Genomic DNA, 126,333 nt, shown 5'->3' on the forward strand with positions numbered 1-126,333 from the left:
GTGGGTAGCAAGATGATTTCCATATTGAGTTTTAAATAAACCATGGCATAAACCAAACTTTGCAGTGGGGGTGAGTGTTTAATGATAAATTCCCCCATGGGCAGCCTAGTTGCACATTCCTCTAAAGTCTCTCCAGTTGGACTCTTTTGGGGATAGGACTGCTGGTCTGATCCAGTCTGGCTCTTCCTATGTTCCTGCAGATGCTGTTCAATGTAGATTCTAGTTCTCAATTCTTCTCTCATAGCTGCCAAAGATCTCGTGTCCCCCTTCTGGGATGATTCCTCTAACAGTACACTGACCACAGTGATGCCTGCTGCTTCAGCCCCCTCTGGTACCACAGTGGCTGGCCATCTCTCAGCTATGACTCCAGGTCATGTCCAGTTCCTGCAAGGTGGCCACTCCATAAAGTCTACAAAGATGAACTTCACCCTAAGGATCCTGAATGGTGAGACCTTCCTACAGATATTGCTGAGGTTGCCCTGTGTAAGAGAGACAGCCTTCTGCCTTCTCAATGTTCTGTTCTGCACTGTTTGTATGTGGGGTGGGGAGGACAAAACCAACTCTGGTAAATGCTAACCCAGCTGCCTAGGTGTCAGTATGAGTTTGAGCCAGCTGTCTCTAGGGTAACAATCTGTCCATGGATTTCTGGTTAACATGCTCCTCGATGTGACTGCCTACAGGCATCTTGGGTTCATCTTGTTAGTGGTGACTATCGACTTATTCCCTCCCCCTCTCCTTTCCTGGACTATCCCATGTGTAGGGCTTCATGTGCTGAGAAAGCAAAGGCACTTCCTGAGGGAGATGTTGGCAGTGTTACTTAACACCATTTTTTTTCACCTTGAGAGTGGGGAGCTGCCATCCTCAGCCCAGCTACTCTGGTCAAAGGGTGGATCAGCTCTATAGCGCTGAACCTCTGCTGGCCCAACATGCACACAGGCTCATTCAGATGGGTGTTGGAGCCAAATGACTGGGATTAAATGCCTGGGGTGGCAGGTTTAAGGGCCAGCATATGGGGCTAGCTCTTCTGCAGAGGGCTTCATAACTGGGAGTCTTGTGTGGTTGCAACCACACACATTCCTGAATTAGATAAGCTGGGGCATTCAGTACCTTCCCTGAGCTGTTCATATACTCCAGCTAGTGGCTTATTGGTGACAGGGGTCCCCCCCCCGCGAGCACAAGTCTGAGTCAGTCTCAAACTTAACACTTACCATGGAGTTGAACTTCTGACACCGCAGACTCCAGCTCTTTGTTTCCAATCCAGTTCAGATTGATGGTAACTGAGCTCAAGAGCTAGGTGGCTTTCATCCAGCCCCTTGACCACTTGCTCCTTTCCTGGGCTGAAGAAACCTGGGCAGGGTGGCTGCTGGTCTGACCTCTCTGGAGAATAGACACTTGGATGGAGATGGTGCTGGTAAACAGCTATGGCTCACTGTTCCTGAGTGCAAGGACCCGATACAGACTTTTCCAGCCTGTGACCTCCCTGGCTGCTGGAAAGGTGTACTCAGCCCATGGGGCACTCCTCCTGTCACTGGGTGGATGAGACAGGCCCACCTCTTCAGAGGTGCCCCAGACATATTTGGGATAGTGCAAGACATTGGCACATGTAACCTATCCTCTTCTCCCCTGCAGAGGACTTCAGTGTGATGGCAGAGCCCTCAACATACACCCCTGGTTCTCCCATCTATGTTGAGGCCAAAGTGGAATCCAGTGCAGGTGTCTCCCCAAGAATCTATGTGGAGGAGTGCTACGGGAGCCATGCAAAGGACCTGAGCCGTTCCAGGAGGATCTATGTGATTGTGAACAACCATGGGTCAGTGGGGGTGGAGGGTGGGGAGATGAGACTGAGGAGGTGCTTGGGCTTGTTCTGCATGCCCTCAGCTGTGGGGTCTCACTCCCAACACAGGGACATGCAATCTATCCTGCTGGTTGGATATCTTCACTTCCCTGGAGCAAGAATACAGCAGAGAGGGGGTGAGGGGAGCAGATGTTCTTTGACCCTCAGCTGGTAGTAATGTCTGTATTGAACCCTGATCACCCTCTCAGATGTAGGGGTGTGTGGATCCCTTGCTCTAGCAGGGTAATATGTCACTCCAATGCATACACTTGAGAGGGTCTCTTGTGCTGTGCCCATCACTGTGGTATTGGGTAGCCTAGGACAAGTCAATGGGAAGAATGGCAGCCTGGTTAGTAACATGACTACCTTCACACTCAGTCTGCGCCTACTGCACATCCCTGCTGGGGGGGGGCACTTCCTCTGATCCCTTCCCCTTCTGAAGCCTGTGACCCTGCTGAAGGCATCCCTGGCTGGCTCCCTTGTCTCCCACAGGTGTCTGCATGGGGGGAAGTCTGGGAATGTTGCTGTCTGGCGTCGGCCTGAGGATTCTGCCTTGCAGTTTGCCATCCCAGCTTTCATGCTGGCTGACGAACCAGAGGAAAAGGTGAGGCCCAACTATGGGTGGGGAGTGTGACTGGCTGTGTGGTTGGGTGTTGCTCTGCTAGTGGCTGAGCTCAGCCAGGGGCTGATGGAGAGCAGCGGTCTGAGCACCTGCATCCTAGATGCTGCCAACTAAGAAGCAGACTTGGGAATCTTGAACAAGCTTCCTGCAGCGACTGAATGGAGCTGTCTGTACCTTGCAGCCTGGCCAAGGCACTCCGCAGCAATTGCCTGCTTTGCTTCAGGGTCCTAATTCTCAACAGAGGGTGCCCTATGAGAGACTCTGCCCGTCCCTCTTGGCTAAGCCATAAAAGCAGGAATTGCTTGGTGAAACCCACCCTAACTGGACTCCAGATCCTCATACAAGGATCCCAAATTCTCCTCTGCCCTGTTAACTAGGTGCTTTAACTGCCTGGCTAGGGGTCATCCTTGCCATGCAAGACAGATCTAGGAAGGCAGTGCTATGTCCTGCCCTATTGCCCAGGCTCAGAGATGCAAGCTGGTGCCCTGCAAGGGAATTTCATGAGCATCTCCAAAAATGTAGGTGGGGCCTTCAGGGAGATCTGTACCTTGGAATGTGTGCAGTAGCCAGACTGGCTGAGCATGTACAGGAAATGGCTCAGAAGAGAGGCTTGTGCTTGGCTCAGCCCTCAGGATCATTCAACCATGGGCTCCCTGTGCTGCCTCTCCAGACAGCCAACTCTTCCTGGGCCCTCTTGTGTACTAGCTTCAGTTCTGCTCCCCAGGGGCTCTGGACCTGCCTGGAGTGGGAAGGGTGCATGTATGCCAGTTGCATGGCAGTAGGCAAGCCCATCATCCCCAGTCTGCTTCTGGACGCCTGCTAGGCTCCTTCCAAACTTAGGACATCAAATGAAACTGTCAGTCAGTTCAGGCTTCATCCAAGATGAAGCTTGGCCCAAAGGTTTCCCCTGGCTGCTCTGATCATGACATTGAGCTCAACCCCTCTGCAGCATAGCTTGCATGTAAACCCACACCCCAGGTGCTGCTGGTGAATCTGGGGTAGGAGCTCAGGGTTTGCTCTGAGCACAGCTGTCTCTTTCAGATCTACATTCACTGCCTGCTGACTGCATGGGGCCAGGAAAGCCTCACAAACCTGGGGAAGAAGTCCTGCTATTACAACAGTACCTCCTTCAGGTCTGCTCAGCCATTCAGTGCATTACTGGGGGCCATAACCAAAGCAGCCCATAACACTGGGACTAGTGGGGCTCTCCAATATAAGGAACAGCTGGCAGGGCTGTTGCAACAGCAGTGTCTGGGAAGGGCTTGTTCACATCTGAACACAAATGAGACACCACTCCAGAGCACCTGTCAAACGGTGCCTGGAGAGGCTCTTTGGACTATGCTTGGAGGGAGGGCATATGGCTAAACTAGAGCCACCATGACCTGGCTCCAATGTGGCTCCCCTGCCTGCGATGGCGTGGAGGGGACTGGTACTAGGAGGGTACCTCCAGGAAGCTGATTTGACTCAGCTCTGATCAGTAGTTACCGTTTGGTGCTTGAGTGGCCTATGTGGAAGTAGTGGGTTTCCACTCGGTTCTAGTAGGCAAGCTGCCACATGGGAATGGTGGCCACAGCTGTCACCAACTGGGGCTTCCTCTCAGAGACGCCAAGGCTATAATGGTGTGGGGCTGGTCTGTCCTCAGAGTGCCTGCTTGTGGGGCTACATGGGCTAACATCTCTGTAGGACCACTCCTGATCCCAGATGTGCTGTGCAGGGACTGCTACCCAGTGACTCCTTCCTCTCTCCATCTCCAGCTGGCAGAACCTAGAGGACCCTTCCCAAAACTTAAAGTGTAGCTGCTGTGACAGCCACTGCCCTGCTGACTCTGCTCCTCCAGAAGAACTAAGAGGTACCAGGACCCTGTGTCCATTATCTTCTCTGCATGCTTGATACTGTGCAACCAGATTGTAGGGCCAGTTGGTGAGTGCTCCCCAAACAGAATGTGGGGAGGCTGGGGTGTGGTCACTGTCTTGGCTGCAGAGATCCAGATGTTGTCTGCTGGGGCTGTCTCAGCAGATTGCAGGCAGGACCTTGCAGCAATGCCATAAGAGGGTGCTTCATCTGCCCAGGGGGGAAGGGCTTCTGGATTCCTGGTATCATCCACTCTGCTGTGGCCAGTTAGTACTGGGCTCTCCATTAGACTTCAGTGGTTGTGAGGACAAAACATCCAACAAGAGTGGGGCAATGTTGAGGAAATGGGCTCTTCTATAAGCCTGGATACATGGTGAGGAGGGGGAAAGTCCTAGCTATCCAACAGGAGCTGGTCACAACCACCTACCTGCTCTGGTGGGGACACAAAGGCCCCATCTAACATCAGATTGGGCAGCCGCCACTCCATCATATGCAGCACTTCAATTGTTGGTTGCTACATAGTATCAAGCCACCTTGCCAAATTAAGCTGTGGCACTTGAGGTGGGTATTGGACCCTCTCACACAAGTAAGCCCTGCTCTGTTAACCAAAACACTCTCAATATGGCAGTGCAGCCTGTAGTGACTAGCTTGGACAGAGCAGTGTAGCTGCATGCTGGGATGCAATCTCCATCTCCTTGTGGCATGAAGGTGGCTGCAGCCATCCCATAGATCTCCATGGCTGTGCTCAGCTGCCTCTGTAGTAAAGTGACTGGACAACCCAGTCTGAGCATGGGTACAAAGATCTGTTTTCCTCCAGAGTTTATAGGTGAAGGGATGCTCCACAGAAAAGTAGCTGGCCCCTTGACAGTGCACAAGGAAGAGGCTCCATGGTATGAAGGTAGGTGTGAATGAGACCTCCCAAGGGAAGTGGGAATGACTATCTTAGACTCAAGGGTCCTTCCAACCCTACTACACCTGGAAATGGCTAAGACGATGCTAAAAGCTCTGCTGAGTAAGAGGCAGTACTTGGTTCTTTAGCTTCCAGCTGGCATTGCTTGTAACCACAGTTCTGGGCATTTCTCTGTAGGTGGCATCTAACGAATGGCTATGCACTGTGCACAGATACACAAATGCAGGGCTCTTAGACTTAGAGAGACTGGCTTCTGCAGGGATTACATTTTAATCTGGGCTACTTGGTCTGGACTCAACCCAAATGTCTGTCCCTTAGAACGATGCCGTACCCTGAAGAAGCTTCTGCTGGTGGGTGTTGCTTTTGCGGGCAGCTGTCTAGTGGGAGCCTTCTTTGTAGGAGGTCTCTTGGCTCTGGCTCTGGCCTTGTTCCGGTCATACCAGCGCAGCAAAGGCCAGAGGCTGCTGAGGAAGAGGAAGGAGTACCCCTATCAAACAGAGCTGCAGAGTGTGGTGAACGCCCTCGTGACTACTGAAGAGATACAGATGGAGGAGAGAGAATCCAGCATAGACCACAACTTGAATACGAATGCATCAGAGAAGGAATAACCAGCCCTTCAGGCTACAATAAATGCTTTTTTTCCTCTGTCAATCTCTTGTCTGTCTTCCCTCTGCTGACAAATGGGGGTGGTGGGGAGGAGTCAAAAGCCAAGGAGTCAGGGCTCACTGCTGAGCTTCACAGAGAAACAGGTGCAAGTACCCGTGTCCTGACGTGCAAGTGCACTTGTGCACAGGTCCAATCTCTGCCTTCAACTGATCTGTAACAATGAACCAGGGGAACTTCCTAGTAGCAAAGGACTCAGAAAATAGAGCTGGAGTGACAGGGTATCTCAAGGCTAGCAGTTAAGTCTCTGAAAACAGGATGAACAGTCAAAGCTGCGCTAGAGGTCAGGGACAATGTTTTGGGGTACGACAGTGGGCACCACCCAAATCCTGCATTTTCTGGTGTCTGTATGTTGCATTGTCTGCTTCTGTGAGGCTTAGAGGAAGGGAGAGACAAACCTCCTCACTTCTCTCCCTGCCAGCATATCATGGTTAAGGCTCCCTCTGCTTTAGTGCAGGGACAGTCTGTCTAGCTAGTTCAATAGCACAGGGAACTGGGAGTGAATTCAGGTTAAAGCGGCTTATTCTGAGGAGAGGGAATTGCAGAGTTTGACTAGTCAGGTTCCCACTACACCACAGCAACAGGAACTGGAGCCAGTTAGAGGGATGTGAGTTAGTGCAATTAACCTCCAGAACAGGTGTGTTTTTGTGTGGTTTTTTTTTTCCCACCATAAATACAGATCTCCTGGGTCTTAAGCTACAAAATATGCCAGCCCCAGCCTGTATTAATATCCCCTAGCACCACTGGGTTTTGACAGCAATTGCACTTTTCCTCTCTTCTCCCCCCTGGCCACAAAGGACCAAGAACAACCCTGAAATCTCATGCTGCCAGAACAGCTGGGCCTCCAGCATTTGGGTTGGGCAACCAGCTCTTGGCAATTCAGGGCTAGTGCTAATGCCTCTGAAGCAGGGGTGAGCCTGTGCTGGGGCAGGGCTGCCCAGCCGACTTGCTCTCCTGCCCCCATGTCACAGTAAGTTGGCTTAACAGCAGAAAATTGCTCTAAATACAGTGTAGTCAGTTGTGAGGTGCTGAGCTGGGTGGGTGAGAGAAGTGTCCTCTTCCTCCTCTCCTGCACCCCCCCCCCCCCCGCTTTAGCCGTGTAAAGGGGCTGCCTCACGAAGAAGGACGACGTTTCTCTTCAGCACCATAGAGTTTGCGGAGGCTGGAATCCATCAGGAAATCCACTGACCTGCAGAGAAGAGAGGCTGTGGTTACTTCAAACAGGTGTTTTCATTCTCCCATCCCATTGTGCCCCTGGCATGTCCCTTCACTCCATCAGCTGGGCCCCCTCTCCTAGCAAACAGCCACAGAGCGCTAGCTCACAGCAAGGAGTTACTTAAGGAAAACATTTGTATCCAGCTCTAATGTGATCAGTGTTGGGCCCTTAGTGACAGGGTTAATCACATGGTCTCCTTTGATCTTCTCTCCTCCTAGCTGTTAAATCCCTTGAGGGATGTGCTGCCCAGCCACCTATTCTTTGATACTAGCTGCCTGTTTCTTCTCACACATAGCAGCCCCTACTAGAGGGCAGCCGGGGGTTGCTCTTAATTTCCAGCTACTTTTACAGCCCTCCAGGTTCTCAGTGGATGGGGATGCTTGGCACATGTAGGTGGAGCACTAGCTTCACAGCTCTTCAAGTTGTCTGAGTGTGAGAATCTCCGTTTTAAAATGGAAACTAAGGTTCTATCCCTGTAGGGGGTGGGGAAAAGCTTGGAGCTGTGACTCTGAACAGCTAGGACACTAGCAGCCAGCCAAAAACAATAGGGCTTTGGGGTGTCTTTAAAAAAAGCCACGCTGGTGGGGGCCTGACTCGTGATATGTGGATGCCTGTGCTGGTAATAGAGTGTGATAGGTGAAAGCAAAGAGCAGCACCATGTGGGATGGCAGGATGAGCTCCATGCACCACAGCCAGAAACCAGTGAGGGCTGAGGCCTTATGTGAACCAATCAACTTCAGCTTCCCAGGCCTGCATCAGCCTTGGCTTGGTGGCTTACGGGTCATTTCTCAGTGTAGGAATTGCCTAGTGAGCACTGAGGCTTGTCATCAGCCCCAGGCTGGTATTAGCCATGCGCCCCTGCAGTCTGCCTGGGTCCAAGACTCCTTGAAGCAATGGGGACAACATTTAGCTATGAGCTAGGGCTGTGTTGGCCAGGTGTTCAACAGCAGCTGTCCAGGAGAGCGTGACACACCAGGTGTGCTGGTGCAGCCAGGATACGTGCACAAATTTCCCAGTGCTAGCTCCCTCTGAGCTGCTTGACAATGAACACACGCTGCGCTTGCCAGAGGACCTGGGGCATGAGGGGACTTTCAGCAGGAGTTGAGTGCCTGGGGTCTTGCTCCAAAGACACTCAGGCGTTGTTCCACTCAGACTAGGGGTTTGTGAGGCCCTGAGCCAGAACAAGGGGGGCCCCTTCTGCTTGCAGTTCTCCCCTTCCCCCAGCACTCCAGCTGGAGAAATAAGGTTGGGGCATAGGGGCTCCCCCCCACCATCCCCTGCCTGGTGCTCCTGCCAGGGAGTGGAGTCAGGGTGCAGGGACTTACAAGGGTCACTGGTATCCCTAAGGCAGAGCACTACTGACAAATGCTGCATTTTTAATGCCAAGCACTGTAGCTACCGCTGATAGAGATGGGGAAAACGAGGCCCAGAGTGGCGCCATGACTTGCCCAAGGCCACACCATGAGTCAATAGTGGAGTGAGGCGTCTTGACTCCTAGTCCTCTGCTCTAACACCCTGCCTCTCTATGCATGTACTGTACACTACCCCCTCCATCACCAGCTTCCCCCCAGGGCATCACAGGCCTCTTGCCCAGAGTCCTGGGCCCCAGGTGCTGAGCCCTGATCCTGCCACCCGTGTTAACCCTCGGCATGCCAGGGAAGCCTTACCTGTCAATGGGCTTGATGATGACAGGAATGGCTGAGAGGCCGATGGCTGTGGTCATCCACTTCCGGATGGGGAGGGGCCAGTGTGTCATGGTGCCCAGGAAGTAGAGGGAGGCAGCACAGATGCGGTTAATGGTGAAGCCGGGGATAGCCACAGAGGCCAGCGCCTGCCACACAAATGTATCCACCACAGCCACGGCCACCTGCGTCGGCTTCCCCACGTCGTGTTCATGTGCCTGATGGGTGCAGCACAGAGAGCATGGAGAGCAGGGACACTGTACCGGTGGAGCGGGGCAGAACAGCAGGGAGTGGGTGTGGGAGCGCACCGAGAGGAATGTACCACTGATGTGGGGGGGGGGGGGGGGGGTTACACACAGGGTCCAGTATGGGTCTGGGGAAATGGTGCAGAGAGGAATGGACCACAGCAGAAGGCAAGCAGAGAAAACACATTTGTTATGGGCTCTGTGGGCACATGTGCACATGGGTGGGTGCAGGCAGGGGTGTACAGATCTCTGTGTGTGCGCGTGTGTGTGTGTCTCTGAGCACACGTGGATAGGGGTGTGTGCACGTGGGGGGGGGGTGTACAGCTCTGTGTGTGTCTCTGAGCACAGGTGTACAGGGGTGTGTGCAGGCTGGGAGATGTACAGATCTGTGTGTGTGTGTGTGTAGGGTGTGTGCAGGCAAGGGTGTGCATGCATGTGTACAGATGTAGGTGCAGGTAGGGGGGGTGTACAGATCTCTGTGTGGGTTTGTGGGTGTGTGCATGCCTCTGCATGTGTGTGCTGGTCAGGGGTGTACAGATGTGTGCATATGTGCACACGTGCTGGTCTGGGATGTCAGGTCTGTGTATGTTTGTACATGTCTGGGTGGGTGCATTAGCTCACCTGAGCAGGGCAGGTGCTGCCCTGGTGTGTGCAGGGTGTAGATCACAGTCTGGCAGCAGCTTTCCCCAGACAGGTACCAACACTCAGGAACATGCCACAAAGCTCAGCTTGGTACTGCCGGGCAGCACAGCCCATGCAGAGCAAGGAAGCTGCCAAGTCATTGACAGGGATCCCACCTGCTGTTTCACTGGGAGACAGGCCTCCCATGGCACATGGCTCCCTGCTCTCTGGCTAACATTGGATGGCGGGTCAGTGCTAGCATGCTCTGACCCTCTGTCTCCAGCATGGTAGCAGGGCTCAGAGCATCCTCTTCCACCCTCCTGGAGGTGCTGTAGCTGGCTTCTCTGGCTCCTGGATCTGCTGCCAGCTTCTGGCATGCCCTAAACCCAAATGCTTTTGCAGAGAGTGGGCTCAGGAATGATCCCCAGCCCAGCATATTGCACAGTTATGACACATCTGGCACTGGCCAATGTCAGACACAGGGCTCTGGACTGGATAGCCCTGGGGTCTCTTCCAGAGTGTCAGGAACACGGGATACTGCACTAGCTGGACCACAAGTCTCTTCCTGAAGGGGAATTCTTATGGTCCTAACCTCCAGCTCTCCTGGAGACAGGGAGGTGAGTGAGAAAGGACTGAAAGGAAAAGGCAGGTGCATTTCACAGAATTGAGATGCAGGACACTACAAGTCCTGAGCTGACACTATGAATCAAAAGATGCCCAGGAACATCAATCTGTGGAGTCTGACGCCTGTTGCTGGTGGAGCAGGAGAGGAAGACAGGGCCTCAGCACAGAGAGCTGCGTAGTGGAGGTGTGCAAGAGTGACTTTGTCTGTGCAAAAGTGGGGACTGCCCCTGGGTTTAGAGGCAGAAGCAGACTTTTGATGCATGAGCAGGACTGGTTCAGTAGACAGGATCTGGGCAGGAATGAGAGGGAAAGTGGAGTTGGCAGATGAGAGAACTTGGCCCCAGCTGCCCAGTTTGTCAGCAGGAGAGGGGAGTCTTTGCCCCATGGAAGGTCAGAGGCCTGACAGCAAGACCCACCCTAGCCTGCCCTCCCCGCTGGCACTGCTCCCTCCACCAGGACCTGACCAGGGTCTAAGTGACAGGATCTTGCTTTGACCCCTCTCTTTTAGGACACACAGAGGCGATCCCAGGGGTCCAGGAGGCAACTAGCTCTGGGGGACAAAAGAGTTTGAGAGCTTCAAGGCACTTACAACAGCTGCCTTCTTTCCCTTATCAATCGCATCAGCCATCACGTATGTGGTCGCCACCCCGTAGCTCCCCCAGACCAGCGAGATGGGCACAATAGCTCTGAAGGACTCTCCAACTTCATTAGCATAGCCTTTAAGAAAGAGCAAGGTCAGAGGGGCCAAAGGGGGGAGGGGTTAGTTACCGAAGAGGCTAAGGCACAGGCCAGAGAGGAGTTAAAACAAAAAAAAATGGGGAGACTGCAAGCTCCACCTACAACACCCCAGTAGCTAAATGTTCAGCAGTCCAAATGTTATCATTCAAACATCAGCACTAGGCTTTGGAATGGCAGCTCACACCCCTCAGAGAGCGTCCAGCTATCTACAGACTGAACAGACAATTCTGCATCAGGTCACCTCTGGGATCAGGAGGCTGGAACTGCACATGTAAATTCTGCAGGAGGCACCAGCCCAGGAGAGAATTGGCCCTGGGTCCCTCCTCAGCAGGGCTGAGGCATGGGGCAGGGCAGTGTGGGCGAAGCTTGCCCTCTGCTGCACTACTCTGAGGCTCTCCAGGGCTTGCTCACCAATGCACCACACAGAGTTTCAGAGCAACCTACTTCTCAGCAGCACCTCCTGGGTTATTTTTAGCCTCCGATACCTGCAGGCTTTGCCAGGTGCCTCTGGAGGGCAGAATCACTGAGCCCTGGCAGATGCCTCGCTTGTCTGGGGCTGATGGGCAGGAAGGTCACCTTGAGGCTTGCCCTTTGTTCCCTGCATCGCCCTCCAGCACCCATCAAGAAGGGGTGGGCGGTGCCACCTTGGGGCGAGCTGCCCGCGGAGGGGGGGGCCGTAACGCCGTTCCACGTCTCAGCCAGAAAGCCAGCCCCAGCAGGAAGATCCCATGGCGCTTGTAGTCACAGAAGCGACGAAAAGAAGCCAAATGCTCCATAGTATGGCATGGGGTACGGCCCCCTTCTCTGCAATGCAACAATCGGGGCAGGGGTGGGGGGGAAGGAGCACATGGGCGCCTGAATGTGTTGTGCACGGATTGCACGACACCACACACGCTATACACTGATCTGTGTAAATCGGTGTGTGGTTACACAGCAACACACACACTCTATATTGCATAGCTACACAAGAACACCCCGAAAAATCAGGCTGACAACCAGCCCTTACAGCATTAGCTATGGAGTGTGGCTGCCTCTCTCCTCGGGGTACACACAGCCCCTTCCCCACGCGTGTGCGGCACCCCCGAGCCCAGCAGCATGCCCTGCACGGGCGGCTCGGTGTCTAACAGCGGCAGATCCTGCTCCCAGACACATCACTGACCATGGCGCTAGTGCCGCGCTGTGCACCCGTTACACGGATGGGGGGTCGGGATCGGGCCCGCGGCGGCCGGCGTTACCCGGGCTCAGGATCGGGCCCACACTCACCCAGGTAGCGCACCCACGTGTCGCGGTAGAGGTCGGTCTCGGCGGGGGGCCCCATGGCGCAGCCGCCGCTGGCTCCAGTCACGCCGGCCCCGGGTCAGCCGCCGCCATCCAGCCCGAGGGCGGTGTCAGCAAATCCCCGCCCCCGTGGGGCCGGGCCGGCGGGGAAAGGCAGTGCGGGCCCGACGGGAGCCAGGCTCAGCCAGCCCTTCCCCGGGCCGGGGGCAGCTAGGCTGCCTTCCCCAGCGAAGTCACACCAGAGAGAGTCTAGCGCCCCCCCCCCGCCCCCCGACCTGCCCCGTGGTGTGTGCAGTGTCAGCAAAGGCCTCGATCTGCACCCCGGGGCGGGAGGGGGAGACCTGCACAGAGCCAGGGTCCTGGGGTGGGGGTGGGGCTAAGCACCCCCAATAGCCTGAGCTCTCTGACTCACCCACCTTCCTGATGCAAGGCCTGGGCCAGCAGCATTGAGTCAGGGCCATCTCACCAGAGGCAGTAGCCTCCCCTGGGTCGGACCCCGCTTTCCAGGCAGGAAGAAATTCAGAAACCACACAGATATCTCCAGCTCCAAGGGAAGGTCTTTCAGAAAGTTAAAAGGGGGAGGGGGTTGAGAGTCCCTGGCAGCTGAATCTAGACTCTGGGTTCATGGCTCTGATTGTGCTAAGAGGACAGTGCACTATATAGGGGGTTGTTCTTAGAGACAGAGCAGCCCCATTTCCTTATAATGGTTATTCCTTCCTACCAGAGCTCTGTCCTGCTGGGAATGAAGGACAGTGCAGGGCTACCCTGGGGTTGTGAATGACAGTATTCCACTGGCATGTATGTTATCTTGTGCTCCTCTCTGTGAATCAAATTGTAATTGCCTTTCTGGAACTCAGCTTCAATCTAGACCAGGGACTCTCAAACTTTTTGACTGGTCACTCCTCTCACAGAGCAAGCCTCTGACTGCGACCCCCCCTTATAAATTAAAAACACATTTTTATATATTTAACACCATTATAAATGCTGGAGGCAAAGCGGGATTTGGGGTGGAGGTTGACACCGTGTGATCCCCTCATGTAATAACCTTGTGACCCCCAGTTTGAGAACCCCTGATCTAGACAATCTGTGATCCAGAAAGAGAGAAGTGTGCATTCCAGAGCTGAATGCCTCATTGTCAGGAGAATGGCTGGCTCAGGGGCTGGGACTGGGGCATGAAGGCTTCCCTTCTTGGTTACCTGTGGAAGTACAGCCAGACCAGCAGAAGTCAAAACTTAGATGCAAATTTTTAAACAGGGCTCCAGAGGTGATCCCGGCAATTACCAGTCTTGTAAGCCTGACTTCAGTACCGGGCAAACTGACTGAAACTATAGTGAAGAACAGAATGGTCAGACACATTCTGGTGAACATAATTTGTTGGGGAAGAGTCAACGTGGTTTTTGTAAAGGGAAATCATTGCCTCATTGATCCGCTAGAATTCTTTGAGGGGGTCGACAAGCTTGTGGACAAGGGGGATTCAGGGGATATAGTGACTTAGATTTTCAGAAAGCCTTTGACAAGGTCCCTCACCAAAGGCTCTTAAGCAAAGTAAGCTGTCATGAGATAAGAGGGAAGGTCCTCGCATGGATTGGTAACTGGTTAAAAGGTAGGAAACAAAGGGTAGGAATAAATGATCAGTTTTCAGAATGGAGAAAGGTAAATAGTGGTGTCCCCCAGGGGTCTGTTCTGGGACCAGTCCTATTCAATATATTCATAAATGATCTGGAGAAAGGGGTAAACAGTGAGGTGACAAAATTTGTAGATGATACAAAACTACTTAACATAGTTAAGTCCCAGGCAGACTATGAAGAGCTACAAAAGGATCTCACAAAACTGGCAGATGAAATTCAGTGTTGATAAATGCAAAGTAATGCACATTGAAAAACATAATCCCAGCTATACATATAAAATGATGGGATCTAAATTAGCTGTTATCACTCAAGAAAGAGATCATGGAGTTGTTGTGGATAGTTCCTGAAAACATCCACTCAATCTGCAGCATCAGTCAAGCCAACAGAATGTTGGGAATAATTAAGAAAGGGATAGATAATAAGACAGAAAATATCAGATTGCCTCTATATAAACCCATGGTACACCCACAGCTTGAATACTGTGTGCAGATCTGGTCGCTCCATCTCAAAAAAGATATATTGGAATTGGAAAAGGTTCAGAGAAGGGCAACAAAAATTATTAGGGGTATAGAACAGCTGCCATATGAGAAGAGATTAATAAAACTGGGACTTTTTCATCTTGGGAAAGAGATGACTAAGGGGGGATATGATATGACTAGTGTGGAGAAAGTAAATAAGACTCCTTCTCATAACACAAGAACTAGGGGTCACCAAATGAAATTAATAAACAGCAGATAGATTAAAAACAAAGAAAAGGAAGTATTTTTTCACACAATGCACACTCAATCTGTGGAACTCCTTGCCAGAGGATGTTATAAAGGCAAAAACTATAACAGGGTTCAAAAAAGAACTAGATAAGTTCCTGCAGGATAGGTCCATCAATGGCTATTTGCCAGGATGGGCAGAGATGGTGTCCCTAGCCTCTATTTACCAGAAGCTGGGAATGGGGGACAGGATGGATCACTTGATGATCCTGGGGGTTGCGGTTGCTGTTCTGTTCGTTCCCTCTGGGGCACCTGGCATTGGCCACTGTCAGAAGACAGGCTACTGGGCTAGCTGAACCTTTGGTCTGACCCAGTGTCACAGAGTCACCGGGTCAGTGCTCTGAGACTACTCCATACAAAGCCAGTCTGGACTCTGGTGTAGCAAGCCTCCTCTCTTTCAGCACATTGTCACCAGGGCAAGAAACTTACCCAGCTTCGACCTTTCTGCTCTGACCTGGGAGCATTCAGCATCTCCTTCCTCCCTGTGTGCTTCCCGCAGCGAGTCCACCCAGGTGGGGCTCTTGGTCTCACTCTGTCAGCATGTAAAACAGAAGGGTTTATTAGCTGACAGAAACACAGCGTAGAACAGAGATTGCTGTCACAGAAATCAGTGACTTTCAGCCAAGTCCATCTTGGGGAGTCCTGGGCCAGACGGACTGGACTCCCCTCTTCCAGTCCCCTCTGCAGCCTTCCCAGCTTCCAGCGACCCACCCTCTGACACCCCCGTTGCTCCTCCTCCTCTTTGTCCTGCTTCCCAAGCAAAAGATGTCACCTGGTCACATCCCCCTCCTGGGTCTCAGGTACATACATTCAGACAGCTGGACAGCTTCACCTGCCCCGAGGGCCTGAGCAAAAATCACACACCCAATTCCCACCACCAAATATTGGTGCAGTACACAGGGAAACTGTTGTACGCATAGTATTAGTATAGGACAGTAAGACACACATGCAACATAACAAGATGAATAAAACCCTACTTCAGCACATCTCTTCTCACTCCGAGACCGAACTGACAGGGCCACTTTAACCAGTGGACTGGGAAAGTTCTTCCCCAGCACTTGTTTAACCTGGGAAACATGCTCCTCCCAGGTCTGGCTAAAAACACAGATATCATCAATATATGCCAGGGCAAAATTCTCTATCCCTTTGAAAAAATGGTCCACCAGGTGCTGGCAGGTGCCCAGGGCCATCCCTATCTATACGCAAACTATGCAGCTGCGTAGGGCACCAGGAAATTTGGGGCACCAAATTGCCCAAAATTTCCTGGTGCCCTACGCAGCTGTGTGCTACATCCAGCTCCAGTGGCCAGCCCAATCCCCCTGACAGCTGAGCCGGCCCCTCGTGGGCTGCGCACAGCAGGACCCAAGAAAGCTACCTCCACCCAAGCCCCACCCCTTCCCCTCAGCTCCTGCCCCTGGCTCCGCCCCTTCACTCCCCCAAACCCTGTCCCCTGAGCTATGTGTCCCAGGGGTCTGCAGCAGGGGTCAGGGTCGGGTCCGTCCTGCACTCACTGAGCAGCGGGAAGTGGAGTGACCCGGCCCCAGCCTGCTACGGTATGCTGGCTCCCAGCCCACGCTGCCAGTGAGTGCTGAGGGGTGGTTCCCCTCCTTCTCCCAAGCCTTGGAGCCAGGGGAGCAGAGCGGACCAGGCTGGGGCCGAGTCGCTCCACTTCCCGCTGCTCCGTGAGTGTGGGGGCAGGCCCGACCCCTGCTGCCTTCCTACACTGGCTGCTCCTGCCTCCCAAAGCCCGTGGGTGCAGCCCACCCCCTGCAGAGGCCTGGGACACCCCCGCCCTCCAGAGGACTGGGGCTGGAGGGGGCTGCGTAGGGCACCACAATCACTAGGGATGGCCTTGCAGGCAGGGGTAAAAGTAACTTAAAGGACTTGCCAGTACTCTGGAATCCTGAGGAGGGGCGTGGCCTCCACCCGAAGAGGCGGAGCCTTTAGATCCCCAGGCTCTTTAAATCAGGATTTAAAGGGCCCGGGCCTAGGGCTGTGGTAGCAGCAGCTGAGAGCCCCAAGCCCTTTAAATCACCCCCTGAGCTCCCAGCTGCAGAGGTGGCTGGAAGCCCTGGGGTTCAGGAGCAATTTAAATTGGTGGATTTAAAGGGCCCGGGGCTCTAGCTGCTGCTACCACAGCAGAGCTCTGGGCCCTTTAAATTGCTGACGGAGCCCCAGGGCTCCAGCAGCAGGGCCCAGGGCTCCTGCTGCCACTACCCTCCAGGGCCCTTTAAATCATCTCCGGAGCCCTGCTGCTGGAGCCCTGGGGTAGCAGTGGCAGGGCTCCAGTGGCTGTTTAAAGGGCCCAGGGTGGTAGAGGCAGCGGGAGCCCTGAACCCTTTCAATAGCCACCAGAGCCCTGCCGCTGCTACCCCAGGACTCCGGCAGGCTCCGGGGGCTATTTAAAGGACCCGGGCCCTGTAAATTGTCCCAGAGCCCTGGGGTAGCGGCAGTGGGACTCCAGCGTTGATTTAAAGGACCTGGGGTGGTAGTGCGGCAGGAGCCCTGGGTCCTTTAAACCGCCACCCGAGCCCCGCAGCCGCTATTCCAGCGCTCTGGCAGCGGGGCTCTGGGCTCCAACCCTTTAAATTGCTGCCTCAGGAAGCCGGTCCACCCCGGTATGGGGCACCAGGTCCTTCCAGCAGGGGTGGCAGGTTTGTAGAAATTTTGGTAGTGCCCAGAACCTGCCCCTGGCCAAACTCTGCCCCCTCAAACTCCACCCCCCACCTGCCCAAGCCTCTGGGAGGGAGTTTGGGTGGGGAAGAAGGTCTGGGGTGCAGGCCCTGAGCTGGGGCAGGGGACTGGGGTGCAGACTGCAGGCTTTGGGAGGGAGTTTGGGGATGAGAGGGAGGGGGTGCAGGTTCTGGGAGGGAGTTTGGGGATTAGAGGGGGTGTGGAAGGAGGGGGTGCAGGAGTGAGGGCTGTGGGGTGAGGCTGGGGTGGATTTGGGATGTGGCTGGGGATGAGGGGTTTGGGGTGTGGGAGGGGACTCAGGGCTGAGGCAGATGGTTAGGGTGCAGGGGGATGAGGGCTCTGGCTGGGGCTGGAGATGAGGGGTTGGGGTGTTGGAGAGGCTCAGGGCTAGGACAGAAAGTTGGGGTGCGGGGGATGAGGGCTCTGGCTGGGGGTGTGGGCTCTGGGGTCAGGCAGGGCTGGGGATGAGTTTGGGGTGCAAGCAGGCTGCCCTGGGACTGGAGCCAGAGAGAAGGACTCCCCCCAGCCCTCTCCCTGCTGGCAGCAGCGAGCTCTGGGGTAGGGACCCCCTTCTCCCCGACAGCACGCTCACTCCCCCACTGTCACTGCACGTGCTCCTAGGGCCCCTCTCAGGTCCAAGAATCCCCCTCGCCTCCCTTGTGGTGAGTGCCACGCCGGGGCGGGGGGGAGGGGGCGCTGCCATCACATGTGCAGCTCCTCCCCTGCTGCTGCCCCTCACTGGGGCTGCCCCTTGCCCCGTGTGGGGCAATAGCAGTGACTGCAGGCAGGGGGGCGGCTGTACCGGTGTTGGGTCCCACTGGAAAATGAAAGGGTCCGAGGGGGAATGGCAGCCTGCCCTGGCAGGAGGTGGAGGGGTGGGCACTAGGACCCTGTGGCAGCAGTTAATGCAGGCAGATAGCATGGAGCTGCAGGGGATGGGAAGAGAGAAACGCTCTGCTCTAGGACCTAGGCGGTGCATGGGGGCAGCAAAGGGGGGCCGGGGTACACTCAGGGGAAGCGTGGGGGAGCAGCAGGTGGAGCCAGAGGGGAGACCTGACCCCGAACATTCATGCAGCCGGGCTCCTGGACCCTCAATTTTGCTGGAGCCAGGAGGCAGAGTCAGAGAGGGGGAGAGTGCTCCATTTTCTTGCCGGTAGCTACTGCACTTTTTCTTACCGGTCCTCTGTACCGGCCTGTACCGGCTTACTTTCACCTCTGCCTGCAGGTGCCCCCTTTAGGTCAAAAGGTAGGACCAGGAACTCGTATAGCCCCAGAGGGATGATAAAAGCAGATTTCAGCCTGGCATCTGGATCCAAGGGTACTTGCCAGTAGCCCTGGGTGAGATCCGTAATAGTGAGATAAAGAGCTGCCTCCCCCCAGCTTGTCTAGGAGCTCATCAGGCCTAGGCATGGGATAGGCATCGAACTTAGTGATGGCATAGGGGGAGGGATAGCTCAGTGGTTTGAGCATTGGCCTGCTAAACCCCAGGGTTATGAGTTCAATCCTTGAGGGGGCTATTTAGGGATCTGGGGCAAAAATCTGTCTGGGGAGTGGTCCTGCTTTGAGCAGGGGGTTGGACTAGATGACCTCCTGAGGTCCCTTCTAACCCTGATATTCTATGACTCTAGTAGTCAACACAAAACCAGATTGACCTGACCTGACCTTCTTGGGGACCAACACCACAGGAGAGGCCCAAGGGCTGGAGGATGTCTGGATTACCCCTAAAGCCAGCATGTCCTTGACCTATCTGTCCAGGTCCTGGGCTGTTTCCCCAGTGACCAGGAAGTGGGAGCATCTTACAGGAGGGGTGGGCTCCTGTCTCCACCTGGTGGACAGCCAGATTAGTGAGCCCAGGCTGGCTGGAGAACATCTCTTGGATCTCTGCCTGCTGGGCAGGGGTTAGCTGGTCAGAGACAGTGAACTGATTCCAGCGAAGGGCCAGACCCTTTCTCAGGGAATAGATTCACCAAGGGAACATCTCCTTGCTCCTCCCACTAGCCACACATGGCCAGTACCAAATTCTCCCTGTCAAAGTATGGCTTCATCATGTTGGCATGGTACACCCAGTGGCTGTGAGTCCAGTTAGATAGTTCCACCACACAATTCACCTCATTCAGCTGCTTGATGACCTTAAATGGCCTGTCCCAGGCAGCTTGTAGTTTGTTCTTTCTCACAGGAATAAGAACCATCTTCTGGTCCCCAGTGGCATAGGAGTGACCATGCGCTGAGCGGTTGTACCGACCTTCTGCTTCCCTTGGGCCCTGGATAGATTGTCCCTGGCCAAGCTCATGAGCTCAGTGAGCTTTTCCCAGAAAGTCAGTACATTATCCAACACTGATTCTCTATCCGGAGAGGCCTTCCCCTCCCATTAGTTCCTCATCAAAACCAGGGGTCCCCTCACTCTCCTCTGGTACAGCAACTCAAAAGGAGAGAACCCTGTAGATTCTTGGGCACTTCCTGGTACAAGAACAGCAAGTAGGGTAAATATTTGCCTCGGTCCTGCGGATGCTGGTTCATAAAGGTTTTCAGCATCATCTTTAGAGTCCCATTGAATCTCTCCACCAGCCCGTTGAACAGAGGGTGATACGCCGAGGCCCAGGTCGCTGGAGCAGGGGTGACGTGAAATTGGAGTCCTGGTCTGTAAGGACCTCCTTGGAGAATCCTACTCAGCTGAAAATGGTCATCAGTATGTCTGCCACAGTGTCTGCCTCGATAGAGGACAAGGCCACCACCTCGGGGTACTGGGTAGCGAAATCTACCACCACCAGAATGTATTTTTTCCCTGTCCAAGTTGCCTTGCTGAGGGGCCCCACCATGTCCATGGCCACCTTCTGAAAAGGCTCCTTTATGATGGGCAGGGACCTCAAAGCTGCTTTCCCCTTGTTCCGGGTCTTCTCCACCTTTTGGCAGGGGTCGCAGGATCTACAGTACTGCTGGACGGTATCAAAGACCCCAGGCCAGTAAAAGTGCTGTAACAGCCTCTGCTTGGTGCACTGGATTCTCTGGTTTCCCGAGAGAGGGACATTGTGCCCAGATATTGGGGACCTGCTCCCTCTCACTGGCTGGGTCTGAAGCCACAGCCCTACTAAGTCCTGTCCCCTGTGGCTCCTTTCCTGCCGGGGTAGGGTGCCACGCCTCCTGCAGGGTATGCACACACACTCCCACTCAGTCTCAGGGCAGTGCCCTTCGCCGGCTCTGGCTACAGGTAATGACTAGGGTGCTCTGGGGGCTGCCCAGCCAATCCACCAGGTCACCCCCCATCAGCACCTTGGGCCCGGCTAGCATCACTTCAGTGCCCACGTCCCAGTACCCTGTGGTCTGCTTCCCATCTACCTCCAGAGGAATGAGGCACTCACTCCTCAGGGGCCATCACGCCCCCACCCTGTAGACCGAGAACTTTGAATCCAGAGCATCAAGCCTCCCTGAGGAGCTGGCCTGGGAGACTCCTCCCTCATGTGCCATTGCTAAACTGCCAGCCTCATCAGTTCAATCACATCTTCCTCGGTCTGGGTCCCGGCCCCATTCATCCACTTGTGGGTGTATTCCCCCATCAGCGTGACCAGTTCCAGATACGTCATCCCCTGGGTCTTTTGCATACTCTGGAACCTTTTCCTGTACACCTCAAGGGTCAGCTCAAACTTGCACAGCAGGGCTTGTATGAACAGTTCATAGTCCCCTGCTTCCACCCCATCCATCCGACTGAACATCCCTATGGCCTTGGGACCCAGTAAGGAGGTGAGATGTCGAAGCCCGTCTGCAGGGTCAACCTGGTGCACATTGCAGGCCTTCTCAAAGGCAGTGAGGCAGTCATCTATATCATCTCCTTCCTTAAACTGAACTTCCTTTTATATCGGAGTTCCCTGTTGGCTTTGGCACCCTGGGCCCATCCCCACTCACCCCAGCAGGGGTGTCTCTGCTTCTCAGCTCCGCTATCACCAGTTCATGCTGCCTCTGTCTCTCACGGTCCTCCAGGTCTTTCAGTTCCATTTCCAACTCCAACCATCTCAGCTCCACCAGTGGGGAACTCGGCCGTGAAGATCCCCTGCTGGTCGGGTAGGTGGGTTCTAGGATCACCTGTTTGCTTTCAGTCCCTTCCACAGCCCTGGTTGTGTCGGTGGCTGGGGTGACCACTGGGGCTGCCTGGCTGCTCCCAGCTCTCTCACGGCCCCAGCTGAGTCATGAACCGGCTCCTTAGAGCAATCATTCTCTTCCAACTGAGCAATTAGTTGTACCTTGGTGAATCTTCTAATGCGCAGCCCTCTATCTCTGCACAGCTCTACAATGTCCTTCTTAAGGAGATGGTTCCCAAATGGTCACAGACTCACAGGCCTGTACTCTCTCAGCTCCCCACAGTCCCTGGGAGGAACCCCTTCAGTGCAACAGCCTTCTCGGGGGTCCACTCTCTCTTGGGGTTGAGCCGTAGGCTCCTCCGCCTCCTGGAACTGTGCCTCTCTGAGCCTTCAACACGCCTGCTAATCCCCCTTCGTTCTAGAGTACTGCTCCCCAGTCACTTACTGCAGGGTGCAGTTTATCCCATCTCTACCACCAGTTTTTACAGAGTCACTGGGTCACCTGGTCACATCCCCCTCCTGGGTCTCAGGTACATATGTGCAGACAGCTGGACAGCTTCACCCTGCCCCGAGGGCCTGAGCAAAAGTCACACACCCAATTCCCACCACCGAAATATTGGTGCAGTACACAGGGAAACGGAGGTACACACAGCATTAGTTTGGACAGTAAGACACACATGCAACATAACAAAATGAGTAAAACCCTGCTTCGTCACACCCAGTATGGCCGTTCTTATCTTCTTATCTAATGGCATCTCAGTGGTCAGTGTGGGATGAACGAGGGATGTCAGTTGAGTTCCTATTCATCAGGTGGCCATAACACAAAAGCCACCATCACACTTGGCACTCGTTGGCCCCTTGGTGGAAGCCTCAGGTGAGAGGCCCTAGTACTGTACTGAGCAGACTCTGGAGACCAAACTACCTTCGTTCTTTGAAGACAATCCCTCCAGAAGGGGATTGAGGACTCCTGTGAGGGACGTGTGACGGTGTACCCCATAAGGCTTCATGGGAATATGCTTATGAATGTATATATGATATAACTGGAATATGTTTTATGCTACATATGCCATGTAATATATCTATGTAAAGGTTATGATCTACTGAATACATTCCTCCTATTTATATGCATGTGTCATTTTTGTACTTGAAGTTAGGAATATTGGCTGTGTACTTGCTTGATTTCTAAGTAGCCTTAGTAAAGCATTTGGTCAGCTTCTTGAGAAAGGCATGTGCAAATTAAGTGCCTAGTCAAGAACCACTTAAGCCAACAATGAACTCGAAGATGCCAATCCACATCGGAGCTTTCCCAGGAATGTGGCTTGGCTGGTAAGAAACTGAGTCATGCATGGTCATGTGACTTGTCCATGTGACTCCAAAACTCCATCTTGGAGCTGGACTTTGCATAGGAGAGAGAAGAGGGGTCTCCCCCCACAAGATAAAGTCTACTTAAACCCCTGGGAGACCCCTCCATTTGGTCTTCAACTGGCTAAAGAGAGAGCATCTCTACTCCCAAGGATACCTGAAAGAAACTGGAACAAAGGACAGTAACTACAAGGGGTGTGAGTGATTGCTGGACCCAGACTAGAAGATTAGTCTGTAAAAGGAAGCTTACTGGAATTCCTCTAAGGGTGAGGTTTTTTATCTGTACTCAGTTTTCTTACTGTATTAGACTCAGACTTGCGTGTTTTATTTTATTATACTTGGTAATTCACTTTGTTCTGTCTGCTATTACTTAGAACAACTTAAATCCTGCTTTCTGTATTTGGGTGAGGAGACCGGGACTAGCTGGGCACGGTGATGGGGATTTGGGGCCGGCGGTGTGAGGAGGCCGGGACTGGCTGAGCATGGAGATGGGGATTTGGGTGAGGAGGCCGGGACTGGCTCAGCACAGAGATGGGGATTTGGTGCCCATGGGGTGAAGAGGCCTGGACTCGCTGGGCATGGTGATGGGTATTTGGGTGAGGAGGCAGGGACTGGCTGGGCACGGAGATGGGGATGTGGGGCCAGCGGGGTGAGGAAGCCGGGACTGGCTGGGCACGGAGATGGGGATTTGGCTGAGAAAGCCGGGACCGGCGGGCACGGAGGTGAGGATTTGGGTGCAGAGGCCGGGACTGGCTGGGCATGGAGATGGGGATTTGGGTGAGGAAGCTGGGACTGGCTGGGCACGGTGATGGGGATTAGGAACCGGCGGGGTGAGGAGGCCGGGACTGGCTGGGCACGGACATGGGGATTTGGCTGAGAAAGCGGGACTGGCTGAGCACGGAGGTGAGGATTTGGGTGCAGAGGCCAGGACTGGCTGGGTATGGAGATGGGTATTTAGGTGAGGAAGCTGGGACTGGCTGGGCAGGGTGATGGGAATTAGGAACCGGCGGGGTGAGGAGGCCGAGACTGGCTGGGCACGGACATTGGAATTTGGGTGAGGAGGCCGCGAGTGGCTGGGCACGGTGATGGGGATTTGGAGCTAGTGGAGTGAGGAGGCCAGGACTGGCTGAGCACGGAGATGGGGATTTGATTGAGGAGGCCGAGACTGGCTAAGCACGGAGATGGGGTTTTGGGTGAGGAGGCCGGGATTGGCTGGGCACTGAGATGGGATTATGGGTGAGGACGCTGGGACTGGCTGGGCACCGAGATGGGAATATGGGTGAGGAGGCCGGGACCAGCTGGGCACGGTAATGCGGATTTGGGGCCAGAGAGGTGAGGAGGCCAGGACTCGCTGGGCACGGAGATGGGGACTTGGGTGAGAAGGCCAGGACTGGCTGAGCACAGAGATGGGGATTTGGGTGAGGAGGCCGGGACTGGCTGGGCACGGTGATGGGGATTTGGGTGAGGAGGCCTGGACTGGCTGAGCCCAGAGATGGGGATTTGGTGCCCGTGGGGTGAGGAGGCCGGGACTAGCTGGGCATGGTGATGGGGATTTGGGTGAGGAGGCCGGGACTGGCTGGGCACAGTGATAGGGATTTGGGGCCGGCGGTGTGAGGAGACCGGGACTGGCCGGGCATGGTGATGGGGATTTTGGTGAGGAGGGTGGGACTGGCTGGGCACGGAGATGGGGATTTGGGGCCAGCGGGGTGAGGAAGCCGGGACTGGCTGGACACGGAGATGGGGATTTGGCTGAGAAAGCCGGGACCGGCTGGGCATGGAGATGGGAAATTGGTTGAGGAGGCCGGGACTGGCGGAGCACAGAGATGGGGATTTGGGGCCGCGGGGTGAGGATTTGGGTGATAGGGATTTGGGTGAGGAGGCCGGGACTGGCTGGGTACGGTTATGGGGATTTGGGTGAGGAAGCCGGGACTGGCTGGGCATGGAGATGGCGATTTGGGTGAGGAGGCTGGGGCTAGTTGGGCACGGAGATGCGCATTTGGGTGAGGAGGCCGGGACTGGTTGAGCACGGATATGGGGAATTGGGTGAGGAGGCTGGGACTGACTGGGCATGGAGATGGGGATTTGGGGCCCGCGGGGTGAGGAGGCTGGGACTGGCTGGGCACGGAAATGGGGATTTGGGTGAGGAGGCCGGGACTGGCTGGGCATGGAGATGGGAATACGGGTGAGGATGCCGGGACTGGCTTGGCACAGTGATGGGGATTTGGGGCTGGCGGAGTGAGGATGCTGGGACTGGCTGGGCACGGTGATGGGGATTTGGGTGAGGACGCCGGGACCGGTTGGGCACGGAGGTGAGGATTTGGGTGAGGAGGCCAGGACTGGCTGGGCACGGTGATGGGGATTTGGGTGCGGAGGCCGGGACTGGCTGAGCACGGAGATGGGGATTTGGGGCCAGCAGGGTGAGGAGGCCGGGACGGGTTTAGCACGGAGTGGGGATTTGAGTGAGGATGCCGGGACTGACTTGGCACGGAGATGGGGATTTGGATGAGGAGGCCGGGACTGGCTGGGCACAGAGATAGGGATTTGGGTGAGAAGGCCAGGACTGGCTGGGCACGGTGATGGGGATTTGGGTCAGGAGGCCGGGACTGGCTGGGCACGGAGATGTGGATTTCAGGCCAGCTGGGTGAGGAGGCTGGGACTGGCTGGGCACGGAGATGGGGATTTGGGTCAGGAGGCCGGGACTGGCTGGGAACGGAGATGGGCATTTTTGGCCAGTGGGGTGAGGAGGCTGGGACTGGCTGGGCACGGAGATGGGGATTTGAGTGAGGAGGCCAGGACTGGCTGGCCACGGTGATGGGGATTTGGGGCCAGCAGGGTGAGGAGGCCGGGACGGGCTGGGCACGAACATGGGGATTTGGGTGAGGAGGCCGGGACTGGCTGGGCATGGAGATGGGGATTTGGGACCGGCTGGGTGAGGAGGCTGGGATTGGCTGAGCACGGTGATGGGGCTATGGGTGAGGAGGCCGGGACTGGCTGGGCACGGTTATGGGAATTTGGGTGAGGATGCCGGGACTGGCTGGGCACGGTGATGGGGATTTGGGGGCAGCGGGTTGAGGAGGCCAGGACTGGCTGACCACGGTTATGGGGATTTGGGTGAGGAGGCCAGGACTGGGTGAGCACAGAGATGGGGATTTCAATGAGGAGGCTGGGACTGGCTGGGCACGAATATGGGGATTTGGGACTGGCGGGGAGAGGAGGCCGGGATTGGCTGAGCACGGTGATGGGGATATGGGTGAGGAGTCCAGGACTAGCTGGGCACGGACATGGGGATTTGGGTGAGGAGGCTGGGACTGGCTGGGCACGGAAATGGGGATTTGGGTGAGGAGGCAGGGACTGGCTGGGCACGGATATAGGGATTTGGGTGAGGAGGCCAGGACTGGCTGAGCGCGGAGATGGGGATTTGGGTGAGGAGGCCGGGACTGGCTGGGCACGGTGATGGGGATTTGGGTGAGGAGGCTGGGACTGGCTGAGCACGGAGAGGGAGATTTGGGTGCAGTGGCCGGGAGTGGCTGGGCATGGAGACGGGGATTTGGGTGAGGAGGCTGAGACTGGCTGGGCACGGTGATGGGGATGTGGGTTAGGAGGCCGCAACTGGCTGGGCACGGTGATGGAGATTTGGAGCTAGTGGAGTGAGGAGGCCAGGACTGGCTGAGTACGGAGATGGGGATTTGGATGAGATGGCTGGGACTGGCTGAGCACGGAGATGAGGATTTGAGTTAGGAGGCCGGGACTGGCTGGGCACGGTAATGGGGATTTGGGGCCAGCGGGGTGAGGAGGCCGGGACTCACTGAGCACAGAGATGGGGATTTGGTGGCAGCAGTGTGAGGAGTCCAGGACTGGCTGGGCTCGGAGATGGGGATATGAGTGAGGGGGATTTGGGGTCAGCGGGGTGAGGAGGTCGGGACTGGCTGACCACGGTGATGGGGATTTGGGTGAGGAGGCCAGGACTGGCTGGGCACGGTGATGGGGATTTCAGGTCAGCGGGGTCAGGAGGCCGGGATTGGCTGGGCAAAGAGATGCGGATTTGGGTGAGAAGGGCAGGACTGGCTGGGCACGGTGATGGGGATTTGGGTGAGGAGGCCGGGACTGGCTGGGAACGGAGATGGGGATTTGGGTGAGAAGGGCAGGACTGGCTGGGCACGGTGATGGGGATTTGGGTGTGGAGGCCGGGACTGGCTGGGCACGGTGACGGAGATTTGGGTGAGGAGGCCAGGACTGGCTGGGCACGGTGATGGGGATTTGGGTGAGGAGGCCGGGACTGGCTGAACAGAGAGATGGGGATTTGGGTGAGGAGGCCGGGACTGGCTGGGCACGGTGAATGGGATTTCAGGTTAGCGGGGTCAGGAGACTGGGACTGGCTGGGCTCGGTGATGGGGATTTCGGGTTAGCGGGGTCAGGAGCCTGGGACTGGCTGGGCTCGGTGATGGGGATTTCGGGTTAGTGGGGTCAGGAGGCTGGGACTGGCTCGGCTCGGTGATGGGGATTTCGGGTTAGCGGGGTCAGCAGGCTGGGACTGGCTGGGCTCGGTGATGGGGATTTCGGGTTAGCGGGGTGAGCAGGCTGGGACTGGCTGGGCACGGTGATGGGGATTTCGGGTTAGCGGGGTCAGGAGGCTGGGACTGGCTGGGCTCGGTGATGGGGATTTCGGGTTAGCGGGGTGAGCAGGCTGGGACTGGCTGGGCTCGGTGATGGGGATTTCGGGTTAGCAGGGTCAGGAGGCCGGGACTGGCTGGGCTCGGTGATGGGGATTTCGGGTTAGCGGGGTCAGGAGGCTGGGACTGGCTGGGCTCGGTGATGGGGATTTCGGGTTAGCGGGGTCAGGAGGCCGGGACTGGCTGGGCTCGGTGATGGGGATTTCGGGTTAGCGGGGTGAGCAGGCTGGGACTGGCTGGGCTCGGTGATGGGGATTTCGGGTTAGCGGGGTGAGCAGGCTGGGACTGGCTGGGCTCGGTGATGGGGATTTCGGGTTAGCGGGGTGAGCAGGCTGGGACTGGCTGGGCTCGGTGATGGGGATTTCGGGTTAGCGGGGTGAGCAGGCTGGGACTGGCTGGGCTCGGTGATGGGGATTTCGGGTTAGCGGGGTTAGGTGGCTGGGACTGGCTGGGCTCAGTGATGGGGATTTCGGGTTAGCGGGGTCAGGAGGCTGGGACTGGCTGGGCTCAGTGATGGGGATTTCGGGTTAGCGGGGTGAGCAGGCTGGGACTGGCTGGGCTCGGTGATGGGGATTTCGGGTTAGCGGGGTCAGGAGGCCGGGACTGGCTGGGCTCGGTGATGGGGATTTCGGGTTAGCGGGGTGAGCAGGCTGGGACTGGCTGGGCTCGGTGATGGGGATTTCGGGTTAGCGGGGTCAGGAGGCCGGGACTGGCTGGGCTCGGTGATGGGGATTTCGGGTTAGCGGGGTCAGGAGGCCGGGACTGGCTTGGCTCGGTGATGGGGATTTCGGGTTAGCGGGGTGAGCAGGCTGGGACTGGCTGGGCTCGGTGATGGGGATTTCGGGTTAGCGGGGTCAGGAGCCTGGGACTGGCTGGGCTCGGTGATGGGGATTTCGGGTTAGCGGGGTCAGGAGGCCGGGACTGGCTGGGCTCGGTGATGGGGATTTCGGGTTAGCGGGGTCAGCAGGCTGGGACTGGCTGGGCTCGGTGATGGGGATTTCGGGTTAGCGGGGTGAGCAGGCTGGGACTGGCTGGGCACGGTGATGGGGATTTCGGGTTAGCAGGGTCGAGCAGGCTGGGACTGGCTGGGCTCGGTGATGGGGATTTCGGGTTAGCGGGGTCAGGAGGCTGGGACTGGCTGGGCTCGGTGATGGGGATTTCGGGTTAGCGGGGTCAGGAGGCCTGGGACTGGCTGGGCTCGGTGATGGGGATTTCGGGTTAGCGGGGTGAGCAGGCTGGGACTGGCTGGGCTCGGTGATGGGGATTTCGGGTTAGCAGGGGTGAGCAGGCTGGGACTGGCTGGGCTCGGTGATGGGGATTTCGGGTTAGCGGGGTGCAGGAGGCTGGGACTGGCTGGGCTCGGTGATGGGGATTTCGGGTTAGCGGGGTCAGGATGGCTGGGACTGGCTGGGCTCAGTGATGGGGATTTCGGGTTAGCGGGGTCAGGAGGCTGGGACTGGCTGGGCTCAGTGATGGGGATTTCGGGTTAGCGGGGTGAGCAGGCTGGGACTGGCTGGGCTCGGTGATGGGGATTTTGGGTTAGCGGGGTCAAGAGCCTGGGACTGGCTGGGCTCGGTGATGGGGATTTCGGGTTAGCGGGGTCAGGAGGCCGGGACTGGCTGGGCTCGGTGATGGGGATTTCAGGTTAGCGGGGTGAGCAGGCTGGGACTGGCTGGGCTCGGTGATGGGGATTTCGGGTTAGCGGGGTCAGGAGGCCGAGACTGGCTGGGCTCGGTGATGGGGATTTCGGGTTAGCGGGGTCAGGAGGCCGGGACTGGCTGGGCTCGGTGATGGGGATTTCGGGTTAGCGGGGTGAGCAGGCTGGGACTGGCTGGGCTCGGTGATGGGATTTCGGGTTAGCGGGGTGAGCAGGCTGGGACTGGCTGGGCTCGGTGATGGGGATTTCGGGTTAGCGGGGTCAGGAGGCCGGGACTGGCTGGGCTCGGTGATGGGGATTTCGGGTTAGCGGGGTCAGGAGGCCGGGACTGGCTGTGCTCGGTGATGGGGATTTCGGGTTAGCGGGGTGAGCAGGCTGGGACTGGCTGGGCTCGGTGATGGGGATTTCGGGTTAGCGGGGTGAGCAGGCCTGGGACTGGCTGGGCTACGGTGATGGGGATTTCGGGTTAGCGGGGTCAGGAGGCTGGGACTGGCTGGGCTCGGTGATGGGGATTTCGGGTTAGCGGGGTCAGCAGGCTGGGACTGGCTGGGCTCGGTGATGGGGATTTCGGGTTAGCGGGGTGAGCAGGCTGGGACTGGCTGGGCACGGTGATGGGGATTTCGGGTTAGCGGGGTCAGGAGGCTGGGACTGGCTGGGCTCGGTGATGGGGATTTCGGGTTAGCGGGGTCAGGAGGCTGGGACTGGCTGAGCTCGGTGATGGGGATTTCGGGTTAGCGGGGTGAGCAGGCTGGGACTGGCTGGGCTCGGTGATGGGGATTTCGGGTTAGCGGGGTGAGCTGGCTGGGACTTGCTGGGCTCGGTGATGGGGATTTCGGGTTAGCGGGGTGAGCAGGCTGGGACTGGCTGGGCTCGGTGATGGGGATTTCGGGTTAGCGGGGTGAGCAGGCTGGGACTGGCTGGGCTCGGTGATGGGGATTTCGGGTTAGCGGGGTGAGCAGGCTGGGACTGGCTGGGCTCGGTGATGGGGATTTCGGGTTAGCGGGGTCAGGAGGCTGGGACTGGCTGGGCTCGGTGATGGGGATTTCGGGTTAGCGGGGTGAGCAGGCTGGGACTGGCTGGGCTCGGTGATGGGGATTTCGGGTTAGCGGGGTCAGGAGGCTGGGACTGGCTGGGCTCGGTGATGGGGATTTCGGGTTAGCGGGGTCAGGAGGCTGGGACTGGCTGGGCACGGTGATGGGGATTTCGGGTTAGCGGGGTCAGGAGGCTGGGACTGGCTGGGCTCGGTGATGGGGATTTCGGGTTAGCGGGGTCAGGAGGCTGGGACTGGCTGGGCTCGGTGATGGGGATTTCGGGTTAGCGGGGTCAGCAGGCTGGGACTGGCTGGGCTCGGTGATGGGGATTTCGGGTTAGCGGGGTGAGCAGGCTGGGACTGGCTGGGCTCGGTGATGGGGATTTCGGGTTAGCGGGGTGAGCAGGCTGGGACTGGCTGGGCTCGGTGATGGGGATTTCGGGTTAGCGGGGTCAGGAGGCTGGGACTGGCTGGGCACGGTGATGGGGATTTCGGGTTAGCGGGGTCAGGAGGCCAGGACTGGCTGGGCTCGGTGATGGGGATTTCGGGTTAGCGGGGTGAGCAGGCTGGGACTGGCTGGGCTCGGTGATGGGGATTTTGGGTTAGCGGGGTCAAGAGCCTGGGACTGGCTGGGCTCGGTGATGGGGATTTCGGGTTAGCGGGGTCAGGAGGCCGGGACTGGCTGGGCTCGGTGATGGGGATTTCAGGTTAGCGGGGTGAGCAGGCTGGGACTGGCTGGGCTCGGTGATGGGGATTTCGGGTTAGCGGGGTCAGGAGGCCGGGACTGGCTGGGCTCGGTGATGGGGATTTCGGGTTAGCGGGGTCAGGAGGCCGGGACTGGCTGGGCTCGGTGATGGGGATTTCGGGTTAGCGGGGTGAGCAGGCTGGGACTGGCTGGGCTCGGTGATGGGGATTTCGGGTTAGCGGGGTCAGGAGGCCTGGACTGGCTGGGCTCGGTGATGGGGATTTCGGGTTAGCGGGGTCAGGAGGCCGGGACTGGCTGGGCTCGGTGATGGGGATTTCGGGTTAGCGGGGGTCAGGAGGCCGGGACTGGCTGTGCTCGGTGATGGGGATTTCGGGTTAGCGGGGGTGAGCAGGCTGGGACTGGCTGGGCTCGGTGATGGGGATTTCGGGTTAGCGGGGTGAGCAGGCCTGGGACTGGCTGGGCACGGTGATGGGGATTTCGGGTTAGCGGGGTCAATAGGCTGGGACTGGCTGGGCTCGGTGATGGGGATTTCGGTTAGCGGGGTCAGCAGGCTGGGACTGGCTGGGCTCGGTGATGGGGATTTCGGGTTAGCGGGGTGAGCAGGCTGGGACTGGCTGGGCACGGTGATGGGGATTTCGGGTTAGCGGGGTCAGGAGGCTGGGACTGGCTGGGCTCGGTGATGGGGATTTCGGGTTAGCGGGGTCAGGAGGCCGGGACTGGCTGGGCTCGGTGATGGGGATTTCGGGTTAGCGGGGTCAGGAGGCTGGGACTGGCTGGGCTCGGTGATGGGGATTTCGGGTTAGCGGGGTGAGCAGGCTGGGACTGGCTGGGCTCGGTGATGGGGATTTCGGGTTAGCGGGGTGGCAGGCTGGGACTGGCTGGGCTCGGTGATGGGGATTTCGGGTTAGCGGGGTGAGCAGGCTGGGACTGGCTGGGCTCGGTGATGGGGATTTCGGGTTAGCGGGGTGAGCAGGCGGGACTGGCTGGGCTCGGTGATGGGGATTTCGGGTTAGCGGGGTCAGGAGGCTGGGACTGGCTGGGCTCGGTGATGGGGATTTCGGGTTAGCGGGGTCAGGAGGCTGGGACTGGCTGGGCTCGGTGATGGGATTTCGGGTTAGCGGGGTGAGCAGGCTGGGACTGGCTGGGCTCGGTGATGGGGATTTCGGGTTAGCGGGGTCAGGAGGCTGGGACTGGCTGGGCTCGGTGATGGGGATTTCGGGTTAGCGGGGTCAGGAGGCTGGGACTGGCTGGGCACGGTGATGGGGATTTCGGGTTAGCGGGGTCAGGAGGCTGGGACTGGCTGGGCTCGGTGATGGGGATTTCGGGTTAGCGGGGTCAGGAGGCTGGGACTGGCTGGGCTCGGTGATGGGGATTTCGGGTTAGCGGGGTCAGCAGGCTGGGACTGGCTGGGCTCGGTGATGGGGATTTCGGGTTAGCGGGGTGAGCAGGCTGGGACTGGCTGGGCTCGGTGATGGGGATTTCGGGTTAGCGGGGTGAGCAGGCTGGGACTGGCTGGGCTCGGTGATGGGGATTTCGGGTTAGCGGGGTCAGGAGGCCTGGGACTGGCTGGGCTCGGTGATGGGGATTTCGGGTTAGCGGGGTCAGGAGGCAGGGACTGGCTGGGCTCGGTGATGGGGATTTCGGGTTAGCGGGGTGAGCAGGCTGGGACTGCTGGGGCTCGGTGATGGGGATTTCGGTTGAGCAGTGCTGGGACTGGCTGGCTCGGTGATGGGGATTTAGCGGGTAGGAGGCTGGGACTGGCTGGGCTCGGTGATGGGGATTTCGGTTAGCGGGGTGAGCAGGCTGGGACTGCTGGGCTCGGTGATGGGGATTTCGGGTTAGCGGGGTGAGGCAGGCTGGGACTGGCTGGGCTCGTGATGGGGATTTCGGGTTAGCGGGGTCAGGAGGCTGGGACTGGCTGGGCTCGGTGATGGGGATTTCGGGTTAGCGGGTCAGGAGGCTGGGACTGGCCTGGGCTCGGTGATGGGGATTTCGGGTTAGCGGGGTGAGCAGGCTGGGACTGGCTGGGCTCGGTGATGGGGATTTCGGGTTAGCGGGGTGAGCAGGCTGGGACTGGCTGGGCTCGGTGATGGGGATTTCGGGTTAGCGGGGTGAGCAGGCTGGGACTGGCTGGGCTCGGTGATGGGGATTTCGGGTTAGCGGGGTCAGGATGGCTGGGACTGGCTGGCTCGGTGATGGGGATTTCGGGTTAGCGGGGTCAGGAGGCTGGGACTGGCTGGGCTCAGTGATGGGGATTTCGGGTTAGCGGGGTGAGCAGGCTGGGACTGGCTGGGCTCGGTGATGGGGATTTCGGGTTAGCGGGGTCAGGAGCCTGGGACTGGCTGGGCTCGGTGATGGGGATTTCGGGTTAGCGGGGTCAGGAGGCCGGGACTGGCTGGGCTCGGTGATGGGGATTTCGGGTTAGCGGGGTCAGGAGGCCGGGACTGGCTGTGCTCGGTGATGGGGATTTCGGGTTAGCGGGGTGAGGCAGGCTGGGACTGGCTGGGCTCGGTGATGGGGATTTCGGGTTAGCGGGGTGAGCAGCCTGGGACTGGCTGGGCACGGTGATGGGGATTTCGGGTTAGCGGGGTCAGGAGGCTGGGACTGGCTGGGCTCGGTGATGGGGATTTCGGGTTAGCGGGGTCAGGAGGCCGGGACTGGCTGGGCTCGGTGATGGGGATTTCGGGTTAGCGGGGTCAGGAGGCCGGGACTGGCTGTGCTCGGTGATGGGGATTTCGGGTTAGCGGGGTGAGCAGGCTGGGACTGGCTGGGCTCGGTGATGGGGATTTCGGGTTAGCGGGGTGAGCAGCCTGGGACTGGCTGGGCACGGTGATGGGGATTTCGGGTTAGCGGGGTCAGGAGGCTGGGACTGGCTGGGCTCGGTGATGGGGATTTCGGTTAGCGGGGTCAGCAGGCTGGGACTGGCTGGGCTCGGTGATGGGGATTTCGGGTTAGCGGGGTGAGCAGGCTGGGACTGGCTGGGCACGGTGATGGGGATTTCGGGTTAGCGGGGTCAGGAGGCTGGGACTGGCTGGGCTCGGTGATGGGGATTTCGGGTTAGCGGGGTCAGGAGCCTGGGACTGGCTGGGCTCGGTGATGGGGATTTCGGGTTAGCGGGGTCAGGAGGCTGGGACTGGCTGGGCTCGGTGATGGGGATTTCGGGTTAGCGGGGTGAGCAGGCTGGGACTGGCTGGGCTCGGTGATGGGGATTTCGGGTTAGCGGGGTGAGCAGGCTGGGACTGGCTGGGCTCGGTGATGGGGATTTCGGGTTAGCGGGGTGAGCAGGCTGGGACTGGCTGGGCTCGGTGATGGGGATTTCGGGTTAGCGGGGTGAGCAGGCTGGGACTGGCTGGGCTCGGTGATGGGGATTTCGGGTTAGCGGGGTGAGCAGGCTGGGACTGGCTGGGCTCGGTGATGGGGATTTCGGGTTAGCGGGGTCAGGAGGCTGGGACTGGCTGGGCTCGGTGATGGGGATTTCGGGTTAGCGGGGTGAGCAGGCTGGGACTGGCTGGGCTCGGTGATGGGGATTTCGGGTTAGCGGGGTCAGGAGGCTGGGACTGGCTGGGCTCGGTGATGGGGATTTCGGGTTAGCGGGGTCAGGAGGCTGGGACTGGCTGGGCACGGTGATGGGGATTTCGGGTTAGCGGGGTCAGGAGGCTGGGACTGGCTGGGCTCGGTGATGGGGATTTCGGGTTAGCGGGGTCAGGAGGCTGGGACTGGCTGGGCTCGGTGATGGGGATTTCGGGTTAGCGGGGTCAGCAGGCTGGGACTGGCTGGGCTCGGTGATGGGGATTTCGGGTTAGCGGGGTGAGCAGGCTGGGACTGGCTGGGCTCGGTGATGGGGATTTCGGGTTAGCGGGGTGAGCAGGCTGGGACTGGCTGGGCTCGGTGATGGGGATTTCGGGTTAGCGGGGTCAGGAGGCCGGGACTGGCTGGGCTCGGTGATGGGGATTTCGGGTTAGCGGGGTCAGGAGGCCAGGACTGGCTGGGCTCGGTGATGGGGATTTCGGGTTAGCGGGGTGAGCAGGCTGGGACTGGCTGGGCTCGGTGATGGGGATTTCGGGTTAGCGGGGTGAGCAGGCTGGGACTGGCTGGGCTCGGTGATGGGGATTTCGGGTTAGCGGGGTGAGCAGGCTGGGACTGGCTGGGCTCGGTGATGGGGATTTCGGGTTAGCGGGGTGAGCAGGCTGGGACTGGCTGGGCTCGGTGATGGGGATTTCGGGTTAGCGGGGTCAGGAGGCTGGGACTGGCTGGGCTCGGTGATGGGGATTTCGGGTTAGCGGGGTCAGGAGGCTGGGACTGGCTGGGCTCGGTGATGGGGATTTCGGGTTAGCGGGGTGAGCAGGCTGGGACTGGCTGGGCTCGGTGATGGGTATTTCGGGTTAGCGGGGTGAGCAGGCTGGGACTGGCTGGGCTCGGTGATGGGGATTTCGGGTTAGCGGGGTCAGGAGGCTGGGACTGGCTGGGCTCGGTGATGGGGATTTCGGGTTAGCGGGGTCAGGAGGCTGGGACTGGCTGGGCTCGGTGATGGGGATTTCGGGTTAGCGGGGTGAGGCAGGCTGGGACTGGCTGGGCTCGGTGATGGGGATTTCGGGTTAGCGGGGTTAGGAGGCTGGGACTGGCTGGGCTCGGTGATGGGGATTTCGGGTTAGCGGGGTGAGCAGGCTGGGACTGGCTGGGCTCGGTGATGGGGATTTCGGGTTAGCAGGGTCAGGAGGCCGGGACTGGCTGGGCTCGGTGATGGGGATTTCGGGTTAGCGGGGTCAGGAGGCTGGGACTGGCTGGGCTCGGTGATGGGGATTTCGGGTTAGCGGGGTCAGGAGGCCGGGACTGGCTGGGCTCGGTGATGGGGATTTCGGGTTAGCGGGGTGAGCAGGCTGGGACTGGCTGGGCTCGGTGATGGGGATTTCGGGTTAGCGGGGTCAGGAGGCCGGGACTGGCTGGGCTCGGTGATGGGGATTTCGGGTTAGCGGGGTGAGCAGGCTGGGACTGGCTGGGCTCGGTGATGGGGATTTCGGGTTAGCGGGGTCAGGAGCCTGGGACTGGCTGGGCTCGGTGATGGGGATTTCGGGTTAGCGGGGTCAGGAGGCCGGGACTGGCTGGGCACGGTGATGGGGATTTCGGGTTAGCGGGGTCAGGAGGCCGGGACTGGCTGTGCTCGGTGATGGGGATTTCGGGTTAGCGGGGTGAGCAGGCTGGGACTGGCTGGGCTCGGTGATGGGGATTTCGGGTTAGCGGGGTGAGCAGCCTGGGACTGGCTGGGCACGGTGATGGGGATTTCGGGTTAGCGGGGTCAGGAGGCTGGGACTGGCTGGGCTCGGTGATGGGGATTTCGGTTAGCGGGGTCAGCAGGCTGGGACTGGCTGGGCTCGGTGATGGGGATTTCGGGTTAGCGGGGTGAGCAGGCTGGGACTGGCTGGGCACGGTGATGGGGATTTCGGGTTAGCGGGGTCAGGAGCCTGGGACTGGCGGGGCTCGGTGATGGGGATTTCGGGTTAGCGGGGTCAGGAGGCCGGGACTGGCTGGGCTCGGTGATGGGGATTTCGGGTTAGCGGGGTCAGGAGGCTGGGACTGGCTGGGCTCGGTGATGGGGATTTCGGGTTAGCGGGGTGAGCAGGCTGGGACTGGCTGGGCTCGGTGATGGGGATTTCGGGTTAGCGGGGTGAGCAGGCTGGGACTGGCTGGGCTCGGTGATGGGGATTTCGGGTTAGCGGGGTGAGCAGGCTGGGACTGGCTGGGCTCGGTGATGGGGATTTCGGGTTAGCGGGGTGAGCAGGCTGGGACTGGCTGGGCTCGGTGATGGGGATTTCGGGTTAGCGGGGTGAGCAGGCTGGGACTGGCTGGGCTCGGTGATGGGGATTTCGGGTTAGCGGGGTGAGCAGGCTGGGACTGGCTGGGCTCGGTGATGGGGATTTCGGGTTAGCGGGGTCAGGAGGCTGGGACTGGCTGGGCTCGGTGATGGGGATTTCGGGTTAGCGGGGTGAGCAGGCTGGGACTGGCTGGGCTCGGTGATGGGGATTTCGGGTTAGCGGGGTCAGGAGGCTGGGACTGGCTGGGCTCGGTGATGGGGATTTCGGGTTAGCGGGGTCAGGAGGCTGGGACTGGCTGGGCACGGTGATGGGGATTTCGGGTTAGCGGGGTCAGGAGGCTGGGACTGGCTGGGCTCGGTGATGGGGATTTCGGGTTAGCGGGTCAGGAGGCTGGGACTGGCTGGGCTCGGTGATGGGGATTTCGGGTTAGCGGGGTCAGCAGGCTGGGACTGGCTGGGCTCGGTGATGGGGATTTCGGGTTAGCGGGGTGAGCAGGCTGGGACTGGCTGGGCTCGGTGATGGGGATTTCGGGTTAGCGGGGTGAGCAGGCTGGGACTGGCTGGGCTCGGTGATGGGGATTTCGGGTTAGCGGGGTCAGGAGGCCGGGACTGGCTGGGCTCGGTGATGGGGATTTCGGGTTAGCGGGGTCAGGAGGCCAGGACTGGCTGGGCTCGGTGATGGGGATTTCGGGTTAGCGGGGTGAGCAGGCTGGGACTGGCTGGGCTCGGTGATGGGGATTTCGGGTTAGCGGGGTGAGGAGGCTGGGACTGGCTGGGCTCGGTGATGGGGATTTCGGGTTAGCGGGGTGAGCAGGCTGGGACTGGCTGGGCTCGGTGATGGGGATTTCGGGTTAGCGGGGTGAGCAGGCTGGGACTGGCTGGGCTCGGTGATGGGGATTTCGGGTTAGCGGGGTCAGGAGGCTGGGACTGGCTGGGCTCGGTGATGGGGATTTCGGGTTAGCGGGGTCAGGAGGCTGGGACTGGCTGGGCTCGGTGATGGGGATTTCGGGTTAGCGGGGTGAGCAGGCTGGGACTGGCTGGGCTCGGTGATGGGGATTTCGGGTTAGCGGGGTTAGGAGGCTGGGACTGGCTGGGCTCGGTGATGGGGATTTCGGGTTAGCGGGGTGAGCAGGCTGGGACTGGCTGGGCTCGGTGATGGGGATTTCGGGTTAGCGGGGTCAGGAGGCTGGGACTGGCTGGGCTCGGTGATGGGGATTTCGGGTTAGCGGGGTCAGGAGGCCGGGACTGGCTGGGCTCGGTGATGGGGATTTCGGGTTAGCGGGGTCAGGAGGCTGGGACTGGCTGGGCTCGGTGATCGGGATTTCGGGTTAGCGGGGTCAGGAGGCTGGGACTGGCTGGGCTCGGTGATGGGGATTTCGGGTTAGCGGGGTGAGCAGGCTGGGCAGAGATGGGGATTTGGGGACGCAGGCTGGGCGAGGAGAAAGGGACGTGCGGGTGGGGAGCTGGAAGTGGCTACGGGAGGACACGGGGACCTGGAGCAGGCTGGGGAGGAGACAGTAGAGCTGATCCCTGCCCTGCTGCCCGCCAGACACGAATTTTCAGATGGTCTCTAATTTACCCCCCTGCCAACCTTCCTCTGAGGCTCCGCCCATCCCGACCGTAGAGCACTTCCGCCCCGAATAAAGATGTCTTCCCAGTGTTCCTGCCCTGACTGCCACGTGACGGGGAAAGTCTGCGGGTGCCGCGGCCCCAGAAGCGACCCGCCTGATAGTGCGCATGCGCGTATGTTTTCCAGCTAGCGGAGTCTCTGGCAGCGCTGCCCTTGCGCCGGCACCGCGGCTCCCAGCACTAGTGACCCGGCCCTTCGCCCGTTCACAGCACGGCTCCGGGCCGGGCGCCGGCTTGGGAGGGCGGGTGCTTGGACGGAGGATAGGGGTGGGGCGCGCTCGTAGGGGGAGGGGGAGCTGAGGAGACGCTGACTGGGGGGGGGGGTTAGGGGATGCTGGGGGGGTGAGGGGATGCTGGCTGTGGGGGGCATTTAGGGGATGCTGGGGGGGAGTGAGAGGACGCTGGCTCTGGGGGGGTGAGGGGACGCTCGCTGTGGGGGCATTCAGGGGATGCTGGGCGGGTGAGGGGATGCTGGGGGGGTGAGGGGATGCTGGCTGTGTGGGGGGGGGGGTGAGTGAAGACATGTAGTGAGGGGTGAGAGGATGCTTGCCAGCGGGGAGAGATGCTGGGTGTGGCAGGAAGTCAGATGTGGCTGTTGACCACCCTGAATATTCACAACAGGGCCTACTAAGTGATGAGATTGGCTTAAACTCCCATGATATTAAACCAATGTGGGGCTCTCTTGCTGCAGGGAGTGGGGAAGGGCTCTCAGCTACTGTGAGCACAATGGTATGGGCTGATGGCAGGGAGCACAGAGGTCTGGCCACCTGGAGCATTTATGAACCCACACCCCCAAAAGAGAGGATGAGACAATGATCTGTTCAGCCATTTACTAATAAAGCCTGTGGACAGCATGAGATAGCACAAATATATATTATTCCATCCTATAATTATTCTTTTGTTATTCCAAACCGTCTCACCTCTGATGTTTATCCTGGCACACAAGGAATTGAAAGGACATGTGGGCTGGGAGCTAGTGGCTGTGATGGAGGCTCCAGATGGCTCCATACTGTTCCTTCTCTTATGTGAATTTACTCTCATTTTGTAACCTTTCCAGCCTGGAGCTTCTGTAAAGGCTGCAGAGGCAGCAGCCTCCTGATGGCCATGCCACCTGCTAACAATCATGCTGTACTCATGGTCCTGTAAACATCCCTTCTAAAGAAACATGACCTACAGAGCTAGTCATTCCCTGGAAAAAGAGACCTGGTCTCCCTTTAAGACTAGAGTTCCTATTACCAGTGCAACCTATGTAAGGCACTGATGGGCTGACACGAGCTGGGCTGTATCACCCAGTTTGGCCCACCTGGGGCACACATGGGGAGATACAGCCTAGGCTGCATAGCCTCACAGTGCCTACCCATCACATTAACTTATTATTTTCTTCTACTGTCCATGATCCAAAGAATAAAAAGTGCCATATCTTTTCCAAACAGCTGAGTGAGTGTTCCTGCCTCGGGACTTCTTCAAAACTTGGGAGGAATTTGTCCTTCATGAAATCCACCAGTTCCCCCTTTATGGTCTGTGCTTTCCCATATTGACACCATGCTTGGCTGTTCGAGAGATGTCCTTGAAAATCAGAGCTGCACAGGGACTAACGCCCATCTTTGCTGTCTCTAGGATCTGCTGCACGTACAATTTGCACTGGCTGTTTCTCTGTGTTCCAGAACATGGTGCAACTGCATGGGAGACCTCCACTTGCTTGTGGCTGCTTGAGCCATCTTGGTTCCAATCTAGAGCTGGCTTTCTGATGTGTCTTTGGCTCAGGCATTTCCACTTGCTCCATTTGCACCCTTAACGCAGTGTGTGCAGTCTTTTTCCTACCCCAACCCTAGTGCTGCTCCCTTTCCCCTGTGGATGGGGATCAGGTTCTGCAGGCTGAGGGTTGGGAAGTCAGTGAAATGGACAACAGCTGCATTCAGAACCAATGTTCTCATTGCAAGTAACTCTGGGCCAGCTGAGTGGTCAGGAATTCAGTGGCCCTGGAGCACCTCACTGTCTCTTGATGTTGACCTGGAAAGATTGTTGAAAGCTTCACTGGGTGTGAGTCTCATGGGAACCTCCCCTCCTAGTGCCCCAGGATGGGCTGGGGGTGGCTTTATGATTGGCAGGGGCCAGGCTTCCTGCTGGGACCGTAGAAGAGAGAGGCCAACCATGAATTTCCTTCCCAGAGGGGGAAGATAGGTCAGGCCACCTTCTGAATGCCTGGGTCCTCCTTAAAGTGCAATGACATGTGTTTATGTCTCAGGCCAGCCCTGGGGGCAAGGAGGGGAGCATGAATGGTGATATTGCCATCTCTGGGATTTGCTCTGTATTATTGATTTTGATGTTACGGTGGAAGATGCCCCACACAAGCTTCCCCGCCCACTATGTGCTTCCCACTCCCCAGGCCCAGGCCCTGCCCCTCCTCCCCACTGTGATTTGCTTTCTCAAGTTGCTCCACTCCCTTGTAGCCGATTGGTCTTTACAGATCCCTGCCCCTCTAGGGCATACTGGGGCACGGGAGCCCAGTGCAAGCCTCACTATGGTGCTATGGGTAGCGATGCCCCCTGGGACTGTGGAGCCTGGATCCACTGGCCCCAGGGAAGCTCCAGCCCTTTGTTAGGTGTGAATGTTAATGAGCAAGGCACTGAATTATACAGACAAGTGCTGGGGAGGTTTTTGGAGGGGTGGGGAAGAAGGGGCACTCTGCCCGCCTGGATGGCCAGGGCCTTGCCACCAACACCAGCTGCTACCACCCTAAGACTTGGACTCTCAGCTGTTGCACCTCATTGTGCTATACAAGTGCCAAGAAGGGCCCCTTTCCCCCCATGTTTTCAGCTCAGCCCATGTCGAGGACAAACCTACTGATAATACAAGGGGTTTCCCTCCTGAACACCCCATGACCCTCCCCTAACCCCCAGGTGCTTAAAGCCCAGAGTTCAGATCAGGGACATATTAACCTGGCAGATGCTGGCTGGATTGGCAGCCTGAACTGCTGCATGTCTGGGCACCGATTGCTAGATCCCAGACGCTGACTTCCCAGCTCAGCTATGTTCATTCTAGGCAGCTGCAAGGAAGAGATGGAAACCTTCCACTCTGCAGCATCCACGCCCCTGCCTACAAACACCCCCTCCGCAGCCAGTCCAGGATGAGGGAATGCCCAAAAGATCACTCCAGAGAAGGTGCCTGAATGTTCTAATGGCAACTAGCAGAGGTTCTCTAGAGAATGGTTCCACTTTCACTTCCCCATGGCTGGGTGGGTCTGGGGGAAGCCCTGGGTTTGCTTGTGCAGAGAGAGATGGGAGTGGGGCTGGCGGTGGGGGTCAGACGATGAGGGAGCTCTAAAAGCCATCACTGGTGGGCATTGTTGAGGTCCGACTCATTCATGGTCTCTTCCAGTTGCTGGATCTGCTCCTCTGACTTCTTGTCTGGCAGCAGAACCTCCACTGTGTAGCTGACCTTCTTGGCATGGAGGTAGCTGTAGGTGTTGTCAAACCGCAGAACATCTGCAGGAGGAGGGTAGAGAGGTTACTCCACACTCAGTGCAAAGAAGAGATCCATGGGCACTGCCCCTAGCTGGACAGAACCAGACCTGTGAATGGGGGTAGTTATTTTGCCCGTTAGTGGCTGGAGGATACAGATCTGGGAGATATCAGCTCCCCAGAGGGAGGTTGCATTAACACCCTATTCATAGAGCAGTTTTTAAACTAAGAACTGGGGGAAAGCTGACAGGCATGGAGGAGCACAAGGTTTGGCCAGAGGCAGCCCTTGGTGGGAGGATCTATTAATGGAGATGCTCTATGTCCTAGTAAGGAGAAGAGGATGGAAGATGATAAAATATGGGTAGGATCTGATGAGAAAGTCAAATTAAAAAAGATTCCCATTCAATTACATCATGTAATGGCAGACAGCTAAAAAGTGACACTTTTTAAAGGGCTTATATACAAATGCTAGAAGTCTAAATAATAATATGGCTGAACTAGAGTGCCTCATGTTAAACGAGGATATTGATAAAATAGGCATCACAGAAACTTGGTGGAATGAGGATAATCAATGGGACACAGTAATACCAGGGTACAAAATATACTGGAAGGACAGAACAGGTCATGCTGGTGGGGGAGTGGCATTACATGTGAAAGAAAGCATAGAATCAAATGAAGTAAATATCTTAAATGAGCCAAACTGTACCACAGAATCTCCATGGATAGTAATTCCATACTCTAAGAATAAGAATATAGCAGTAGGGATATATTACCGACCACCTGACCAGGAAGGTGATAGTGACTGTGAAATGCTCTGGGAGATTAGAGAGGCTATTAAAATAAAAAAATAAATAATAGGGGATTTCAACTATCTCCATATTGACTGGGTACATGTCACCTCAGGACGGGATGCAGAGATAAAGTTTCTTGACACCTTAAATGACTGCTTCTTGGAGCAGCCAGTCCTGGAACCCACAAGAGGATAAGACAATTATTGATTTAGTCCTAAGTGGAGTGCAGGATTGGGTCCAAGAGGTGAATCTAGCTGGACCGCCTGGTAATAGTGACCATAATATAATTGAATTTAACATTCCTGTGGCAGGGAAAACACCACAGCAGCCTAACACTGTAGCATTTACTTTCAGGAAGGGGGCCTACACAAAAATGAGTTTAGTTAAACAGAAATTAAAAGGTATAGCACCAAAAGTGAAATCCCTGCAACTGCATGGAAACTTTTTAAAGATAGTATAATAGAGGCTCAACTTAAATGTATCCCCCAAATTAAAAAACATAGTAAGAGAACCAAAAAAGTCACTGTGGCTAAACAAAGTAAAAGAAGCAGTGAGAGGCAAAAAGGCATCCTTTAAAAAGTGGAAGTTAAATCCTAGTGAGGAAAATAGAAAGGAGCATAAACAGTGGCAAATGAAGTGTAAAAATATAATTAGAAAGGCCAAAGAAGAATTTGAAGAACAGCTAGCCAAAGACTCAAAAAGTAACAGCAAAATAAAAGTTAAGTACATCAGAAGCAGGAAGCCTGCAAAACAACCAGTGGGGCCCCTGGACAATCAAGATGCTAAAGGAGCACTCAAGGACGACAAGCCATTGTGGAGAAACTAAATGAATTCTTTGCGTTGGTCTTCATGGCTGAGGATGTGAGGAAGATTCCCAAACCTAAGCCATTCTTTTTAGGTGACAAATCAGAGCAACTGTCCCAGGTGTCATCAGGAGGTTTTGGAACAAACTGATAAACTAAACAGTAATAAGTCACCAGGAGCAGATGGGATTCACCCAAGAGTTCTGAAGGATCTCAAATGTGAACTTGCAGAACTACTAACTGTAGTTTGTAACCTATCATTTAAATCAGCTTCTGTACCAAAAGACTGGAGGATAACTAATGTGACACCAATTTTTAAAAAGGGCTCCAGAGGTGATCCTGGCAATTACAGTCCTGTAAGCCTGACTTCAGTACCGGGCAAAATAATTGAAACTATAGTAAAGAACAGAATGGTCAGACACATAGGTGAACATAATTTGTTGTGGAAGAATCAACATGGTGTTTTGTAAAGGGAAATCATTGCCTCACCGATCCGCTAGAATTGTTTGAGGGGGCTGACAAGCTTGTGGACAAGGGGGATCCAGGGGATATAGTGACTTAGATTTTCAGAAAGCCTTTGACAAGTTTCCTCACCAAAGGCTCTTAAGCAAAGTAAGCTGTCATGGGATAAGAGGGAAGGTCCTCACATGGATTGGTAACTGGTTAAAAGATAGAAAAAAAGGGTAAGAATAAATGGTCAGTTTTCAGAATGGAGAAAAGTAAATAGGGTTCCCCCCAGGGGTCTGTTCTGGGACCAGTCCTATTCCATATATTCATAAATGATCTGGAAAAAGGGGTAAACAGTGAAGTGGCAAAATTTACAGATGACACAAAACTACTCAAGATAGTTAAATCCCAGGCAGACTACAAAGAGCTACAAAAGGATCTCTCAAAACTGGGTGACTGGGCAACAACATGGCAGATGAAATCCAGTGTTGATAAATGCAAAGTAATGCACATTGGAAAACATAATCCCAGCTATACATATAAAATGACAAGATCTAAATTAGCTGTTATCACTCAAGAAAGACTTGGAGTCATTGTGGATAGTTCGCTGAAAACATCCATTCAATCTGTAGCGGCAGTCAAAAAAGCCAACAGAATGTTGGGAATCATTAAGAAAGGAATAGATAATAAAACAGAATATATCAGATTGGCTCTATATAAATCCATGGTACACTCACATCTTGAATACTGTGTGCGGATGTAGTTGCCCCATCTCAAAAAAGATATATTGGAATGGGAAAAGGTTCAGAAAAGGACAACAAAAATTATTAGGAGTATGGAAAGTTTTCCATATGAGGAACGATTAAAAGACTCAGACTTCTCAGCTTGGAAAAGAGACAACATGGGGGGGCGGAAATAAAATTGTGACTGGTGTGGAGAAAGTAAATAAGGAAATGTTATTTATTCCTTCTCAGAACACATGAACTAGTGGTCACCAAATGAAATTAATGGGCATCAGGTTTAAAACAAATAAAAGGAAGTATTTCTTCATACAATGCACAGTCAACCTGAGGATGTTGTGAAGGCCAAGACCATAACAGAGGTCAAAAAAGAACTAAATAAATTCATGGAAGATGGGTCCCTGAATGGCTATTAGCCAGGATAGGCAGGGATGGTGTCCCAAGCCTCTGTTTGCCAGAAGCTGGGAATGGACAACAAGATGGATCACTTGATGATTACCTGTTCTGTTCATTCCCTCTTGGGCACCTGGCATTGGCCAGTGTCAGAAGACAGGATACCTGGCTAGATGGACCTTTGGTCTGACCCAGTGTGGTCATTCTTATGTTCTTATTTAAATGGCCATGTATGAAATAGTTCTATATAAAGAGCTTAGATACAACTTTGAAGGAGTCTGACGGCTCCTTCTTTGTATTTTAATTCAGCAGAATGGGTTCCCAGGGAAAGCCCAGAAACCTCCTCCTGGAAATCCTGCTGAGGTTCTAGTTTACAGAGTAATCTCAGCAAAGGCTACTTATCACCTGAATGGGTTTCTGGTTGAACTGGCTGATTCTGTTACATGGGTAAGATCAGACAGACTAATGAGCGAAGCGTTCTGTATCTGTGATGCAAGCTGATGTGAGTTATTCAGGCTTAAATAGCCAGCTTCATTTTTCCCACATCATCCAGCCATTTCCCAGCCCACATGAAGTAGTGTCAGTGACGCCTTGGGCCAGAACAGGCCCTGGGTATTGACAGGGCAGAAACTTGTGCTTAGGGCAGCATTTCCAGTTGACAGATTAACTTGCAGCTGGAGGGAAGCTCCAAGACTGGCCAGAAATTAGCATTTCAATTACTGAGGAATTCTCTGTATTTTCTTTCCATAAATGCCGGGAGAGATGGTGCCCTCTAAGTCCCAACTCCTCCCCCCAGCAGATTCAGCATGGTCTCTGCAGCCAACAGATGGGGAAGCTCCCAGCGGCAAGGGAGAGGGAGCCACTTACAGATGCCGGCCACGGAACAGGTGAGGGAGCCGTCCTCAGGCACCAGGTGGGCATTGTAACGTTGGTTTGGAAGCACCTCCATCATCTCGCCAGCTCGCTGCCGCTCCCCAATTCTAGTCTTCAGATAGACCCCAAAGCCCACGTCGGCCCCTTCGGACATGAACTGCCACCTGGTGGGACACAGGCCTTAGACACCGGGGGCTCCCATGACCCCTTCCCCTCATAACCACTCCGCCCCAATACAATGAGGCTGGCCTAGACCTTGGTACCACCCCGCAGCCTGTGGTGCTGACCCAGACCTTGCCATCCATCCTCCCCTAATACAGTGGGGCTAACCCATGCCTCAGGAATCACCCCACACATACTCAGTGGGCTCACCTTGACTTCAGGGTCATGCCCGGGTAGTTGGTGTGACCCAGAACTCATTAACCTTAGGTAGCTTGTCTGACCCAAGCTGGGATGACCCATGTCCTGGCACTGCCACCCCATTCACCCTCATGCAGCCCCTGTTATCTGCTCACCCCAAGTGGGGCCCATGTGTTGCTGGTAGCCCCGGGGACAGCTCTGCACCAGCTCTCCCTACCTGAGGACGCAGCCTGGGAAGAGGATCTCATATTCCACCTGGTGGGAGGAGCCCCGGTTCACGACCACTAAGTGCTCGTACTGCTGCTTCAGCTGGTCCCGCACGTAGTACTTCTTGGGGATGTCACCGCCGTAGTTAATCTGGAATGAGAGAGAACCAGGCCCTGAGAGAACCAGGCCCTGAGCCACGAGGGCACCACACACGCGCACACACACGCGCACACACACACACACCCCGATATCGCTCCCACCCTGGGATCACAGACACAAGATGACTGAGAGGACTCCTGTGTTGGAGTCCAGAGACCTCCTCCCTGCCATGTCTCCCACTGGGCTCCCCAGCTGGTTGCTGCACTAGCAGAGCTGGGCTGTGACTGGAGGAGCAGTGGCTGACACCCCAGCATGCAAGTGGGGGATGCTGGTGTTCAGGATGGGGTCACTGTACCTTGGTCACACACTTGGGGTTCCCATCTGGGTCCCGGAGGGTTCCCCCATACACCACAGGGATCTCCTCGGGGGCGATGTACTTCTGCAAGACCTCCTTCCAGTTTGCTGGCAGAAGAGAGAGAAGCAGCGAGGTTACACCTGCAGGAGGTGCCCTCTGGCTAGAGAGCTGTAGTGGGGGGCAGGGGGACTGTAAGGATGTGGGACTCAGCCCTACGGCCAGGGCCGGCGCTTCCATTTAGGAGACCTAGGTGGTCGCCTAGGGCGCCAGGATTTGGGAGGGCGGCATTTTGCCGCCCTTGGTGGCAATTCGGCGGCGGGGGTCCTTCTGCACTCTGGGTCGTCGTCAGCAATTCTGCGGCAGGTCCTTCACTCGCTCCGGGACCCGCCGCCGAAGTGCCCCGAAGACCGGGAGCGCGGAAGGACCCCCGCCTAGGGCGCCCAAAAACTCTGGCACCGCTCCTGCCTGCGGCACCTCCTGCTAGCCTGTTCCAGGAATTAGCTCGATTTCCAGCCTGGAGCACCTGATCCACTACCGCTTGGCTCCCATGTCCCTCTGTTAACTCCAGTGTCCTGAGAGCTGGGGTGCTGCCCCCTGGCAGTGTCAGTCTTAGGGTGTCCCTTCCCCAGGGAACTCCCACACACGATTCCCACCTCACCTCAGTATATGGCTACTGCCAGTCATTGTCTAGTCCTCGCGCCCCGGGGCAGACTGCAGTATCAGCCTACTCATCACTGGCAAGGTTGAGTTTGGACTTGCTGCCTTGGCCTACCCCTGGGCTGCCCTCTGCAACCCCCAGTACCCATTGGCCCAATGCTAGGCCACAGCCTGGGGCTTCCTAGGCCAGAACTCCCCAACTCCCTTGGCCCTTCCCCAGCCCTGCTCCACTCTAGGCACTTAGTTAAACTCCCTGCAGCCAGGCCCTTCTCTCTCTGAACGCAGAGAGAGACTGTTTGGGCTCCTGGCTCACAGCTTTTTTATACAGGGGCCAGCTGGGCCTCATGGGTCGTGGCCGAGCTGAGCCTACTCTCCCCCAATCAGCCCAGGCTTCTTGCCCCAGCCCCAGCCCTCTCCTGGACTGTTTTAAGCCCCGAAGGGCAGGAGCGGGTAACCACCCTGCTACAGGGACCCTCTGCTCTGCTGGGATCACAGGGCAGAAGGGAACACAGGTGCCTACAGCATGCTAAGTTCCTTGGGTGAGGGAACAAAACCAGAGGGGTTGAGAGGTGGAAACGATCTATTAGCGCTTCCAGTCCCTCCCTAGGTCTTTCCACAGCAGCATGCGAGCGTTGGGAGTGGTGATGCCATGGAGCTGGGGTGGCGCAGTTTCTGGCGTGGTGGAAACTGGCTTGGCGCATAGCAGACCCACTCATTAGCCATCCCCCCCGCCACCTTAGCCAAGACAAGGAGAGGAGGGGCAGAGACAAGAAACGCTCTGTGCTCCGCAGGGATCCTGCCAAGGAGCTGAGTTAACCAAGGGAAATGGAACCAACGTCAGCCTTGTAGTTTGACCGTGTCTGGACAGCTGAGCTAAGAAGTGCAGGGGGCTCAGCACAGAGCACACGGGTTAGGAGCCAAAGGGTGAGTCCCTGGCAGCGATCTCCAGTGCCCATGTGCTCCCACAGCTGCTCTCAAGGGGGCATTTCTGTGTCAGTGACACACAGAACACACAGCACTAAAGGCCAGGACAGCGATGGCTGCCAAGCTTGGCCCTGCTTCAGAACAGGCCAGGCCCGAACGTTTGGCTCCACTCTCTGCCTCGTGCCATCACGTCACAGCCCAGGTCCAAAGCCAGCCTGGGCTAGCAAGGATTGAACCCCATCCCCATGGCCAATGGCTGGAGCGAGCTGGCGGTTGTCAGCCCAGCCCTGTGTGACACAGGTGTGCGTATAGTCTTGTGACAATGGGGAGGGATCAGAGGCGCTGGCCAAGGTGCCTTATTAGCATAGGATGGTGTTATCCCGACAGCACCTGGCTCTGCCCTCTGCCACTGCCTGGACCCCAGCCTAACCCAGCCTGCCGGTTTAGAGAACAGCACCCATCTCCTCACTGGCTCCCTTGGGGGCAGTCTTAGCAAACAGGCCAACGACTGAAGGGGCCATGGAGAGTGACCAGCTGGCTCCCACTGGTGGGGCTACGCCCTCAGCTCGGAGGAGAGAGACAGTGAGCTCTTAGGGGGGAGGCGCTGGAGTGGGACTCAGGAGAGCTGGCTTCAATTCCCAGCTCTTGGGAAGTCACTGAGTTTCTCTGGCTCTCAGTGCCCGCACCCATGAAACAGGGCTGAGAACGCCCCCCCTTGGGTTTGGCTTGTCTGTTCAGACTGTAAGCTCTGGCCCGGAACCCTGCTGGTCATTACTAAAAACAGTGAAGCTCGAGGTGCATTGGCCACAGCTGCGGACTCCACTCCCCGTGGCTCTCAAGCCAGTGTCACAACATGAAATGCGCTGAGTTTGGGTTGCCACCTCCTTCCCTCCACTGACGCACATGGGGCTCAGCTGAATGATGGCTTTTTGCTTCCATTGCTGCCTGTGCAGGAAATGGCGTGACCATGGCGCGAGCTCTGCCAGCCTGGGAACAGGGTTTGTTGGCCCAGTAGCAGCACAGAGCCAGCAGGGGGAGCTCACACTGAGTTTTGTTTCAAGAAGAAAGCCAAAAAGTGGAGAAGGAAATACACAGGTCACAATATTAAGGTGCCCTGGCTCACCTGACTGTTTCCCTTTAATGATCTGACATTTTTTCATTCTTTTAACACAAGGGTTCCAAGCAGGGCTGTCAATTACTCACAGTTAACTCACACGATTAATGCAAAAAAGGGAATGGGGATTAAAAAAGTAATTGTGATTAATTGCAGTTTAAATCGCATTGTTAAATAGAATACCAATTGAAATTTATTAAATATTTTTGGATGTTTTTCTACATTTTCAAATATATTGATTTCAGTTACAACACAGAATTCGAAGTGTACAATTCTCACTTTATATTATTTTTATTACAAATATTTGCACTGTAAAAATGAGAAAAGAAATAGTATTCCTCTCATACAAGTACTGTAGTGCAATCTCTTTATTGTGAAAGTGCAATTTACAAATGTAGAATTTTGTTGTTACATAACTGCTCTCAAAAAAACCCAATGTAAAACTTTAGAGCCTACAAGTCCACTCAGTCCTACTTCTTGTGCAGCCAATCACTAAGACAAAAAAGTTTGTTTACATTTACAAGAGAGAATGCTGCCCACTTCTTATTTACAATGTCACCTGAAAGTGAGAACAGGCATTTGCATGGCACTTTTGTAGCTGGCGTTGCAAGGTATTTACATGCCCAATATGCTAAACATTCGTATGCCCCTTCATGCTTCGGCCACCATTCCAGAGGACATGCTTCCATGCTGATGACGCCCATTCAAAAAATAATGTGTTAATTACATTTGTGACTGAACTCCTTGGGGGAGAACTGTATGTCTCCTGCTCTGTGTTTTACCCACATTCTGCCATATATTTCATGCTACAGCAGTCTCAGATGATGACCCAGCACATGTTGTTCATTTTAAGAACACTTTCACTGCAGATCTGACAAAACGCAAAGAAGGGACCAATGTGAGATTTCTAAAGACAGCTACAGCACTCGATCCAGGGTTTAAGAATCTGAAGTGCCTTCCAAAATCTGAGCAGGACAAAGTGTGGAGCAGGCTTTAAGAAGTCTTAAAAGAGCAACACTCTGATGCGGAAAATACAGAACCGGAACCACCAAAAAAGAAAATCAGCCTTCTGCTGGTGGCATCTGATTCAGATGATGAAAAGGAACATGTGTCAGTCTGCACTATTTTGGATCATTATCGAGCAGAACCTGTCATCAGCATGGACACGTGTGGTGGTTGAAGCATGAAGGGAATATGCATCTTTAGCGCATCTGGCATGTAAATATCTTGTGATGCCAGCTACAAAAGTGCCATGTGAACGCCTGTTCTCACTTTCAGGTGACATTGTAAACAAGAAGCAGGCAGCATTATCTCCTGCAAAAATATAAACAAACTTGTTAGTCTGAGCGATTGGCTGATCAAGAAGTAGCCCTGAGTGGACTTGTAGGCTCTAAAGTTTTACATTGTTTTGTTTTTGAATGCAATTATTTTTTGTACATAATTCTACATTTGTAAGTTCAACATTCACGGTAAAGAGATTGCACTACAGTGCTTATATTAGGTGAATTGAAAAATACTCTCTCTTTTGTTTTTTACAGTGCAAATATTTGTAATAAAAATAAATATAAAGTGCGCGCTGTACACTTTGTATTCTGTGTTGTAACTGAAATCAATATATTTGAAAATGTGGAAAACATCCAAAAATATTTAAATAAATGGTATTCTATTATCACTTAAAAGCATGATTAATCGTGATTAATTGTTTTAATTGCTTGACAGCTCTAGTTCCAAGGGCTTTACAGACTATGTACATCACTGCACCAGCCTCTGGGGAAGACCACAGGCGACTGCAGGACAGGCAGTGAAAGGGGGGTGGGGGAGATTTAAGGAGACAAGGTGTGGCCCTGAAAACTGAAACTTGGCCAGGAGGGTGGATCAATTTACAAAGAGACCCACAGGCAGTTAAACACTCCAGCTTGGTTTTACATTTCATCTGAAATATGGCACTTCCAGCAGCACGCTGCCCCCTAGTGCCACACAGGGGCATTGGCAGCAGCACTGCCACCACATCACCTCACACCCACCTAGTCTTTCTGGGAGGTCTCCTATCCAGCTGCTGATCAGCCCCAGCCCCGCTGAGCTAGTGAGACGTACAAAGACGCTTAGAATGGGTTCATTTATCCTGCCCAGCATCGTGATCATCACGAGACCCTCTGTGCCCAAATGGAACAACTCTCTGTGAATGGTGGGACTGGGGCATCAACTAGGCAACAGGAAGCATCAGTCTGTTGATGTCCCTGTACTGAGCAGCAGGGGTTAGACTCAGTCTGGGCAGCAACTTCTCCTTAGAAAAGGGGCTCTGGAACTGGTCACTGGGAGCCCACGGGTTAGGCTGGGAGAGGAGGTGCAAGGCAGGGTTAGAGGGCAGGGTCAAACTCACCTCCCAGGACGACAATCTTCTTACGGGTGTCTTCACTCAGTAAGTGCTTGATGAGGTTGTAGGCCACAGGGAAGAGCTTGGGAGCTGCAAAGATGGTACAGAGAGAACATAGCATCATGGGCAAGAAATCCTTCATACCATCCTCTCACCTGGCTTTCCACCTCCTGTGCCACCCGTGCCAGGGATCTGAAATGCCTTCCTCATGTCTCTCACCGATCCCTGCCCTGGAGCGCCAGTGCTGTGCCAATGTGATAGAGATGGGAGAACAACATACCACGTGGTCAACAACATGGTGCATCTCCTGGGCTGACTGTGGTATCTCCTACTGGGCCATGCCACAAACAACCATGCTCCCCCAGCTGGATACTAGCTCTGTACCCCAAGTGGCAAAGGTAGAGGGTCTGCCCAGAGCACCCTCCAGATTGGGTGTTCCGTGTTTCTGTCTCCGGGGGGCAGAGATGTGCATGCAGCATCTCCTCCAAATGCAAGTCTGCTGTCCCAGCTCACACATGTATATGCATGTGTGTGCATGCATGTATGTGTGCGTGTGCATGCAACTGCACAGTTGGGCGGGGAGGGGAAGCATACAAATCTTGCCCTGCATTGCGGTTAAACCCACCTTTAATTACAAACAGGCGCTTCAGGGTCTCGGGATAGTTCTCCTCAAACATGGACAGAAGCTGTGAATCCAAAGAAGCTTGTCAGTCAGGGAGACAGAAACCTGCCCCCAGCCAACCCCAGTACCTCATGTCTGGGACCTTGCCTCAGCTCCTACCAGCCAGCCCTGGGCTGTAGTAGCAAAGAGCTGTGTGGGAGGAGACGGAACCAGATTCACATCCCTCCCCAGAGCCAGATCAGACACCTGCACAAAGCTTGCACAGATTTCAGACAGGAGACAGCCCTTCTCCGTCTCTTCCTTCCCCTCCAGGGCTTCTGCACCAAAGGAGAGGTGTTCTGGTTACTTTAAACCCCAGTGACCCTCTAGTCCCCCAATCTGAATCTCCCTCTCCCCCGCACGCCAGAAACAGAGAGAAACAGAAATCAAAGAGCAAAGGCCAGTCATAAATACAAAAAAAGGACTGGCAAGCAATTCAAATCCAAGTTCCTCAGGAAAGAGGGGTCAGTCTAAGACAGGCTGTCAGGGAGCCCTCAAATTCAGATCCACAAAGGGGCATTAAAACATAAACCCACTAGCTTTGCTGTCATGGGGGAACAAGGGAAGAAAAGAGGCCAATGCACCTGTGACTGGCCAGTTGATCTCTCCCTGTCCTCAGCTGGGCTTAAGAGAGGGCACCTGGGCCCTAGAGGGGAGGAGACTGGGAGAATTGGCCAGTTGGTTGAGATGCAGCAGGTAGAGAGAGCTGTGTGGAACTGCACTGCTAGCGAGAACTGACCAAAGCTCGGGACCCCGAGAAGTTGAAGGCTCAGGCAGTGGCTCCTTGGCAAATGAGGAAGATCCAGCTTACAGGGCCGCCCAGACGGAGGGGGGAGGGGGGAATGGGGCAATTTGCCCCAGGCCCCACAAGGGCCCCCACGAGAGTTTTTCAGGGTCCTTGGAGCAGGGTCCTTCACTTGCTCCGGGGGCCCTGGAAAACTCTCACGGGGCCCAGGCCCTCGGAGCTTCTTCTGCTCTGGGTCTTCAGTGGCAATTTGGTGGCGGGGGGTTCTTCCGCTCCGGGACTCCCCACTGCTGAAGTGCTTCGAAGACCCGCGGCAGGGGGTCCTTCCGCCCCGGGAGCCACTACCAAAGTGCCGGGTCTTCGGCAGCAATTCAACCCCTGGTCCCCTGAATCCTCTGGGCAACCCTGCCAGCTTATCTGGGGAAGTCGAGCCTGTGCTCAATACGGTTGGTGTGGGAGGGTGGATCCTCCTGGCAGGGAGGCCTGAGGAGTGGGACACTGGGGAGCTCTCTTGGGGACACTTGACGGGGGCTGTGGAGACTGGCCACTCTCAAGTGGATGGCCTGGAGAGCAGGGCCTTGCATTGGGGTGAAGGGAACTGGGAACAATGTGCTGCTATGGAGTGGGTGGGTGGAGGTGATTCCCCTGGAGTGGGGAATGGAGAATCCATGGTACCTTTACGTTTACTGTGCACACTGGAGAATTGCTTTACGGGAACTACTGCACTGGCATATGCGAGCAAGCTGTACTCAAAGGTGGGCTTGGTAGCTCACACTGACAGATGTTCCTTTCAGGGCTAGACTAAAAGGGAAACTGAGGCTAGGCATGCCTGTTGTGTCACAGCCTGCCCATGAAAGGTGCCCTAGATGGGGTCACCCTATGACATCTGCAGAGAGGAGGAAATTCACCTCTGTGCAGAGGGCTATAGCATCCGTGGAGCTGAAGCGAGACTCATGCAGTGCCCAGGCCCTGAAAAATAGCCCTCTGCATGGGGTGGAATTTGACCCCGAAAGAATAACACCATTAAAGCCTTTCCAGGCTTATTAGAACCCCACAACCATAGGGAAAGGCATATCTCATGATTTCTACAGCAATCTCATGATTTTTGATGCCCCAACATGATTTTTCAAACGGTTGGGGGTTGCCCAGTATTGAAGGATAAAACAGAATCATTCCAAACCAGCTACACTGGAAGACACCGTCAGCATGGCCAACCCCAAATGGTCAACAAGTCATGAGTGAGATCTCCCAAAATCATAAGATTGGCTTGAAATTCATGAGATTTTAAAAAATAACTTGGAATTATTTGTATTTGTTTTCTGGGTTTCTTTAAGCCTTTAGGGTTCACATTTCTGAGGTTTTTTCCACTGCCATAAGGGCCAGACTCTATTATTTTGATAAATGAGAGCTGAGATTCTCACATATTCCCATGACTCCACGAGCTGGGGCTTTAAGAAAAACCACCAAAGACTACAAGACACACAATAAAACTCTGAGAGTTGGCAACATTGGAAAACTACCCAAACTCCATGGATTTTGTAGGATCAAGAGAAGCAACCAAAGTCAGCCTTCAGCACCTCAAATCTAGAAGATCGGAGAGCCAAGGTAAGACATCAAACGCTCCACTGAACACATCCAGGAAGCCCTTCTAAAACTATCTAGCACAACCTTCCAATCCAGACACTTGTCCAAGATGTAGGTGTGTGCACGCTGCAATCAGAAGATGTAATTGCAGCATATATAGTATACCCAAGCTAGTTTGCCCAGGTACCCAGGGTACATACTGGAGCCGTTGCCAGCTTCACTTATTGCTACTCAAGCTAAATCAAAGCTACATCTGCACATGCTGCAATTGCATCTCCTGACTGCAGCGTAGCCATATCCTTTGTCAGCTGGGCTAGTTAACCCGATAATCAAAAGCGAGGCCCTCAGCGCAAACATCTACTGAGGTATCTGTGATCCTGTCACATCCTCAATAAGAGAACAATACCAATGCCAGTGTAATCCATAAAAGTCCAGTTGGATTCCTTCCCAGGAAAGAACCACCAACCACATCTTTTAGCCTGTAGACACTCGTTAACAAACAGGGGAAGATCTATTTGCCTCCTTCATAGACCTGAAGACTAATCCTTAAATGACCATGAAGTGGATTTGTGGGGAAAGCATGCGATTTGAGGAAACCCATGCACCAGACCATTCTGCAGGATGGAGAATAAGCAAGAAGTAAACAGAGACCCCCTCCCCCGACCTCCTCACCTCTCCGTACGCCTCCACGGCTGGCTTCCAGAGATGCTTCAGGCCCAGCCCCTCACAGTCATAGATCATCATAATCATCTCAACCCTCTTCCCCAGCTGCAAGAGAACAGAGCAAGAGGATTCAGACAGACACCATTCCAGCCATCTGCAGGGTAACATCCCAGGGAAACACAGCCATCTTCAATCAAGACTGTTTTACTATGTGATGGGTTTTCTCCTATTCGCTTCCTGCTTGGGCCCTGGGGCATGATGCCTTCCTGCATGACCCCTTGGGCTGTCATCCTGGAAGAGTGGTGTATGTGGCTCAGTAGGGGATGCTCTCCTGTCCCAGCGCGGGTCCCAATGCCCCAGCATGGTGACGGGACACTGCAGGAGATCCTATCTTTCAGGCAGCCATCTGAAATTCCTAAGCTGTTCCAACAGTGCGGGGCTATTAACACCCAAAGTCCTCAGCATATTCCAACACAGACATGTAATGTACATTCTGCCTCCCTGAATTCCACCCACTGTTTCAACTGGACACGGTTTTCTTCTTCACTGCCTATTCTGAGATATTCTGCAGTGTTGCTGTGTGATGTTAAAGAGCTGCTCTCTTCCATCCTAGAAGTGGCTGCATTTCAGTGGTGGGCAAAGTGGTCTTGGTACAGAGAGCCTGTAATGCATTTCAGTTACTAGGATCCTAGCCAAGTCTGAATGCTGGTTTCTCCTGTGGCCTGCTCCGGCTTAGGACCCTAGACCTCAAGACAGAAAGACCCCAGCCGCTGCTGCAGGCTCCTTCCCTGCCCTGGGCTCCCCAGACCCAGATGACAATGACTCATGGAGGCAGCGAGGTCTCACCTTCTGGGTCTGCTTGTCACACTCCTGAAGCAGCATTTCGCAGTCACGGTACTTGTTTTTGAGCAGATCTTGTTTGGAGGCTGATAAGAGGATGCCTTTGGCATCGAGGGGCCCAATGATCTCGTACCAGATGGGGCAGCCATCCCGGTCATACCCACACATCCCCCCAGACATGTACTTCTGAATCACCTGCACAGAACAGACACAGGCCTTAGACTTCCTCCACTAAGCACAGCTGTTCGCAGGCTGCACTCAGAACAGGGGCAGAAATCCAGCCCCGAGGACAGAAGACAGAGGGCAAATGGGAACTCACCTCCGGGGGGCGCCAGCTGATGATGTTGTCAGCATCCATGTGCTTCCGAACCTCAACGTACTGTTAAAACAAACCAGAGGGGAGCTGTTGAGACTGGGGGGAAACAGGTTGGGTAGGGTGACCAGATTCCCCATTTTATAGGGACAGTCCTGATTTTTGGGTCTTTTTCCTATATAGGTTCCTATTACCCCCCACCCCCAATCCAATTTTTAACATTTGCTGTCTGGTCACCCTAAGTCTGGGTCACTTTCGAGCAGGAACAGGGACAGGAAATACAGGAATCTGTGTACATCTTCCACCCTCCTCCGATGAACGCTGACACTGTGGAACAAAACTCAGCAAGGCGGGGAGCGAGGTATGGATTACACAGCTGCAGCATCAGGAAAGATCCTGCATGTAACTGACAGCTTCTAACCAAGAGGGACTCAGGATTGGAATGGGGGTGGGGACTTCAGGACTGTGGGGCATCAGGAGAGCTGGGTGTGTGTGGAGAGTACGGCTGGAGCAGCAGGCTGGGTTGAAGTGCACCCTCTGCACCGGGCTGGGGACTCAGGGCTGGAATAGCAGGTGGTCACACTCTGTGAGAACAGGACAAGAAGGGGTGTACTGGGGCGAGGGCAGCAGGAAGTGAGGAAGAGGGGGAAGGAATGTATAGCTTGTATAAAATACAAGATAAGAGCAATCAATTAAAGAAATACTTCAAAGGCTTCTGGTGTGAGCTGGACTCTGGAACCAGCGGCTGGGAGTGCCTGCCGTGTAGCCAGGGGGCCTGGACAGGTTTATGAATGGCTGCACACATGGGATCATGGGCTTGGATCCTGTTGGAATCAGCATGGGTGTGCAGAGTGGTGGAGAGTGCAGGGGCATAGGGATTGGGGACTGCTTTTGTTCTCTCGCCCACACCCCCCTTTGGGATGTAGAAACCCCAGGGAGGGGGCTGGGAGGCTCTCTTACCTTGCGGATCATGGCCTCAGATTTCTGCAGGTTGAAACATCGAGCTGCAACAGAACGGGGAGGTTATGCTTGCAGCCAGGCCCATTCTGTTATTACTCATCTGAACAGCTTTCCCCAGGGAGTGTTCCTGCTGGGGAATGATGCCGGCATAGCAGCACTGGGAGCTGGAGCACAGCGCCGGTGAGGTATGGGAGCAGCAGGAAAAATCAGCTCCCGAGTTGTTCCTGGCCCCTCAACCAGAGGGACTGAACTCCTGGGATCAGTCCATGTGATCCATTCAGTCCATGGCTTCTCAACAGAGCTGCTACTATTGGAGTGAATAGCACCAGCTGGGGTGGCAATTTGTTTTATGTGGCTATTTGCCCGCTGCAAACTGGGCTGAGACCCACCAACTCACTGCGCACAAGCCACCTGCCTGCCATCAGATGCTGATGAGTTCCAATCTCCACCACCACTCCCTGGGCTGCATCCAAACCAGAGACCTACAAGGAAAACGTTTCTTCCCAATATCATTCTGCAGTCAGTGATGCCAGCAACACTGGGGCAGCCTCTGGGCTTCCAGGGAAGTGTGCAGAGGTCACTGACTGCTGGACAGTTCTGCTGACGTTGCACAGGATGGAATAGACTCCAGCTCCCTCTCCCTTAGCTGAGTTAGCTCCTCAGGGCTAGCAGGAACCAACAGGTGGCCACGCTTTCCTGTCATGGAAGCCAGGAGCTCTGAATCTGATACATGCAGGGAGCAGCAAAGGGCCTGGAACAGGGTGGCATGCCCCTTTAAGAGCTAGAGACCTGGGACCAGCCAACCTTAGTTACCATGTAGACACACCTGAGCAGGAACCACGTGATTCCCCTATAAGATACTCCTGGGAGAATTCTGCACCACTGCACATGCACAGAATTTATGTCCCCCGCAGATTTCTTTGCTTCCCTGCAGAAAAATGACTTTCTGACGGGGAAGCTGTGATGGAGTAGGAAGTATTAACCTGGTAATGTTGCATGGGAGTTTTACTAGTTCACTGTCTTCTGCTAATACGGGGCGTGCCTCCGTTTCCCTGGGGTACTGCACTAATACTAGATGGTCATGGGAAATAAGGGTGTGACTTCACTGAGGGTTGATACTTGATGGCCAGCACGCAAGCGATGGCGGCTGCCCTTCGTAACCTGAGCCCATGAAGGGGTTGGGGCCAGGTGACTCCTTCTGTCCGGAAAAATAGACACAGGCAGGGGTGTGGCTGGGTGAGGCAGCAGGAAGGGGTTTCAGGTTGGAGCTGGCTGGGGGACACGGTGGGAGGCCCAGCACCTGGGTCTGGGCTCTCCACCCCCCAAGAGGGATCTGACTGAGAGGTCCTGTTTTCTGTACCTACAAGCTCTGTTTTAGACTGTGTTCCTGTTGTCTAATAAACCTTCTGTTTTACTGGCTGGCTGAGAGTCCCGGTGAATTCCTGACTCCCTCACATTCTGTGACAACTGGTGTTAGCGGTGGGATGTACTGCACCCCATGGATGGTGCTTCCTGCAGTAAATGACTGAGGAGCAGTAAAATGATGGGGGATTAACAAGAACCAGGTGTGCTGAAGGCTCAGAGAGGAGCAGTTTCAGGGGGCAGAGGAGCTACACTTAACCCTGGGAGTGTGTGACCAGTGAGGACTGTTGCAGTAACAGGTCCCCCTGGGGATTGCAGTGAGTGGTTTCAGAGGTGGAGGAGTCTGCAGCTTGACCCTGGGAGTGAGGTGGTGACCTGGAGAAGGGCTGGCACACTAGAGGTTCTTCCTGGAAACCAAGGGGAGCTGAGAGCACACAGGCTGTGAGTCTACAACAACTTGGGAACAGCGGAGAGATGTATAACCATCTCCTTAAGAGGGACCTTGTAGAGCTGTGTAAGGAGAGAGGGCTTCGCAGAGGGAAGGCCACCAAAGCACAGCTGATTGCCTAGCTGGAGGAGGAGGATCACTGAGGGAAGCAGCCCGGCAGATGCAGCGCCAGCACCGGTGTCTGTCCTGGCTGGGAGTGCTCAGACTAATGCCGAGGGCACTTCGAGGCCCCTCCTACTTATGGTTAGGGGAGTGGCTAGAAGCAGTCAGGCAAACACCATGACCCCCGCAGCCAGCAGGGGATCCTCACGGCCAAGATCCCTGTTGCTGGAGCTGAGGCAGCTGGAATGAGAGAGGTAGATAAAACTGAAAGAGCTGGAGGATCGGGAGAAACAGTGGCAGCATGAACTGGAGTTGGCAAAGCTGAGGAGCAGAGAGCCCCCTGCTGCAGTAAGTGAGGGGGGACCCAGGACTACATGGAACTTTGATAAGTGCATCCTGTCCCAGTTTAAGGAAGGGGAGGACATAGATGAATTCCTGATGGCCTTTAAGAAGGCCTGTAGGCTGCATAGAGTTGACCCTGCAGACAGGCTCTGGTTCCTCACCCCTTACTGTACCCCAAAGTCACAGAGATGTACAGCCGAATGGAAGGGGTGGAGGCAGGGGACTATGAACTGTTCAAAAAAGCCCTGTTATGCAAGTTTGGGATGACTCCCAAGGCGTACAGGAAAAAGTTCCGGAGTCAGCGGACACATATCTGGAACTGATCTTCCGAATGGAGGGATACGTTTACAAGTTGGCAGATGGGGCCAAGACAAAGGAGGACATGGTTAAACTGGTTGTACTGGAGCACCTGTATGAACATTGCCCATCTGACCTGAGGATATGGTTGGTGGATAAAAAGCTAGAGGACTTGCAGAGTGCAGGGCAGCTGGCTGACGAGTTTGTCAGGGGGTAGAACGGAGTAGTCCCAAAGGAATAAGCCCACCATGGTGCAGAGAGTGAGTCACCCTGGGATCCCCCAAGGGGGGAATGTGGAGAACCCCCTCTCCAGGGGAACAACTGGCACCAGGACCAACTGCCCGGCTCGAGGGGATCAACAGAGCATGAACTGTTATTACTTTGGGCAGAGAGGCCACATATGGACCCAGTGCCCCAAGCTCAAAGACAGAGTGAGCAAATCGAACCCTCACAGGGTTAACTGGGTAGGGACCCAGCTGGAGGAGGGGCAGGCTTCCCAGGCAGGAGGGGCAGGCAGCTAACCAACTGCTCAGGAGGGAAGAGTTTCCCAGACCAGCTCCTCTGGGACGGCTTGATGTTCCAGACGCAAAGTTCTCCATTTACAGGGTGGGCGTGGGGCTGTCCCTGTAGAGCGAGTGCCCTGTTCCCCTGAAGCTGGATGGGAGGAAGGGCAATGGATACTGGTACACAGGCACTGAGGTGACACTGGCCCAGCCCAAGGTGATGGCCCCAGATTGAGTGGTGCCTGATACATACCTGACCCTGAAGGGCTTGAGCGGGACCCCATTCAAGGTGCCCATGGCAAGTGTACATCTGAAATGAGGGGCCAAGGAGGGCCCCAAGGACGTGGGGGTGCACCACCGTTTGCTCACTGAGGTGTTGATGGGAGGTGACCTAGAGGATTGGCCAAGCAATCCCCAGAACGCCCTGGTCGTGACCCATAGCCAAAGCCGGTGAGGGGCACAACGCCCTGACGTCGAGGAGGGTACATCACTGGAGGCACAGGACCCTACTCTTTGCCCATCATAGAGCAGGCTTTTCAGAAGGCGGCTGTGGACATAGTAGGGCCTCTCAGCAAGACAATCCGGTCATGGAAGAAATACATTCTAGTGGTGGTAGATTTCACTACCCGTTGACCCAAGGCCTTGTCTTCTATCGAAGGAGACACAGGGACCATTTTCAGCTGAGTGGGGTTCCCTAAGGACGTCTTGACAGACCAAGGATCCAACTTCATGTCAGCCCTACTCTGGTGTTTGTGGGAGAAATGTGGGGTTCGGCACATCTGGGCCTCAGCATATCACCCCCAGTCCAATGGGCTGATGGAGAGGTGGATGATGCTGAATACCTTTATGAACCAGCACCCGCAGAATTGGGACAAGTATTTACCTTCCCTGCTGTTTGTGTACAGAGAAGTGCCCCAGGAGTCTACCGGGTTTTCGCCTTTTGAACTGTTACACGGAAGATAAGGAGGCCCCTGGACCTGATGAGAGACAAATGGAAGGGGAAGGCCACTCCCAATGGAGAATCAGTGGTGGAGTATATCTTTATCTTCCAAGAAAGACTTGCTGAGCTCATCGGCTTGGCCAAGGAGAATCTGGCCAGAGCCCAGAGGAAGCAGAAGGTCTGCTATGACCGCATGACACGGGCCCGCGCCTACACCACCGGGCAGGTGATGGTTCTTATCCCCGTGAGAAAACACAAACTACAAGACACCTGTGAAGGCCCTTTCAAGGTTGTCAAGCAATTAAATTAGGTAAACTATGTGGTGGGACTGTATAACCAGGCACACCACCACAGGGTGCACCACGTTAACATGATGAAGCCATATTATGATGGGGGAATGTGGTGCTGGCTGTGTGTAGGCATTGGAAGGGACAGGGAGATGACCCTTTAGTAGATCTATTCCCTGAGACAGGAGCTGGCTCCTCCCTGGAAACAATTCCCCTCTCTGATCAGCTAACACTTGCCCAGCAAGCTGAGATTAGAGGGGTGTTGCATTTGTACTGACAGCTGTTTTCCAACCAGCCTGGACTCACTAATCTGACTGTCCACCAGGTGGACACAGGATCGCATCCTCCTATAAGATGCTCCCTCTTCTGAGTCACAGGGAAAACTGCTCAGAACCTGGAAAGACAGGTCAGTGCATCTTCCAGCCCTTGGGCCTCTCTTGTGGTGCTGGTCTCCAAAAAGGATGGGTCAATCGGTTCTGTGTGGACTATTGGAAGCTTAATGCCATCACCATGTCCTCTACACTTGAAGCCTGGCCTTGCTGAGCCTGCCTGCCCACACCTGGTGTACCTGGCACAGAGGGGCAGGCCCCTGGGGTGTTTCTGGAGCAGGCCCAGTCCTTGCACTGCATCAGGATTAGGTGCAGCCTCACCGCTGAGTCCACGTCCCGGGGTCAAGCTGCACAGTGATCTTCCGCCCCGTGCAGCCAGTGGCCTGTGCTCCCCAATGCCATGCTGGAGCCTCCACATTTATTTGACAAATAAAATTTGCAGAATTTTAAAATAGTGTGTGCAGAATTTTTAATGTTTTGGTGCAGAATGTCCTCAGGAGTAAGAGCTGGAAGAAGCAGAGGGACAGACATTTAGTGAGGAAGCAATGGCAGAAATTGCACTAGAGTTGTGGTGAACAGGGCACTGCTGCAGGGGATCGTTGGATCTGGAAAGCAGCACCAGAGGCTAGAGGGCCAGGGAAAGCAGAAAAAGACACCAGCCAAGAAGGCCTGGGCACAGGTTCAAGGGTAGCTGTAGTGGGGGCAAGAACTTCTGTTGGACTTTGAGATTTACTTTGTTCATAAACCAGACCTCAAGGAGGGGTATTTTTTGCCACCAGAGAGCCTCTAGTGGAGCTTATTGATTTATTGGGAAAATGAGGCACAGTACCTCAGACCCACCCCAGGCGGTGAGGGGACACTCAGGCGGTGGTTTACCTATTATCACCATAGTTAGGACTGTACCTCCAGCTATGAGCGAGTTTGTACTGCACAGAGGATTCCTGCCATGGGAGCTCTCTGCATTTGTCTGGCCAGGTGCTGGAACGTTGCCCTTCTGGGCTGGGCTGGTTACAACCTTGCTTTCCAGCTCTGAGTGCCTGCACTCCCAGATTTAAAAGTAATGGTAAGGGCCAGTTCCCTCTCTGCCTATCGCTGCCTCCTGCCTGATCCTGCCCTGGGCTCCTCAGCCTGCTGTGGCGAGTATTTACATTCCTGCTCATGCTCTCACAAAGTACTAGAAATACTAGTGTCATGCCTGAGTTCAGGGAAACACAGGCCCAAACCTGGGAGCGACACATCCCCCCAGTTTTGGGGCAATGTCTGTCTTTGATGAAGTGTGTGCACAGCACCCAGCACAATGGAGCCAGACGTGACACAAGATTCTCTCTGGGTAGGGGCTGGACAGTGGTTTACATGACTTGGGAAGGGTTGGTTATTAATCAGAATCATGAGGATGATATGCTCATGTGTAACTCATTACAGCTACTCAGCACTAAAGTGATTGAACTTAATCTGAGAGTGCCCCTGCCTGGTAGGAAAGTATCACTATCCCCCAGGTCACAGATGGGGAAACCAAGGCACAGAGAGGTGAGGTCAGATGGGGTGTCAGTTGCAGAGCCAGGACTAGAACTCAGGAGCATCCTGACTCCTATAACAGGGTGGGCATAAGAACTAGTGGTCTTTTCATCAGTAGCTCTCAAAGGAGGTCAGTGTCATTATTCCCAATTTACAGATGGGAACACTGAGGTGCAGAGATGTTAAATGACTTGCCCAAGGTCATGCAGTAGAGACAGGACTAGAACCCACGTCCCCTAAGTCCCAGTCTGGTGCACTAAGAATATAAGAATGGGTGGACCATCTAGCCCAGTATCTGTCTACCGACAGTGGCCAATGCCAGGTGCCCCAGAGGGAGTGAACCTAACAGGTAATGATCAAGTGATCTCTCTACTGCCATCCATCTCCACCCTCTGACAAACAGAGGCTAGAGACACCATTCCTTACTCATCCTGACTAACAGCCATTTATGGACTTAACCACCATGAATTTATCCAGTTCCCTTTTGAATGCTGTTATAGTCCCAGCCTTCACAACCTCCTCAGGTAAGGAGTTCCCCAAGTTGACTGTGCGCTGTGTGAAGAAGAACTTCCTTTTATTTGTTTTAAACCTGCTGCCCATTAATTTCATTTGGTGACCCCTACTTCTTGTATTAGGGTACAGTGCCTCTCCTTAACAAGTACTGGTAAAGAGCTTTGAAGAGGAAGCGGGCTCAGGAGGTGCCAGCGGTTTCCCAGGATTCTCAGTGAATGGGAAATAAAGGGCAAGTTGTACTGATGTGTAAAATCGCTTTAAAGTACCTTCTTTCCCCCACCCCCCCCAGCCAGCAGGCTCTGCTGTTTGGAAGGAGGAGTTGGAATGTGACCCCAGGTTCAAGCCAAGGAAACTGGCCTGTGGTGCAGGGGTACACAGATCAAAGGCTTTACAACATCCCTCCCCCTTAATAGCTCCATTTATGATCTCTCTATGAAGAGCTGCTAGGGCTTAAATCCCCTGGGTTCTGTCCCAGAGCAGCTTTATCTCACTTCTGCAGGAGAGAGGGTGAACTGTGAGCTCATTTTATCACAGAAAGCTCTGTCACTTGCCCTTTCTCCAGTCGCAGTGCTTATCTGCTTTGTAAAGTCCAACAGGGAGAGCCTTCTTGGTAGCTTGTCAAGTGGGAGAATCTGCCCTAAGAAAAAGCACTGCAGCTATCTCCCAAGCCCTGCAGTGTTTGCTGGGGCAGTGTCCCCAATTGTCAGGACTTTATGCCCGAGCTCACGACATTCGGTGTCTTTTCGGCAAGTCCCAGCCTCCAAAGTCAAGTGATTAGGTGAGAATCACACCTAAGTAAGTTTCTGGCCCCTGGGTTTGTGGAGAATAGCCTAGCACCCAATATCCCCTAAAGCAGTAGTTCTCAAACTTTTGTACTGGTGACCCCTTTCAAATAGCAAGCGTCTGAGTGCGACCCCACTTAAAAATTAAAAACACTTTTTTATATATTTAACACCGTTATAAATGCTGGATGCAAATTGGGGTTTGGGGTGGAGGCTGACAGCTCGCGATCCCCCGTGTAATAACCTGACGACCTCCTGAGGGGCTCCAACCCCCAGTTTGAGAACCCCTGCCCTAAAGGCTCTGAAAGCAGATGGTACACAGAACAAACAGAAAGTTGATTGGATGCAGTGATGGTGCAGACCTGTTGTTCCCAGGATACTGGAGAGCCAAAGGGGATGAGGGAATATCTTTTGTTAGACCAACGTCTGTTGGTGGGAGAGAGACACTTTTGAGCTTACACAGAAGAAGAGCTGTGTGGAAGCCTGAAAGCTTGTCCCTCACCAAAAGACGTTGGTCCAGTGAGATATTACCTCAGCCACCTAGTTGCTCAGAAAGCTTACTAAGTCTGGTGATTTTGAAGGCAATGGTGGTTTTTTAAATTTAATATTTATGTTTAACACATGGGATTGGCACCACTGCTGTAGGGTGTGGAACCAGTACTGCAGATTACTCTGCTTTGTAGATACATGTGTTAAGACCCAATCCCATAAGTGGATCCACCCAAAATGACCATTATGTGAAAGCCGCCGTCCTGGCCAGTCCATAGGCACTGAAGCAGAGACACCCTGAGCTAAAAGCATGAGCTGCTGCAGCTTGGGCAAAAGAGCCTCAGCCTCATAGCTGGGGCAATACCAGACTCAAAGCAGCAGCAGATCAGGCAGAGAGGGAGCTCACACACACACACACACACACACACACACACACACACACACACACTTGCATCTAAGGTTACTGCCTCATTCATGTACTCTTCTTCCCCCACCCTAGGGCACCAGATGGATTTGAACCCATGATCTCTAGCATAGGAAGCAGGAGTCCTAAGCCAGCTGGCCTACTCTGGCATCCAAGTGGATCCCCAATGCTGCAGGGGAAGGAGTTCCCTTTGTTACAATGCTGGTCCCAACACTTAGGTTTGTAAAGAGCCCTGTATTTTAATGACAGAACAATGTAAATTTGGGGCTAAGCTGCCTGGGCCCATGCTGTCCAGCTGGGTGTTTACAAAGCAACTCTCCACCCATCAACTAAAAGCAGCCCGCTGCTTGGACAGACTGATCTCCCCAGCCCCTCCTGCTCTCAGTGGGTGCTGGGGGTACTCCACACCCGCTTAGACCAGAGGAGTGATCTCAGGGCCTTGTGGGTGTGTTTAGGGTCCTGGCTTCATGGGGCCAAGTGGAAAGATCCTGATCTTGGAGGGCCTCTCTTTGGAGCCTGCTACAGTGAGAGCCTGGGAGGTCAGAGCCTATGGGGGAGCTATGCAAAGGTAGGAAGGGTGGGTGGGCCAGTCAAGGAGAGGCAGGCACCCCCCAGCCCTCTGTGCTTTTAGAAGCCTCCCCCTAACACTGAGGCCAAGCAGACAGGACCCATAGAGCCCCTTGTACTGGGACTTGCCCTGGATCTGGCAGTGCATGGCCCAGCCACACTGGGCCCACCCAGCCGCAGGGGGATAGAAATCTCCCAGGTTAGGGCTGGACAAGTCTCTGAATTTTGGACTTTCCAAAACAGATAGCAGGAGAAAGAGGGAGGGAGGGAGGGAGGGAGTTCTCTGTGATAAAAGCGCTCACAGATCACTGCCCCGCCCCCTGCCAAGATAAGGCCCCTTGTCGGCCTTGTAGCCAGGCGGCCTGGCTCCCAGCCGCGCCTGAGACGGCCGAGCCAGAACGGATGCTGAAGTGGGCGGAGCCACTGCCACCTGTTCCCGCTCCGCGGAAGTCAAGGGGCGGGACAGGAAGTATAAAGGCCCAGCCCCAGCGCTCAGTTGGCTGCTGGAGAGGACAGATGCTGATGCCTTAGCTCCTGCTGGGCCGAGCCTGCCCCGCGCCCGCTGCCCCGCTGGGGACCGGCCGCCGAGCCTGGCCCCGCGCCCGCTGCCCCGCCGGGGACCGGCCGCCGAGGCTGGCCCCGCGCCCGCTGCCCCGCCGGGGACCGGCCGCCGAGCCTGGCCCCGCGCCCGCTGCCCCGCCGGGGACCGGCCGCCGAGCCTGGCCCCGCGCCCGCTGCCCCGCCGGGGACCGGCCGCCGAGGCTGGCCCCGCGCCCGCTGCCCCGCCGGGGACCGGCCGCCGAGCCTGGCCCCGCGCCCGCTGCCCCGCCGGGGACCGGCCGCCGAGCCTGGCCCCGCGCCCGCTGCCTCGCCGGGGACCGGCCGCCGAGCCTGGCCCCGCGCCCGCTGCCTCGCTGGGGACCGGCCGCCGAGGCTGGCCCCGCGCCCGCTGCCCCGCGGGGGACCGGCCGCCGAGCCTGGCCCCGCGCCCGCTGCCCCGCGGGGGACCGGCTGAGGCTGCCTCTTGCCCGGTATCCCGAGGACCAGTCCCGCTTACCCGGCACTCAGTATCCTGAGGAGCCCATGGTGTGGGATGTTGCGGAAGACGCAGGTGACACACAGGTACCAATGAGGGGGAGATTGGAAGTGGCCCGGGGGTAGCTGACCCTAGTCTGGCTCCAGGAGACCCCGAACCAATGTCAGTGGGTTGTGGCCAGGATCCCCACCGAGACAGCAGCGGACTGCCTGCCGCTGCTAGGGCCCCGGGCTGGGACGCAGTGGAGTGGGAGGGCCTGCGTCCCCCCCTGCCACCCGTGCAGGGGTGGCAGACTCCCCCTCTCGCTGGCCTGAGGAGGCCTTTCTTATAGACTTTGAACTGTTGTTTGCTCAGCCCTTGCCTAAGGGTCTGAGCCTTGAACTGCTTGTTGCCCCGCCCTGCCCGAGGGCCTGGGCTTATACACTGTTTGTTTGCTCAGCCCTGCCTGAGGGCCTGAGCTCCTGACTGTTTCCTGCCTCACCAGGCTAATTCGACAGCCCATCCAACTCGTGTAGCAAGGCGGCCTGGCTCCCAGCTGCACCTGAGAGGGCCAAGCCCCCCCCCCCCCCCCAGCGGACCCTTACAGGCCTCTGATATCGGCCTGATCTGTACCAACCCACGCAGCTTCCTGCAGCTAGCCCAGAGCCATCCAGAACACACCTGCTAGGGAAATAAAAGCTCCCTGATGGGGCAGGGCCGTCTTTGCTCTGCAGAGTGATGTGCATCCTGGCCGCCAAGCCCCTGCTCTTTTCTCCCAGGGGCAGATCCTTTCCCTGCCTCCCCATATGGACACACTCCCTGTCCATTTGTTACTCGAAGGCGAAGATGCCATGGCTGCCACTGGGATGCTGTTAGTCTTTGTTCCCTGCTTGGCTCTAACTGTGGGCTGTCCCACTGGTGCCCCTGGCTGGGAATCAGACCTGAGGATCCCCCCCAGGACTCAGGCTACATGTGAGAGGAGCAGCAGGGCTGGAAACACTCAGGCCTGGGTGCTCAGAAAGCCATGTGTCCCCAAAAGCCAAGTCAGCCCATTCATGCCCCAGACAGAGCAGGCTGGCTCTGTCATGGCCAGGGCCCAGACCTCTCACGGAGCTGAGCTCTTAGCCCTTTCCCCCTGGGTTCCCTGCTACAGGGCTGGCTTGGGCCACAGCTAATACAACCAAGAAATGCAGCTAGCTCCCTGTGCCTGCTCCCTGTGCCTGTGTGTAACCCAAAACCACAGCTGCCCCAGACAAAAGAGCAGCTTCTCCCTCCCACAATCCAGATCCAGTTCCAGTTCCCACACTAGAACCATCTTCCATTGCACCCGGACACTGGCAGGTGTGTGGGGCCCCTAATCCTGGGCTGCCCTACCTGTTCTGCCACTGCCTGCACAGGGGGTCAGATTGCTCTGCTGTTCTCTGAGAGAAACCAGCAGCTTAAAGATAAACCCGATATTCCAGGGCTGCTTGGAGCCTGGGGTCTGAATCCTACAGCAAAAGCCCATGGGTGTCCTCATGGTGCTAAGGGATTTCCTCTTCCCCCTCCTCTCAGGGGCTCTGCAGGGGAATTCCCCCACACACCCCCTCGCCATTCCTTCCTCTTGTGCCCAAGGAGGCATTTCCCCCTTTCCCTGCGCAGTGGTGACAAGCCCCCACTCCCTCTGTGAGGCAAACCTAAAACCAGGGGTGAAAGTAACTTAAAGGACTTGCCAGTACTCTGGAATCTGGAGGAGGGGCGTGGCCTCCACCGGAAGAGGCGGAGCCTTTAGATCCCCAGGCTCTTTAAATCAGGATTTAAAGGGCCTGGGGCTAGGGCTGTGGTAGCAGCAGCTAAGAGCCCCAAGGCCTTTAAATCACCCCCTGAGCTCCCAGCTGCAGAGGTGGCTGGAAGCCCTGGGGTTTGGGGGCAATTTAAATGGGGGGATTTAAAGGGCCTGGGGCTCTAGCTGCTGCTACCACAGCAGAGCCCTGGGCCCTTTAAATTGCCGATGGAGCCCCAGAGCTCCAGCAGCAGGGCCCAGGGCTCCTGTGGCCACTACCCTCCAGGGCCCTTTAAATAGTCTCCAGAGCCCTGCCGCTGGAGCCCTGGGGTAGCGGTGGCAGGGCTCCGGTGGCTATTTAAAGGGCCCAGGGTGGTAGAGGCAGTGGGAGCCCTGAATTCTTTCAATAGCCACTAGAGCCCCGCAGCCGCTACCCCAGGGCTCCGGCAGGCTCCGGGGGCTATTTAAAGGACCCAGGCCCTGTAAATTGTCCCGGAGCCCTGGGGTAGTGGCAGTGGGGCTCCAGCAGCGATCTGAAGGGCCCGGGGCGGTAGCAGCGGCAGGAGTCCTGGGCCCTTTAGTGGCTGCAGGGCTCAGGTGGCGATTTAAAGGGCCCTGGGCTCCAGCCCTTTAAATTGCTGCCTCAGGAAGCCGGTCCACTCTGGTATTGGGCACCAGCTCTTGCCAGCAGAGGTGGCAGGTTTGTAGAAATTTTGGTGGTGTCCAGAACCTGCCCCTGCCCAAACTCTGCCCCCTCCAATTCTACCCCCCACCTGCCCAAGCCTCTGGGAGGGAGTCTGAGTGGGGGAGAAGGTCTGGGGTGCAGGCCCTGGGCTGATGCAGGAGGGGTGCAGGCTCTGGGAGGGAGTTTGGGGATGGGAGGGAGTGTGGAGGGAGGAGGTGCAGGGATGAGGACTGTGCGGTGAGGCTGGGGGTGGATTTGGGATGTGGCTGGGGATGAGGGGTTTGGGGTGTGGGACAGGACTCAGGGCTGAGGCAGAGAGTTAGCGTGCAGGGGGATGAGCGCTGGGGCTGAAGGGTTTGGGGTGTTGGAGAGGCTCAGGGCTAGGACAGAGAGTTGGGGTGCGGGGGATGAGGGCTGTGACTGGGGGTGTGGGCTCTGGGGTGGGGCAGGGCTGGGGATGAGTTTGGGGTGCAGGCAGGCTGCCCTGGGGCTGGAGCCAGAGAGGAGGACTCCCCCCAGCCCTTTCCCTGCTGGCAGCAGCGAGATCTGGGGTAGTGACCCCCTTCTCCCCCCCCCCCCCGGCAGCACACTCACGCCCCCATCACTGCACATGCTCCTAGGGCTCCTCTCAGGTCCAGGAATCCCCCCCATCTTCCCTGTGGTGGGTGCCATGCTGGGGGAGGGGGGGCACTGCCATCACATGTGCAGCTCCTCCCCTGCTGCTGCCCCTCACTGGGGCTGCCCTTGCTCAGCGTGGGGAAAGAGCAGTGACTGCGGGCAGGGGGTGGCTGTACCGGTGGAGGGTCCCACTGGAAAATGAAAGGGTCTGAGGGGGAATGGCAGCCTGCCCTGGCAGTAGTGAGGGGGGCACTAGGACCCTGTGGCGGCAGTTAATGCAGGCAGGCAGCATGGAGCTGCAGGGGATGGGACCCAGGGAGGTGCATGGGGGCAGCAAAGGGGGGCTGGAGCACACTCAGGGGAGGCCGGGGGGAGACCCAAACCTGAACATTTGTGGAGCTGGGCTCTCGGACCCTCAATTTTGTTGGAGCCAGGAGGCAGAGTCAGAGAGGGGGAGAGTGCTCCATTTTCTTGCCGGTAACTACTGCACTTTTTCTTACCAGTCCTCTGTACCTGCCCATACCGGCTTACTTTCACCTCTGCCTAAAACACCGCAGGCAAACTCAGGCCCGGCCATTTTCTTCCTGTCTCCCAGGAGTGGGAACAACAAGAAAGCTCCAGCAGTGGCTCAGTGCCTGCGGCTGATCTCGGCTCAAGGGGCAACTAAAGCTAGCTTGGCCCCACACCGCATCTCCCCCTTCCTCCAGCCCGTTACCTCTGAGCCAGCGCAGGAGGAAGTAGTCGTCATGACTGGGAAGGGAGGGCAGCACATCCTGGAGGTTCTCACGGAACTGCAGAGAGAAGAGGAGCGGGGACCGCGTCATGGGCACTTCCCAGTGCAGGATCAGCAAAGCTGGAGGCACCAGCTGGGCCCCGCAGAGCCCACAAATTCAGTGTCTCAGTACAGAGGCCAGGACTTCTCACCCAGCCCCCATGACCTGCCCCCCCGCCCCATCCCAAGGTGCTGGGCCCTGGGACTCCCAAGGTTGATCTCACGGTTAGACTTTAGTCAGGGCAGGGGCAAGGAGGAGGTAGACTCCCAAGGGGCACGTTGCATGCAACTGCCCAGGAAGTGCCCAGCTGCCAGGCCGCAGACAGCCCCATGTCTGCCCTGCCATCTGGCCAAGGCCTCTCACAAGTTTGAGCTGTTTCCCTTGACTGCTAAGACTGAAGGGCAAAGTGACTGCTGAGCAAGTCTACAGCAGGACATGTCTCCTGCATGGGCTTTGCGTTCCCGGAGCTGGGGGCTGCAGAACAGCAAAAGGCCTGCACCCAGTGTTTGGGCCCCAAGTGGAGATGACCAGACCGCAGTGACTTGTGGGGGGGCCCTCTCCCTTTCTGACATCACTTATGCCACAGGCCAGGATGGCTGCAGGCACAGGAGTATGGGGGGGGGGGCAGCAGGGAGCTGTCTAATGAGGAGCTCTTCACCATGGCAACGTACCCCTGCCCCTTGAGATCAGGGTTTCAGGGAAGACCCTGTAGAAGTGGAAAAGACCCATTAGGTCCCATCTAGTCCAGCCCTCTGGGCTGGAGACAGAGTTATTCTATCTCCAGTTTAGCTGCAGGGTCCTATGGGAGGCACTTCCACCACCTCCTCGGCAGGCCTCTCCACAGCTCCAGAGATCTTGCTGGTGGGGTGTTTCCCTGCTGCTCCTTTCTAATGCGTCACTCTGAAGGGGCATTCAGCTCCTTACACAGCAGCCTACGCAGCACAACTGCCTGTGGGGCTGACATCCTTCAGACACCTACCCCCGCAAGTTAATATTTCAGTCCTGTAACTCATCCCCACCCCTGAGGTTCAGTGCCCTGGGGTTCAGCTTCGGTCTCTCCTTCGCAAGGGCATTTCAGTACGTTCATTGACAGCGCTCTGGACACAGCTCTGGTTTTCACGCTGCCGCTGCCAGATCAAGGCCTTGGTCCTGATCATCAAAGCCATGGGCCAGTGAGGAGCCAGCTCATCAAGGCCCGTTCCCCAGCGATCTTTTGTGCTGTGATCCTTCTGCCACTTGGGCACCGCAACAGGGTTGTTACTGATCCTTGGAACAGCCCTTGCGTAAGGGGACTCCCTGGCCAGCATAAGAGATGTGGTGGGAAAGGGGGCTTGGCCTCAGCCCTGGGGCTCCTGTAATTTAAACTGGGGCTACCCAGGCCCAGACTGCCCTGGGAATAGGGGGAAACCAAAGGCAGTTTAAAGGCACAAGCAGGAAGCGAGCAATGAAGAAGCAGGGCTACTGGTCACTCAGCCCGCTGCGCTCCTTGGGAAGTGCTGGCACAGAGCCCAGGCAGGGGGGAGATGGGGTCTGGTCTGGCTGTGGAATCAAGCTGCCCATGAGATGAGCCTAACCCAGGGTCTGACCGTCCATGGGGGAGCGCACGGGGCCAACCTCTGGGATCAAGCCTTCCTGCCCTAGCTGGACTGCCAGTCACCACAACACTCCCCCGTCCACAGCAACGCTTCCCCAAACCACCCCAGGCACAGCTTCCTGGAGGGGCCAAACACAGCATGAAATCTACTGGGGGCCTCCCTATACCTGGCTAACTAACCAGCTCAGCCTTGGACGTGGCTGTGAGGGGAACCAGATGGGGTCCTGGAGTCTGTTTAATGCCTTGCAGTGCTGGGGGCAGGGCAGCACATCCCACCCCATGACCAGGGATGCTTGTCATGCTCAACAGTGGCTCCTTCTGGCCAAGTGAGGAAAAAGCATAGCTGAGCTGGAAGGGAAATGGGGGTAGCCCTGATCTCAGTCTCCCAAAAGGGGAGGCATTAAAGCAATCTTTAGGGGTCTAAAAGGGTCTCTAGGGTTCCTGAAGGAAACCTTCAGGTGCTAGCATAGGGCACAAAGGCACGTGGATGGCGGCATGTGTTGGCAATTTGTGTTGGAGGCAGCATTTCTCTCCTTGGGCCAGCAGTTCTCATCTGAATCACAGAGCTGGCCCCTGCTCAAGATATGGAGAATGGGGGGTTAATGGCTGGGAATTGCTATGCATGCAACATTGGCATCAGTTTGAGAGGCAGCAGGGGAGCCAAGCAGTTGGCCTTGCATCAATTGCAAAGCCAACATGGGGTGCAAAGGGCAGGGGAGGAATCAGTCCCAAGTAATAGATGTATAAGTTAAGCCTGAGCCTGCAGGTCAGCTGATTTCCCCCCGCTTCCCAGGACACACACACCAGGGTCAGTCACAGCTGCATCAGGGCAATGAACAGCATAAATCTCAGAGGGGCAGAGCACTCTAAGTCCTTCCCTTCCCTTCTTAATGGGGCTGGTTAGATTATTGTGGTCTGAAATTAGGTGTAATTAAATCTGGGATTAATTCCTTTGCCTTGAGAACAGCAACACGGAGGGGCCGTGCAAAGGGAGGATAGAATGAAAGCCCAGCAGTAGCTCTGGGAAGCAGGAGAGGAGAATTTCCAAAGATCTGTTGTCAATTAATGCTGTGCCCACTCTGATTCCTTGAACCAAAGATATTGCACAATAGAGATTTCAATTATGTGCAACTATGCATCAGATCAGACCCTCTGCAGAGAATATAACACTTCTCAGTTGGCAAAACTTCCCTGACCTTACAAGTGCTTAAAATCCATCTCTCTCTAACTCCACCATCTAAAATACCACCTCCATCCTCAATGATCTCGTCCCAGTTTGTCTCTTATAATATAAAAACAAGGGGACCTCCCAAGGCATTAAAAGGCAACACAGCTAAAACTGATAGGAGGAAACACTTTAAATGTCTAATTCATCTTGCATCCGACGAAGTGGGTATTCACCCACAAAAGGTCATGCTCCAATACGTTTGTTAGTCTATAAGGTGCCACAGAACTCTTTTCCGCTAATTCATCTCTGGAGCTCACTGCCACAAGACACAGGTGAGGTAAACAGTTTGATAGCGTTTTGAAAAAAGTGTAAGGTGTTTATAGTGATGATGGGAAAGAATAAAAATGTGTAAAGGAGATCAACTTTCCTGCTCCAAAGTATAACCGCACACCCAGAAATACATGGCTAGAAATGGCCCCCAATGGGCTTGTTATTCTTAAGGTCCACATTTTCGAGACCATCCCTGATTTTGGGTGCTGATTTGAGACATGATTTTCCAAGTGCTGAGTACTACCAACCTAATTTGAAACCAAGGGAGCTTTGGGCCCCCAGCATCCCTGGAAATTTGGCCTCAGATCTCTCAGCACCCGCAGCCTGGGAGGCAACTTTGGAAAATGTGGCATTATTGTCCCTTATCGAAGGGTTTTGATGTCTGCTTCTGAAGTATCTGATGCTGGCCACTGCCAGAGCCAGGACACTGAACTAGAGGGACCTTGGGCCTGTTCCAGGCTAGCAACTCCTCTGTCCTGCTACAACTTGGGTCAAAAAGGCAGAGGAGTCTCCAAATTGCCCCTGACATTACAGCACATGGCAGGTTCCAGCTTCACCTCAAAGGGAGAGACTTGGACATCCCCAGTCTGTCACTGGGGTCCTGGTTTGTTTGAAGTTTCTGTGTCTACATATTTAAAATCAATTGTAAGCAGTAGCGCAAGATATTGGCTTGACAACCCAGCAGGCCCTACATTTAGGCACAGAAGAGGTCAAACAGCCAGTGACAGGATAAACTGCCCCCTTTCCCCATCACTGGTACGCCAGTGTGCCAGGAATTCACCTCTTGGTGTGAGGGAGGATTCAGTTACTGGGCCAGGCACAGACATGCCAAACCTATGGGGGAAAAAAACACAGAAATTGGGCTTGTTTTTGACTTAATTGGCTTGTGAGTTGCTTGTTGGCTAGTTTTTGGCTTGTAGCTTGTTGCTTCTATCTTTTGATCAGCTCCCACTAAGCAGGGGCAAGGAGAGGCAAGGAGGGAGAGAGAGTCAGGGGTGCACAGCAGCCAGCACAGCAGGCCCACCATAGTCCCAGACTGCACGCCAGGGAGATCTAGTCACATAGAGTATTGGGGTTCTCAGGGATTGGCTTGTTTTGAAATGGGATTAGCTTGATTTTTAGCTTATTGTCAAAGTCAGGGTGCTTATTTACCATGTGAAAGTTGGCAACTGTGGCCAGGCAGTCATTCATCCCTCTGCTGAGGCTGAATCATTCTGGGTTTCATGTGGACACCAATGCATTTCACAGAGGGCCCTGTATGGCTGTTAGACAACAGTGACTCTTAGCTGCAGCTGAGCTGGGATCCATGTTCCAGGACCCTTTAAAGGAAGACACGCATCGTAGTTTGGAATGATGCAACAGATCATCAAAACCAACTGAACCACATCCAGAAATAAATCAGTATGGAATCGGATTCTCCCTGCCCTGCCCCTTGGGAGATCGCTGACACCTGTGCAAAAGAGGTGTGTGTGAAATGCTGCCCAGCAACTTGCACAGGGGTCAAAGGCCACGTAAGGTGCAAGAATCAGGCTCCTGGGTCTAACACCAGAAACCTTTCCTATGCCAGTTGCCATAGCCTTGTAAACTCTGTGGAGCTGAGACTTCCTCTGATGAATGCAGGTTTCAGTGGGGAAGGCAGCCACTTTTGAATGCTGTTTCGAGGTGACTTTCAGATGATCTTTAGGGGAGCTATGAATGTAGTTCTACACTAAGTTACTGTCACTTGGACTTGTTTACTTTCTAGACAGACAGAAGGACCTGGACTTGTATATGATAATTAGCTGCAATCCCTCCCTCACTCCCACACAAATATACCACAGAGAGCTCCTGGGATGTCCCACTCTTAACCCATGGCCTCCCTCTCCCTTGAATGCCAGGAAGTGGGATGAGGGAGAGGTTTCCCTGCCAGCCAGCATCTCTTGCTTTCTTTTTATTTTAACTTGAAAGTTCCATTGAAACTGACAGGAGGAGTCATGAAAACCGGCTGATGAGAAGAATGCAAAATAGAATTGTTGAGCGCACACGGCACTTCTAGGGCTGCCAAGGCTCCCCAAGCACTAATGAATACTCATGGCTTCCCCAGAGAAGTAGGGAAATAGAATTGTTCCTATTTTATAGCCGGGGAAACTGAGGTACAGTGTTTAAGTGACTTGCCAAAGTCTATGCAGGTAGAGCTGCAAACAGACTCCAAATCTCCCAGGACCCACTCACACACCTTACCTACAAGGCTGTTCTTTATTCCTTAGAGGAACAGGTTTAAACCCCTATAGCACATGCACTCTTCAAATGCAGTGGGGGCTGGTTCTCCACCACCTTGTGCCATCATTAGCACCTTATGCCCAGTGCATGTAAAAATGCTACCAAAATTCCCTTCCCCATTTACATCTGTGGTGGAACTTCCTGCTCACGCTGCATACCTGGCTCAGGGGTCTGCAGGAAGGGGGCTAGCCGGAGCTCATTGGGGGTGGGTGCAGTTTGCCTTCATGCACAGATCCCTGCCCCTACCTGCCTGTACATACACTGAAGCAGCTGCTGTACGACAAAGCCACGTTTTGCTCCCCCAGATTGACAAACACGCATTCAAAGCTGACAGCTCTTCCCTCTGAACACACTGGGGAAGCGGTTCTCTCAGTCCAGCTGAGAACTCCCTTGCTCTGTACAGGGAGCTCTGAGCCAGTGGCTGCCACCAGCAATGCTCCCAGGTATTTGTAATACTGGTGGGGGATTGTATGGATGTATGTTTGTATCCAGCAATGCTGGACAGCAGAAGAGGGGCCTTTTCCTTTAACACCCCCCTCAGCCCTCTCTTCCCTTCCTAAGTTCAGTACAGATGTGTCTGAGTTCGCATCAAAGGAAGAGCAGTTTCATAAAAGGCCCCCACAGGTGCACGTTGGGACAGAGAATAGGAAAGAGCAAATGTGTGCAGAAGGGCAAGGGAGAGGAAGATGGGAAGGTGGGGTGAAAGGCACAAAGGAGGCAGGAAAGGCTCAAGGTTTACAATGAGAGGAACACATTGGGGGCAAAGAAGCAACCATGTGAGTTAAACCACTTCTTCCTGTCTGGCCTTGCAAGAGGCCCTATGATATGGGGCAGGAGCACTGGCTGTGGAGGGGCTCAGAGCTACTCCCGTCCAAACACTTCTCTCTAGGAGCTGCAGGGACCAAGACATTACGCTTCACTATGCAAAGGCCCAGCTACTCCTGTCCAGGGAGGAATTGGCACTGCAGGAATGGTGGGGGCTGTGGGGCAGCTCCCAGCCTGTCCCTGCAGGAGAACAGGGTAGTGGTGCTTCGTGCAGCGAGGACCCTGCAGCTGTGCACTCACCTTTCATTCAGAAGCTGCTTAAGGAACAATTGCCAAGTAATCAGCCTGCAGCCATGAGCCTTTTCCACCAGATACAGGCCGTGAATACTCCCTTGTGTCCAGTCCCTTCCGCTAGTCGCCAGGCAACCACATGCCCCAGTGGGGGTGCCAGATCCGTCACCTCCAGGGCCCAGCAGCGTCCCATTTCCTACTAATGACACATCTCAGGGTACGGAGGGTGTGGGGGAGTCCTATTCCTACTCACCCTGAGAACTTCCTCTGCTCCTTCTGCACAGTCTAGAGGGAACTCATTAGAGGCTCGTCAGCCCCCAGAAACCCAGCATGATCATGCTCCCAAGAGCCTGGTGCCTCTGCCAACACTTTCTGTGCTAATCACAGCTGGGACTGCCACTCACTCCCCAGACAGGCTCCTGTGTGAGTCAGCTCCTGGTTCTGGCCTGGGCTGCTCCAGGCACCTTAGTCCCACAGGTGCTGGGTGCTGAGGAGCAGGAGAAATCTCCTTGCAGGATGGTCCTGTGCAGGGTTACCAGATAGCAACTGTGAAAAAACAGGACTAGGGGTGGGGGGTAATAGGTGCTTATATAAGAAAAAGTCCCAAAAAACAGGACTGCCCCTTTAAAAAAATGGGACATCTGGTCACCCTAGTCCTGGGTGCAGGGAGATTTGAAATCTTGTTTACAGCCTGCGGGTGAGGTCAGGTAAACTGCCTCCCGGTCAGCCTGGGGGCACAGATGCGCTTTCTCCCAGTCTCTTGCACCCCTCTAAGACCCCTGCTTCTATCTAGGTCAGGGAAGCGGGAGGGGCTGCGAGCTCGGCCTGACCGGTGCTCCAGGCGCTGCACAGCGGCATCGGCAGCGTGGCCTGGCTCCCGCTGAGCAGCGCGGCTGTAACGCCACCAGCCACCCGCAGGCAGGTAAGGGGGCAGGGATCAGGGGGGTTGGATAGAGGGCAGGGGAGTTCGGGGGGGTGATCGGTGGTGGAGGAGTTGATGGGGTCGGCACGGTCAGAGGGTGGGGAACAGAGGAGTTGAATGGGGGCAGGGGTCCCGGGCCGGCTGTCAGGAAGGAGAGGGAGGTTGGATGGGGGGCAGTCAGGGGCAGGGGTTCCAGGGGCAGTCAGGGGACAGGGAGAAGGGGTAGTTGGATGGGGCAGGGGTCTCAGGGGGCCATGAGGAATGAGAGGAGGGGTTGGATGGGGTGGCAGGGGGCAGTCAGGGGACAAGGAAGGGGGTGGATGGGGCAGGGGTCCTGGGGGGGGCATCAAGGAATGCGGGGGTTTGGATGGGGCAGGAGTCCCAGGGAGTGGGGGCAGGCCACGACCCCCTTGCGGGGAGAGGAGGGAACTGGTTGTTTAGATTTTGGCAGCTCATCACTGGCCGCGGGGGTGGGGGGGCTGAGGAGGCGAGCGGGCAGGCAGTGGTGGGGGGTGAATAGGCGAGTCAGGGAGGGGGGAGCTGAGAAGGTGAGGGGGGGCAGGCGAGCTGGGGGGTGGGGGGCTGAGGTGAGCAGGCGGCAGGGGGCTGAGACGAGCTACGAGTGAGGTGGGTGACCTGTTCTACTGATCTGGCCTGGTTCCCATCCCCTCTCCAAGGGTCGCAGCTCTCTGGAGGTGCTGCCTTCCTCATCCACACCTCCTTCATTCAACAGGGCAATTGATTACAAAGTGGGGGGAAGATCTTATTCTACTTCTAGCAAAAAGACATTTTCTTTTACCTTAATTACACTACCTTAGGGGCCCCCTATAACATATTACCAAGGTTCAATACCGCTGTTTCGGCCGGGCGGCACTGGGGAAGGAGGGTTTGTTTCTGTGGGGCGGGCGGCACTTGGGGGGGGGTTGTTTCGGGGGGGGGCTAGGTGGCGCTGGGGGGTTGTTTTCACAGGGCAAGCAGTGCTGGGGGGTTATGTTTTGGGGGGCTGGACAGTGCTGGGGGGGTTCAGCAGCGCTGGGAGGGGGTTTGGCAGGGCCGGGGGGGGGTCAGCCCCTCGGCTGTTTTCTTTGGAGTAGTATGGCCCTTGCTGCTTTACTAGTTGTGCAGGCCTGATCCAGGTGCTTATACAGCCCCCATCACTGCGGGATCCCAGCATCTCAAAGGCACAGCGCTTGGGGAGAAAATTATCACCCCCTCCCTTCCCCCACTGGAGGAGGTGCGGAGGAAATAATCAGCATTGCTGAAGAATAGGGGCTGTCGCTAGATCTCACCTTGCCTAACGCCTCTGCCTGCTTGGGGCTCAGATCTCCCACCCTGCCACTCATGGTCTCTTCTGTGCTGGCCAGCCGGCTTCTGTCTGCAACCTCCTCGGCCCAAGGCAGTTCATTCCAGGCTTGATCGTCCTGTGCCAGGCTGCAAGCTCCACCTCTTAAAGGGGACAGCTCCCTGGCAGCCCTCACGGGCTTCAGACACGCAGGAAGCAGGTAGGAGGCCAGGCAGGACCAATTTTGCTGGAAGGAGAGGGCATTTAGCCAGAGTGCTGTGGCAGAGGTGTTGGGCAGGGAGCAGTCGCACCCGTGCATGGCTGGCACTGTCTGTACGGCCCCTGCCCCTTGACAACCTGTGGTAATAGACGGTAACTTGTGCCTTTGACCTTGGACTCTTGCTCTGTTGCCCAGTTTGCCCTCCCAGTCACTAACCCCGTACTGCCTGGGCACAGCTGCTGCTGAAAGCTTCGATGGCCCCTGCAGGAGTGTGTTTGCACTGAGAAGAGATGGCAGATTTTGATGCCAAGTTTTCGTTTTATTCCTTTGGATCAAAATTATGAATTCACCCAGAGATCCCCCAGTGTCTGCACTGCCAACGCACAGGACATGCCCCATGCCCCAGACCGGCTGCCTTTGTCCCAGCCCAGAGTTCTCCCCTCCCCTTTGTTGTTTTTATTTTGCAAACACACTGTTCCCTTGCATTCTCCAGTCAAAGCACCCAAAGAATCGGAGGTCTCTCAGCAGCAATGCTGAGCACTCGCACCTCCCACTGACTCCAGGCCAGGTTTCTTCAGACTCAGGCACTAGGGTCCTGACCCTTGGGTGGTGGCTAAGCTAAACTCCGTGCAGCTTAGAGGAGGGGGAGAAGAGAAAAGCATCACTATGCCACCTTCCTGCCTGAGTCTGAAGCCCTCCAGGGAGTGGGTCAGCTCCTGGCACAAGCTAGAGCAACCAGAGGGCTGCTCTAATTTATGCTTAGCTGCAGTGGTACCCAAAGCCCCATTCCAGCAACAAGAAATATGCAGAGGGCATTTCCACCATTGTAGGTTGTGATTGCTCTCTATGGCAGGAGCTGTCGTCTTTGCTGTTGCTCTGTACAGCACCTGGCACAATGGGGCCCTGATCCTTCACTGGGGTTCCTAGGTGCTACAGATAGTTAAAAATATCAAAACACCCTCTCCCACAGTTATGCCCCGTGCTGGGAACTGCAGGTTCTGATCCATTCATCTGGTTCTGCAGCAGCCAGGCCACGGGCAACTGGCTATGCAGCCTCTTTACGCCTGCAGAGCTGGGGTACATGGGACACAGTGAAGGCCAGAATCAGGGCCTAGGTTCTTCTGTAGCTATCAGGCAGCTTCTAAACTCAGGCTGAAAGTGCTAGAGAGGCCACTGCCAGGAACCGGGGAGCAGAATTGGGGTGTCCATGGCAGAGACACCAGAACTGCCTCTAGCCTGGCAATCATCAAAAATTCCTGCACCATGGGGCTAGAGCCAGCACAGCTGCCCAATGGATACACTAATGTGGACTGACCCCAGGTGTTTTAGCCCCATGGTATCTAACCTGGTACAGGCTATTATTGTTTGTATTGCAGTAGCATCTAGAAACTCTTATCATAGACCAGACCCCCATTGTGTTAGGCCTGGTGCAGCTCCTTCCATAGTCTTCTCCCTCCTTTAGCTTTTTACCTGCTGCCCACCCACCCAGATGCCTGGAACAGATTCCCACCTTGGGCTGTATAAGTAGGGGCATTGCCAGCAGATCGAGAGATGTGATCGTTCCCTTCTATTCAACATTGGTGAGGCCTCATCTGGAGTACTGTGTCCAGTTTTGGGCCCCACACTACAAGAAGGATGTGGAAAAATTGGAAAGAGTCCAGCGGAGGGCAACGAAAATGATTAGGGGGCTGCAGCAAATGATTTATGAGGAGAGGCTGAGGGAACTGGGATTATTTAGTCTACAGAAGAGAAGAATGAGGGGGGATTTGATAGCTACTTTCAACTACCTGAAAGGGGGCTCCAAAGAGGATGGATCTAGACCAGGGGTAGGCAACCTTTCAGAAGCAGTGTGCCAAGTCTTCATTTATTCACTCTAATTTACGGTTTCGTGTGCCAGTCATACATTTTAACGTTTTTAGAAGGTCTCTTTCTGTAAGTCTATAATATATCACTAAACTATTGTTGTATGTAAAGTAAATAAGGTTTTTAAAATGTTTAAGAAGCTTCATTTAAAACTAAATTAAAATGCAGAGCCCCCTGGACCGGTGACCAGGACCCAGGCAGTGTGAGTGCCACTGAAAATCAGCTCGAGTGCCACCTTCGGGATGTGTGCCATAGGTTGTCTACCCCTGATCTAGACTGTGGCAGTCTAGATGACAGAAGGAGTAATGGTCTCAAGCTGCAGTGGGGGAGGTTTAGGTTGGATATTAGGAAAACTTTTTTTCACTAGGAGGGTGGTGAAGCACTGGAATGGGTTACCTAGGGAGGTGGTGGAATCTCCTTCCTTAGAGGTTTCTAAAGTCAGGCTTGACATCCCTGGATGGGATGATTTAGTTGGGAACTGGTCCTGCTTTGAGCAGGAGGTTGGACTAGATGACCTGAGGTCCCTTCCAACCCTGATATTCTATGATTCAGAGCCACCCCCTTCATATCTTGCCTTGAAGCCCTACTTCACCCAGGAATGCTTCAGATGTTGCTGTCTGTGCTAATAACCTTCCCATGGCCTCCTGTCTCTGAACGGCTGTCTCTGGTCAGTTCTTGACATGTCTCATCTGTGTTTGTCTGATCTCTCCTAGCTCCCAGTTTACCTTCAGCCACAAGCAGGGTTGTCATCAATTCAAGGGTGGGACTTAATGGATAAGCTGGACTGGTGGCTTACAGGAGGTGAGGGTATCACAGCACTATAAAAAGTATTAATATTTATAAGGGAGCAGAGAACTAAGATTCCCGGCTCCTGGGTTCAATTCCCAGCGGCACAAAGAGTTGCTATGTAACCTAGAGCATGTCACTTAGAATCCAGGCCTTCATTTCCCTATTCATTTCTAGTATGGGGGGCTCATGGTAGAGCTGGGCAAAAAGTGCAAAAGCATTTTTGCAGACATTTTTTCAAAAAATGTGGCACTTTCCATTTTAATTATTTTCTGATCTCTTGATGAGTGGCTCAGCTGCAGTGCTGGCTGGAGCTGGGGGAGCCAAGGCCATGGCTAAGGGGTGTTTGGTGAGAGCGGGGGATGAGGTTCCCAGTTGGGTGGGCCCAGGTGGAGTGCGATAAGTGGCGCATCCTAACCTAACCCTAATGTCATTGCCTTACCCCGTATCCAGAACAGCCCTGTTCCCCAGACATGCGTCTGAGGTCAGCGCCTGTACCCAGAGTGACCCTGCTCCCCTCCTCTGAGAGTTCAGTGCTACACCCCTGTATCCAGGGACCCTGCCCCCCTCCCCTAGGCCTCTGTGAGCTCACTGCTACACCCCTGTATCCAGTGACCCTGCTTCCCTCCCCTGTGAGCTCACTGCTACACCCCTGTATCCAGGGACCCTGCCCCCCTCCCCTAGGCCTCTGTGAGCTCACTGCTACACCCCTGTATCCAGTGACCCTGCTTCCCTCCCCTGTGAGCTCACTGCTACACCCCTGTATCCAGGGACCCTGCCCCACTCCCCCAGGCCTCTGTGAGCTCACTGCTACACCCCTGTATCCAGGGACCCTGCCCCCCTCCTCCAGGCCTCTGTGAGCTCACTGCTACACCCCTGTATCCAGTGACCCTGCTTCCCTCCCCTGTGAGCTCACTGCTACACCCCTGTATCCAGGGACCCTGCCCGCCTCCCCCAGGCCTCTGTGAGCTCACTGCTACACCCCTGTATCCAGGGACCCTGCTTCCCTCCCCTGTGAGCTCACTGCTACACCCCTGTATCCAGTGACCCTGCTTCCCTCCCCTGTGAGCTCAGTGCTACACCCCTGTATCCAGGGACCCTGCCCCCCTCCCCTAGGCCTCTGTGAGCTCACTGCTACACCCCTGTATCCAGTGACCCTGCTTCCCTCCCCTGTGAGCTCAGTGCTATACCCCTGTATCCAGTGACCGTGTCCCCCTCCCCTAGGCCTCTGTGAGCTCACTGCTACACCCCTGTATCCACTGACCCTGTTTCCCTCCCCTGTGAGCTCACTGCTACACCCCTGTATCCAGGGACCCTGCCCCCCTCCCCCAGGCCTCTGTGAGCTCACTGCTACACCCCTGTATCCAGGGACCCTGCTTCCCTCCCCTGTGAGCTCACTGCTACACCCCTGTATCCAGGGACCCTGCCCCCCTCCCCCAGGCCTCTGTTAGCTCAGTGCTACACCCCTGTATCCAGTGACCCTGCTTCCCTCCCCTGTGAGCTCACTGCTACACCCCTGTATCCAGGGACCCTGCCCCCCTCCCCCAGGCCTCTGTGAGCTCACTGCTACACCCCTGTATCCAGTGACCCTGCTTCCCTCCCCTGTGAGCTCAGTGCTACATCCCTGTATCCAGGGACCCTGCCCCCCTCCCCCAGGCCTCTGTTAGCTCAGTGCTACACCCCTGTATCCAGAGACCCTGCTTCCCTCCCCTGTGAGCTCACTGCTACATCCCTGTATCCAGGGACCCTGCCCCCCTCCTCCAGGCCTCTGTGAGCTCACTGCTACACCCCTGTATCCAGGGACCCTGCCCCCCTCCTCCAGGCCTCTGTGAGCTCACTGCTACACCCCTGTATCCAGTGACCCTGCTTCCCTCCCCTGTGAGCTCACTGCTACACCCCTGTATCCAGGGACCCTGCCCGCCTCCCCCAGGCCTCTGTGAGCTCACTGCTACACCCCTGTATCCAGGGACCCTGCTTCCCTCCCCTGTGAGCTCACTGCTACACCCCTGTATCCAGTGACCCTGCTTCCCTCCCCTGTGAGCTCAGTGCTACACCCCTGTATCCAGGGACCCTGCCCCCCTCCCCTAGGCCTCTGTGAGCTCACTGCTACACCCCTGTATCCAGTGACCCTGCTTCCCTCCCCTGTGAGCTCAGTGCTATACCCCTGTATCCAGTGACCGTGTCCCCCTCCCCTAGGCCTCTGTGAGCTCACTGCTACACCCCTGTATCCACTGACCCTGTTTCCCTCCCCTGTGAGCTCACTGCTACACCCCTGTATCCAGGGACCCTGCCCCCCTCCCCCAGGCCTCTGTGAGCTCACTGCTACACCCCTGTATCCAGGGACCCTGCTTCCCTCCCCTGTGAGCTCACTGCTACACCCCTGTATCCAGGGACCCTGCCCCCCTCCCCCAGGCCTCTGTGAGCTCACTGCTACACCCCTGTATCCAGTGACCCTGCTTCCCTCCCCTGTGAGCTCAGTGCTACATCCCTGTATCCAGGGACCCTGCCCCCCTCCCCCAGGCCTCTGTTAGCTCAGTGCTACACCCCTGTATCCAGAGACCCTGCTTCCCTCCCCTGTGAGCTCACTGCTACATCCCTGTATCCAGGGACCCTGCCCCCCTCCTCCAGGCCTCTGTTAGCTCACTGCTACACCCCTGTATCCAGGGACCTCCCCTCCCCATTCTCCAGGTCTCTGGGAGGTCACACTGCCTCACTCCTGCCCAGAGCAGGAAATCAGGGGCGTGGCTGGCATGGGAACCTGAGGGGCCCAGCTGGGAGGGGCGGGGGACACTGACCATAGGGTTTCCAGGCATCCGGTTTTCGACTGGAATGCCTGGTCTAAAAGGGACCCTGGCAGCAGGGCCGGCACCAGGCCACAGTGCGCCAAGCACATGCTTGGGGTGGCATGCCGCGGGGGGCGCTCTGCCGGTTGCTGGGAGGGCGGCAGGTGGCTCTGCTGGAGCTGCCGCAGGCGTGGCTGCAGAGGGTCCGCTGCTCCCGCGGCTCTGGTGGACCTCCCGCAGACACGCCTGTGGCAGCTCTACCGGAGCCGCGGGACCATCGGACCCTCCGCAGACACGCCTGTGGTAGCTCTACCGGAGCCGCGGGACCATCGGACCCTCCGCAGACAGGCCTGCGACAGGTCCACCAGAGCCGCGGGACCAGCTGACCACCCGCAGACACGCCTGCGGCAGCTCCACTGGAGCCACGGGACCAGCTGACCATCCGCAGACACGCCTTCGGCAGCTCCACCGGAGCCGCGGGACCATCGGACCCTCTGCAGACACGCCTGCGGCAGCTCCACCGGAGCAGCGGGACCATCGGACCCTCTGCAGACACACCTGCGGCAGGTCCACCGGAGCCGTGGGACCAGCGAGCGGCAGAGCACCCCCAGCGGCGTGCCACCGTGCTTGGGGCGGCGAAATTGCTAGAGCCGGCCCTGCCTGGCAGCTCTGGTCACTGCACTGACCGTGCAGTTAAAAGTCCAGTTGGCCACAGCAGTGTCTGTCTTGCCCCTAGGCAGAGGGGCAGCCGGGGAGCTCCACATGCTGCACCGCCCTGAGCACCATCTCTGCAGCTCCCATTGGCCGGAGAACATAGTGTAGAACCCCCTGGCTGCCCCTCTGCCTAGGAGCCAGAGGGACATGCCCAGTAGCGGATCAGCCAACGGGGCCCGTACCCAGGGGCGCTGGCCAATTGGGGGTGCCCCTGTGCCCTGATCCGCTCCGCCCCACTCACCCAGTGCTCCTGACAGAGAGCAGTGTTGGGGCATGGGGGCTTGCCTTGCTCCACCCAGCACTCCTGTCACGGTGGCAGGAGCACCAGGCAGGCGGATCTCGGCAAGCCCCCGGGCCAGACCCCACTCCCTGACAGGAACGTCAGGAGGCAGAGCAGGGAAAACTCCCAGGCCTGACCCCATTTCCTCAGTAGGAGCACCAGGGAGTTGGAGGGACCGCCATTTGCAGTGGCCCAGGGCCCCTCAAAACCATAATCTGCCTCTGGATATGCCAGCTGCTTCTGTGGCCACCTGAGATAAACGCCGCCCGGAGCCCACACTCCAAACATCCTCCCGTGTCCAAATCCTCAGCCCTGAGCCCCCTCCAGCATCAAATTCCCTCCCAGAGCCCACAGCTCCACCTGCACCCCAACCCCTGCCCTGGGCTGGAGCCTCTTCCCAAACCCCAAATCTTTCATTCCTGGCCCCACCCCACAGCCCACACCCTCAGCCAGAGCCCTCACACTACCCCACACTCCAACCCCTAACCCTCGCTGCCCTCACACTACCCCCTCCTGCACCCCAAAGCCAGAGCTCAAACTCCCTCCTGAACCCCACCCTCTACCCCAGGCCTGTGAAAATGAGCGAGGGTGGAGAAGAGAAAGCAATGGAGGAAGAGGGATGGAGTGAATGGGGGGCCTCAGCAAAGGGGTGGGGCAGGTTCTTTACGGAGAGATTTTGGCAAACCAGTAAAGTGCCTGAAACCACTATGGCTTATTGTTAAAAGCAACCTATTAAGCAATCTCAGCTTGACCAAGACAGGAGGGGAGGGGGTTTGGGGTGCCACAGAAAGGGCAGCTTGACTCCCGTCCTTCCTGATAAGAATTGTGTTGAAGTTGCTGATGCATTTTAAAAGAGCAGGATGTGCCCCAGGAATGTCTATTAGGGCCTCAAGGCTGCAAACTTGGAAAAACCCATACCTGGTTAATCAATAATCAGAGGAAACCTCTTGCTTGACCATTGAAACTGCTTACTTAGCAAGTTTTCTTTAAGGGACATGTCATTCTATTACTAATGTATAAATACGGGGGGAAAGGCTTGAGACTCATTTGGGGACACTTTTGGACTCTCCCTCTGGATACATCTTGCGGTCCTCACTGGCAGACAGAAGATTTGGCCATCGGAAGCCTGCCGCTGAGTCACTCGAGAGCCACACTCAGCTTTGGTAATTATCAAGGGTTGGGAGTGTTTTACTAACTTGTTGCGGATGTGTGTAAGTGCTTGAGACTAAGTAAAGTTTAGCTTTAAGTGAAAGCACTCTTGTGTTGTCCCGTTTGTGCCAGCCCTCTATCGGTCGGACGGCCGCGTCTCCTCTGATTTATCTCCTGACACCACCTCACACAGAGTAAAAGTTACCAAGAGCTTTGGGGTTGAAAGAACCCCAGGTAACAGCTTGGGTCCTCCAGGCACGGGTGGGGCAAGGATGTTCAGCTTTCTGCAGTCAGAAAGTTGGCAGTCATAGCTGACCAGAGTGGAATGAGGGGCCATAACTCTAACCCTGTGCCTAACTCTCACCACTGTATCCTGAGTGACCCAACGTTGGTGTTAATGGAAATCAGGCTTTTCTGCTTTGCTGATTGTCCCCAAAATCAATAGGGTTCTGCCCAGTGATGCCTAGAACATCCCCTGACATTCTGGAGTTGATCCAATGTGGTTTTCAAAGCTATCACAGTGCTGTTACAAACAATGGAGCAGAGAACTAGGATTTCAGATACCTGGCACACCCACAGAGTTACTGTGTAATTTTTGGCACATCACCGGAACATTGCTGCTTCAATTTCCCCCATTCATTTCTAGTCTGGGAGCTGGTTGAAAAAGTCACAAATATTTTTGCAGATTTTTTTTCCTTAAAAAAGTGTCAATTTCAATTTCTTTCTGTAAAGGAGAAATGGCGACCATTCGATAAGTTGGTTGGAATAACACATACAAAATGGCAGGTTTCAGAGTAGCAGCCATGTTAGTCTGTATCCACAGAAAGAACAGGAGTACCTGTGGCACTTTAGACTAAATTTGTTAGTCTCTAAGGTGCCACAAGTACTCCTTTTTGCACATACAAAATGTTTTCCTTGACATTTCAGAACTATTCATCCAGCTGCACTCATGAGACCCTGAAGGCTTTTTTGCCAGTGGTCCACAAGCTAATCTAACAAGACTCTGAACCTCAGACTGGGCCAGCATTTAATTCCTGATCCAAAAGAACGTAATGAAAGGCCTCTGCTTTTGAACAGAAGCCAGGTAAATCAGGGATTGATCCTCCTTGATGCGGAGGGGTCTCGACTCACATTGATTGCAGCGGGGAACTGAGGGGTGTATAGCTAGTTATGGTATGAGCACCGCAGATCGTTCTCTGATACAACCTGAAAACTGATACAAATTGCATTTGATCAATACTTTGCTCCCATAGAGAGACCTAAAGCTCAGCAGGGTGCTGCAAATGGCCACGGGTTAAGAGCCTCATCCAAGATCATTACAAGCAAAGGAATTCTTTCCAGTGACTTCAGTGGATGTTGGTGTCACGGAGTGTGGGGGAGTCCGGCCCTGCACCCCTCTTCCTGGGACCCACAGTGACTCTCAGCCAGCCAGTAAAACAGAAGGTTTATTGGACAACAGGAACACAGGTTACAGCAGAGCTTGCAGGCACAGTCAGGACCCCTCCACCGAGTCCTTCTGGGCTTTCAGGGTGCTTGGATCCCAGCTAGGATACCCTGAATTCCGCCCATCCAGCCCCAAGCCCAAACTCCAACTGCTTCCCTCCTGCCACTCCCTTCCTTTTTTCCCTTCCCGGGCAAAGGTGTTGACCTTTCCCCTCCCTTACCTAGCTCAGGTTACAGGCTCTGGCATCGTCCATCTCCTAAAGTCCTCCCCTGCTCTCCCACTCCCCACACAGACAGTCCCTACTGCATCACATCTCTCCCCCCTTCGAGACTGAACTGAGCGGGGTCACTCTGCCCAGTGACCTGGGGAAGTTCAGGGTCCCCTCTCCGGGACAACGCATCCGCTGTCAGGTTGGCACTTCCCTTCACATGGACCACGTCCATGTCATAGTCCTGCAGGAGCAGGCTCCACCTCAGGAGCTTGGCGTTGGCTCCTTTCATCTGGTGCAGCCAGGTCAGGGGAGAGTGGTCGGTGTACACGGTGAAGTGTCGCCCAAAGAGATATGGCTCTAGCTTCTTAAGGGCCCACACCATGGCCAGGCATTCCTTCTCGATGGCCGCGTAGCTTTGTTCCCGGGGTAGCAGCTTCTTACTCAGGTACACGATGGGGTGTCTCTCCCCCTTTTCATCCTCCTGCATTAACACCGCCCCCAGTCCCGTGTCTGAGGCATCGGTGAACACCATAAAGGGTTTGTCAAAATCTGGGTTTGCCAGAACTGGGTCGCTAACCAGAGCCTCCTTCAGCGCCCGGAAAGCCTCCTGGCACTGCTCAGTCCAGATCACCTTGTCTGGCTTCCCCTTTTTGCACAGTTCAGTGATGGGGCCGGCTATGGCACTGAAGTGGGGCACGAACCTTCGATAGTACCCCGCCATCCCAATAAAGGCCTGGACCTGCTTTTTGGTTTGGGGAGCAGGCCAGTCTCTGATCACCTCCACCTTGGCTGGTTCCGGCTTCAGGCAGCCGCTCCCCACCCGATGGCCCAGGTAAGATACTTCAGCCATCCCCACCTTGCACTTCTCAGCCTTTACTGTTAACCCAGCCTTTCGGAGTCGGTCCAGGACTTGTTTAACCTGGGACACGTGGTCCTCCCAGGTCTGGCTGAAGACGCAGATGTCGTCAATATACGCCACGGCAAAACTCTCCATCCCCCTCAGTAGCTGATCCACCAGGCGCTGGAAGGTGGCCGGCGCTCCCTTGAGGCCGAAGGGCAGGGTCAAAAACTCATAGAGCCCCAGAGGGGTGATAAAGGCCGATTTCAGCCTGGCATCTGCGTCCAGCGGCACTTGCCAGTAGCCTTTGGTAAGATCCATAGTGGTGAGGTACCGTGCACCTCCCAGCTTGTCTAGGAGCTCGTCAGGCCTGGGCATAGGGTAGGCATCAGATACGGTGATGGCATTGAGCTTTCGATAGTCCACACAGAACCGGATTGACCCATCCTTCTTGGGAACCAGCACTACTGGCGAGGCCCAAGGGCTGGAAGACGGCTGGATCACCCCCAAAGCCAGCATGTCCCTGACCTCTCTTTCAAGATCCTGGGCAGTTTTACCAGTGACCCGAAAAGGGGAGCATCTTATAGGGGGGTGTGACCCGGTCTCCACCCGGTGGACAGTCAAATTAGTGCGTCCAGGCTGGTTGGAAAACAGCTGTCTGTACAGATGCAGCACCCCTCTGATCTCAGCGTGCTGGCCCGGGGTCAGCTGATCAGAGAGGGGAATCGCCTCCAGGGGGGAACCAGTTTTTGTCCCAGGGAATAGATCCACTAAGGGGTCATCTCCCTGCCCCTCCCAATGTCCACACACGGCCAACACCACATTCCCCCTGTCATAGTATGGTTTCATCATGTTCACATGGTACACCCGACGGTGATGTGCCCGGTTTGACAGCTCCACCACATAGTTTACCTCATTCAGTTGCTTGATAACCTTGAAGGGCCCTTCCCAGGCGGCCTGGAGTTTGTTTCTCCTCACGGGGATGAGAACCATCACCTGATCCCCGGTGGCGAAGGCACGGGCTCGGGCTGTGCGGTCATACCAGACCTTCTGCCTCCTCTGGGCTCGGGCCAGATTCTCCCTGGCCAGGCCCATGAGCTCGGCCAGTCTTTCCCGGAAGGTCAGGACATACTCCACCACTGACTCTCCCTCGGGAGAGGCCTTCCCCTCCCATTCGTCCCTCATCAGGTCTAGGGGCCCCCTCACCCGCCTTCCATACAACAGTTCGAAAGGTGAAAACCCAGTAGATTCCTGGGGTACCTCCCTGTACGCAAACAGCAGGTGAGGTAAGTACTTGTCCCAATCTTGCGGATGCTGGTTCATAAATGTTTTTAGCATCATCTTCAGCGTCCCGTTGAACCTTTCTACCAGCCCGTTGGACTGGGGGTGATACGCTGAGGCCCAGTTGTGCTGGACCCCACATTTCTGCCATAAGGACCGGAGCAGGGCCGACATGAAGTTGGACCCCTGGTCCGTTAAGACCTCCTTGGGGAACCCCACCCGGCTGAAAATTGTCAGCAGCGCATCTGCCACTGTGTCTGCTTCGATAGAGGACAAGGCCACCGCCTCGGGGTAGCGAGTGGCAAAATCCACCACCACCAGGATGTATTTCTTCCCTGACCGGGTCGTCTTGCTGAGAGGTCCCACTATGTCCATGGCCACCTTCTGGAAAGGTTCTTCTATGATGGGTAAAGGCCTCAAAGCTGCTTTCCCCTTGTCCCGGGCCTTCCCCACCCTCTGGCAGGGGTCACAGGATTGGCAGTACTGTCGGACATGGGTAAAGACCCCAGGCCAGTAAAAGTTCTGTAGCAGCCTCTGCCTGGTGCGCCGGATTCCCTGGTGCCCTGCGAGAGGGATGTCATGGGCCAGGTACAACAGCTTGTGACGGAACTTCTGGGGAACCACCAACTGCCTCCTGATCCCCCATGACTCTACTTCCCCTGGGGGAGCCCATTCTCGGTACAGGAACCCCTTTTCCCACAGGAACCTCTCCTTGCAACCTCTCCTCATGGTCTGTACCGCACTAAGGTCAGCCCGGTCCCGGTGCTTCCGCAAGGAGGGATCTTTCTGCAACTCGGCCTGGAACTCAGCAGCTGGGACAGGAATGGGGACCGGCTCTCCCTTGCTGGCTGGGTCTGAGGCCGCAGCCTCTCTGCACCGTGCCCCTGGGCGTTCCCCGCTCCCTGAGTTAGGGTCCTGCACCTCAGGTCGAGTACCTTCCCCGTTTTCGGGGTGCAGTGCCATTTGCCGACTCTGACTACGAGTCACGACCAGGGCACTCTGGGTGTTAGTAGGCCAGTCCTCAAGGTCCCCTCCCATTAACACGTCAGTGGGCAAATATTGGTGTACCCCCACATCCTTGGGGCCCTCCTTGGCCCCCCATTTCAGGTGTACCCTTGCCACGGGTACCTTGAATGGGGTCCCGCCCACGCCCATCAGGGTCAGGTAGGTGTCGGGCACCATCCGATCTGAGGCCACCACCTCGGGCCGGGCCAGCGTCACCTCTGCGCCCGTGTCCCAGTACCCAGTGACCTTCCTCCCATCCACTTCCAGGGAAACAATGCACTCTTTCCGGAGGGGCAGCCCCGCGCCCACCCGGTAAACCAAAAACCCGGAACCGGGAGCATCCATAGGTGGTATGTTGCCAACCCCCCTTTCCTGGGAATGTAGCCCCTCCTCCGATTGGGTTTTTACCCAGTCCACCCTCTGCGGGTTGGGTCTGCTTGGTCTGTCCCTGAGCTTGGGGCACTGGGCCCGTATGTGACCTCGTTGGCCACAGCGATAGCAGCCCATATCTCGTGGGTCCCCTTGAGTGGGTCGGAGGGACCTGCCGCTGGATGTTCCCCTTTTGGGGGGGTTCTCCATAGGCCCCCTTTGGGAGGTCCCATGTTGACTCTCTCTCTGCGTTGAGGCAGGCCTGCTCCTTCGAGACTCCTCCCTGCCATCCCCTGCCCGACTGTCCACAAATTGGTCGGCCAGCTGGCCTGCATGCTGCGGGTTCTCCGGCTTCTGGTCCATCAACCACAGCCTCAGGTCGGACGGGCACTGCTCGTACAGGTGCTCCAGTATGAATAGGTCAAGCAGGTCCTCTTTAGTTTGGGCCCCAGCTGTCCACTTGCGGGCATACCCCTGCGCCCGGTTGACCAGTTGTAGGTATGTAACCTCACGGGTTTTACGCTGGCTCCGGAACTTTTTCCGGTACATCTCAGGAGTCAGCCCAAACTCGCGGAGCAGGGCCTGTTTGAACCGTTCGTAGTCCCCTGCCTCCGCCCCTTTCAGTCGGCTGTACACCTCCACGGCTGTGGAGTCCAGTAAGGGGGTGAGAACTGCGATCCTGTCTGCAGGGTCAACCCTGTGCAGCTCGCAGGCATTCTCAAAGGCCGTCAGGAAGGTATCTATGTCCTCCCCCTCCTTACGCCGGGGCAGCAAGTGCTTATCAAAGCTCTTTGTAGGCTTGGGTCCCCCCTCACTCACCGCAGCTGGGGCCTCACTGCTCCTCAGCTGGGCCAGGTCCAGCTCATGTTTACGCTGTTTCTCCTTCTCCTCCCGCTCATGTTTACGCTGGTTCTCCTTCTCCTCCTGCTCACGCTGGCGCTGGTTCTCCTCATGTTCACGCTGTTTCGCCTTCTCCTCCAGCTCTCGCCTCTTTAACTCGAGCTCCTCCCGTCTCAGCTCCCTTTCATATTCCAGCCGCATCCGCTCCACGGATGCCGAGCGTTGCCGGGAGGATCCCCTGCTGGGGGGTGGGCTTCGCCGGGCAGATCCCCTGCTGGCCGGGGGTGTCACGGTGCCCTCGGTATACACTGGGCTCCTCCCCGCCCTTCCTCTACGCCTAGGAAGGGGGGGTCTCGGGAAGCCCTCGTCCGCCGGCTGACCACTCCCAGCGGGGACAGACACTGGTGCCTGCGCTGCATCTGCTCGGCTGCTTCCCTCAGCGACAGGGCTCCGTTCATTCATGCGGTCTCCCTCCTCCAGCTGGGCAATCAGCTGGTCCTTGGTGCGTCTCCCTGGGTGCAGCCCCCTCTGCTTGCACAGCTCCACCAGGTCACACTTGCGCCGCTTGGCATACATCTTCCTGCTGGCCACTCACAGGCCGGGGTGCTCGCCGCTCCCCACGGTTTCCAGGGGACCCCTAGTGCACCAGCCCTTCTTGAGGTCACCACCTCTCTGCCAGGGTCGAGCTGCAGACTCCTCCGCCCCTGGGACCGCTCGCTGCAATCCCCCGGGGGACCCTGTTACTGCAAAGTCCTTCTCACTGGGCACACACTCCCAGGGGTTAACCACCCCTTCGTTTTACTGCTCCCCAGTCACTTACTGCAGGAAGCGCCGTCCACGGGGTGCAGTATCTCCCGCCGCTGCCACCAGTTGTCACGGAGTGTGGGGGAGTCCGGCCCTGCACCCCTCTTCCTGGGACCCACAGTGACTCTCAGCCAGTCAGTAAAACAGAAGGTTTATTGGACAACAGGAACACAGGTTACAGCAGAGCTTGCAGGCACAGTCAGGACCCCTCCACCGAGTCCTTCTGGGCTTTCAGGGTGCTTGGATCCCAGCTAGGATACCCTGAATTCCGCCCATCCAGCCCCAAGCCCAAACTCCAACTGCTTCCCTCCTGCCACTCCCTTCCTTTTTTCCCTTCCCGGGCAAAGGTGTTGACCTTTCCCCTCCCTTACCTAGCTCAGGTTACAGGCTCTGGCATCGTCCATCTCCTAAAGTCCTCCCCTGCTCTCCCACTCCCCACACAGACAGTCCCTACTGCATCACAGTTGGATCAGATCCAAAGTGGGGAAATTCTTGGCTTGGATGTTACCTAAAGATACCAGGCTGCCTTCTCCACTGCTTGGCACCTCATGTAGCCAATTACAGCTTTGCCGAGAGGGCGTGAAGTGCTGCCATGCCGATGACTTTTCTTGGCATAGGTGTAAGTGACTGCACAAGACAGAAGAGAACCAGGCCTAGCTTCCCTGGAAACATGATGGCTGTTACTATGGTAATCCGCGCATGATCTTCTACCAGCAAAACATGTAAGGACTGTTACAATCCCCTTCTGCCCCAACTATCCCCTGGGAGGCAACCAGAATCACTTGGCTTGGGGGCAGTATGATTGGGACATGGTTGCTCTTGAACTCCCTGGGCCTAATTCTGCCCTCATTTACACCCTGTGTGGGGTGCAGGGATGTAAATCAGGGCCCCCTGCTATGACAGAAATGGTTTGAGATACGGTGAATAGTCATTAATCAGGGAAAACCTAGGACCTGTTGGGCTACTCATTACCAGGGGCAGCTCTATGGTTTTTGCAGCCCCAAGCATGGCAATCCGGGAGCCTTCTGCGATGTTTCTGTGGGAGGTCCGCCGGTCATGTGGATTCAGTGGCGATTCTGTGGGTGATCTACCAGTCCCGTGCTTTCAGTGTACCCACCACCAAATTGCTGCCGAAGCTGCAGGACCGGCGGACCTCCAGCAGAAATGCAGCTGAAGGCTCCCAGACTGCCACATTCAAGACAACTGGCAGGCCTTGCTCATTAGGGTTGCCAGTTTTGGTTGGACATATTCCTGGAGGTTTCATCACATGACATCATCTTTAATTAAAGATTCATCTTTAATTCCTGGAGACTCCAGGCCTCACGTGGTGTATCAGCCTCAACGGCCAAACTGGCCCCTGCAGACAGACGAGAGAAGCAGCCATGCCATTGGGAAGCCATGAAGGGTCAGAGATGGGAACTGTTTTCAGACGTCCCATCAGAGGTAGCTCAGTCTTCTCATCTGTCAGGGGATGTAGTCACCTCTTGTGTGTTTGCAGCTGTGGGGCTAGGCTGAGGTTAGGATTTAGTTGTATTTGATTTTAAAAAAGAAAACAAAGCTGGAACTGTAACCACTGGCATGAATGGATAGTTCCCTGCCCTGGAACAGGTCCCACCTCCGAGGCCAGCTCCTTAGTAATAGGAAAGGCCAAATCTGACAGAGACGTCTAAACTGGCTGGAAGAGAAACAGATCCAACCTCCTGCAAAAGAGGCACTTCAACGCTGTGGCTGCTTGGTTCTGCCAAATGTAAAGGGCCGCCCCTAGAAAGGCATTCTGGGAAAAATAGTGACCCTAAGAGAGGGAGCCAATGGTGAGGTGCTACCAGGAACCCAGAAGCTTTCTAGGAAGGGGTCGTTTCTCTCTTGTGCCTGTTGTTGCTGTGCCACCGTGAGTGCAACATCTTGTAATCTCGAGCTACGGCAGGTGAGTGGAGCTAGAACAAATGATCTGTCTTTTACCAGAGCTTCTGGGAATCAGCCACTGAAGATGGTGCAGCTCCATTGGGTACCCTGGAGCAAAGCTTGGCCTTTGGCTGCCGCTTAGAGCCAGCCGAGGTCTGGGATAACCCATCCAGCCTTCTAGTCCTGTTTCCTCTGGGTTCTCGGTTAAGTGACTGTTTCCTGTTATTGATGGCGGGGGATAGCTACGGGTGTAGATTGCAGGGGCTGGCTTCTTGTTTGCTCTTTGGCTAGTCTAACCATTCTAACCATTCAGGGTGCTCACCTGTGTCATGGGAATAGGGCAAGTGGCACCACCGTTCCCCCTCTGGGCCACCTCCTCAGGTGTCAGCCTTGCGCCTTTTCCTCTCCTGGGGCAGAATCCTGCCGTTCTCCCTCTCCTGGGCTACAGCACCCTGTTTGTTACCATGCTGACTGAGTGCAGCACCTGTGGTTCTTCCCTTCAGGAGTCCGAGCGGGGTGAGCAGTGACTCGACAGCCAGCTTAAACCAAAGTACGGTTGTTTTAACAGTAGGAATAAAGCATTTCGAGAACAATGTTTTTAAAGCAGTCCACAGGCATGGCTTATCATCCCCTCCTGGTGACCTCGACCAGGGGTGGGCAAACTACGGCTCAGGGGCCGCATCTGGGGCCCTCCAGATGTTTTAATTTGGCCCTTGAGCTCCCACGAGGGAGCGGGGTCCAGGGCTTGCTCCACTCTGTGCGGCTCCCGGAAGCAGCAGTATGTCCCCCTCCGGCTCCTATGTTAAGAGGCAGCCAGGGGAATCTTCCCGTTGAGTCTTCTAGGCTGAGATTCTCCGTGCTGCCCCTATAGAGTTCAGCACAGGGGGCGACGGGTCAAACCAACTTCACATCACATTTGTGCCTTTTGATTATGAGCTGGCTGGAGGCCGGCAGGGTCCTTTGTGTAGATGAGCAGCTGCAGAAGTGCCCCGATGTACAGTCGCCTCCTGATAGCTCCCTAGGAATCCCCTCGGGGGCGCACTATGACCCTCGTCTTTCATGCCCTCAGTACATCCTTGTGAGGGCCTGTGCCAGGGGAATTCTACCCCGGCCTCCCGTTGCACAGGTCTGGCCCTCTATGTTGCTGGAGTGGCATATGGGGAACAGGATCTGTCCTCTGGGTTACTCTGGGTGTGGAGTCTCAGCCTCAGGATAGGCCCAGAGAGATGTGAACTGGAGCTGTGCTGCTAAATGATGTTGAAAGGAGTTTGGGAGAGCTAACTCCCTCCGGATGGGCAGCTGCTGAGTTTGCAGGGACAGCCTGGCTTTGTCTCTTCTGTTCACTGCATACATGGAGAGACACGGCAGAGGATTAATGGGGAGGCTTTGGAGAAGGCCAGGAGAGTGTGCCCTCTATGACTGTTTTAATCCTGCCACAGCTTAAATAATTTGTATGTTCTCCAGATGCTCAAATCGGTAACTGCTTGAGTTAGGACCCAGTGCAGACCCAGTAAAAGCATGAGGTTATTGTGCTCATTAATCCCTAGCTTTTGAAAGGGTTTCAGTTGTAGCCCACAGCGCTAGCTTGCCTTCATTATATTCAGCAGTAACTCACAGAACCTACAGGCTTGTCTTCCTTAAGATGTTGGATTCAACAGTTAGCATAAGGCTTGAGGCCTATGAACTTGGGCTCAGATAAATGACTTAACAGGCACCCCTACATTTTGGGGAACTGGAAATAGAGTGGCAGGAGGAATTTGGTCCCTAATGACATCAGCCAACCACAGGAGTATAAGCTAACACCGGATTTTGGATAGAATATCCACAAATGTCTAACCACAAGAGTGCCATGGCAACAAATTCATGTATATGATAATAAGTTGAGATCATTAATACACTAATCTATAGGAGAAGGACACCCCAACATTAGTAGGGTGAGGACATACAAATAAGGAAGAGGGGAGAAACCCCTAGTGACTATGCATAACATATTATCCAACCTGTGGGCAACAGGAGAGAGAGAGATGTAGCTCTTGGGAGGTGCCAGGGTGATGGCCACTGGTGATGATGAGGAAGGTGATGGTGATGAGGAAAATAATGGCTAACATTCAGGTTGTTCTGCAAGGCATGGTGTGAGTATGTGGCTGTGCAGATTACATTCTGTATTATCTCTAGCCACCATACTGAGTTAGAGAGATTGTGACTTTGCTAAATGAACTAATAAATTATTGTAAATATAGAAGATTTCCTATAGTGTGAGTATCAGAGGGGTAACCATGTTAGTCTGTATCCACAAAAACAACGAAGAATCTGGTGGCACCTTAAAGACTAACAGATTTATTCGGGCATAAGCTTTTGTGGGTAAAAAACCACTTTTTCAGATGATAGAATCATAGAATATCAGGGTTGGAAGGGACCTCAGGAGGTCATCTAGTCAAACCCCCTGCTCAAAGCAGGACCTAATCTCCAACTAAATCATCGCAGCCAGGGATTTGTCAAGCCTGACCTTAAAAACATCTAAGGAAGGAGATTCCACCACCTTCCTAGATAACCCTTCCACTGCTTCACCACTCTCCTAGTGAAAAAGGTTTTCCTCATATCCAATCTAAACCTCCCCCACTGCAACTTGAGACAATTACTCCTTGTTCTGGCACCTGCTACCACTGAGAACAGTCTAGATTCATCTTCTTTGGAACTCCCTTTCAGGTAGATGAAAGTAGCTATCAAATCCCCCCTCATTCTTCTTTTCTACAGACTAAATAATCCCTGTTCCCTCAGCCTCCCCTCATAAGTCATGTGCTTCAGCCCCCTAATCATTTTTGCTGCCCTCCACTGGACTCTTTCCAACTTTTCCACATTCTTCTTGTAGTGTGGGGCCCAAAACTGGACACGGTACTCCAGATGAGGCCTCACCAATGTCGAATAGAGGGGAATGATCACGTCCCTTGATCTGCTGGTAATGCCCCTACTTATACAGCCCAAAATGCCGTTAGCTTCTTGGAAACAAGGGCACACTGTCAACTCATATCCAGCTTCTCGTCCACTGAAACCCCTAGGTCCTTTTCTGCGGAACTGCTGCCTAGTCTGTAGCAGTACATGGGATTCTTCCGTCCTAAGTGTAGGACTCTGCACTTGTCCTTGTTGAACCTCATCAGGTTTCTTTTAGCCCAATCCTCTAATTTGTCTAGGTCACTCTGTATCCTATCCCTACCCTCCAGCATATCTACCACTCCTTCCAGTTTAGTGTCATCTGCAAACTTGCTGAGGGTGCAGTCCACACCATCCTCCAGATCATTAATGAAGATATTGAACAAAACCAGCCCCAGGACCGACCATTGGGACTCTCCATTTGATACTGGCTGCCAACTAGACATGGAGCCATTGATCACTACCCATTGAGCCCAAAGATCTAGCCAGCTTTCTATCCACCTTATAGTCCATTCATCCAGCCCATACTTCTTTAACTTGCTGGCAAGAATACTGTGGGAGACCGTATCAAAAGCTTTGCTAAAGTCGAGGAATAACACATCCACTGCTTTCCCCTCATCCACAGACCCAGTTATCTCATCATAGAAGGCAATTAGGTTAGTCAGGCATGACTTGCCCTTGGTGGATCCATGCTGACTGTTCCTGGTCACTTTCCTCTCCTCTAAGTGCTTCAGAATTGATTCCTTGAGGACCTGCTCCATGATTTTTCCAGGGACTGAGGTGAGGCTGACTGGCCTGTAGTTCCCCGGATCCTCCTCCTTCCCTTTTTTAAAGATGGGCACTACAGTAGCCTTTTTCCAGTCATCCGGGACCTCCCTCATTCGCCATGAGTTTTCAAAGATAATGGCCAACGGCTCTGCAATCACATCCGCCAACTCCTTTAGCACTCTCAGATGCAGTGCATCCAGCCGCATGGACTTGTGCTCGTCCAGTTTTTCTAAATAGTCCCGAACCACTTCTTTCTCCACAGAGGGCTGGTCACCCTCTGATGCAGGGAGTGAAAATTACAAATACAGGCATAAATATACTGGCACATGAAGAGGAGGGAGTTACCTTACAAGTGGAGAACCAGTGTTGACAAGGCCACTTCAGTCAAGGTGGATGCAGTCCACTCCCAATAACTGATGAGGAGGTGTCAATACCAAGAGAGGGGAAATTGCTTTTGTAGTGAGTCAGCCACAACCAGTCCCTATTCAATCCCAAATGAATGGTGTTAAGTTTGCAAATGAATTGTACATAAAAGAATAAATGGACACAAATCAGACATCAGGAATGGTAACATACAAAAGCCAGTAAGAGAACACTTCAGTCTCCCTGGACATTCAATAACAGATTTTAAAGTAGCCTTTCTTCAACAAAAAAACTTCAGAAACAGACTTCAAAGAGAAACTGCAGAGCTATAATACAGTTCTGCGGTGATCTGGAAGCTACTTTCGCTGTCTCTGACTCAAGGAATATTTTCAACACACCACTGATCAGTGCACTGATCCACAGGAACCCTCCTACCAACAGTACAAGAAGAAGAATTCTGTGTGGACTCCTCCTGATGGCCGAAATGACAGACTGGACTTCTACACAGAGTGCTTCTACAGACTAAAATTGTGAACAAACAGCATCACTTGCCCCATAACCTCAGCTGTACAGAACGCAATGCCATCCACAGCCTCAGAAAAAACTCTGACATTTTAATCAAAGGGGCTGACAAAGGAGGTGCTGTATTCATCATGAACAGGTCGGATTCATCATGAACAGAGGCTGCCAGACAACTCTCCAACACCACATTCTACAGGCTACTATCCTCTTAACCCACTGAGGAGTTTCAAAAGAAACTACACCATCTGCTCAACAGACTCCCTGCTACAGCAGGGGAACAAATCTATATAGACACACCCCTAGAGCCCCAACCAGTGGTATTCTATCTGTAAGCAGAGTCAGGATGAGCTCTACCCTGACATCTGGTGGTGAATTATGGGGAGTGTGGAAAGGAATTTTAGGTATTTGCATTAGCACACCCACCCCACCTAGCATAGCCCACGGCAGCCTGGGATGGTTATTTTGACAGCTCTGGGATCCCCAATTTCTTTGTTATTGGGGCAGGAGGAATAAAGTGTTGTCACCCTGATTATGTGAATGAGGAACTATGAGACTGCTTTATGACAGAGATGTCTCAATATCAATTAAGTAGCACTTGCTGGACAAGGGACATGGGTGCCAAAACCCATTGAAATGAGAGAGGTTGGGGACTGGTGTGTGTGTGTACCTGCTGGTATGGACCCCTTTTGAGGGCCTGGAACACCAATTGCACATCCTCCTTTCTCCACTGTTGAAGAGTAAAGCTAATTTTGATTCCATTAGGAGTCCATCTAGAGGCTGCTGAGCTGAATTCACGTTGGGCCAATAGTGCACCAGCACCAGGGCTCCCCTACTATGAGCTGAAATCACTAAGAGCTGAAATCACTAAAAGAGCTAAGCTTACTGAGCTGAGATCACTGAGTGCTGTGCTAACTAGTGGGGGAGCCTGAAGACCTATTGCTAAGCGGCTGGCAGAGCGGAGCAGTTTGCAGCATGTTGGAGCAGCCCATGGAACAGTGAGCGGAGCGGAGCCGTCTGAGGGGATGGCTGGAGTGGCTCATGGGTCGGCTGGAGGAGCGGCACAGCTGGTGTGGTGGAGCTGGTCGTGGTGAAGGCTGCAGCAGAACTCCATGGAGAGGCAGAGTAGTTGGCCCTGGCCCATGTAAGGTGCCCTTTAACACCCTGCATGTGCCCCCCCCCCATTTCTACCCAGGCTGGGGGGGTAAAACTCTGCAGATAAACTTTTGAACTCTGGGGTGGCACTGACCAGAGACTTTCGGGTTGTTGGACTTTGGAGTGATTGGACTTAAGACCCTAAGGGGGAAAGGACATTGCCAAATGTACTTGGAGGTGGGTTTTTGCTTATGATTTGTGTTATAATCCTGTTTGTGATGTTTCTCCAACGTGATGCCACATTGTTTCCCTCCTTTATTAAAAGGATTTTGCTACACTCAGACTCCGTGCTTGCGAGTGGGGAAGTATTGCCTCCTAGAGGCACCCGGGGGGGTGGTAGGTAATTGTCCCAGGTCACTGGGTGGGGGCTCGAGCCGGTTTTGCATTGTGTTATTGAAACGGAACCCCTGGATACTGAACCCGGCCCTTGTTGCTGCCAATTCAGAGGGGCAGAAGGGTTACATATCTGCTACGCAAGATCTATAAACCTGGAAATCCTGGACGCCCCACCATCTCAGGCACTGGCACTCTTACAGCAGGATTATAAGGCTATTTGGACTCTCTCCTCAGACCCTATGCTACCAGAACTCCTAGCGATCTTTGAGACACCACCGACTTCCTGAGGAAACTACAATGCAGTGGTGATCTTCCTGAAAACACCATCCTGGCCACCATGGATATAGAAGCTCTTTACACCAATATTCCACCTAAGGATAGACTACAAGCTGTCAGGAACAGTATACCTGATGAAGCCACGGCACACCTGGTGGCTGAGCTTTGCAACTTTGTCCTCACCCACAACCATTTCAGATTTGGGGACAATTTATACCTTCAAGTCAGCAGCACTGCTATGGGTCTATGCATGGCCCCACAGTATGCCAACATTTTTGTGGCTGACTTAAAACAACACTTTCTCAGCTCTCATCCCCTTATGCCCCTACTCTACTTGCGCTGCATTGATGACATCTTCATCATATGGACCCACAAGAAGGAGGCCCTTGAAGAATTCCACCTGGATTTCAACAATTTCCACCTCACCATCAACCTCAGTCTGGACCAGTCCATACAAGAGATCCACTATCTGGACACTACAGTGCAAACAAGCAATGGTTACTGTTGTATCAACCAGGCAGTAAAAGCAATTGGAGGCTCACCTGGGCTTTGCAGAAAGGGTGCAGGTGGGTTCAGAGGCAGAAGATCCCACCCTCGTCACCAAAATGTTGTATCAACCAGGCAAGGTACTAACAAACTTCAACTGGACTTTATTTTTAAAGTGGAAACCTCTTTACTAAGCTGCTGCTGTAACCCTCTGTAACTCTCACTCTGCCTCCTCAACTCCTCCCCCCTCCTTCCTGTTTCCTGTCCTTTCAGACTCCAACAGCCAGTGCTCCCAGTTCTAATAATTACAAGCAACATCTAAACACCACAGTTACATAAACACCACCCTATACAGGAAACCTACTGACCGCTATTTTTACCTACATGCCTCTAGCTTCCATCCAGGACACATCACACGATCCATTGTCTACAGCCAAGCCCTAAGATACAACCGCATTTGTTCCAATCCTTCAGGCAGAGACAAACACCTACAAGAGCTTTATCAAGGATTCTTAAAACTACAATACCCACCTATGGAAGTGAGGAAACAGATTGACAGAGTGAGACAGGTACCCAGAAGTCACCTACTACAGGACAGGCCCAACAAGGAAAATAACAGAACACCACTGGCCATCACGTGCAGCCCACAGCTAAAACCTCTCCAGCACATGATCAACAATCTACAACCTATCCTGGAAAATGATCCCTCACTCTCACAGGCCTTGGGAGGCAGGCCAGCTCTCGCTTACAGACAAGCCCCCAACCTGAAGCAAATACTCACCAGCAACTACACACCATACCACAGAAACACTAATCCAGGAACCAATCCCTGTAACAAACCTCGTTGCCTGCTCTGTCCCCATATCTACTCTAGCGACACCATCACAGGACCCAACCACACCAGCTACACAATCAGGGGCTCATTCACCTGCACATCTACTCATGTGATACAAGCCATCACGTGCCAGCAGTGCCCCTCATAGGCCAAACTGGACAGTCTCTACATAAAAGGATAAATGGACACAAGTCAGACATCAGGAATGGTAACATACAAAAGCCAGTAGGAGAACACTTAAATCTCCCTGAACATTCTATAACAGATTTAAAAGTAGCCATTCTTCAACAAAAAAACTTCAACAACAGACTTCAGAGAGAAACTGCGGAGCTGCACTTCATTTGCAAACTCAACACCATTAATTTGGGCTTGAATAGGGACTGGGAGTGACTGGCTCACTACAAAAGCAATTTTCCCTCTCTTGGGGTTGACACCTCCTCATCAATTATTGGGAGTGGACCACATCCACCCTGACTGAATTGGTCTTGTCATCACTGGTTCTCCACTTGTAAAGTAACTCCCTTCTCTTCATGTGCCAGGATTTGTATGCCTGTATCTGTAATTTTCACTCCATGCATCTGAAGAAGTGGGGTTTTTACCCACAAAAGCTTATGCCCAAGTAAATCTGTAGGTCTTTAAGGTGCTACTGGACTCCTCATTGTTTTTATAGTGTGAGTATTGCAACTGTGCACATCGGGGTTCCCAATTGTATAGTAATTTTAATAATACTAGGCCTGATCTTGGGGCAAGAACCTGTCAACTCTCAAAGTGATAACTGAGAATTCTTAAGTAATCAATATAATTAATACATAATCTATAAATCAGGCTACACAGTGACTAACACCCGATCCTGCAGCCCAGACATAGATAAATCCCCTATCAAATTCCACCTGAGTTTTGCCTCCATCAGAAGGATTGGGTACTTTAGCCCAAATTCTGTCCCTCCATTCCTGCACTTGGCTAAGGGATGGAGGTGGAGGAGAGGCAAAGGACCAGCTTGCACCTCCTGAATGCTCCATTCAAGCAGAGGTCTTCCCAGCCCCCGTGTACAATATCTTAGAGTGACCTTGAGGGTGCCTTAATCAGTGTTTTGTCTGACTCATAGACTTTAAGGCCAGAAGGGACCATTATGATCTTCTTGTCTGACCTCCTGCACAATGCAGGCCACAGAATCTCACCCACCCACTCTTGTAACCTACCCCTGACCTATGTTTGAGCTATTGAAGTGCTCAGCTTGTGGTTTAAAGACTTCAAGGTGCAGAGAATCCTCCAGCAAGTGACCCGTGCCCGACCTACACAGGAAGGCAAAAAACCTCCAGGGCCTCTGCTAATCTGCCCTGGAGAAAAATTCCTTCCCAACCCCAAATATGACGATCAACTAAACTCTGAGCATGTGGGCAAGACTAAACCAGCCAGACACCTAGGAAAGAATTCTCTGTAGTAACTCAGATCCCACCCTATCTAGTGTCCCATCACAGGCCATTGGGCATATTTACTGCTAATAGTTCTGCAATGGTTCCTTATGAGTCATCCACCAAGCAAGGGTAGCTGCATTCCCGTGTGCTGTACCCATACCACCTTCATCTCTGGGCCACATCCTGTCCAAGAATCTGGATTGGGGGTCAGAACAGAACCATTTTAATAGCTGTCTCCCAGCCAGGGAAACCATTTACACCCAGGCAGTTCTACAGGGCAGTTCCACCCCCTTTAGTGGAAAAGAGAATTGGACCCAATGGCTGTAAAGTTATCTGGGTGTGAAATTGCTGTTGAGTCCAAGGGGAACAAATCCAAATTAGATTCCAGTTTACCTTCAGCCACAGGTGGGGTTGTTATCACTTCAAGGATGGTGGGTAATGGACATGCTGGACTGGAGGCTTACAGTAGGTGAGGGTATCACAGCAAAGAGGGAAGGGAGGGTCACATAGTTCATATCTGCAATGCAGTACTGAAAAGGCCATGACTAATGGTGTCACAGCTTAGGGCATAATGGGCACCCCTGCTTATAGAGTCAAATAAAAGGGAATTTTGCTGGTTCTTTATTACAACACCCTGTGGGAGCAGCACCCAGAAGTGTAACCAACTGGATAAATCGATTGCTACATTGTATCTGCCCCAGAATTCAGAACAAATGGAACCTTCTGCTCAATTAAATACTGTGCCTGGTTCCACTGAGAGAGTGTTCACTGTCCCAAGGGGTGGGGGAGCATTTGGAAGAGGAAGGCAAGGATGAGCCTGGAGTGGAATGAAGACAGATGAGTCCTCTTGAATGCAAAAACAATAAGGAGTCTGGTGGCACCTTAAAGACTATGAGATTTATTTGGGCATAAGCTTTTGTAGGTAAAACAGTGAGATTTTTTACCCACAAAAGCTTATGCCCAAATAAATCTGTTAGTCTTTAAGGTGCCACCGGACTCGTTTTTGTGGATACAGACTAACACGGCTACCCCCTGGTACTTGTTCTCTTGAATGGTTGCTATAGTTACAGAGCTATTGGTTGGCCAAAGTCTCCGCTGGAGTTTTACATAAGGTCAGAATGGACCATGATGCTCATCTAGTCTGGTTTCTTGCTCAGCACAGGCCAGAGAATTCCCCAAGCAATTCCCGCATCAAGCTCAGAACATCTAGCTGAACTACAAAAGATCTTTTAGAAAGACATCCGGTCTTGATTTAAAGACTTCAAGTGATGGGGAATCAACTACATCCCATGGCTACAGAGGACACTACATACTGAAATGTGAACTGTCAGGCCAGTGGGAGGTCACTAGTGGAGTTCCTCAAGGATCAGTTTTAGGTCCAATCTTATTTAAAATTTTCATCTAGATAATACTTTGTCCTACCATGAGTGCAGGGGACTGGACTAGATGACCTCTCGAGGTCTCTTCCATTCCTGTGATTCTATGATTACTGACCACGGCACCAAAAGTGGCAGTGTGCTAATAAAATCTGTGGATGACACAAATTTGGGAGGGATTGCCAGTTCAGAGAAGGACTGCAATATCATACAAGAAGATTTGGACGATCTTGAAAACGAGTAATAGAAATGGGATGAAATTTAATAGTGCGAAGTGCAAGGTCATGCACTTTGGAACTAACAATGAGTTTTTACTATAAGCTGGGAATTTAGCAGTTGGAGGCAGCAGAGGAGGGGCAGGCCGGGGGGCCTCCACGCGCTTCTGCCCCCAGGCACCGTCACACAGTGTTCCAGTGGCTGCAGGGGCCCTCGGGGTGGGGGCAGCGTGCAGAGGCACAGCCCTGCCCCACCCCTGAGCTGCATGGAGGGGCAGGCAGCCACCAGAGTGAGCAGGCAGAAGCGGCTCAGCTTTGCTGCGCTGCCAGGGCCCCTGAGGGGGCAGCGCCCAGGGCAGCAGGCGGGGCCAAGGGAGAGCCCAGCCCCAAAACTGCTGGAGTGCCGCAGGCCACAATGGGGAAGCTCGCGGGCCACAGATGGAGTCTGAGACCCCTAAGGTAAAATGTACCAATGGTTAATTACCCTCACTGTAAACAAAAAAATCTGTACCTTATTTCTATTTTTAATTTGTTCAGCCTCACCCTTCAGCCACTGGATCGCTCTGAGCTTTTGTTGCTAGATTAAAAAGCTGTCTACTCTCAGAAATCTCTGTCCCATGAGGGACTTATAGACCATGATCAAGTCACCTCTTAACCTTCTCTTGGCTAAGCTAAATAGACAGCGTCTTTAATCTCTCACTGTAGGGCAGCTTTCCTGACCTCAGATCATCCTTGCCGCTCTTTTCTGAAAGCTTTCCAACTTGTTAACATTCTTTTTAAAGCCTGGACCCCAGAACTAGACAGAGTCTCCAATAATGGCCTCACTAACATTGTACACAGTACCCTACTCACTATTCCCCTGCATGTGTGCCCACGGAGAGCAAAAGTTCTGTTAGACATGCAATAAAGGGACCTGCTAGCAAGGTCGATACACCTCGATTATAGACAATAACCAGCGCGGATCTCGCTGGGTGACAGAATTCTTTCCAGCTGGTAAATCACTGATCTGAAGGATTCCTTTAGAGAGGAACAGGGAGGCGGAGTTGTGCTTGTGGTCTCTGATGTGAAGTCGCAATGACCAGAAGTAGTTTTATTTTACTGGGATCTTTTGGTAGAATGGGGAAACAATTCTGTATCTGTCTATTGTATTTTTATGGCCTCCATTACTGTAATATGTGAGCACCTCTCCCCCTTTTATGTATTCCTGGAAGTGCAGTAACTAGGGCCAGTTACTGCTAGAGAGCAGACAAACCCACGTTCTCATTAACGCAGCTTTGGGGGATTCCTACCGTAACTCCGCAGACTGGGCAGATGCTCCTGGTTTTTAGCGTCTGCACGAGAAGTTTGCTGTCTGGCTTTGACTCTTCATAGCATTTCTGTCACTCTGCTAGAGACGCAAGTTCTCCTGACTTGAAGTAAATGGCAGATCCTTAGAGTTTTGTGGCCTCTAGTTCTGCAGCAGGATTGGGGTGGGCAGGCTGAGGCTATGCTTGTTTTTGAGCAGAGAATGTGTGGAGGGGGAGGAGTAGACAGGAGTGTTCAGGTCATTCAGTTCCTGGTGCTCTTCTATGGCTGCAGGTTCCAAACAGGAAGCTACAGGCTGCATCCACGCTCCAGCATGAACTTGTGCAATCCAGCCTCGAGGTGCTTCCCTTGGGGTTAGTCTCTCATGAGGAAGAGCAGTCCCGCTGCTAAATAGCAAGTCCTGTGTCCACACTGTATGTGACTCCAGGAATGCTGGGAGCGCATAATGGCAGCGTCTGTCCCCGGGGGCACCCTGTAAAGCTCAATTCCAGGGCCCTTAGCTGTGCCTTACACACACCAGGTGTGCGCCGCATAGAGGGTGGCATCTTCCACCCAGGTAAGGTGTGTTCCAGCTCCACAACGGTGTTTGTCCCCAGGGACAAGTAACCGAGTCATCTCAGGGGGGCCCCTGCAACTGCATGGCTGCAAGTGCCTAAAGCTGCCACTTCCACTGGCCGAGCTGTGCAGGCCGTACTCCCAGCTCGGCAGCGTTTTGGTCTTGGTCAGTCTGCGTGTAACATGGTAACTCTCCAACACTGCAAAATGTCAGGGAATGGTCCAGGCATCCATGGGCAGAGCCCTATTGATCTGGAGGAAATTGGAAAACAGAAACGGGGATAAGCTCCTTAGCAGACACAAATGACGAACATACTACAGCTTACGTCAGGATAAGTGATGTCGCTCAGCGGTGTGAATAAGCCACACACACTCCCAGCAACCTAAGCTACAGCGAGCTAGGAACTGGTGTGCACAGCGCTATGTCGGTGAGAGAGCTTCACCCGCTGACAGCTGCCGCTGCTTGTGGGGGCTGGAGCAGGGGGGTGGGATAGCTCAGTGGTTTGAGCACTGACTTGCTAAACCCAAGGTTGTGAGTTCAATCCTTGAGGGGGCTACTTAGGGATCTAGGGCAAAAATCTGTCTGGGGATTGGTCCTGCTTTGAGCAGGAGGTTGGACTAGATACCTTCTGAGGTCCCTTCTAACCCTGATCATCTATGGGCAGCGTGACTCCTGTATTTGGGGAGGCTGGGCCTGAGTGCCAAAAGTTCTCTAGAAGTGGGGGAGGGGGCCACCAGACTGTGGCTCCACCCCCTATTCAGACCCCTCCCCTGAGGTCTCTCCACCTGCTTTCTGCCACTTGCACCTCTCTCTGCCCCCACTTACTCCTCTTCTTCCAAGGGCTGGTACTGCAGGGGAAGTAGCAGAAAAGCATGAGAGACAGGCAGGCGGGACCACAGGGGAAAGGGACAGAGAAGCATGAGCAGAAGGCTGTGGGGAAGAGGAGTGCTGTTGGCTGGGCCACAGAGGAAGAGTGGGATGCAGGAGCAAGGCCTCGGGGCAGAGTGTGGGCAGACCCACAGCAGCGCTCCAAAGGCATCTGGTCTGCAGCATGCTGCCAAAGGGAGGGGCGCTGCATCCTGTTCGGGGAGGCTGAGCTCCCCTGGCCTATTCTACCCCATGCCCATGGGCTGGACTGATTGCGTGGCCAGGAGAGCTCTCTCCAGTCACCTTAGAGTGTCTGCACTAACTTTTTGTGGGCCCGGCGCCAAATATATTTGTGGGAGAGCAGGCTCAGCCCGGCAGCAGGATCCCAGTGCAGAGGGACTTAGTGTGGGGGGATCCAGGTGGGGGTAGGAGAGTTCTGTGGGGCAATCTGGGTGCGGGTGGCTCAGTGGGAGATCTGGATGCACAGAAGCTCATTGGGGGGTTCTAGGTGCAGGGGCAACGGGACTCTGCAGGGATCCAGGTGAAGGTGTTTGGGGCTCAGCAGGGGGGTCTAGGTGCAGGGGAGGTGGGGTTCATTTGGGTGGGGGTCCAGATGCAGGTGGGTGGGGCTCAGTGGGGAGGGTGTCTGGGGGGGCTCATTGGGGCAGTACAGATGCAGAGGTGGTGGGGTTTGTCAGGGTGAGGGTTCAATGGGCCTGCTTAACAGGGGAGCCCCAGCTTCTGCCAAGGGGATGCCGCATGCTGGGCTCCAGCTTCCCCCCCTGCTCCCATTTCCCCCATCTGCTTCTCTTCCCCATCCCATGCCCTTCCCACTGCCCCATCTCCTCCCCAGGCTTGGGGGACAGGGGGGAAACCTCCTCCCAACATGAGCCGGCGGAGCGGAGGGGGTTGGGGCCAGATCGCTTCACTTCCTGCCGCCCAGTGACTGCAGGGCACCCAACCCCTTCTGCAGTCCCCCAGGAGGTGTGGCTCAGGGGAGCGGGTTTAGGGAGAAAGGGCGTAGTTGGGGCGGGGCTGAGGCAGAGCAGGAGTGGGAAGAGGCAGGCGGGGGCTGAGGCAGCTTTCCTGGCTGGCTCAGCCATCCGGAGGATCGGGCTGGCTGTGGCCTCTTTTGACTCTGGGCCTGGCACCATGGTAAACCCGGAACTGAGTTCAGCTGTGCCTCCATGAACTCTAGTGGAGTCATAGCCCCCATCTCACGCACCTCTGCAATTGTGCATAGGGCAAACAGCTGGTAGATGGCATCCATTAACTCCTTCCAACATCACAGCGCCCCGCTCATCCACCCAACGGAACTTCATGTGTTGGCGCCGTGAATGACTTGTATCACTAGGCAGAATGAAGAATAATGGGCGGTGCAGGGGGAATGGACATAGCCCCTGACATTGAGGTGGCACAGGGGTCCCTGGTATAGGGAAAGAGGGAATAGGGCACATAGGAAGGGTGGGAATGGGGGACAGAAAGAACTTCTAACATGGAGGGAGAATGGGGGACCCAGCAATGTAGGGAGAGGGCAAGGGGAAAACACAGAACCCCTGAGATGAGATATGGGGAACCCTGGCTGGAATGGGGATATGTGGTAAAGAGGGGAATAGGGGTGTACACAGAGCCCCTGGCATGGGGGAAAATGGGGGACCCTGGCTTGGAGGAACTGGGGGGACACAGAGCCCCTGCCATGGAGGGCAGGGGGGAGGTGGGAATGGGTGTGCACACAGAACCATTGGTTTGGGGGGAGGATGAGGGACCCTGGTATGGTAAGAGGGGACCATGGAGGTGCACAGAGCCCCTGGCATGGGGCAGTTCCAGCGAAGGAAGCTGGGAAGGTGGCCAGGGAGCTGGCAGGGGTGGGGGCAGGGGAATGGAGGGACGCAAGGAGCCCTGGGTTTGTGCAATGAGCTCAGCCAACACAGGTAACAACATGTGCAACTCCCTGGTAGAGGTGGCCAAGAACGGGGAACTCCCGGGCTTGTCAAGGCTGATTCCCCACTCTGGCATTTCAAGTGCAGAAGGTGGGGGCCTGCAAGTACTCTAAAAATTAATACTGGCCACTGCAGGCTTGTATTAAACTCCCAAGGTTACAGCTTCTCTCTGACCTTGGATTGGTAGATGCTGCCATCACCCGAGTGCATGTGGGAATTCCTTCCTTTTGGGTACCCTCAAGCCCTTTCACCCCCTCTGGGGAACCGCTAACAAGAAAAACAAAGGAAATTAGCCGTTGCCAATAGCTAATTAAACAACGTGCACAAACCTCTTAGTACACAAAAATCCAGTTCTGCTCTTAAAAAAGATAAATTGTATTAATTAAAAAAAAAGAAGAAAATATATCTGGGACTTAGGCTTTCACTAGATTTAAAAAAACAGTTACAAGATTAAGCATCAAGAATAGCTCTCCTGAGGTCCAGCTTAAAGGTTACAAGCAAAACAAAAGCACCTGGGGTTAGCACAGAGGAATCCACAAGCCATAAAGAAATAAAAGAGAAAAACCTGATCGCATCTTCCTAGACATTTCCTGATCTACTTACATATCTGGAGTTTTAGATGAGTAGTTTCTAGGTATGATACTGATAATTTTTCATACCTGGCCCAAGCTTCTCACAGCATAACTACTCCCTGTCTGCTTCTCCCTGAGAACAACAGCCAGACAAAAGGGGAGTCTTGTTTCAGTTTTAAAAAGTTCTAGCCTTTTGGCCAGGTGCCCACTCATTTCCTTTTACCTATGCATTGCAGCGAGACTTTTAACCCTTTACAGGTAAAGCAAGTAGAAAACAGCTACTAAGAGGGATTTTATAGGTAACTGGCTGGCTGGGTCCATAAAAGGGAGCTACTCCCACCCCCGCTTCATTTATCACAGGGTAGTTCCAGCAAAGGAAGCTGGGAAGGTGGCCAGAGAGCTGGGGGGTTGGGGGCAAGAGAATGGAGGGATTCAACAGTTCGAATTTAAATCGATCAGTCGCGACTGAGAGTTGGGTTCCTGAGCTGGCTCTTCGGTGCCTTCTTTGATAACTGACTTGAATGGTGTTTGTTAACGTCCAGAGCCAGCTTATTCCAATCTGACCACTTCAAATCTGCCCAACTCGGGACACGTTTCAGAGGTGCTGAAGTCACAGGGAGCTGCGGGTGCTCAAGCTCCAACAATCAGGCCAAAGTCTCCAGTTAAGCACCCAAAACCTGAGGCACATATCACTAGTTGCTGATTCTAAATCTGGTGCCATGTGTCCACTTCCTGGAACTCACTCAATACCACGCTGGAGAGGCCAAGGCCTGAACGGGACACCAAGACTGAGCTATGTTCCCAACCCTACAATGGCAGGACGGTGGGAGGAAGCGTCTACCCACTGTGCACCACTCGTTCAATGGATCAAGGGAGGCCTACAGACTCCAGGGCAAGCTGTCCAGCACTTTCCACCCGGCCAAAATCCACTTGATGCAATGGGAATGTACCTGGGAAGGGAGCTCCGTCTCTCTTGTCCATCCAATCCTTAGCCTCTCAGCTGAGATTGCCAACAAGAGGCTGATTAATGGTGATGACTTTGTAACGTGGACACTTGTCCACTTGAGACCTCTAAGATAGCACTAATGGTTGTTTTCCACAGTCAAGTGCCTATCATACCCTCATATTGTGGCTGCCCAGTGATTAGGTTCCTGGTGAAGTGGTGTGTTTAACTGCTCCTCCGTGGCATTCTCCTCAGCTGGGAGTTATTGCTCTGTATAAGCACCCTGTTTCCCTATAACGTTCTGCCCGTGTAATCCAGGCATCAGTCTCCTTTCCAAGGTAATCATCATACATACAGTCAAAGCCCGCCATAATGCGCCCCGCCATAATGCGAAATTGCATCTAACACGATCGCAAGTTGGCTCCTTTAAGATACAGTATAATACAGTACGGCACTGTACCAATGGTCCCCAACACCATGGCAGGGGAGAGAAGCTGCAGCCCCACACCTGCTGGGGACAGAGAATTCCGAGGCTGCTGGCACCGGTGCTCTCTGTCCCCAGCAGGCACGGGGCCCTAGCTTCTCTCCGGCTTCTCCAAGGCTGCGGGCCCCGGTGCGCTCTGTCCCCAGCAGGTGCGGGGCCGCGGCTTCTCTCCTGCTTCAAGAGGAGCCGCAGCTCCCTATCTGCTGGGGACAGAGAACTCCGGGGCTGCAGGCGCTGGTGCTCTCTGTCCCCGGCAGGTGCGGGGCCGTGTCTTCTCTCTGGCTTCTCCAAGCCTCCACCCTAAGCCCCGCTTTGCCTCCAGCATGTATAATGGTGTTAAATACAGAAAAAAATGTTTTTAATTTATAAAAGGGGTCACACTCAGAGGCTTGCTGTGTGGAAGGCGTCACCAGTACAAAAGTTTGAGAACCACTGGTATAAACCTTTCTCTCCCTTCCTCTCCCACACTGCCCTGGCTGATTTTGCTGAGGGGGTGGGGATTTAGGTGGGTCAAAGGTCAATGCGCAGTTCATACTGCAGTAGCATCCACTGGTGCCAATCAAAGATCTGGGTGCTCTGACACTCCCTTAGGAGTTTCGTTTGCTGCCTACAGTTTGCAGCCGAAGGGAGCAAGCATTAAGGATGTTATCGTACTCTTGCTTCCTTCCCACGAAACTTCCACAGAGTGATGCTAAAATTAGAGCTGGCTGAAAAATTGTAAATGCAGCTTTTTCATAATCTAAATGTTTTGCAGGAACATGTTGATTTTGATAAATTTTAGATGAACCATTTCATTTTGACAGTCAAAACATTCAGACTTATATAAGATTATCTATAATCTATATTAGGAATACATAATCAATATTATATTTAATATTTCAGTACAATACACAAGATTAATCAAAACAACACTATCAATACAAAGCATTTTGGATTTTTTGTTTTGCAGGAAATTTTGTCTTTTCATTTGGAATTGGAAGGGAATTTTCCCCAGATGTTGGCATTTGCTGTGGAATGGAAATTCTGGTTCATGACCAACTCTTGTGAGCATCATAGCTCTAGTGTAGCTGGGCTGCGACACCACTCGCCCTCACTACTAGATAAGACTTCCTCATATCTAACCTCTGGGTTTCCTGGTTCAATTTCCAGTCACTGCTTATGCTCCTAACCCTAATAGTTTCACACAGTTTCTCTGGCCCCGTCGCTCCTGACCTCTGCATATTAAGTTTCTTCTGATCCTTTAATTGCTTTCCCACCCTTCTTGGGATTCTCTCTGTAGCAAAATGCCCCAACATCTGCTCACTGATAACAGGAGGGGGAGCTGAGAATCCAGGAGATTATTAAAACAGGATCTCAAGGTCAGAGGTGAAAGTAAGCTGGTCCGGTCCAGTCCGGCGTACTGACAAGAGCCAGTACACCGTGCTGGACCACACCGGCTTCCATGGCTGGGATTTAAAGCTCTGGGCTGCCCGCAGCTGCAGGCAGCCCAGAGCCCTTTAAATCCCAGTTGCGGCTCCGGCAGCCGAGCTGGGGCCAGATTTAAAGGGCTCGGAGCTCCTGTGGCTATGGGCAGCCCAGAGCCCTTTGAATCCCAGCTGCGGCTCCGGCGGCTGGGCTGGGGCTGGATTTAAAGGGCTCAGAGCTCCTGCGGCTGCGGGCAGCCCAGAGCCCTTTGAATCCCACCCATGGCTCCGGTGGCCGGGCTGGGGCCGGATTTAAAGGGCTCAGAGTTCCCTGCAGCGGCAGAAGCTCCGGGCGCTTTAAATCCCGGCCCCAGCCCAGCAAGGCTCAGGGTTCCCCGCAGCCGCGGGCACTCTGGGCCCTTTAAATCCCACCTGCAGCTCCGGCAGCCATAGCTGCAGTGGGGATTTAAAGGGCCCGGAGCTCCGCAGCGGCCAGAGCCCTGGGGGCTCCCAGCCACCTCTGCAGCTGGGAGCCCCGGGTTCATTTAAAGGCCTTGGAGCTCCCAGCCACTGCCAGTGCCCCAGGGCCTTTAAATCTTGAGAGTCACCATCAATTCCGGTTGAGGCCACGCCCCCCTCAGGACTGCGGCAGTACCGGTAAGTCCTGTAAGTTACTTTCACCCCTGCTCAAGGTGCACATTTGGTTGGATTTAGGGACCCCAGAGAGGGGGCCATGCCCACTTCTCCAACTGCAGCATGTGGCTAAAGCCATGACCTAGGTGCACAATTACTCATTTATCTCTAACGCAGCAGTTCTGGATGACAGGGATATTAAAATGCTGACTCATCTTACTGTGAGCTTGTGCACTGCTGTGGCCAAAAGAGCTAATGCAATCCTTGGACACGTAAGCAGGAGTAGGGAGATGGTTATTACCTCTGTGGAGCACTGGGGAGACTAGGACTGGAGTACTGTGTCCAGCTCAGGTGTTCACGCTTTAAAAAGGATGTTAAAAAATGGGAGAGGGTTCAGATAGCAAAGTGAGACTTATTGAAAAGGCAACTTGATCATTCTGTGAGAAACCTTTCTGGGAGCAGATATCTGCTACTAAGGGGTGTTTTCATCTAACAGACCCAGAACAGGATCTGATGGCTAGAGGTTGAAGCTAGAAAAACTCAAATCGAAAATAAGCTTCAACTTGTTCAAAGCAAGGGGAGTTAACCACTGGAACAGCAAAAACGAGGAGTCCTTGTGGCACCTGAGAGACTAACAAATGTATTTGGGCATAAGCTTTTGTGGGCTAGAACCCACTTCATCAGATGCAGGTTACAGAAGAAATGGTGGAGTCGCCATCGTGCCAAGTCCTTAAACCAGGATCGGGCTGCTCGTTCTAAAAGATACATTCTAGTTCAACCAGAAATGGCTGGGCTCACTGCAGGAATTGCTGGACATCCTCTGGCCTGTGTTATAAGGGAGAGTAGACTAGATAGTCACAGTGGTCCCGTCTAGTCTTAGAATGTATGAATCTGCCTAAAAAGTAGACACAGACACCACCACTAAGGCTAGAACCCAGGACCTTTAGCTTCAGAAACCAAAGCCCTTACCTCCTGAATTAAAGAAATCTCTCAGCTGAAGAAGAATTTATATGAACTCTAAGCACTAGAGGGTGACACAGATGGTACAGTTGATCAAAACAATTTCCATCAATTTTTTTAACAAAAAAAATGTCTTTTGATTAACTTATTTTTTTGTTAAAAGTGGCTGCTTTCCAGGGAAAATTTGAATGTCTAAAAAACAAATGCCTGAACATATCAATTTTTAGGGGTTGGGCAAAACTTTTCAGTATTTGAACTTTTGACAAAATTTTGAAATGTTCCATAGATAATTTAGATGAAAACTTATTTGTTTTTCATCAAAATTTTCTACAAGTTGAGGGATATTTTCTTAGCAGCTCTAACATGGACTTAAATATATATAATAGGAGATATACCAATCTCCTAGAAGTGGAAGGGACCTTGAAAGGTCATTGAGTCCACCCCCCTACCTTCACTAGCAGGACCAAGTACTGATTTTTGCCCCAGATCCCTAAGTGGCCCCCTCAAGGATTGAATTCACAACTGTGGGTTTAGCAGGCCAATGCTCAAGCCACTGAGCTATCCCTCCCCTCTTATGATTACAGTGACTACACAGAGTGCCCTCAGATACACTGAATAAACTTAATAAATAGAATGAATTATCTATTCACAGGGGTAGCTGTGTTAGTCTGGATCTGTAAAAGCAGCAAAGGGTCCTGCGGCACCTTATAGACTAACAAATGTTTTGGATCATGAACTTTCGTGGGTGAATACCCACTTCATCGGATGCATGTTGACGCTCATGCATCCGACAAAGTGGGTATTCACCCACGAAAGCTCATGCTCCAAAACGTCCGTTAGTCTATAAGGTGCCACAGGACTCTTTGCTGCTTTTATAGAATGAATTAATAATTTTTTCCAGTTTACATTGGTTGTAAAGGAAATTTATGACCAGAATTGGAAAAATATTTTCAGACAGGAGAATAACTATAAAGCTGATGATATATCTTTAAGCTTGTCTACACTTACAAGTTAATTTGAATTAGGGCTGTCGATTAATCACAGTTAACGCGTGATTAACTCAAAAAAATTAAATGAGATTAATCACAGTTTTAATTGCACTGTTAAACAGTAGAATACCAATTGAAACATATTAAATATTTTTGGATGTTTTTCTACATTTTCAAATATACTGATTACAATTACAACACAGAATACGAAGTGTACAGTGCTCACTTTATATTATTATTTTTATTACAAATATTTGCACTGTAAAAATGACAAACAAAATAAATAGTATTTTTCAATTTACCTCATACAAGTACTGTAGTGCAATCTCTTTATCGTGAAAGTGCCATTTACAAATGTAGATTTTTTTTGTTACATAACTGCATTCAAAAACAAAACAATGTAAAACTTTAGCACCTACAAGTCCACTCAGTCTTACTTCTTGTGCAGCCAATCACTAAGAGAAACAAGTTTGTTTACATTTATGGGAGCTAATGCTGCCCGCTTCTTATTTACAGTGTCTCTTGAAAATGAGAACAGGCATTCGCATGGCACTTTTGTAGCCAGCATTGCAAGGGATTTACGTGCCAGATATGCTAAACATTTGTATGTCCCTTCATGCTTCAGCCACCATTCCAGAGGACATGCTTCCATGCTGATGATACTTGCTAAAAAAAAAAATGTGTTAATTAAACTTTCTTTATCCTCACATACAATTATTTCAAATTTGCTGACAATATATACCTCCAGACCAGTGGCACCGCTATGGGCACCCGCATGGTCCCACAATATGCCAACATTTTAATGGCTGACCTGGAACAATGCCTCCTCAGCTCTCGTCCACCCACGCTTCTTCTCTACCTATGCTACATTGATGACATCTTCATCATCTGGACCCATGGGAAGGAAACCCTGCAAAAATTCCACCACGATTTCAACAGCTTCCACCCCACCATCAACCTCAGTCTGGACCAATCTACACAGGAGGTCCACTTCCTAGACATCACAGTGCAAATAAGTGACGGTCACATTAACACCCTATACTGAAAACCCACCGACTGCTATGCCTACCTTCATGCCTCCAGCTTCCATCCCGGCCACAACACACAATCCATTGTCTACAGCCAAGCACTGAGGTACAACTTCATCTGCTCCAACCCCTCAGACAGAGACCAACACCTACAAAATCTTTACCAAGCATTCTCAAAACTACGATACCTGCACAAGGAAATAAGGAAACAGATCAACAGAGCCAGACATGTACTCAGAAGCCTCCCACTGCAAGACAAGCCCAAGAAAGAAACCAACAGAGCTCCACTGGCCATCACATACAGTCCCCAGCTAAAACCCCTCCAATGCATCATCAGGGATCTACAACCCATCCTGGACAACGATCCCTCACTTTCACAGGCCTTGGGAGGTAGGCCAGCCCTCACTCACAGACAACCCGCCATCCTGAAGCATATTCTCACCAGCAGCTACACACCGCACCATAGTAACTCTAACTCAGGAACCAATCCATGCAACAAACCTCGATGCCAACTCTGCCCACATATCTACACCAGTGACACCATCACAGGACCTAACCCGATCAGCCACAACATCACCGGTTCATTCACCTGCACGTCCACCAATGTAATATACGCCATCATATGCCAGCAATGCCCCTCTTCTATGTACATCGGCCAAACTGGACAGTCCCTATGTAAAAGGATAAATGGATACAAATCAGATATTAGGAATGGCAATATACAAAAACCTGTAGAAGAACACTTCAATCTCTCTGAACACACAATAGCAGATTTAAAGGTATCTATCCTGCAGCAAAAAAACTTCAGAACCAGACTTCAAAGAGAAACTGCTGAGCTTCAGTTCATCTGCAAATTTGACACCATCCTTTCAGGATTAAACAAAGACTGTGAATGGCTAGCCAACTACAAAAGCAGTTTCTCCTCCCTTGGTGTTCGCACCTCAACTGCTAGAACAGGGCCTCATCCTTCCTGATTGAACTAACCTCGTTATCTCCAGCCTGATTCTTGCCTGCATATTTATACTGCTTCTGGAAATTTCCACTACATGCATCTGATGAAGTGGGTATTCACCCACAAAAGCCCATGCTCCAGTATGTTTGTTAGTCTATAAGGTGCCACAGAACTCTTTGACGCTTAATTAAATTAGTAACTTAACTCCTTGAGAAAAAACTGTATGTCTCATTGTAACAGGGTGCTGGCTAGGAGGGCCTGAGCCAGCCCTGTTAGCCCAGCTCCAAGTAAGAAGCATTAATTGGAGCTGGCTGAGTATGTCATGCCTAATTGGTAGAAGTGAAGCGCCTGCGGGCCTCATTAGCCAGGGGGCTTTATAGGGCTGGCAGGCAGGCAGGAAGGAAGAGAAGAGAAGAGAAGAGAAGAAAAGAAAGGACTGTGCATCCCTGCTTGCTGGAGAAGCCAGCTGTCCCTCAGATTGCTAGTTTGGAGAGGTCTGTAAATAGAAGGTGGTGGGAGCTGACACTGTAAATAAAAGGCACTGGTGACTGCACCCTAGGGTGACCAGACAGCAAGTGTGAAAAATCGGGATGGGGGTGGGGGATAATAGGCGCCTATAGAAGAAAATGTCCCAAATATCGGGACTGTCCCTATAAAATAGGGACATCTGATCACCCTACTGCACCCAGAAGCGGTTTCTGGCTGATTTGTAGGTGCCAGGGTCCCATGGTGCAAGGGCAAACCGGAAGACCCTCGTTACACTCATGCTCTGTTTTACCCGCAGTCTGCCATATATTTCATGCTATAGCAGTCTCAGATGATGACCCAGCACATGTTGTTCGTTTTAAGAACACTTTCACTACAGATCTGACAAAACGCAAAGAAGGGACCAATGTGAAATTTCTAAAGACAGCTACAGCACTCGATCCAGGGTTTGAGAATCTGAAGTGCCTTCCAAAATCTGAGATGGATGAGGTGTGCAGCATGTTTTCAAAAGTCTTAAAAGAGCAACACTCCGATGCGGAAACTACAGAACCTGAACCACCAAAAAAGAAAATCAGCCTTCTGCTGGTGGCATCTGATTCAGATGATGAAAATGAACATGTGTCGGTCCGCTCTGCTTTGGATCATTATAGAGCAAACCCGTCATCAGCATGGGTGCATGTCCTCTAGAATGGTGGTTGAAACATGAGGGGAATATGAGTCTTTAGCGCATCTGGCATGTAAATATCTTGCAACGCCAGCTACAACAGTGCCATGAGAATGCCTGTTCTCACTTTCAGGTGACATTGTAAACAAGAAGAGGGCAGCATTATCTCCTGCACATGTAAACAAACTTGTTTGTCTCAGTGATTGACTGAATAAGAAGTAGGACTGAGTGGACTTGTATGAGCTAGTTTTACATTGTTTTATTCTTTAATGCAGTTATTTTTTGTGCATAATTCACATTTGTAAGTTCAACTTCCATGATAAAGAGATTGCACTACAATGCTCGTAATGGGGGAATTGAAATATACTATTTCTATATAAAAAGAACAGGAGTACTTGTGGCACCTTAGAGACTAACAAATTTATTTGAGCATAAGCTTTCATGGGCTACACCTCACTTCATCGGATGCATAGAATGGAGCATATAGTAAGGAGATATATGTACACATACAGAGAACATGAAAAGGTGGGAGTTGTCCTACCAACTCTAAGAAGATAATTAATTAAGAAAAAAACTTTTGTAGTGATAGCCCATTACAGACAGTTTGATAAGAAGGTGTGAGGATACTTAACATGGTGAAATAGATTCAGTGTGTGTAATGGCTCAGCCATTCCCAGTCTCTATTCAAGCCTAAATTGATGGTGTCTAATTTGCATATTAATTCAAGGTCAGCAGTTTCTCATTGGAGTCTGTTTTTGAAGCTTTTCTGTTGCAAGATTGCTACCTTTAAGTCTGTTACTGAGTGACCAGAGAGGTTGAAGTGTTCTACTACTGGTTTTTGAATGTTATGATTCCTGATGTCAGATTTGTGTCCATTTATTCTTTTGAGCAGAAACTGTCCGGTTTGACCAATGTACATGGCAGAGGGGCATTGCTGGCATATATCACATTGGTAGATGTGCAGGTGAAGGAGCCCCTGATGGCGTGTCTGATGTGATTAGGTCCTATGATTATGTCACTTTAATAGATATGTGAACAGAGTTGGCATCGGGCTTTGTTGCAAGGGTAGGTTCTTGGCTTAGTGTTTTTGTTCTGTGGTATGTGGTTGCTGGTGAGTATTTGCTTCAGATTGGGGGGCTGTTTGTAAGCGAGGACAGGTCTGTCTCCCAAGGTCTGAGAGAGTGAGGGACTATCTTTCAGGATAGGTTGTAGATCATATATGCTCCATTCTATGCATCCGATGAAGTGAGCTGTAGCCCACGAAAGTTTATGCTCAAATAAATGTGTTAGTCTCTAAGGTGCCACAAGTAAGCCTGTTCTCTTTGCGGATACAGACTAACAGGGCTGCTACTCTGAAACCTAATTCTATATAATATTTGAAATATACTATGGGCAACTGGGTCCTGAGACTGTTTTGCCATGGACTGTCCCGAGTCCCATCCAGTCTCAGGATCAGGGAAGGTAAAAGTCTTAAAGTCACCTTTGCCCCTCACCCCTCTGGCCCTGTGTTGAGTCCAGCTCAGCCAGACCAAATAATTTGGTATCTGGTGTCTCACACTGGATACCCAAAATCAATACCCACTTTACTGAATATTTTAAAAGTCTGAGTAAAAATTACTTCCTCTTCCTATTCATCACAGGGTTCTTACGTAGTATATCTACTGTCACAGTCCTACTGGATTTCCAGCTGCCCACAGTCTGCCAGGGGCAAGGTGACCTCATTTTTTAACATAAAAAACAAGTAGAAAGAAAATAAGTTTTGATCCCAACAGGTTTCATAAATGACCCAGCTCTCAGCTGTGCGAAGCCCCAGCACCCATTAGCTTTTGATTAGTACACTTCCCCCTTCAGCAAAACAAAAGCGCACATTTGCTTTATCCTCAGATATCTCAGGACACTAGATTAGCCACAATTCCCCTCCTAATCTATATCAGCCCGACAAGTTTGTCTGCACTCACGAAACCTCCTGCTGCTGCATTACCACCACTGCGGCTTCACCTGTTGTCTGACCCTGCTCAGAGTAGGTCTAGATCTGCAATTCTCAATCTTTCCCATGCTTCACCTCGCTTTTCCATAGCGACACACCTCACCGTAGATCTCCCCTTCCAGGCTTTCCAAGATCTACCTGAATTCTTCTCCCATTTAGTAATATGGGAATGGCAGAGCAGTCATGACCCACGAACACCTGTTTGCAATCCCCCAGGTTGAGAACACCTGGTATCAATGACATAGTGGTTAAAAGCCCCATCAACACTAGCTATAATGGCATTGCAACAAAGGTGAATTACAGGTCCTAAATTTGCCATTGTATTTCATGTGTCTTCCTACTGACCCTGGTCTAGACTGGGCAAATGTCTTACCTACTGTGTATATGGCTGATTGTAAGTAACTCCTTTCCCAAAGCTTCATTAAGGCATCCATCAACCAAGGGTTTGGCTACACTTGCAGGTGTGCAGCGCTGGGAGTTAAAGCTGTCTTTGGTAATGTTTGGTGCCTTGCATGGGAGTGACGTGCAATGGTTACAAAGTTAGCAGGAATCTGTTTTTCCTAAGCTGATTTGCAGTGCCTGTTTCTTTCCTGGGCTAAGGTATCTTTGACTTTCTGCAATAATAAAGACTGTTTACAAAGCCAAGAATTCATTTATTGAAAAGAAAATAACTTTATTGACAGACACACTACATTTTGGGAACCTAAAAGGGCAGGGAGGTGGGGTGGGGAGCTGTACAGTCACAGGTTTGAATATGTCCTGTCTGGAGTGCTGTGCAATGACTGCTGCACTTCAGGATGCCTATACTGCATGGTGATGGGGGTTGAGTGCAGAGGGTAAGGGTTGTAGTTCTCAGGGCTGGTTGGTGAACGTACAGGTGTTGGAGGCAGCTGGTGGTGGTAAGAACCTGGATGCTGGGGAAGGGGGTTTGGAGCTGACATTGGGGCACAAGGGAAAGAGCTTTGGGACGGGGTGGGGGCCGGCGTGGTAGCGCTCTGCCTGCATGGCTAAGAGCGCCTGGATAGAGTCCGCTTGGCACGCCAGGATGCTTATCAGCTGCTTTGTGCTTTTCTTCCTGGCCGCTGCGTTTCTCTGGTGGATCCTGCTTTCTCTTTCCCTCCAGTCCTGCACGTTTTGATTCTCTGTGGCAGAGTGATCCATAAGTGCTTGCAGCAGGTCTTTGCTTTTTCGTGGCTTCTTCCAGAGGTTTTGGAGTCTTTGAGCTGTTCATAACACGGGCAGCCGAGAACTCAAGGTTGCGTGCGGAAAGGCAAAAAAGGCAACACTTAACAAAGGCAGAATTGTTTATATCTCTGACAGTTATTCCCACACAGTGAAGGAGTTTACAGTCTTCACAATAGCATAATTTTCCCATATCAAAGAGCGCACATAACCCACAGGAGCCTCGAAATGGTGAGTAAGGGGGACTGATTGCTTCAGAGCTGTACTGTCCTCGGGGTTTCTGTGCGTTGGGGAAAGCAAACAGCTGCAGGGGGCACCTACACTGACACTCTCCCAACATTTTCCACAGGAGTTGATCCTGGAAGATATCTCGATGCTGCGGGTCACCTGGGAAGAGCGGGAGGGTCTTCTACAGCAATGCGGATTCCGCCCTCCCCCCTATGCAGCTTGCCTGTGTGCAGCAATGGTCCCCCCACCCCTTGCTATTCCACATCTAGGCATGCATGCATGCAGAATCCTCCCTCCTCTCCCGAAAAATTTCCATCCTGAAAATAAAAGCCACTTACCGGGAACCCGCTCCTCTGTTTGTTCTCCACCAAGTACTGGCTGCTGCGACTGGCTACCTTCCTCCTGGCTTGAGAAGAGCTCCTGGCTGCATGCCTCCAGGGACTCCGGGGTGTTTCCTCCCACCGCAGTACCCTCACTCTCGGTTTCTTCCTCCCCCCCCCCGTTCTGAAGTGTCCATCATGGTCCTCGGATTGGCTGTGGGGTCCCCCAAGTATCGCGTCCAGCTCTTTGTAAAAACGGCAGGTTGTGGGAGCAGCGCCGGAGCGGTGGTTTCCCTTGCGGGCTTTGCAATAGGCCGTCCACAGCTCCTTCACTTTAACCCTGCACTGCTCCATGTCCCGGTCATGGCACCTTTCCAGCATGGCCCTTGAGATCTGCCCATAGGTATCGTAATTCCTACGGCTGGAGCGCAGCTGGGACTGCACAGCTTCCTCCCCCCAAACACTGATGAGGTCCAGCAACTCGCCATTGCTTCATGCTGGGGCTCGTTTGGCGCGTGGAGGCATGGTCACCTGGAAAGATTCACTGATTGCACTCCACACCTGGCTGAGCAAACAGGAAGGGGATTTTTAAAATTCCCAGGGCATTTAAAGGGTGGGTCACCTGAGGCCAGGGCAGTAGAGTTTGAACTGATGAGCAGAGTGGCTGACCAGGCATTCTGGGATACCTCTGAATACCTCTGGAGGCCAATAACAGCGCTTTTGGTGGCCACACTAGTGGAGCAGCACTGCATCACCAGCGCTGCAGTCGTTATTCCCCAGGCCGAGGTGGAGTATATGCAGCGCTGTAGCCAAGGAGATACAGCGCTGTATGTGCCTTGCAAGTGTGGACAGTGAGTGAGTTGCAGTGCTGTAAAGCCACCACCAGCACTGCAACTCTCCAGTGTAGCCAAGCCCCAAGAGTGTCTGTGCATCAGTGGAACAAAGCAAAACAGGGTCTAATGATGTGAGGAAAGACCAGCCTACCCTACAATTACAATCTAGCCAATTACAACACAATTGTGCCATGGCCCAGTTACAACCCCATACCAAACTTCAGTGTACATGGCTCTAAGCTGCATTTTGTAACCTGCTAAGGTCGTAGCCTGGTTACAGAATGCATCCGAATGCCATCTCACTACAAACCGGGCCTGTGCTGGACCCAGCTCCCCTGACTTGGATGGAATTGGAAGTGGGGCCAAAGGTGAAATAAATAAAATGAAAACAATCCCTGTTAGTTTTGAAAGTGACCAGCTGTCTGTAAAGAAGCAGTGAATTGCCGCAGGGTGCTGGCCAGTTGGGGCAGGGGAGGGCTTTGATAGCTGAGGGGTGGGCTGGGTGTGGGGTTCTCTGGTGCATCAGAAAAACTCTCCTGCCAGATTCTATCCCCAGGTTGGATGGGGAAAGTTACCAGTGGAGTGGGGGGATCCCAAATGGGAGAGTGGGGAGATTGCTCTGCTCAGCCTGAAATAGCCATAGCAGGAGCTGATTGTGTCCTCTCCACCATTGCCAGCTCATCTGCATGCGCTGGAGTTCCCACTCCCCACCCCACAGCTTGGCCCTGCCAAGGCTCAGCCATTGTCAATAAGACCTGCAGCAAGCTGGACCCTCCCTTTCCTACCAAGGCTAAAAGCAGGTCATGCCT

The 126,333-nt window shown here is 54.0% G+C and overlaps 3 protein-coding genes across 10 annotated transcripts in view; 1 reads left to right on the forward strand and 2 right to left on the reverse strand.

The window, feature by feature from the left end:
• The window catches only part of LOC127034704 (zona pellucida sperm-binding protein 3-like), a 9,197-nt gene extending 2,770 nt beyond the window's left edge, over positions 1–6,427 (forward strand). The window contains exons 1-5 of one of the 3 annotated variants that reach the window (XR_007769460.1): positions 1–445; positions 1,630–1,810; positions 2,327–2,438; positions 3,498–5,205; positions 5,536–6,427. The exon at positions 1–445 is cut by the window's left edge and continues 2,770 nt beyond it. Coding sequence is in view for 1 of the 3 variants with exons in the window: in XM_050923874.1 (XP_050779831.1) it covers positions 307–445; positions 1,630–1,810; positions 2,327–2,438; positions 3,498–3,821 (756 nt within the window). In the remaining 2 variants the exon portion in view is untranslated. Of the gene's footprint in view, positions 5,224–5,535 lie in introns of those variants that run through there. The other 2 variants (XM_050923874.1, XR_007769461.1) reach the window with 2 other exon arrangements.
• Positions 6,428–6,524: 97 nt separating this feature from the next.
• Positions 6,525–16,034, reverse strand: MTFP1 (mitochondrial fission process 1). 3 transcript variants are annotated; one of them, XM_050923881.1, is made up of 5 exons: positions 15,106–16,033; positions 11,492–11,810; positions 10,858–10,985; positions 8,764–8,996; positions 6,525–7,069 (listed from the first exon to the last, which is right to left on the reverse strand). In XM_050923881.1, exons 2-5 carry the CDS (start codon positions 11,625–11,627, stop codon positions 6,994–6,996), a joined length of 573 nt encoding a protein of 190 aa, XP_050779838.1. In that variant the 5' UTR covers positions 11,628–11,810; positions 15,106–16,033; the 3' UTR covers positions 6,525–6,993. The 3 variants fall into 3 exon arrangements, with proteins under 3 accessions (XP_050779838.1, XP_050779841.1, XP_050779839.1); XM_050923884.1 differs by lacking the exon at positions 11,492–11,810 and having other exon boundaries at positions 8,764–9,102; positions 15,106–16,034; XM_050923882.1 differs by lacking the exons at positions 11,492–11,810; positions 15,106–16,033 and adding an exon at positions 12,270–12,376.
• Positions 16,035–40,661: 24,627 nt separating this feature from the next.
• Positions 40,662–108,566, reverse strand: SEC14L2 (SEC14 like lipid binding 2). Of its 4 annotated transcripts, XM_050923852.1 has the most exons (13): positions 80,039–80,128; positions 75,294–75,346; positions 71,363–71,438; positions 57,668–57,711; positions 56,714–56,773; positions 56,401–56,589; positions 55,564–55,659; positions 52,527–52,587; positions 51,908–51,991; positions 46,833–46,939; positions 46,389–46,528; positions 45,806–45,975; positions 40,662–41,788 (listed from the first exon to the last, which is right to left on the reverse strand). In XM_050923852.1, exons 4-13 carry the CDS (start codon positions 57,677–57,679, stop codon positions 41,634–41,636), a joined length of 1,074 nt encoding a protein of 357 aa, XP_050779809.1. In that variant the 5' UTR covers positions 57,680–57,711; positions 71,363–71,438; positions 75,294–75,346; positions 80,039–80,128; the 3' UTR covers positions 40,662–41,633. The 4 variants fall into 4 exon arrangements, with proteins under 4 accessions (XP_050779809.1, XP_050779812.1, XP_050779810.1 ...); XM_050923855.1 differs by lacking the exons at positions 75,294–75,346; positions 80,039–80,128 and adding an exon at positions 108,482–108,566; XM_050923853.1 differs by lacking the exons at positions 75,294–75,346; positions 80,039–80,128 and adding an exon at positions 103,408–103,602.
• Positions 108,567–126,333: the final 17,767 nt, after the last annotated feature.

Source organism: Gopherus flavomarginatus, chromosome 15, assembly GCF_025201925.1.
Source record: "Gopherus flavomarginatus isolate rGopFla2 chromosome 15, rGopFla2.mat.asm, whole genome shotgun sequence".
NCBI classification, from domain to species: Eukaryota; Metazoa; Chordata; order Testudines; family Testudinidae; genus Gopherus; species Gopherus flavomarginatus.

Coding starts and splice junctions, on each gene's coding strand:
- SEC14L2 (XM_050923854.1), bottom strand. CDS start 80,092: ATGAGTGGCAGGGTGGGAGATCTGAGCCCCAAGCAGGCAGAGGCGTTA. Junction 56,774..57,667: donor CTGAGGCCATGATCCGCAAG/GTAAGAGAGCCT, acceptor TTGTTTTAACAG/TACGTTGAGGTTCGGAAGCA. Junction 41,789..45,805: donor CTGTTCCGTGGCCGGCATCT/GTAAGTGGCTCC, acceptor CTCCTCCTGCAG/ATGTTCTGCGGTTTGACAAC.
- MTFP1 (XM_050923881.1), bottom strand. CDS start 11,627: ATGGGTGCTGGAGGGCGATGCAGGGAACAAAGGGCAAGCCTCAAGGTG. Junction 10,986..11,491: donor GCACCTGGCAAAGCCTGCAG/GTATCGGAGGCT, acceptor TCTTTCTTAAAG/GCTATGCTAATGAAGTTGGA. Junction 7,070..8,763: donor ATCATCAAGCCCATTGACAG/GTAAGGCTTCCC, acceptor TCTTCTCTGCAG/GTCAGTGGATTTCCTGATGG.